Source organism: Pristis pectinata, chromosome 6, assembly GCF_009764475.1.
Source record: "Pristis pectinata isolate sPriPec2 chromosome 6, sPriPec2.1.pri, whole genome shotgun sequence".
Lineage (NCBI taxonomy): Eukaryota > Metazoa > Chordata > Chondrichthyes > Rhinopristiformes > Pristidae > Pristis > Pristis pectinata.
The window spans coordinates 7,193,725-7,317,639 of record NC_067410.1 but is presented as its reverse complement, the minus strand read 5'-3'; the positions used below and the strand labels follow the sequence as shown (position 1 = coordinate 7,317,639).

The 123,915-nt window shown below is 44.2% G+C and overlaps 2 protein-coding genes and 4 non-coding genes across 6 annotated transcripts in view; 4 read left to right on the top strand and 2 right to left on the bottom strand.

Annotated features, from left to right (window-relative positions):
* Window positions 1-47,474: 47,474 nt before the first annotated feature.
* Window positions 47,475-47,547, top strand: trnaf-gaa (transfer RNA phenylalanine (anticodon GAA)). The gene has a single exon. It is a non-coding gene; the product is annotated as a tRNA-Phe (tRNA).
* A 512-nt stretch (window positions 47,548-48,059) lies between these two features.
* On the top strand, window positions 48,060-48,132 carry trnaf-gaa (transfer RNA phenylalanine (anticodon GAA)). Its single transcript has one exon. It is a non-coding gene; the product is annotated as a tRNA-Phe (tRNA).
* A 308-nt stretch (window positions 48,133-48,440) lies between these two features.
* trnaf-gaa (transfer RNA phenylalanine (anticodon GAA)) lies at window positions 48,441-48,513 on the bottom strand. Its single transcript has one exon. It is a non-coding gene; the product is annotated as a tRNA-Phe (tRNA).
* Window positions 48,514-49,322: 809 nt separating this feature from the next.
* trnan-guu (transfer RNA asparagine (anticodon GUU)) lies at window positions 49,323-49,396 on the bottom strand. The gene has a single exon. It is a non-coding gene; the product is annotated as a tRNA-Asn (tRNA).
* Window positions 49,397-61,541: 12,145 nt separating this feature from the next.
* p4htmb (prolyl 4-hydroxylase, transmembrane b) lies at window positions 61,542-115,399 on the top strand. The gene is made up of 9 exons (XM_052018777.1): window positions 61,542-61,825; window positions 70,017-70,098; window positions 86,555-86,745; window positions 87,360-87,456; window positions 94,652-94,814; window positions 102,374-102,559; window positions 103,922-104,012; window positions 106,814-106,937; window positions 110,342-115,399. The coding sequence occupies exons 1-9, from the start codon at window positions 61,562-61,564 to the stop codon at window positions 110,551-110,553; spliced, it is 1,410 nt and encodes a 469-aa protein (XP_051874737.1). The 5' UTR covers window positions 61,542-61,561; the 3' UTR covers window positions 110,554-115,399.
* Window positions 115,400-118,243: 2,844 nt separating this feature from the next.
* Window positions 118,244-123,915, top strand: part of wdr6 (WD repeat domain 6) — a 17,058-nt gene continuing 11,386 nt past the window's right edge. Inside the window, exons 1-2 of the mRNA XM_052018945.1 lie at window positions 118,244-118,319; window positions 123,756-123,915. The exon at window positions 123,756-123,915 is cut by the window's right edge and continues 2,166 nt beyond it. Coding sequence (XP_051874905.1) covers window positions 118,247-118,319; window positions 123,756-123,915 — 233 coding nt within the window. The 5' untranslated portion in view covers window positions 118,244-118,246. The remainder of the gene's footprint in view (window positions 118,320-123,755) is intronic.

The window sequence follows — 123,915 nt, the reverse complement described above, 5'->3', positions numbered from 1 at the left end:
AAGAGGAGAGGGGGAGCGGTGAGATGGGAGTCCGAGGTGACTGGTGGACTGAGAAGGAATGAAAAATGACAGGCAGGTTGCACCAGGTAGGGGAGGGGAGTGGGGATGGAGTTGGGGGACAGTGGCAGGTGAATGACAGAGAGAAAGAATTAAGAGGCAGATGGAGCAAGGTGGGGAGGAGGGCAGTGTGAAGGTTGGAGACAGCTGCTGGAGGGAGATGAGCAGGAGCACATAGGCTACCAGTGCTGGATTCTAATCAGTAAGGGAGAGGTGTATGGCAGATCGAAGGGGGATGGGAGGGAGGAAACCTGTGGGTGAACTGGGTGAGTAAGGGGTGGATGAAACCAGGAGGGGGGGAGGAATAAAGATTGGAATTGATTAGAAGGTTGCAGGTTTGACTGAGTTTAGCTGATCTCAAAAGTTTCTTTCCGGGCAATGAAATGCCACCGAGATGTAGTTACTGTTCTAACTTAGGAAACAGTTTGCATGCAGTAAACTCCCAGCAAACAGTCAGATTTGATAGACGTCCCGACAGTTAAAATGTAAGTATAATTTCCAGTCACCGTAATGGGATCAGTGAAGGGTGGAGGCAGATTTAAAGTAATTGGGGGAAAACTTCAGAAGTAGTGGAAAAAAAACAGTTCTCTGCTTGAAAGAGCAGTGCAAACAGATTTTGAAATAGAATTGTGTAAGTACTGGAAGGGGAGAAACTGTGTAGTTGGATAGAAAAGAGCTGGAACAGGCATGATTGGCTGAATGACCTAACTGGGTATGAACAGGATTAGATTTGTTGGTCAAATGGCTTGTCAACACTCACTACCAAGAGCAACAGATAACTGGAGCAATTCCCACTGCAGCAAACCCTGGCATTCTCAGGAGAGGAGGCAAATACGTTTAAAATGAACATCCAAACCACGCTCTGAAAACAGGCAAATGATTTCCTCCCCCAACTATTGACCAACTGGCTTTGAGCTTAAACTAAATTCCTATGGCCTTTCATCGTTTTCAGAGCAAGCTTTCTGGCTTGTGACTCTTTCTGATAAGCAAGCCCATTGCATGTGCTGCAGACTGTTACGCAATGGCACTTTTATGCACTTCAAATCAGGTCAATAATTAACTAAAATTAAAATGCTGTTGAGTCATTTTCATAAGATGCCCCTTCAATATTTATGCATTGAGTCAGGCATTTTGAAAAGCATTTGCCTTTCCAAAGCTTCTAGACTGTCCTTTTATAACCTATATGGACTCTGAGACAAGTCTGGCTTTTAGAACTGTCAAGAATTCATTTACTATTTCAGGCACCTGGAATTGCAAACACGTCAAGAATCCCTCACTGCAAGGATGTGTTATGCTGTTAAAACTGATTTTATCTTCTTTCCTGAAGCTGAATATCTTTTTCTAGCTCTAGGACCTCCTCCAGTTCTTCAGCTTTCTATGATCCCTGCCCTCCAACATTTCTGATCTCCAAGATTATTTCTGATCTGCTTCATTCCACTGGTGACTGTGTTTTCAGCTACCTGAGCTCTGAGCCCTAGAATTCCTTCCCTAAATATCTTGGTATTGGTATTTGTTTATTATTGTCACTTGTACCGAGGTACAGTGAAAAACTTGTTTTGCATACTATTCATACAAATAAATTCATTACACAGAGCATTGAGGTAGTACAGGGTAAAAACAATAACAGAAAACAGAGTTAAGTGTCACAGCTGCAGGAAAGTGCAGTGTAGGTAGACAATAAGGTGCAAGGTCAAACAAGGTAGATTGTGAGGTCAAGAGTGCATCTCATCGTATAAGGGAACCGTTCAATCATCTTATTGCCGTGGGATAGAAGCTGTCCTTGAGTCTGGTGGTACGTGCCCTCAGACTACTGTACCTTCTGCCTGATGGGAGAGCAGAGAAGAGACAATGACCCGGGTGGGTGGGGTGCTTGATTATGTTGGCTGCTTCGCCAAGGCAGCGAGAGGTATAGACAGAGTCCATAGAGGGGAGGCTGGTTTCCATGATGCGCTGGGCTGTGTCCACAACTCTTTGAAGTTTCTTGCTGTCCTGGGCAGACTAGTTGCCATACCAAGCTGTGATGCATCCAGATAGGATGGCTTCTGTGGTGCATCGATAAAAATTTGTGAGTGTCAAAGGGGATATGCCAAATTTCCTTAGCCTCCTGAGGAAGTACAGACACTGGTGAGCTTTCTTGGACGTGGCATCTACGTGGTTGGACCAGGACAGGATATTGGTGATGTTCACTCCTAGGAACTTGAAGCTCTCAACCCTCTCGACCTCCACACCATTGATGTAGACAGGTGCATGTACACCACCCCCTTTTCTGAAGTCAATGACCAGCTTTTCTATTTTGCTGACATTGAGGGAAAGGTTGTTGACGTGACACCATGTCACTAAGCTCTCTATCGCCTTCCTGTACTCCAACTCATCATTATTTGAGATACGGCCTACTACGGTGATATCATCTGGAAACTTGTAGATGGAGTTAGAACAGAATCTGTCCACGCAGTCATGAATATATAGGGAGAACTTGCAGAATGTGATGTTCCCTTGTACTTGCTGCCCTTATCCTCTTCTTGGTGGCAAAGGTAACGGTTTTGGTCGGTACTCTCAGAGTAGCCTGGTCCAGGAATTGCAGTACATTTTGTAAATGGTACACACTGCAGGCACTGTGTGAGAGAGAAACTGCAGGGACCAAGAGAAAGAGTTGAGGGAATGGGACTGCTCGTACAGGTCTTTCAAAGGTATGACGGAAAGAACGGCCAAAGCAGATGTGGACAGAATTAGATTTATGAGCCAATTAGTTTGTAAACACTTGCTGCCAAATCGAGCAGTGCCCACTGAAGCAAACCCTGGCATTCTCAGGAGATGAGGCAAAGAAACTTAAAATGAACATCCAAACTATCCTCTGAAAACAAGCAGATGATTTTCTCCTTCAACTATTGACAACTGGCTTTAAACATTTTTGAGCTCAACTAAATTCTGGCAGTCTATTGTACTTTTCAGAACAAGTTTCTTTGGCTCACAAGAATTGATGGTTGGGATGGGGGAATCTCATGGCATGGTCACAAGTTACTAGACTGGTATCCAGAGGCTGCACAAACAACAGAGACCTGACTTCAAATCCCACTGCTAGTGGTAGTAATGGTCCTGTTAGATTGTCATAAAAACCTCATCTGGTGCATTTGATGTCCTTGCATTAGCGGCACGGTGGTGCAGCTCGTCCAGCTGCTGCCTTTGTAGCTCCAGTGACCCCAGTTCGATCGTGGACTTGTGGTGTTGTCTGCGTGGAGTTTGCACATTCTCCCTGCTCTGGTTTCCTCCCACATTCCAAAAGGCATGTGAGTTGGTGGATTAACTGGTCACATTAAATTGCCTTTAGAGTATAGGTAAGTGGTAAAATCTGCGGCAAATTGGTGGGAATATACAGAGAATAATATGGGATTATAATGTAAATGGGTGCTTTCGGTGGGACAAAAGGGTCTGCTTCTGTGAGTCTCACAAAAGGGTTTGCTTCATACAGGTCTTTCAAAGGCATGATGGAAAGAATGGCCAAAGCAGATGTGGACAGAATTAGATTTATGAGCCAATTAGTTTGTAAACACTTGCTGCCAAATCGAGCAGTGCCCACTGAAGCAAACCCTGTGAGACTAAGACCCTTTTTGATGAGCAAACCTGTCACATTTGTTCCCAAATTTTACACAACTTTGCTCAAGCACATATGCACCTTATAATTAACCCAAATTAAAATGATGTTGAGTCATTTTCATGAGATGCCCATTCAATATAGAGATGCAAGAGATGACAGATGCTGGAATCTGGAGCAATAAACAATCTGCTGGAGAAACTCAGCGGGTCGAGCAGCATCTGTGGGGAGAGAGGAATTATTGACGTTTTGGGTCAAGACCCTGCATGAGGGCAGAGAGTGGAGACCTCATGCAGGGTCTCAACCTGAAACGTTGACAATTCCTTCACCACCCACCCCCCAACCTCCCTCCCTCCCCCCGCCCCCCCCCACAGATGCTGCTCGACCCACTGAGTTCCTCCAGCACATTGTCTGTGTCCCACTCAATGTATATTTTTGGTGGTTGAGTCAGGCATTTAGAAAAACATTTGACTTTCCAAAATTTGCTGGACGGTGAGACTGGAGTCTGGCTTTCAGAACTGTCAAGAATTCTTTTACTATTTCAGGCACCTGGAATTGCAAGCACGTCAAGAGTTCTTTGCTGTTCCTCACTGTAAGGATTTGTTACACTTTTAGTGCTCCCTTTATCTCCTTTCCTGAACTTGAATATCTTTTCTAAGTCTACAACCTCCACCTGCTCTTGGAGGCAGTGCAGAGGAGGTTCACCAGGTTGATTCCGGAGATGAGGGGGTTAGTCTGTGAGGAGAGATTGAGTTGCCTGGGACTATACTCGCTGGAATTCAGAAGAATGAGAGGGATCTTATTGAAACAGGAGCAGATATAGGAATATAGAAATAGGAGCAGACGATATGTGAAAGTATTTAATTGGGCAAGGGGGAATTATGATGCTACTAGGCAGGAACTTGGGAGTGTAAATTGGGATCAGATATTCTTTGGGAAGTGCACAACAGAAATGTGGAGGATGTTTAGTGAGTATCTGCATGGGGTTCTGGATAGGTTTGTCCCATTGAGGCGGGTAAGGATGGTAGAATGAAGGAACCATGGTTGACTAGCACTGTAAAACATCTTGTCAAGAAGAAGAAAGAAGCTTACCTAAGGTTTAGAAAGAAAAACAGTGATTCTGGAGGAACTCAGCAGGCCAGGCAGCATCCGTGGAGAAAAAACAGGCGGTCAATGTTTCAGGTCAGGACCCTTCTTCAGGCCAGTCCTCATTCTGAAGGTCAGGAGATATGGGATCCAGGGAAACTTAGCTGTGTGGATTCAGAATTGGCTCACCCATAGAAGACAGAGGGTGGTTGTAGACAGAGTGTATTCTGCCTGAAGGTCGGTGACCAGTGGTGTTCTACAAGGATCTGTTCTGCAACCCCTGCTCTTTGCAATTTTTATAAATGACTTGGATGAGGATGTGGAAGGGTGGGTTAGTAGGTTTGCAGATGACATGAAGGTTGGTGGTGTTGTGGGTAGTGTGGAAGGTTGCTGTAGGTTACAATAGGATATTGATAGGATGCAGAGCTAGGCTGAGAAGTGGCAGATGGAGTTCAATGTGGAAAAGTGCGAAGTGATATACTTTGGAAGATCAAATCTGAAGGCAGAATACAAGGTTAATGTAGGACTCTTAGCAGTGTGGAGGAACAGAGGGATCTTGTGGTCCACGTCCATAGACCCCCCAAGGATGTCGCGCAGGTTGATAGCATTGTTAAGAAGACGTATGGTGTGTTGGCCTTCATTAGTTGGGGTATTGAGTTCAAGAGCCGCGAGGTAATGTTGCAGCTCTATAAAACTTTGGTTAGACCGCACTTGGAGTATTGTGTTCAGTTCTGGTCGTCTCATTATAGGAAGGACTTGGAAGCTTTAGAGAGGGTGCAGAGGAGATTTACCAGGATGCTGCCTTATGTCTTGTCTTATGAGGATAGGTTGAGTGAGCTCGGGCTTTTCTCTTTGGAGAGAAGGAGGATAGGAGGTGAATTGATAGAGGTGTACAAGATGATAAGAGGCATAGATCGAGTGGACAGTCAGAGACTTTTTCCCTGGGCAAAAATGGCTCACACGAGGGGGCATAATTTTAAGGTGATTGGAGGAAGGTATAAGGGGGATGTCAGGGATAAGTTTTTTACACAGAGAGTGGTGGGTGCGTGGAACGCACTGCCGGCAGAGGTGGTGGAGGCGGATACATTAGGGACTCTTAAGAGACTCTTAGAATGCCATATGATTGATAGAGAAATGGAGGGCTATGTGGGAGGGAAGGGCTAGATAGGTCTTAGAGCAGGATAAAATGTCGGCACAACATTGTGGGCCGAAGGGCCTGTACTGTGCTGTATACATATAAAATTATGAAAGGGATAGATAAGATAAAGCAGAAAAGTTGTTTCCACTGGTAGGTGAGACTAGAGCTAGGGGACACAGCCTCAAGGTTTGGGGGAGTAGATTTAGAACAGAGATGAGGAGGAATCTGTGGAACTCTCTGCCCAGGCAAGCAGTAGATGTTACCTCATTAAATATATTTAAGATACAGTTACATAGATTTTTGCATAGTAGGGGAATTGAGGGTTATGGGTAAAAGGCAGGTAGGTGGATCTGAGTCCACAGCCAGATCAGCCATGATCTTACTGAATGGCGGAGCAGGCTCGATGGGCCAGATGGCCTCCTCCTGCTCCTATTTCTTATATTCCGCAATCTCTGACCTTCAATTCTGGTTGCCAAGATTATTTCTGATCTGCTTCAATCTGGTATTGGCACCCATGCCTTCAGTTGCCTGAGCCCAGGAATTTTCTCATTAAACTTCTTCACTTTCTTTAAGGCACTTCTTGAGGACTACCTGTGATTAAACTTGGGTGACCTGCCCTAATGTCTTCTTATTTGGCTTAATATCTAATTTTGTTTAATCATAGCTTTTTGTGAAGCACCATGTTTGTTATAAAGACCCCATCTGGTACCTGTACAACCTGGACTCTAGCTACCTGGACAGGACGAACATGATGAAAGGTCCTGATGAAAGGTCATCAATCAGAAATTTTAATCCAATCTGCTTTATGACCAATGAAAGACTTGCGCTGCACTACCGTCGTAAAACGTTGTGGGAGCCATCTTAAGTCCCCTCAAAGTGTTGGAGATCATGACCAAATAAATGTCTACTTTGTGTAATTCTGATCGTTCCTTTACAGGAAGGATGTGGAGGCTTTGTAATGGATACAGAAGAAGTCTACCAGGATGTTACCTGGATTAGAGGGTATGAGATAAGATAAGATATCTTTATTAGTCACATGTACATCGAAACACACAGTGAAATACATCTTTTGTGTAGAGTGTTCTGGGGGCAGCCCGCAAGTGTCACCACGCTTCAGGCGCCAACATAGCATGCCCATAACTTCCTAACCCGTACATCTTTGGAATATGGGAGGAAACCAGAGCACCCGGAGGAAACCTACACAGACTCGGGGATAACGTATGAACTCCTTACAGACAGTGACCGGAATTGAACCCGGGTCACTGGCGCCGTAAAGTGTTACGCTAACCGCTACACTACCGTGCCAACTACAGCTATAAGGAGAAGTTGGACAAACTTGGGTTGTTTTCGGAGGCTGAGGGGAGACTCTATAGAAGTTTATAAGATTATGGAGGCATAGATAGGGTAGACGGTCAGAATCTTTTTCCCAGGGTAGAAATGTCAAATACTAGAGGACATGCATTTAAGGTGAGAGTTTAAAGGAGATGTGCGGGGCAAGTATTTTACACGGAGAGTGGTAGGTGCCTGGAACGGGCTGGCAGGGGGCAGTTGTGGAAACAGATTCGATGGTGACGTCTAAGAGGCTTTTAGATAGACACACGAACAGGCAGGGAGTGGAGGGACGTGGATCACGGGCAGGCAGAAGAAATTTAGTTTAATTTGGCATCATGTTTGGCACAGACGTGTGGGCTGAAGGCCCTGTTCATGTGCTCTACTGTTTTGTGTAATCTATATTTTTAATCATGTTGATTGAGGCCAAGAACCAGAGAAGATGATGATCTTTTCCATCCACCTGATAGATTGGTGTTAAACCTCAATCTAATATCACAATTAACAATGCGGTATTGAATCGTCAGCCTATGTTGTGCGTTCAAGTCTCTGGATTGCACACTGTAGTCAATGTGAGAGGTTCCTCCCAGGAGACTGCCTTGACAGAACAGATCTTAAGCTTCATTGTTTCCACTATTTTTAACTGACCTATTATTGTCTACGTGGATCTAAAAATACCCGCCTCACAGGACAAGAGTCAGAGCCAAATCAAAAGTGCAACTAGAACAAAATTACTTCATTGGGATGAGAATAGGAAGAAGAATTCTGAGGCGGGAGAGGAGGGAGTGCTGGAAATCCACAATAAACAGGAACTAAAGTCCCTGAGAACAGCTCAAATTGATTGAACATTGCACTGAGGTGAAATTGTGCTGTATAAACAAGGGGAAATGTGTGTTTATGCCAAAGTCAAATTGAATGTTTCCTGTGAGATACTGCATCTGTGATTGCTTCCAGATCTCATTCCTCACTGCAGATGTCACGGATTCTGGGCTGCTATTTTCCAGATGCTGGGATTTGAAGTGTTATTGATGTCAATTCTAACTTTAAGTCTAGTTTCTAAAAGTAAATTAAATAAAGGTACGCGTATAAAGTTATGAGGGAGCTGGATAAAGAATCTAAGAAATTCTCTGTCTTTGTAAATGAGTATATCCAAAGGTGATATTGACGCATTTTTGGACAATGAAGGAATCGGAGGCAACGCAGGTGGAGCCAGAAAGCGGATATGAGACACAGGATCAGACATAGTCCAACTATGGATAGGAGAGCTTTAGAGGTACAGAGGCCAAATGCAGGCAAGTAGGATTAGTGCAGGCAGGCAACTTGGCTGGCATGGACGAATTGGGCCAAAGGGCCCGTTTCCGTGCTGTGTAATCTATGACTCTGAGTGATGGGACGGACCAGAGAGGGCTGAATCTTGCTCCTGCGTCTGATGTTCCATAGAAAGTAATGGCCCATTTCCCTTAACAGAGTCATAAATCTAAGGTAGGATTAGATGGGAACAGAGAAGAAACCTTTACAGTCGGAAGGCGAGAAAAAAACTGCAGATGCTGCAAACCTGAAATAAAAATGCTGGAAACACTTAGCAGATCAGGCAGCTGCTGTGGAGAGAGAAGCAGCATTAACGATTCAGGTCAGTGATCCATCAAGTTGATTTTACTCATTAAGTCAAGAATGGTGATGTGAAGGTACAATGAAAAACTTGCTTGCAGCAGCATCACTGGTATGGAGTTCTTAAAGCATTCAGAAACCTTTATCGTATATTTGAAGAAGTCCAGGATAAGTGATTGATCTTCATAGCTGTGAGTTTGCTGACAGTGGTGTTAGGCTGGTTAGTGTCCTGGTTGGCATCGGTATGACTGTCTCATTCAATGCTGTAAGTTTGGAAGATTTGCAAGACACTAAAACCTGAAAGCACATACCACAACGCTCAAAGACAGCTTCTACCCCACTGTTATGAGACTATTGAATGGACCGCTGCACTTGGAGTACGATGTACAGTTTGGTCACCCTGTTAATAGGAGAGACATGGTTAAACTGGAAAGAGTGCAGAGAAGACTTACGAGGATGTTGCCAGGACTCGACGGCCTGAGTTATAGGGAGAGGTTGGCCATGCTAGGTCTTTATTCCTTAGAATGTAGGAGAATGAGGGGTGACCTTACAGAAGTGTTTAAAATTATGAGAGGAATAGATAAGGTGAACAGTAACAGTCTTTTCCCCAGGGTAGGGGAGTCCAAAACTAGGGGGCATAGATTTAAGGTGAGAGGGGAAAGATTTAAAAGGGTCCCAAGGGGCAACTTTTAAACCAAAGGGTGGTGAGTATATGGGACGAGTTGTCAGAAAAAGTGGTTGAGACAGCTACAATAGTATTATTTAAGAAGCACTTGAGTAGGTACATGCAGGGTTGGGGCTTAGAGGAATATGGGCCAAAATTGGGACCAGCTGGGTGGGCACCATGGTCGGCATGGACTTGGTGGGCTGAAGGGCCTGTATCCATGCTGTACTACTCTGACTCTGACCTCTTGTACGATAAGATGGACTCTCGACCTCACAATCTACCTTGATATGGCCCTTGCGACTTATTGTCTGCCTGCACTGCACTTTCTCTGTAACTGTAACACTTTATTCTGCATTCTTTTATTGTTTTTCCCTTTTTACTGATATGAAATTATCTGTATGGGTGGCATGCGAAGCAAAGTTTTTCACTGTTCATCAGTATGTGTGACAATAATAAACCAATTTACCAGATTCCATGTTCGATCATTTAAACAGAAAATGTGTAAATTGGCTTAAGTCTCTGGCACCAAGGCTGGAGAGTGTGAGCAAGTAATGGAGGCACAAGAGACTGCAGATGCTGGAGTCTGGAGCAAAGATCAAACTGCTGGAGGAACTCATCGGGTCGAGCAGCAGATGACACTAAAATAGGTGGTATAGTGGACAATGAGGAAGTTTATCAAAAATACCAGGGGGTTCTTGACCAGCTGAGTAAGTGGGCAGAGGAACGGCAATGGAGTTTAATTCGGATAAGTGCGAGGTGTTGCATTTTGGAAAGTCAAATCCAGGTAGGACTTTCACAGTGAATGGCAGGGCCCTGGGGAGTGTTGTAGAACAGAGGGACCTTGGAGTACAAGGACGTGGTTCTTTGAAAGTAGAGTCACAGTTAGTCAGGGTGGTGTGAAGGTTTTTGGCACACTGGACTTCATCAGTCAGGGCGTTGAGTATAAAAGTTGGGTGGTCATGGTGCGGTTGTACAGGACGCTGGTGAGGCCGCACTTGGAGTATTGTGTTCAGTTTTGGTCGCCCTGCTATAGGAAAGATGTTATTAAACTGGAAAGAGTGCAGAAAAGATTTACCAGGATGCTGCCAGGACTTGAGGGACTGAGTTCTAGGGAGAGGATGGACAAGCTAGGACTTTATTCCTTAGAGTGTAGGAGCCTGAGAAGTGATCTTATAGAGGTGTATAAAATCATGACGTGCATAGAAAGGGTGAATGCACTCAGTCTTTTTCCTAGGGTTGGGGAATCAAGAACTAGAGGACATAGGTTTAAAGCGAAAGGGGAAATATTTAATAGGAACTTAAGGGGCAACATTTTTTACACAAAGTGTGGTATCTATGTGGAATGAGCTGCCAGAGGAAGTGGTTGAGGCAGGTACAATAACAACTTTAAAAAAAAAACAGTTGGAGGTCCATGGATTGGAAAGGTTTAGAAGGTTTTGGGCCAAACGCTGGCAAATGGGACTAGCTTGGATAGGGCACCTTGGTCGGCATGGACCAGTTGGGCCGAAGGGCCTGTTTCCGTGCTGTATGACTTTATGACTCTACTTGAGGGGGGAAATGAACTGTTAACGTTTCGGGTCAAAACCCTGCATCAGGACTAAGGTTGGAGAGGGGAGATCGCTACTACAATGAGGAGGGGAGAGGGGTGACCAGGGGCCAGTAGATGATAGGTAGGCCAGGGAGGGGTGAAGGATGACGGGCAGATGGAGCCAGGTGGGGGAGGGAGAGGGGTGGAGCTGGGAGACAGGGGCAGGTGGGCGATAGGTGCAAGCAGACAAGTACAAAGCAAAGTAACAGATGGACCTCCCCCACCCTCCCCCTGCCCCCACATGGCTCCATCTGCCTGAAAGGTCGACATTTCTTCTCTCCCCACAGATGCTGCTTGGCCCGCTGAGTTCCTCCAGCAGTTTGTTTGTTGAGCAAATAATGTTATAGTTTTATTCCTGGATCTGAGCTGGGTTAACTGATTATACCCAAAGCTAATGGTACGGGATGACGTAAGCAGACTTGGCTAGATGAGAAGGGAAAAAAACAAGGTCTACTTACGTTAGGTGTTACCAGCTGCAACTGCTGTGGGTCCAACGATAATGGAGCCAGACCCAGATATGAAATGAATTGAACACTGGGTCTGGAATGCACTAAAGTCACCTGTTCCTCTGCCGCTCAGAGTCCTCAAAGTCACTTATACACTGGATCCCAAAACTCGTGAATCCTCTGCATGTTCTTGGTGGAGATACTGATTGGCAGCTGGCTATCTCACCGGGGCAGGACAGTAGGGGTGAGGGTGGGTAGTGGAGGATGTGGGGGGGGTATCAGTGCAATCAAGCCTAATCCCTCCCTTATCGGTGCTGCAGACACACGTTCTAGCAATCTGGAATATAGGAGGACCTGCCCAATGTTTTCCCTGCTGTGCCTGGGGTGTGGCAGATAGGAGCTGATGTTGTCCAACAAAATCAGACGACTATCACACTTAAAGCGGACCCCCCTCAAGACCCCCCACACCCGTCTTCATCCCCTTCCCCTCCTGGTTCCATCCACCCACCACACACACACAGTTCACCCACTGGCTGCCGCTCCCCTCCCCCATCTGGTTCCACCTGCCATACATCTCTCCCCTAATGGCTCCCACTCTCACCTCTCTTACTTATCAGAATCCAACACTGTTCACCTTTTGTGTTCCTGCTCATCTCCCCCCAGTGGTTCTCTCCAACCTTCACACTGCCCTCCTCCCACCTTGCTCCATTTGCCTCTCATTTTCCTCTCTCCCTGTCTACCTCCATCTGTCATTCACCTGCCACTGTCTCCCAACTCCACCCCCTCCCCGGCACCATCGGCCTGTCGTCTTACACCCCTCCTCAGTCCACCAGTCAGCTCGGACTCTTGTCTCACCTCTCCCCCTCTCCCTCTGTATACCGGCCATCTCCCCTCTCCACTCTCAGTCCTGAGGCAGGGCTTCGACCTGAAGCAGCAACAATTTCTTTTCCTGCACAGATGCTGCTTGACCCGCAGAGTTTCTCCGGCAGATTGTTTGTTACGCTTAAAATAAAAACCTAGATGAGACTTTGAAAGGTCATAATATTAAGGCTGCTGACCAAAATATGATGGGATTAGGCTGTTAGTTGGTTTGTGACTATACTAATGCCCCTTTAGCTACAACAGGTGATGTATATTAGGGTACAGAATCATGCTTTGCACATGTATATTCACAACAAGTGAATCCTTGAAATGAAACATTTACAACAATCAATTAAATATTCACTTGCATTTTAATCTCAGCACATTGCTAAGAAACACACTGGGATGGTCATAGTTCACATGCAAAGTGCATGCAAATTGATTGATCCACAATCATGCAGCCAAAGAGAATTCCTATTACTTTTTTATTACCAGTCAGGAGTCCAGCTAGCCACATCTGGTTTCTGAAGTAGCTGCAGGAAGGCAAGTGACAAACACATTGAACAATCCTGTCTAAAATTCGGCTTCAATCTGAGTATTGGTAATGAAAACATTAAGAAAGTGAAGGTCTGTAGGTCATTAAGACCTATAATGGGATTGGTCATTACTGGGATATAAGGTCATTAAGAAAGTGAAAGTCAGCCTAGATTTTCATTCTCAGGTCTCTGAGGTGGGACTTGAAAGCTCCAGACCAAGAGCCACAGCCGACCCCTAAAGACTGCAGTACTTCATAGGTTGAAACACCTAGTTAGTGCCGCCATTCCAATCCATCATCTACATTGAAGTTATGGTGCTTATTTTCTCAATGGCGTACACGGCTGTGGTTCACTGGTGTCCTTCAGAGGAGGAAACCTGCTGCCCAGTGTGTTTGACTCTTAACAGATTCTTGGCGAAACAACTAGAATGGGCTATAAATGCATTGCCAGCAACGTCCGTAGTCTGTGATTGAGGAAGTGAAACAGAAGTCATGTGTATTTATTAAAATACGTTACAAAATCTCCCTCAGACTTGTTTGCCTTTCAAACATTTAACACTGATAAGCTGACTTAATCACCTGAAGCTGCCAAACATTGGTTATTGTCAGAAAATGACTTTCATACATTTTTGAATCTTTTATTTACAATGTCAAGTTCAAAGTTACTGTAACGACAAATTTCTGTCTAACAAAGTGCAGGCTCGATGGTGATTGGCATTGCATCATAATCGTGTCGACAGATCATGACCGTGAAGCTAAGGATGTTTAGTTCTCTGTTCAGGGAATTTTCCTAACACAGCTTCAACTTATTATGCACCGCATCTACGTAACTGAGAGAGGATGACTCTCATTCTGGTTTGATTTATGCTGAGCTCAGCTGGCATGCTGTCAGGAGACCTCCCATTCTAGCTCCTTTTCTCTTATCTTTTCATTTCCCGCTGCCCTTGAGAAGTTGGCGGTGAAGCTCCTTTTTGAACCACTCTGGTCCCTCTGGTGAAGGTGCACCCGCAGTGCCATCGGGGAGGGAGTTCCAGGACCCGGGGTGATGATGGAGGACCCAAGGTGTACTTCCAAGTCAGGATGGTGAGCCACTTGGAAGGTGTATTATTATATAGTTATAATAAAGAACTACAGCTCCCAGTAGGCAATGCAAGGGGGTTATATGAGAGAACAGGAAGTGGCTGTAAAAAGAGAGGGAAAGCAAGCTGTCATAAAATGTTCAGATGTTAAACCCACGCTAAGTTTGTCTCTTGATGAAGAACAAAACATACACGTGGTGTCAGAAGTTGGTGTGAGGTCTGAACAGGGAGAGGAGACGAATACTGTGTGCAATCGGGAAAGAGACTCAGTGAGTACGAAAGAAAAACTATAAAGAGACGAAGACAAAGCCCCGGCCGGCGTGGCGAGGGAGCACATTGTTCCTAAGGTTCAGCAGTCACCGGATTTGCCAAGAGAGATTCGGGTGAGAGGCCGACGGTTCCCGTTATGGATAAGTGAGCCGCTTGGAGGGGAACCTGTGGATGGTGGTGTTTACATGCACCTGCTGCCCTTGTCCTTCTTGGTGGTAGAGCTCGTGGGGTTGGGAGGTGCTGACAGAGGAGCCTGGGCAATAACTGCAGTGTGTTTAGTGTCGTAGAGACGTAGAGCACAGAAACAGGCCCAACGCATCACGCTGACCTTTTGCCCTTCTACTCCGATCACATTATAGTTTAGTCAGTGGTACACGCTGGAGCCACTGCGCACTAGTGACGGGCAGAATGAATGTTTCAGGGGATGAGGAGGTCAGGCGGGCTGCTCTGTCCTGGATGGTAGGTTAGAGTTGAGTTTATTGTCAATATGCACAAGTACGTGTCTGCACAGGTGCAGCGAAAAACTTACCTGCAGCAGGATTGCAGGCAACATAGCATCATAAAAACAGCATTCACAAGAAAAACATTTAACAAAATTGAGCTTCTTCGGAGTTGTTGAAACTGCACTTACCCAGGCACGTCGAGAGTGTTTGACCACATTTCCAACATGTGTCTGATAGATGGTGGAGATGTTCTGAGTGTCAAGAGGTGAGTCATTCAGGATTCCCAATCTCTTGTAGTCACGGTATTTATGTGGTTGTCCTGTTGAGTTTCTGGCCAATGGTAACCTTCAGGATGTTGATGGCTGGGGGACTGGGTGATGGTAATACCATTGAATGTGAAGGGTAGGTGGCTGTTAGAGATGGTCATTGCCTGGATGAATGTCCCTTGCTTCTTATCAGCTCATCCCTGAATGTCGCCTAGATCTTGTTTCAAGCAGGCACGGACTGCTTCAGTCGCTGAGCAGTTGTGAATGGAATTGAACATCGTGCCATCATCGGTGAATGTGGCTTTTATCATATGGCTATCTCCCATGGATTCATGGGGTACCCATCAGTGTGATCTCTGTGCAACCCTTACCAGCCAGTAGTCAGGAAGGCTCAAATACAGCAGGAAGAGAGAGCAACCACAGGATGGTTCAATTTTACACTTCCATTTTGGAGGTTTCAGCAGCGAACATTCCTACCTCTGAACTTCTGATGGAAGGAACAACAAAAATCTGCTGGAGGAACTCAGCAGGTCGAGCAGCATCTGTGGGAGGAAAGGAATTGTCGACGTTTCGGGTTGAAACAACAATTCCGGCTGCTGTCTGTAAGGAGATTGTACTTTCTCCCTGTGTCTGCGTGGGTTTCCTCCGGGTGCTCCGGTTTCCTCCCACATTCCAAAGACGCACGGGTTGGGAAGTTGTGGGCGTGCTATATTGGCAGTGGAAGCGTGGTGACACTTGCGGGCTGCCCCCAGAAAACTCTACGCAAAAAAAAGATGCATTTCACTGTGTGTTTTGATGTACATGTGATTAATAAGAAATCTTAAACCCTGCCATTGGACTGAATCTGCAGTGTCTCGTGTCTCCATTATGATGGAAGGAGGTTCATTGATGAAGCAGCTGAGGATGGTTGGGCCCTGAGTGAGGTCCTGGAACCAGCATGGTTGACGTCCAACAACCACATCTTCCTTTGTGCAAGGTATGACTCCAGATAGTGGACTATTTCCCCATGATGCCACCTTGATGCCACACTCAGTCAAACGCTGCCTTGGTGTCAAGGGCAGTCACTCTCACCTCACCTCTGGAATTCAACATGTTTGACCCAACGCTGGATTGAGATCTGGACCTGGCAAATGAGCATCAGTAAGTAGTTTATTTGTATGTAAGTGTAGCTTGATAGCATTTTCAGTGAGATCTTCCATCACTTTGCTGATATAATTGGGAAATTGGTTTATTATTGTCACATGTACTGAGGTACAGTGAAAAACTTTGTTTTGCATGCCATCCATACAGATCATTTCTTCACATCAGTGCATTGAGGTAGTACAGGGGAAAAGCAATAGCACAATGCAGAATAACGTGTTACAGTTACAGAGAAAGTGCAGGCAGACAATAACGTGCAAGGCCATGAGGAGGTAGACTGTGAGGTCAAGAGACCATCTTATCATGCCAACAACTGTTCAATAGTCTTACAACAGCAGGATAGAATAATATGATCCATATTTTGGTAAAACCATTGTTAACCTTTGATATCACATTTTGTGGTCTGTCAGCTTGAATGGGAAGAATATGGGCTGGTTAGTGCCCGATTTTTATGTCAGTATTGGTTTATTATTGTCACGTGTACCGAGATACAGTGAAAAGCTTTTGTGTGCATGCCATCCAGACAGATCATGCCGTACACAACTACATCGAGGTAGTAAAAGGGAAAATGGAATGCAGAATATAGTGCTGCAGTTACAGAGAAACTTCAGTGGAGGTAAATAGAGTACAAGGGCCTCGACAAAGTAGAATAAGAGATCAAGAGTTCACCTTTTAGCGTATGAGAGGTCCGTTCAAGAGTCTGATAATAGTGAGATAGAAGCTGTCCTTGAGCCTGGTGGTACGTGCTCTCAGGCTTTTGTATCTTCTGCCCAACGGGAAGGGGGGAGAAGGGAGAATGTCTGGGGTGGGAGGGGTCCTTGATTATGTTGGCTGCTTTCCCGAAGTAGCAGGAAGTGTAGACGGAGTCAATGTTTCCGTGATGTGCTGAGCTGTGTTCACAACTCCCTGCAGTTTCTTGCAGTCACGGGCAGAGCAGTTGCCATACCAAGCTGTGATACATCCAGATAGGATGTTTTCTTATGGTGCACCCACAAAAATCGGTCAGAGTCGCTGGGGATATGCCGAATTTCCTTAGCCTTCTGAGAAAATAGAGGCCAGGTGTGCTTCTTTGGCTGTTGCGCCCACGTGGTTGGACCAGGACAAGTTGTTGGTGATATACCTGGAAAGGGGGGTGGGGGGGGACCAGAGGTTAGATTGAAACCTCCAAAATGGGATTTCTCAGGAAAAATGTATCGTGGCAGCAAATTTTCATCCTGCGGTGACTCTCTATTCTGTAGGGCTACTGGGTGATAAGGGTTGCAGGGATCACTGATGTGTATTCCTCATATGCATGAGGTATATCCATGTGGTAAAAGCCATTCAAAGTATGGGTAGGCAGACCACCGGAGCCCGGAGACTAAGATTCTTCTGCCTGAATGATTGTGGGGGAGCCTTGATAGACTGTGTGCCATGATTTGGGGAGGTGCATTTCATGTGGCACAACAGTATCATCCTAAAGGAAAAGGTGTTGCCTCCTGTTCCTCAAGCAGGAAGAGTCAGAGGAAAGCAAGAGGCAACCTCCAGAGTCCCTTTTCACCCACAATGTCCACGTCCAGTACCAGTGACCTCAAGCTGGCTATTTTGTCTCGGATGAGGTCGAGGTCCGTGACATTCCTGACTTGTGCTTTGGAAATGGTGGAAGGGCTTTGGAGAGTCAGGAGATGGGTCACTGCAGGATCACAAGATCACAAGATAAGGGAGCAGAAGCAGGCCATTCGGCCCATCGAGTCTGCTCCAAGGAAAAGGGAAAAAGAAATGGGGTGGGAAAAAAAGAAGAAGAAAAAAAAAAACTATTCTAATCCCATTTGCCAGCCTTATCCCCATATCCCTTGATACCCTGACTATTTAGATATCTGTCTATCTCCTCCTTGAATACCCCCACTGATCTGGCCTCCACTGCTGTGCGTGGCAAGGAGTTCCACAATTTCACCACCCTCTGGGTAAGAAACTTCTCCTCATCTCTGTCTTGAAACTGTACCCTCTAATTCTAAGATTGTGCCCTCTGGTCCTGGACACGCCCACCAAGGGAAACAGCCTAGCCACATCTACTCTATCCTTACCTGTCAACATTTTAAATGTCACTACGAGGTCCCCTCTCATCCTTCTGTACTCCAGCGAGTACAGTCCAAGAGCCGACAAACGCTCATCATACTTAAGCCCTTTCATTCCTGGAATCATTCTCGTCCATCTGATCTGCTCTTACAGCCCACTGTATTTGTGTGACTGGTCTTGGGCTGCTTCTCAGCAGGGAGAACAAAACCACCATCAGGTTCTATGTATACAAACAAAACAATCAAATGGTTCAGATGACTGAAGAATAGATTCCTTTATGCAGTGTTTGCATACTGCGAGTGCTTTGCATATCTGAATGTGCCAGGCCCCTACTTCACAATGCAATTCACTTTGTGTATTGTGTCCAACTGTACGATGATTGACGGATAGAGATATTGTTAGAGCAAAATCTAGTATACCTCAGGTTACATAAGTCTTGCAGGAAATAGCTTGCATTTACAAGATGTCACTTATGTCCCTCTGTGTGCTTTCTAGCTAATGAAGTCGTTTTTGAAGTGTGGACACTGTAAGACATTTGTGCAAAGAAAGCTCCCACATAGTACATGCAACCAGGAAAAGCAGCGTGTGACAGACAGACCAAAGTGGTCTCACAACCAATGGATTGATGGCGGTGGTCAATTAAACAGGAGGCTCCAACAACATTCCCAGTCTCAATGGTGCTGGGGCTGAGTGTGTGGGTGCCAAAGACAAGTCTGAAGCATTCGCAAGCACGCTCATTCATAGGTGTCGGGTGGATGGTCCATCTTGACCTCCTCCTGAGATCACCCCCCCCCCCCCCCCCCCCCCACAGTCACAGAGAGCCGTCTATGGCCAGATTGATTCACTCCAGTGGCCGAGTGCACTGAATTATGGGCCCCAACAGCATCCCAACTGCAGGACTGAAGACTAGTGCTCCAAAATTTGTTGCACCTTTCGCCACGCTGTTCCAGTCCATTTGCAACACTGGCATCTCCCTGTCAAAATGGATTACTGTCCAGGGTTAGTCCTGTTCCCAAAGGTCAAATCTAAATCAACTAATTACTGTGCAACCCATCGATTATCAACATCAGCAAAGTGACAGAAGGACTATTGACCTCAGTCTATTGTTTTCACTGGAACAGGGTGGGTCCGTCTTTAGAACTACCGATATTGCCCAAATGAACCAAGATTAAGGTCTCGGAATGGAGTCCAAAATTTCACTATGCTGTGACAATGGGGCGAACACAGAACTGAGATTGTAAAGGGCTGCATTAATAAGCCTGATCCTGGTGAAAATATCAAGCTGAGTTTATTGTCATGTGCAAAAGTACAATGAGGTACAAGGACAATGAAAAACTCACTTACAGCAGCAACAGGCTCGTAGGTACAGACAACACATAGAATAAAAATGATGCATGAACTGTACAAGACAGTGAAGATCTCTGCTATATCGACAAATGGACACTCTCCTGTCCCACCCTGGTCCAATCCCTTCCCACCTACGTCCTACGTCAGTAACACATCACATGCTGTCCGACTCTTCCACAGCTTTAATTTCTCCGGCACGCACAACCTCATCTTCGCTGTGGACATCCAGTCCCAATACACTTTAGGCTTCTGTACCTCCTGCCCAACAGTAGCAGAGAGAAGAGGGCATGGCCCAGATATAACTGCGGGTCAATGATGAATAACGTTATCAATGAGCAAATTGATCAGCAGCTTCAATGGCGGCAAATCTCCAGAGCCTGCTGGCTGATTTACTCTTTGCTCTTCACCTGTGGCATCTCATTTTCCATCTGCCATTTAATAATTTGCTGAGTTTGCTCATTAATTAGCTGATAAACTTAGCCCAGAGAGTCCAGTAATTAAGATGTGTGGGTTTACTAACATGATAGCTCTTAAACCAAGGCCAATCGACATCAATGGCCCAGAATAGCAACATTTTAATCTGTTAAATCTCATTCCTGCATGCTGTAAACATTTTCTACTTACTTTTTCCTTCTGTGTTTTTTCTGCTCAATCTCCTCACTGCCTTAAACTGATTTTCCTTTCCATCCATTTTTTCTTAAGATAAGATAAGATAAGATATTTTTATTAGTCACATGTACATCGAAACACACAGTGAAATGCATCTTTTGCGTACAGTGTTCTGGGGGCAGCCCGCAAGTGTCGCAATGCTTCTGGCACCAACATAGCTTCTCAACCCGTACGTCTTTGGAATGTGGGAGGATACCGGAGCACCCGGAGGAAACCCACGCAGACACAGGGGGAGAACATACAAACTCCTTACAGGCAGTGGCCAGATTTGAATCTGGGTCGCTGGTGCTGTAAAGAGTTACGCTAACCGCTACACTACCATGCCTACTGTGCTTCAGGTGGATCACATGCATGGGGTTTGGATTTAGCCCTTCCCCACTGTCCTGCCATGGCTGACGTGGATGGATCGAACTCCTCCTCATGTCTATGAACACCAGTGGTGAAGGAAAATCTTATCAGTCTAAGTAAACAGTTGAGCTGCACCTGACTGGATTTGACACCGTCCTTCTCCGTTTCAAATCATTAATCTTTTTGGTTAAGGAAGTGGGCTGGGGTCCCAGATGCCTTTGACATGCTGTTACTGTCTCACCCTCCCAGATAATGAAGTGCTTTAACTAAAAGGTCAGGCCACTCTCCAGCCAGCTCCATGACATTGTATCTGTCAACAATTACATTTTTTAAAATTTAATTGTAAAATAAACCAAAGGTGACACTCTCACTTCAGTTTTATCAAACAATGGTAACTCATTAAACAATGTGTTTTTAAAACATTTAGAACATTGACACCATAAGATGTTGCTGAGGCCGCATTTGGAGTATTATGTGTACAAGATGATAAGAGGCATCGATCGAGTGGACAGTCAGAGACTTTTTCTCAGGGTGACAATGGCTAACACGAGGTGACATAATTTTAAAGTGATTGGAGGAAGGTATAAGGGGGATGTCAGGGGTAAGTATTTTACACAGAGAGTGGTGGGTGTGTGGAACGCACTGCCAGCAGAGGTTGTGGGGGCAGATACATTAGGGACATTTAAGAGACTCAGAGAGACACATGAATGATAGAAAAATAGGGGGCTATGTGGGAGGGAAGGGTTAGATTGATCTTAGAGCAGGATAAAATGATGGTACAACATTGTGGGCCGAAGGGCCTGTACTGTGCTATAGTGTTCTGTGTTCTATGTTCTATGTACAGTTTTGGTCGCCCTGTTATAGGAAAGATGTTATTAAACTAGAAAGAGTGCAGGTTAGGAAGTTGTGGGCATGCTATGTTGGCGCTGGAAGTGTGGCGACACTTGCGGGCTGCCCCCAGAACACTCTACACAAAAGATGCATTTCACTGTGTGTTTCGATGTACATGTGACTAATAAATAAATATCATATCATATCATATAAAAAGATTTACCAGGATGTTGCCTGGACTTGGGGGCCTGAGTTACAAGGAGAAGTTGCGTAGACTAGAACTTTATTCCCTGGAACGTAGGGGTGACCTGATAGAGGAATATAAGATCATGAGGGGCATAGACAGGGTGAAAGCACATCGTCTTTGCCCCAGGGAGGGGGTGCTAAAAACAAGAGGGCACAGGTTTAAGATTAGGGGCAAGAGATTTAAAAGGGACATCAGGACCAGCTTCTTCACGCAAAGGGTGGTGCATATTTGGAATGAGCTGCCAGAAATAGTGGTTGAGGCGGGCAGATTAGCAACATTTAAAAGCCATCTACATAAATCCATGGATAGGAGGGGTTTAGAGGGCTATGGGCCAAACGCAGGCAAATGGGACTAGCTCACTGTGCAACACAGTCATCATGGACCAGTTGGGCTGAAGGGCCTGTTTCTGTGCTGTATGACTCTATGACTCTAACATAGAACAGTACAGCACGACATTGTGCCGAGCTAATTAAACTAGTAATTAAATGCCTAATTAAACTAATCCCTTCTGCCTACACAGTGTCCACATCCCTCCATTCTCTGCACATTCATGTGCCTGTCCAAGAGCCTCTTAAACACCTCTGTTGTATCTGCCTCCACCACCATCCCTGCAAGAAACATTCCAGGCACCCACCACTCTCTGTGCGAAAAACTTGCCCCACACACCTCCTTTGATTTTTTTCACCTTCAATCCAGTAGTTAACCTAGTGCTTTGTAGGGGTGGGGGTGAAACTGATAGATTTTACAATTAAACCTTCGGAGAGGCTAGAATTCCTGCAATACCTTTGGTTACACCCTGTGTGGCTTGTAATCTGTGAGGTCTGACACTTCTGTCTAAAGTAAAGGATGACAGGAAGGAAGAGGCGGTGTCTCTGTGAGGAGAGGTACACACTGGGATGTAATCACTTCCTCCATATCATATGGCTCCTATACCCAAAGCAGGGCTCTCAGGAATGATCTGAACAGTCACTGTCCTCTGAGCCAGGTGGTAGAGGGGCAGGAAGTGGACAATGGACGCGGTTCCGTTACTCTTGCCAATCCCCCGCTTCTCTCTTCAGGTCACAGGAAGGAAACTATGACTTCCTGTTGACAGCAGTGAGCACCATGGGAACCCCTGACCAAGCCAGAAGCTTTAGAATTCTCAGTAGTTGCATAAATGTCATCAGTTTCCTGTTCAATCTTGTCACTTCCTGATTAAAGCTGATATAAATATCCATGTGACCGACACCTCGTTTGTACTAAAGCTATAATTTAAGGCTTCCTTCTCCAGCTTGACTTTGCAGATGGTTTACACCAGCTGGAGTCAACTACTTGCCACACAGCAGAAAGAGCAAACTCTCAATGTTATTAAAAACTTGACAAATTCTCAAGACACTTCCAGGAATGTCACGTTGAATTGGTTGCTGTTGTGCAAGGGAGGAAAGATTGCATTTAGATAGCACCTGTCACAACCACTGGACATCCTAAGACTCCTTACAGCTCAATGAAGGAGTTGTTGAAGTATAGTCACCGTTGTCAGGTAGGAAATACGTTGTTCAATTTTTGCACAACAAACTCCCAGACACAACAGTGCGATAATGACCAGATAACTTGCTTTGCTAGTGCTGAGGGAGGACTAAACATTGGTTTGGATATTGAGGAGAACCTCACTGCTTTTCTCTGAGTTGTGCCAAGGTCTCTTTTACAGTCATCTGAGAGGATAGATAATCCTAAGATAGAATCTTATCCAAAACAATCCCCCTCAGTAATGGCTGGGGTCAGCTGAGATTTGATGCTTAATTTTCTGGAGCAGGACCTTGATCTGGATTGGGATAGTGCAACCATTGTGTCACAGGTAGCCCAGGTAAGATTAGTTAGGCCTATACTAGATATCCCAGGCTTCCCCTCTGTTGAATAGGAGTGTTATAATTTACCACAATCTAGACCCTACCTGAAGCATTCTCAGTTTAGAGTCTTTTCCACATTGGCACATACAGTTGAAGAGGAGAGGTCAGGGAAATGCTCTTGACATCAGGACAACTCTTGGCCAGGGACGTCCTGTAAAGCTGAGGGCAATTAGGAAACTCTCCACAGTCCAGAGTCAGGGTTGTGGCTGTGATCAGCGTCCGAGGCCCAATCATTGTACGGTGCTTCATCAATTGTGTTCTCTCCCTCCTGAGTACGGAAGTGGAGATGTGAACTGATGACTGCACAATGTTCAATTCCATTTGTAACGCCTGCATATCCTATCAGGGGCAAAGATAAGGCAGATAACGGGGAAACTTTTGGGGGATCAGAGGGATCTTAGGGTCCGAGTCCATAGGACGCTCAAAGCAGCTGCACAGGTTGACTCTTTGGTTAAGAAGGCATATGGTGTATTGTCCTTCATCAATCGTGGAATTGAATTTAGGAACCAAGAGGTATTGTTGCAGCTATATAGGACCCTGGTCAGACCCCACTTGGAGTACTGTGCTCAGTTCTGGTCGCCTCACTACAGGAAGGATGTGGAAGCCATAGAAAGGGTGCAGAGGAGATTTACAAGGATGCTGCCTGGAATGCGGAGCATGCCTTATGAAAGCAGGTTGAGGAAACTCGGCCCTTTTGTCCTTGGAGCGACGGAGGATGAGGGGGGACCTGATAGAGGTGTATAAGATGATGAGAAGCATTGATTGGGTGGATAGTCAGAGGCTTTTCCCAGGCTGAAATGGTGGCCACAAGAGGACATAGGTTTACAGGTGCTGGGGAGTAGGTATAGAGAGATGTCAGGGGTAAGTTTTTTACTCAAGAGGTGGTGAGTGCATGGATGGCTGCCGGCAACGGGGGTGGAGCGGATACGATAGGATCTTTTAGAGACTGTTGGATAGGTACATGGACCTGAGAAAAATAGAGGGTTATGGGTAAGCCTAGTAATTTCTCTAGGTAGGACATGTTCGGCACAGCTTTGTGGCCGAAGAGCCCTGAATTGTGCTGTAGGTTTTCTATGTTTCTAACTTTTCCCCATAGCAGAAGAGTCTAAAACTAGAGGGCATAGGTTTAAAGGTAAGGGCAAGGAGGTTTAGAGGGGATCTGAGGAGGAGTGTTTTCACCCAGAATCCAGAACATACTGTCTGAGTGGGTGGTGAAGGCAGGTACTTATTAACAATAATCTAAATGAGTACTTGAAGTGCCAAGGCATAGAAGGCTATGGAGCAAGTGCTGGTAAATGGGATTATTATAGGTAGGGGTATCACAGACAGTGAAGAATGTTATCGTAAATTACAGGGGGGATCTTAATCAGCCTGGTAAATGGGCTGATGGACAACAAATGACATTTAATTCAGATAAATGCAAGGTTTTGCGTTTTGGGAAGTCAAACCAGGTAGGTCTTTCACAGTGAACGGTAGGGCCCCAGGCTATGTTGTAGAACAGAGGGACCTAGGAGTACAAGTAGGTAGTTCCTGAAAGTAGTATCATAGATAGACAGGGTGGCGAAAAAGGCGTTTGGCACACCAGCCTTCATCAGTCAGGGCACTGAGAACAGAAGTTGGGACATTATGTCGCAGTTGTCCAAGATGTCAGTGAGGCTGCGCCTGGAGTACTGTGCACAGTTTGGGTCACCCTGTTATAGGAAAGACATCATTAAGCTGGAAAGAGCGCAATGAAGACTTATGAGAATATTGCCAGGATGCGAGGGCCTGAGTTATAGGGAGATGTTGGGTAGGCTAGGACTGTATTCCTTCGAGCATAGGAGACTGAAGGCTGACCTTATTGAAGGTGTATAAAATCATGAGGGGCCATAGATAGGGTGAATGCACACAGTCTTTTCCCCAGGGAATGGGAATCAAAAACTAGAGGGCAGAGGTTTAAGGTGAGAGGGGAGAGATTTAAAAGGGACCTGAGGGGCAACTTCTTCACGCAGAGGGTGGTGGGTGTAAGAAACGAGCTGCCAGAGGAAGTTGTTGAGACAGGTACGATAACAATATTTAAAAGACATTTGGACAGGTTCACGGATAGGAAAGGTTAAGAGGGAGCAATAAATGATCTGCTGGAGGAACTTAGTGGGTCGAGCAGTATCTGTGCGGGGAAAGAAATGGTCACAGATTCGGGGATGGAACGTCTTCACTTAAATAACCAGGTTTCACACTTCAGCCAACAGGCAACTCCAGTGATGGAGTGAGCAGAGTACAGGCATCGCTGTTTGAGAGAAGACTCCAGATTACCACCATGTTCGATTAATTGTCCTCCCAATTCCTAGCCCTTCCACTCATTGGTAAGTTGTCTGGAGCAAGTGAAGGCTTGGAACCTGGGCCTATTACGGGGTAAATGGAAGGGCACCGATGCTGTAATGTGGAACTACTTTTACAATTAATGGGCTTCTCAGTTATGTGAAGGGACAATGCCTTCTCAAGAAAAGGCCCACTTGATCATTGGGAATTGGTTTATTATTGTCACATGTACCAAGATACGGTTAAAAACTTTGTTTTGCATGCCGTCCATACAGATCATTCAAGACATAAGTACATCGAGGTAGTTACGAAGGGAAAGGCTGGAACGGAATGCAATCATCTCCATTTTGCTGTGGGAATCAGAGAGAACAGAACTAGTTGGTGTTGCCACACACAATGAGGGCAGTTGTGAAGAAGTACCAGTTTCATCCTTTCAGTATTTTCCTTTCATTGTCACAATTCTTCACAAACATGAGTCGTACATGTCCTCCCAGGGATACGAACACCCGCCTTATGGACACCCGTAGATACAAACGAGTGTTTGGGAGACCAGCGGGGGATGGGACAGATTTGCCAGCTGCTGTGGAAGGGCACTGATGCTGTAATGTGGAACTACTTTTACATTAATGGGCTTCTCAGTTACGTGAAGGGACAATGCCTTCTCAAGGAAAGGCCCATTTGATCATTGTGAATTGGTTTATTATTGTCACATGTACCAAGATACAGTTAAAAACTTTGTTTTGCATGCCGTCCATACAGATCGTTTCTAGCAACAACTGCCCTCATTGTGTGTGGCAACACCAACTGTCCTCTCCAATTCCCACAGCAAAAATGGAGATGATTGCATTCCGTTCCAGCCTTTCCCTTCGTACTACCTCAATGTACTTATGTTTTGAAATGATCTAGGCTTCTTCTGCTGAGTGGGGACGGGGCAGCTTAAGATAAGATAGGTTTATTAGTCAACCTCTCCCTATAACTCAGGGCCTCTAGTCCTGGCAACATCCTCGTACATCTTTTCTGCACCTTTTCCAGGTCAACCATGTCTTCCTATAACATGATGCTCAAAAACTGTACACAGTACTCCAAACACGGCCTCACCATCGACTTGTACAACTGCAAACATAAATGTTCAAAACTCCTTTACTCAATGCTCTGACTGATGAAGGCCAGCATGCTACACATTTTTTTCACCACCCTGTCTACCTGTGACGCTGTTTTCAATGAACTATGCACTTGTACTCCTAGGTCCCTCTGTTCCATGACACTCCCTAGTACCTACCATTCATAGTATAAGTCTTTCCAAAATGTGCCACCTCACACTTATCTGTATTGAAATCCATTTGCCACTTCCCTAACTGATCAAGATCTGACTGTAATCTAACCTTCTTCACTATCAACAACACCTCCTACTTTCGTGTCATCTGCCAGCAGTAGACAAATAAGTTTCAAGGGACATGACGAAGTAAATTGAGAGATCAAGAGTTCATCAAGAATTGATCAAGAGATCCAGCCCACTAAGGTGGGGTCATCTGCACTGTAAATGGAGTTAGAGCAGAATTTGGCCATGTAGTCGTGAGTGTAGATTGAATATAGTGGTATTGGTATTGGTTTACTATTGCCACTTGGTACAAGTGAAAAACTTGTCTTGTATACCAAGTGTTCCTTGTTGCAAGAACTTTTAGTCCCCAAGGTTAGCATTCGTACCCTGGAGTAGAAAGATTGTGGCTTCTAATCCCACCCTAAAGACTAAGCACAAAAATCCAGCCTGGCGATCCAAGTGAAGTATCGTGGAGAGGTGCTGTCTTTTGGACGTTAAACCATCTCTCAGATGAACGTGAAAGGTCCCATGGGGCTAAAAAGAGCAGGGAAGAACTCCTGGACAATGCTTCTCCTTCCTCCTACCAGACCACCAAAGCAGACCATGTGCTGATTATCATTATGCTATTAAAAGCTCAAATGAAAGCCAGAGGAAGTGTGTTATAAAGTTATAGAGTAAGACTGCATGAAAACAGGCCCTTCGGCCCAACTCATCCATGCTGACCATGGTGCTGACCTAGCTAGTCCTCCAGCATTTGGCCCAGATCCAAATGTCTTTTAAAATGCTGTTTATTGTACCTGCCTCAACCACTTCCTCTGGCAGCTCATTCCATATATGCACCACCCTCTGTGTGAAGAAGTTGCCCCCTCAGGTCCCTTTTAAACCTTTCAACTCTCACCTTAAAACCGATGCCTCGAGTTTTTAGTTCCCTTCCCTGGGAAAAAGACAGTGTGCATTCACCCTATCTATGCCCCTCATGATTTTATACAAGTCTATAAGGTCACCCCTCAATCTCCCTACATTCCAAGGAATAAAGTCCTAGCCTGCCCAACCCCTCTCTATAAATCAGACCTTCGAGTCCCAGCAGCATTCTCGTAAATCGTCTCTGCACTCTTTCCAGTTTAATGATGTCTTTCTTATAACAGGACGACCAAACTGTACACAATACTCCAAGTGCAGCCTCACCAACATCTTGTAGAACTGCAACATAACATCCCAACTCCTGTACTCAATGCCCTGACTGATGAAGGCCAGCGTGCCAAACACCTTCTTCACCACTGTGACGCTGCTTTCAGCGAACTATGCACTTGCACTCACTGTATACCATTCACTGTATAAGTCCTACCCTGGTTTGGCTTCCCAAAGTGCAAAACTTTGCACTTATCCGAATTGAAAAGCCATTTGCCAGTCCTCGACCCACTACTCTGGGGTTAGAATGGACGGAGAACTGGTTGTCTCATAGAAAACAGAGAGCTGGAATTAATTTGGTCCTTGGAAGGAGGTAATTAGTGCAATACCATGGGGATCAGTTCTTGGCCTGCAGTTGTTCACTATGTACATTAATGACCTGGAGGAAGGAACAGTGAGTAAGGTTTCCAAATTTTCTGCTGGTACAAAAATAGGTGGAAGGGCATGTTGTGATAAGGACACTGTGATTCTGCAATGGGATATCGATCGATTGAGTCAGCGGGCAAAACACTGGCGCATGGAGTTTAATGTGTGGAAGTGTGAGGTTACGCACTCCGGTAAATCAAAAGTTCTCGTGCATAAGTCACAGGAAAAAGCAGCAGGCAGGTCCAACTAGTAGTTAGGAAGGCTTTTTGGTCTTAACTCTAAAGGGGTTGTAGTTTAAAAATAGGGAGGTTTTGTTGCAATTGTACAGGGTGTTGGTGAGGTCTCACCTGGAATACTGTGCACAGTTTTAGCACAGAACATGGAACAGTACAACACAGAACAGGCCCTTCGGCCCACAATGTTGTGCTGACATAACTATTCCCTCCTACCTACAGAAAGCCCATATCCCTCTATTTTCCTCTCATTCATGTGCTTATCCAAGCCCCTCTTAAAAGCACCCGATGAATTTGCCTCCGCCACCCTATCAGGCAACACATTCCAGGCATCCACCACTCTCTCAGTAAAAAACATACCCCTCACGTCTGTTCTGAACCTACCCCCCCTCACCTTAAATGCATGCCCTCTGGTATTGGATCTCTCAATAATGGGAAAAAGATATTGTTTGTCCACCCTATCTATGCCCCTTACCTAAGAAAAGATATAGTAACATTGGAGACAGTACAAAGGAGATTCACCAGGCTAAATTGTGGGATGAGGAGGTTGTCTTATAAAGAGAGTTTGGGTCTGAATTCCTTGGAGTTTAGAAGAATGAGTGGTGACTTTGTTCAAATATATAAGATTGTCAGAGGGCTTGGCAGGGTAGATGCTGGGATGTTCTCACTAGTGGGAGAGTCTTGGACAAGGGGACTTAACTACAAGATAAGGGGAAGGTCAGTTAATACTGAGGTATGTAGAAAATTGCTCGCAGAGGGTGGTGAATCTCTCTGGAATTCTCTGCCCCACTGGGTGGTGGAATATTTGATAGATCAAGGAACAGAGGAGTATGGAAAAATGGCTCAGAAGAGCAGTTGAGGCCAGCGTAGATCAGTTATGATTATATTGAATGGTGAGACAGGCTTGAAGGCAGAGTGGCCTACGCCTGCTGCTAGTTCCTTGTGTTCTTGTGTCCGTGGGAGCATGCTGCGCCCAGCATGTCTACTACATTATGACGGCCACTGCACTTCAGAGGAACATCACTGCCTGCAACATGCTTTGTGATATGCTGAGAGGGATGAGAAAGATGCTATAGAAATGCAGGTCTTTCATCCTTTTCTTGGTCGTTGACTGCAGGCAGTTGTTTGCTATAAGTAAACACTCATAACGTACATTCATCTTGTTCTGTGAGGGTAAATAGGGTGTTTCCCACTAAAATTAGTCACTGTGGCTAAAGCAGTTTCACCATAACCACATCTGTGACGGAATTAGGGAAACAGTCTAATCCTGACCTGGGACTGAGAGAAATTGTGGACAGGCAGCACAGTGGGGGTGGGGAGAGCTCTATCTTTAATGGGTTCTCTGACTAAACCCCGTCACCAGGGACAAGTGCTTGGAGTCCTGCCTCATGACTGAATACACTCTGTCTGCGACAGGACCTTGATAGGCTGGCAGTCCTGTAAAGTAAGCCCTAGGCTCTGATTCCTTCTATGAAAAGGTTAGGTAAACATCTTCTCTGATTCTGACCCATAGCCAGGCAACCAGGGGTCTGACGTCTTTTCTATACCTCGGTGTGAGTTCCACTGACTCCAGTGGAACTTATCTGGGGTGGCTGTGCAGGAGAGTTGCCAGTCAGGCAAGGATTCCCCTCCCGCCACTTTGGTTGGACAGGGGCACGCGGGGGGATTTAAACAAACATTTGACAGGCACGGTAGTGTAGCGGTTAGTATAACGCTATTACAGCGCCAGTGACCCGGGTTCAATTCCGGCCGCTGTCTGTAAGGAGTCTGTACGTTCTCTCCCCGTGTCTGCGTGGGTTTCCTCCGGGTGCTCCGGTTTCCTCCCACATTCCAAAGACGTACGGGTTAGGAAGTTGTGGACGTGCTATGTTGGCGCCGGAAGCGTGGCGACACTTGCGGGCTGCCCCCAGAACATAACACAAAAAGATGCATTTCACTGTGTGTTTTGATGTACATGTGACTAGTAAAGAAATCTTACCTTATACACAGATGTATGCGCAAAACATCCTTTACTTGCTTAATTAATATCGGGGAGCTCTGTCCTTGCTGGCTCCTCCCCCTTATTCCTTCCCCACTTCCCCCGCCCCCCCCCCCCCTCTCCTCCCCACCCCTGGCTTGTCCCTTTATTGAGCTCAGCCTCTGCTTTGGCCAAATACCTTTGTTAAATAAAAAAACAGAAAATGCTGGAAACACTGAGCGGGTCGGGCAGCATCTGTGGGAAGAGAAACAGAGTCAATGTTTCAGGTCGAAGGCTCTGTTCGCTTAACTCAGTTTCAGTTAACTGAGGCGTTGACTCTGTTTCTCTCCGCACAGATGCTGCCTGACCTGCTGAGTATTTCCAGCATTTTCTGTTTTTTTTTAATTTTAGATTTACAGCATCTGCAGTTTTTTTTATTTTTAAAGAATCAGTGGCACAGCCTCACAATGCCAGGGACGTGGGTTCGATCCTGACCTCCGGTGCTGCCCGTATAAAGTTTTCACCTTCTTCATTTCCCTTGGGTGCTCTGGTTTCCTCACACCTCGCAAAGATGTGCGTGTTGGTAGGTTAATTGCGGAGAATCTTGGGAGCAGTTGATGGGAATATGGAGAGAATTATAAGTTTCAAAGTCGAGTTTATTGTCAGATGCACAAGTCCATGTGTGCACAGGTGCAATGAAAAGCTTACTTGCAGCAGCATCACAGGCACATAGCATCAGATAAGCAGCATTCACAAGAAAAACATAAATTAAACATAAATTATACATAATTTTTACAAGAAAGAACACATTTGGACAAAAAAAAGCAAAGTCCATGTTAGTGCAAAGTGATCAAAGTGGCCATAGTATTGCTGAACTGTAGTGATTAGGGTTTTGCCGGTTGGTTCAAGAACCGAATGGTTGAAGGGAAGTAGTTGCTCTTGAACCTGGTGGGGTGAGATTTCAGGCTCCTGTACCTCCTGCCCGATGGTGGCTGTGAAAAGATGGCATGGCCCGGCTGGTGGGGTCTTTGATGATGGATGTTGCCTTTTTGAGGCAGTACCTCCCGTAGATACTACCGACGGTGGGGAGGGATGTGCCCGTGATGTATTGGGCAGAGTCCAAAATGGGATTGGTGTAGGATTAGTGTGAATGTGTGGTTGGTGGCTGGCACAGACTGAAGGGCCTTTTTCTGTGCTGTATCTTTATGTCTCATAATCAATGCCCTTCCTATTTAACGCCAGATCATATTGTCTATCATCACCACCTCCCCACCAACTCCAACCCTTCACCATCACAAGAAGGTCGAGCTGTAATCAGACAGGGGACAGATGGAACACATTAGCTCCTGAGAATCTATGCCAGCAGATGTAATGAAGGAAAACAGGCCACCTTTGCAGTTTTAACATAAACCTGTGAGCTCTTCTCAAAACCACCGGCGTTGTGAGGTTTGATTCAAGCACAGCTGGTTATCTGTCAAGGGTTTATGACGCTATAATTAGTCCAAGCATTGCAGAAATGTAACTAGCCACCTCTCCGCGTTGTGTGAAATGAAAGCATTAAATGCCGACTCGGTGAAAAATGCCTTTGGGCTGACGTGGGCTGTTTCGCTGACTGTCCCATGTAAGGAAGTCAGCCCTTGACCTGGGACTTTGATTAATCTTTATTGCAGCATTGCCAGGCAGTAAAACATGCTGTTCTTGTCACAGGTTTGTATGTGCAACAATATTCCCAAAAATCCATGTTGTGTACTCTTTCTCTGCAGACTGGAAGAGGTTGGGTAGAGTTTCAGATGTATTTCCCATGTCGCCAATGATTTTCTAAGCCAACCACCTGCAAAGCAAATGAGTTAAGTGAGGATATATTGTCCTCAGGGGAAGATCGGTGTAGATTTACCAGAATAACGCTTATATTCCAAGGGTTAAATTACAAGAAGAGATTGCCCCAATTAAGATCATATTATCAGAAGGTTAAGTGGTAATTTGATTTGGATTTTAAAGATATTAACAGGGACTGTGGCAGGTAAAGAGAAATTATTTCCATTGCTTGGTGAGTTGAGAATCTTGATCAAAAAATTAGAGGCAGCCTTTCAGAAGTTTGGAAGCACCTGCAGACAGTACAGAACCTGTGCAGACAGTAATTGTTGTATGAACTGTGGTATAATGGAGGTGTAATGGTTCATTAGTAATCTAGAGGTTTAGCACATAGAACATAGAACAATGCAGCACAGGAACAGGCCCTTTGGCCCATGGTGTTGTGCCAAACTAATTAAGCTAAGGACATTTAATCCCTTCTGTCTGCACATGATCCATATCTCTCCATTCTCTGCACATCCATGAGCCTCTTAAATGCATCTATCGTATCTGCCTCCACCCCTACCCCTCACAGCACATTCCAGGCACCCACCACTCTCTGTGTGAAAAAACTTGCCCCTCACATCTCCTTTGTACTTAACCGCCTGCCTCTCACCTTAAATGCATGCCCTCTAGTATTAGACATTTCGACCCTGGGAAAAAGATACTGGGTGTCTACTCTATCTATGCCTGTCATGATTTAATAAAGTTCCATCAGGTCTCCCCTCAGCCTCCGACACTCCAGAGAAAACAACCCAAGTTTGTCCAACCTCTCCTTATGTATACATGCCCCTCTAATCCAGGCAGCATCCTGGTAAACCTCTTCTGCACCCTCTCCAAAGCCTCCACATCCTTCCTATAATGGGGCAACCAGAATTGAATGCAATATTCCAGATGCAGCCTAACCAGAGTTTTATAAAGCTGCAACATAACTTCCTGACTCTTGAACTTAGTGCCTCAACTAATAAAGACAAGCATGTGATAACCTTCTTTAACACCCTATCGACGTGCAGTCACTTTCAGGGAGCTATGGACTTGGACCTCGAGATCCCTCTGTACATCAATGCTGTTAAGAGTCCTGCCATTAACTGTGTACTTTCCCTTTTACATTTGACCTCTCAAATTGCAACACCTCACACCTGCCTGGATTAAACTCCATCTGCCATTTCTCTGCCCATATCTGCAACCGATCTATATCCCGCTGTATCAAATCACATCAACTGGGAACTTTAATTCAGTTAACAATCTGGAATTTAAAGGAAAAGGAACAGACATTAGTAATGACAATTACAATATCAAAGGAGTGTTGCTAAAACCTGTCTGGTTTACTAATGTCCTCTGCTGCCATCCTTAACTTGTCTGGCCTATATGTGACTCCAGGTCCACCGTTGCGTATGACGCTGAAATAGTCCAGTAAGTCGTTCTGTTCAGGGGAAGTAAATGCTGGTCTTGCCAACACTGTCAAGATCCCTAAAAAAATGGGAAGCCGTTAAACTTAGATGATAAAATTTTCGGTGTTATTAAGAGATCTGGAGAAAGCCCATGGTGTAGAGTTCAACAGATGAGTCATGATCTCACTGAACAGGATAGAGGACCCCCTTGTGATCCTGCGTTCCCATGTCTGTCTGGCCTTTCATGGGAAAGCAGTACATGGGATATTAATATTCACTTCCTTGAAATCTGAAGTCATCCGTGGAGATCTGGTTAATCATAATACCAGTGAAGGAGAGGAAAGGGTAAATATTTGGAGAAACTCTCAGCCAATGGGAAAATATAAGACCTAAGTCTTTGAAATACATAGTCCATCTGAAAACTTCTAAAGAAGAACAAAACTACCACATAAGAAAGACAGGATCAGGCCGGTGTGTGGTAAGGTTATGGCCAATCCTTTATTTTCCTAAGCAGTCTCCATATCCTACGATTCCCTCAAAGTCCAAAGATTCATCAGTAAGTTTTGATCCATCAGTGACTGGGTGTCCACCACCCTCCGAAGGGGAGGACACCAAAGGTTCACAGTCCTCCATCTGAAGATGTTTCTCCTCATCTCCGTCCCAAATGGCCGGCTTCTGATCCTGAAATTACCTGCCCTTGTTCCTCAGCCTCCGGCCCAAGGAAGCAAATTCTCAGCATCTACCCTGCCTGTCCCGGAGAGTCTTCTCTGCTGCAAGGTAAAGGCCAGTCTTGCTCCATTGCTAATTGGGCGACAGAGTGGCATGGCGGGTAGAGCCACTGCCTCAGAGCGCCAGAGACCCGGGTTCGATCCTGACCTCCGGTGCTGTCTGTGTGGAGTTTTCACGTTCTCCCTGTGACCAAGTGTGTTTCCTCTGGGTGCTCCAGTTTCCTCCCACATAGAATCATACAACACAGAAACAGGCTTTTTGGCCCAACTGGCCCATACCAACCAAGATGCCCATCTGAGCTAGTCCCATTTGCCCGTGTTTGGCCCATATCCCTCTGGATCTTTCCTAGCCCTTTACCACCCCAAAGCTGTGAGGGTTCCTGGGTTAATTGGCCTCTGTAAGTTGCTCCTAGTGTATCGGTGAGGGGTAGAATCTGGGGGGAGTTGAAGAGAGTGTGAGCAGAATTTAAAAGATGGGATTAATGAACAATGAGTGCAAATGTGTGGTTGATGGTCAGTATGGAATCAATGGGCTGAAGGGCCTGTTTCCGTCCTGTACCTCTCTACGACTCTCTGCACAGTACAATCAAGGTTAACTGTACTCGCCCTACCAGAGATATTCCCCTTGTTCTACCCATCCCTGCCCACATTCTTTTCTTCCCAGTTCTGACGAAGGGTCCCAGACCTAAAATGTTAACAACCTTTCTTTCCATAGAACAAGGAGTAAAATGATCAGGGCATTGAGAACTCTGTTATCAATGTCTGATTAACAATTAGTTGAGTAATATGGAGACACAGTAGACTGCAGATGCTGGAATCTGGTGCAACAAACAATCCGTAGGAGGAACTCAGTGGTCGAGCAGCACCTGTAGGTTGTGTAATTTCTTTACTTTCCAACTGGACATGAGAAAGTGAACGCACTTGGGGATGGACATGTTGGGTGAGCACAGGTGAGAACATGAAGATGTCAGAAGCAGGAGATGAAACCTCCAGGAAAACATCCGAGCAGATTCGGGAACTTTAGTTCAAGCTTTGTTAGTTATTACTTGGTTGCCGTGGCATCGTGAGTTGTCTATTTTCTACAGGGCTTTTGAGAGGCAGTACTAAGAGATTGGGCCTGGGGCCTGTGTCCAACCTCAGCTGAGACAATGTGGAAAGAGATACCAAGATAGAAAGCAGTTCAGAGACAGGGAAAGAATTTGCATTTAAACAGGACCTTACACTATCTCCTTACACCTTACAGCTACTTTGGAAATGGAAACACCACCACCTGCAGATTCCCACCCAAGGTCATGCACCATCCTGATTTGGAAATGTGTCACTGGTACTTCCTTGTCACTGGGTCTAAATCCTGGAACTCACTGCCCAAGGACCGCAGTGATTTAAGAAGACAGCTCAGAACCACTAACTCCAGGGTGATTACGGATGGGCAACTAATGCTGACTTTGCCAGCAATGCCCACGTCAATGCTCCTAAGAGTCATGCCATTTACTGTATACTTTCCTCTGATGTACAGAGGACTGACAGGTCAATGTGGGATTGGGAAGAGCAGTAGGGCAGCACGGTAGTGTAGCCGTTAGTGTAAGGCTACTAAAGCGCCAGCGACCCAGGTTCAATTCCGGCTGCTGTCTGTAAGGAGTTTGTATGTTCTCCCTGTGTGTCTGTGTGGGTTTCCTCCGGGTGCTCCGGTTTCCTCCCACATTCCAAAGACCTACAGGTTAGGAGCTGTGGGCATGCTATGTTGGCACTGGAAGAGTGGCAACACTTGCGAGCTGCCCACAGAACGTTCTCAAGTAACGCAAAAAGATATATTTCACTGTGTGTTTAGATGTACATGTGACTAATAAATAAATATCTTAAAAATGGCATGCATCTGGAGACAGACAGAGCACAGGAGGGCTGCAGAACAGTCACCTAGTCTACACTTGGTCTCGTAGACGTAGAGGAGGCCACATTGCGAGTACCAAATGCAATGGACCGGGTTTGGAGAAGATGCCTCATCTGGAAGAGCTGTTAAGATCCTTGGACGGTGGTGAGGGAGGAGGTGTAGGGACAGGTGTTGCACCTCCTATGGTTGTGGGGGAAAGTATCAGGGGAGAGGGAGGAGTGGATGGGAAGAGAGTGGTCCCTGCAGACCACTTCTGCTTGTCGCCCTTATGGATGTGAAGATCCTAGACCAGAATGGTTCAAGTACTGAGGGTTTAGACTGGAAAAGCTGGGGTTGTTCTTCCTGGAGCACGAAAGGTTGAGAGTAGATTGGACGTATAAAATCATGACTGGTCTAGATAAGTTTGATGGAGGGTAGGTGGTTCCTGTTAGCAGAAAGATCAGGAGACACTAATTAAAAGATACAAGGAGGTGGGAGGAAAAAATATTTTAATGTAGAGAGTGGAAATGATCCGGAATTCACTGCTTGTTAGTGTGGAGAAGGAGAGTCGACCAGGGATTCCAAGAGGAGATTGGATCGGCACAAGTGGGGAAATAACTTATAGAGCTAAGGGGAAGGGCAGGGGGATGGGTTGGGTTGCATTGCTGTACAAGGAGCCATCACACACTCAATAGGACCCCTTGCTCTGCTGCGGTGATGCTGGGCCACAAAACACATTGCTGTTTGAGGGACTTTACTGCAAGCAAATTAGCGGTCGCATATTCTGCATCACAGTAATGACTGCATATCAGAGCGTGCCGTTGTTGGGCGTTAAAGATGTTATTGAAATGGACGTTTGCTCCCCTTTATTTTTACCACATCATGGCACTGCAGGCACGGTAGTGTAGCGGTTAGCATAATGTTATTACAGCTCCAGCAACCCGGGTTCAATTCCCGCCGCTGTCTGTAAGGAGTCTGTACGTTCTCCCTGTGTCTGCGTGGGTTTCCTCCGGGTGCTCCGGTTTCCTCCCACATTCCAAAGACGTACGAGTTAGGAAGTTGTGGGCATGCTATGTTGGCGCCGGAAGCGTGGCGACACTTGCGGGCTGCCCCCAGAACACTCCACGCAAAAGATGCATTTCACTGTGTGTTTCGATGTACATGTGACTAATAAAGAAATCTTATCTTATCTTATCTTATCACATTTTTCTACACAATAAGGATTAACTTTCAAGTTTGCACTGTCAGAGGGAAAATGTTGAAACACCTTAAAGGATCACAAGTCCTATACACACTGCAAATGTGAACACTTACACTGGCTAGAATACAAAGTTTACAGTAACTACGGTTTGGTAAAATCTAAGAAAAAAGTTGGTTCATTATTAAAATCAGTTTGGTTACAATATCAGGGAATCTGGCACGCTGGCTAATACAGGACTATGACTCCACACCGCAGGGCAACCAAGTTAAAGTTAATAAGTACTATTGACTAATCTGTGTTGTAGATAATAAATATTACCCACGTCGCAAAAGCAAATTTGGAAGCTGCTGCCCAGGAAAGGAGATAATAGATTAGAGTGAAGGACTTTTCTGTACATGTTTCGATCATTAAGTGTGATCGATGTTGGTCCATCAAGTCATTCACCGAAATCCCAGGCATTAACTCGTTGAAATCTTGCCTCTTGGGAATATACAGTGTCTATCGGAAACAGGCCATTCACCCCAACAGGGCCTTACATAGAACATAAAACAGTACAGCACAGGAACAGGCCCTTCGGCCCACAATGTCTGTGCCAACCATGATGCCAACTTAAACTAATTCCATCAGGCTGCACATGGTCCATACCCCTTCATTCCCTGCCTGCTCATGTGCCTGTCTAAATGCCTCTTAACTGTTGCTATTGTATCTGCTCCCACCATTTCCCCTGTCAGCAAGTTCCAGGTACCTACCACTCTCCGTGTAAAAAACCTGCCTCATAAATCTTTAAACTTTGCCCCTCTCATCTTAAAACGATGCCCTCTCGTATTTGACATTTCCACCCAGGGAAAAAAACTCTGACTGTCTATCCTGTGTCTGGCTCTTGCAATTTCATAGACTTCGATCAGGTCACCTCTCAACCTCTGACACTCCAGAGAATGGCCTTCAGAATCAGAATCAGGTTTATTATCACTGATATATGTCGTGAAATTTGTTGTTTTGTGGCAGCAGTACAGTACAAAGACATAAAGACATAAAAATTACCATGTTACCAAACAAAAAATAAAATAGTGCAAAAGAGGAATAATGAGGTATTTGTTATTCATGGACCGTTCAGAAATCTGATGGCGGAGGGGAAGAAGCTGTTCCTGAAACGTTGAGTGTGGGTCTTCAGGCTCCTGTACCTCCTCCCTGATGGTAGTAATGAGAAGAGGGCATGTCCCGGATGGTGAGGGTCCTTAATGATGGATGCCACCTTCTCGAGGCACCGCCTCTTGAAGATGTCCTCGATGGTGGGGAGGGTTGTGCCCGTGATGGAGCTGGCTGAGCCTACAACCCTATGCAGCCTCTTTCAATCCTGCACATGGGAGCCTCCATACCAGGCGGTGATGCAACCAGTCAGAATGCTCTCCAATGTAGATCTATAGAAATATGTAAGAGTCTTTAGCGACATACCAAATCTCCTTAAATTCCTAATGAAGTAGAGCTGCTGGCATGCCTTCTTTGTGATTGCATCAGTGTGTCGGGCCCAGGATAAATCCTCTGAGGTGTTGACGCCCAGGAACTTAAAGCTGCTCACCCTTTCCACCGCTGACCCCTCAATCAGGACTGGTGTGTGGTCTCCCCACTTCCCCTTCCTGAAGTCTACAATCAGTTCCTTGGTCTTGCTGACATTGAGTGCAAGGTTGTGTAGTTGTTTGTAAGACCCTTGTGTCATTGACTTCGACCAGTAAGATGAAATGACCTGTTCCTGGGCAGTAGACTCTCTATAATTCTGTAACCAGATTACTTACTTATTACTACTCTCCTTCTGCGTCATAAATATTCCGTGATTCTGTTCTAAAGAATTCATCTTTAGCTTGTGAGAGGTAAGATGGTTCATATCCAATGAGTGGGGAACTGAATCTTGTGTGAGTATGGGTCATGATACCAGTCAAATAGAACTGCTGGACCCCTCTGCAGTTTGCATTAAGAAAGCCAGTCATTTCTTGATGGACTTTTTTTCCTGTCTGACCTTCAGGTAACCTAGGCACTCCTTTGGCAACCACAATTAGCTTGGAGATGATTTCAAGATTTGGCTGCTTAAACTAGTTCCCCATAGGAAGTGCCTCAGCAGGTGTTCCCAATGGGTCAGTTCATGTTCCATGCAACATCGCATTAAAACCACACTGTAGGCTGCATCAAACATTGATTCTTGGAGTGTGTGCATTGCTGACGGGGCTGATTCATCAGTGGTCCAACCTTCCACCTCAGCACCACTTTCCAGCATTATCCCCATATCCCTTGATTTCCTTAATGTATAGAAATCTCATGGTCTCAGTTTTAAAGAACATAGTGACCAAGCCTCCACTGCCCTTCGAGGTGGAGAATTCCACAGGTTCACCACCCTCTTAGTGAAGATGTTTCTCTTCACCCCCGACCTAAGCAGCTACTCTTTGTTCTGAGACTGTAACCAGCGTCTGAGATTCCTCAGTCAGGGTGTTCTTTTTTTGTATAACTTTTGTGTAATTGATGTTTATCTTGTGAATGTTGTGTTTCTGATGCTATATTCCTGTGGTGCTGCTGCAAGTAAGTTTTTCATTGGTATTGGTACTGGTATTGGTTTATTCTTGTCACTTGTACCAAGGTACAGTGAAAAACTTGTCTTGCAAACCGATTGTACAGGTCAATTCATTACACAGTGCAGTTACATTGGGTCAGTACAGAGTGCATTGAGGTAGTACAGGTAAAAACAATAACAGTACAGAGTAAAGTGTCACAGCTACAGAGAAAGTGCAGTGCAATAATTGCATCTGTGCCTGTGTGTACTTGTGCATATGACAATACACTCGACTGTGACTGTGGCACCTCAAAAAAATAATGAGGTACGATCCATGAACCCATGAACATTATTCCTTTTGTTTTGCACTAACTATATTTGTAATTTATAGATTTTCTGTCTTTGCACTGTACTACTGCCGCAAAACAACACATTTCTCGTCATATGTCAGTGATCATAAATCTGATTCTGATTCCCTGCATCTGGCCTGTCAAAGCCTTTAAGAAGTTTGTTAAGTTTCAAAGGGATCTCCTCTTTCTGTGTAGAGTTTGCACCCTCTCTCTATCAAGTTTGCATTCTCTCTCTCTGTGGAGATTGCACTCTGTGCAGATTTTGCTCCTTCTCTCTCTCTGTGGAGTTTGCACTCTCTGTGGAATTTGCTCTTTCTCTCCCTCTGTCTGTGGAGTCTGCACTCTCTCTGTGTGGAATTTGCTCTCTTGCACTTTCTCTGTATCTTTCTGTGGTTTGCACTCTCTCGCTCTGTGCAGAGTTTGCATTTTCTCTCTCTCTGTGGAGTTTGCTCTCTCTCTCTGTGTGGAGTCTGCACTCTCTGTGTGGGGATTGTTGCACACTCTGTGTGGAGCTTGCATGTTCACTGTAAGTAAGTAGCTAACACTCCACAGAGAGAGACCTTTCTGCTCATTCTCTCCATGGTAGCTCTTTGAAACAACCATCCAATTGGTCCTAGTCCCTTACTCTTTCTCCCAAGTTTAATCTAAATATCTACCCATGCCTGATTTGAGAGCAGGTTTTTACACACGTTTTGCAATGCTGTGTATTTTACTCGTTACATAAGTGAGCGTGAGGAAGTCAGACATTGAAAAACATGAAATGCAAAGATTAGTTGGAAAAGAAAGACACATGTTCTAACTATTGTAACAGTGTTTAGCTCCTAGTGTAATAAGTTCATCATTATATAGGAAATGATAAATACTGGGAAATAAACAGTCACCCAACAGAGACAGAAGCAATGGAGAAAGCAAACAACAAACAGGGTTTTGATACAAAAGGACAGAGCTGGTGGAGCAAACACACAACAAAAAGATGGATGTCCGCCCCTTCCAAAATGCAGGCTTGAGCCAGGGACCAAGATCTCCTCGCTTGTGCCATCGCTTGTGCTATCTCAGCCAATGAACAAGACAATTTTAACAGCAGTTTCAAGGGATTTTTGCGAATTCATCAAATCCTGGTTATGATAGAAGGGCTGTAAACAAGTCAGAAAATACCAGCTGTTAATCCCTTAAATACACAAGGGACTTAGTTAAATATAGTAATATAATCTACTTGACCTAAAAAAATAAGCCAGCCATTTGAAGTACGTGTTAAATGCAAACAGTTGTGAAATGGAAGCTATAATGTATTTGGATTTAGTGTATTAGTGTATTTATATGAGATGAGGGCTCACAGGGCTGAGGATAATATATATTGGCATAGATAATGGATTGGGTTATTTTCAGGTTGGCAAATTGTTATCAGCCTCAAGAATCATTGGTGGTCCACTGGTGGTTATAAACTATCTTATTGGCTTAGATTGTCCACTGTGACCCTCACCAATTTTTATCGGTGCACCATAGAAAGCATCCTATCTGGATGCACCATGGCTTGGTATGGCAACTGCTCTGCCCGAGACCGCAAGAAGCTGCAGAGAGTTGTGGGCACAGCTCAGCACATCACGGAAACCAGCCTCCCCTCCATGGACTCTGTCTACACTTCTCGCTGCCTTGGTAAAGCAGCCAACACAATCAAAGACCCCACCCACCCCGGATATTCTCTCTTCTTCCCCCTCCCATCGGGCAGAAGATATAAAAGCCTGAAAGCACGTACCACCAGGCTCAAGGACAGCTTCTATTCTGCTGTTATAAGACTATTGAACGGTCTCCTAGTACGATAAAATGTACTCTTGACCTCACAATCTACCTCGTTATGGCCTTGCACCTTATTGTCTACCTGCACTGCACTTTCTCTGTAACTGTAACACTTTATTCTGCATTCTGTCATTGTTTTCCCTTGTACTACCTCAATGCACTGATGTGGTGAAATGATCTGCATGGATGGCATGCAAAACAAAGTTTTTCACTGTACCTTGGAACATGTGACAATAATAAACCATTTTACCAATTTTAAATGGATCTTGTGCAATGTAGTCGGGTTTGCCAGTGATGCAGAGATAGGTGGGAAGGTGAAGGGGCAGTTGGAGTGGCAAAGTGGTGTAGCAGTTAGAACTGCTGCCTCACATCTCTGCAGTCCAGGTACGATCCTGACCTCCATGTGGAGTTTGCACATTCTCCCTGCAACCAGGTGGCTTTTCCCCTGGTGCTCTGGTTTCCTCACTCCCTCTTCTCCTTGTACCACCAGACTCAAGGACAGCTTCTATCCCACCGTTATCAGATTCCTGAAGGCACCTCTCTTTTGCTAAAGATGATGTCCCCAACCACCTCATCATGGCCCTTGCACTTTATTTATTTTCCTGCACTGTACCTTCTCTGTAGCTTCAAAATATTACACTCATTAATAAATGGAATTCATTAAGATCACTACAGTGTTTAAAATTATGCATTGTCAAAATCTGTATTTTGTATTATACCAAACCTAAGAGTACAGTATATAAGCAGCAGTCAGACCATAAGATATAGGAGCAGAATTAGGCCATTCTGCTATTCAATCATGGCTGATTTTTTAAACCCCATTTCCCCCACCTTCTCCTGGGCATACAAGTACTTGTGCACATGCCAATAAACTCATCTTTGACTTTCACTTTCTCCCTATAACCCTTAACCCCCTGTATTGTGGAGAGTCATGGCTGTCACGTGACAGCAATGCCCATTATCTGGTCGGAAGACCCACCACTGCCAATCAAGATTTGGCTCCACCCCACCCATCAGTGCACACCTGACCATTGGTCCCTTTAAGCACCTTTGTACTTGGCCTTGGGCCATTGGCCTTTGTAATCGATTAGTCCTTGCTGGCACTGGGCCACTGGCCTTTTTGAACTACCTGGGCTGGACCCCCACCCCCCAGCCCTCCAGCACTATAAAGAGTGCCACATGTGCCCGGTTCGTTCTCTTTTGACTGCTCCGAGGGATTCACCCTGCTTCATCCCAGGCCGAGGAACCATGGAACAGCGCTGGAGAGATTGTTGGTAAGGTGTGCACTGTCAATAGGGTTAGGAGCATTCTAGTTAGTATCCCCAGTAGCATAGAGCTGTGCCTGCACTGAGTCAAGGGGTGGCGGGTATCGTATTGTTTTTCCTTGATTGTCTGTACCCAGTTCGTTGTGTTTACGTGTGTGTATTTTACCCCCGTTGCGATTTTCCCACACTCGCTATAACCGGTGTGCGTGTGTGTGTGTTGTTCCCGTTACCTTTTCCCCGCGTTTGTCTTTGTAAATAAATCATTGATCGCTAAGATTGTGTTCAGAGTCCTTGTCCTCTGAGACCTCGAATCTGTTTCACAACACCCCCTTACCAATCAAGAACCTATCAATCTCTGCCTTAAATATACCTAACAACTTGGCCTCCACAGCCGTCTGTGGCAACATCAGTTAGTACCTGTGGAGAAAGAAACACTGTACTTTGGGAACATAAGGAGTCCTTGCACTTTATTTGTCCTCCTGCACTGCACTTTCTCTGTAAATCCAACAGTATATTTTACATTCTGTTTTTCTTTTTACTACCTCAGTGTACTTATGTACGGAATGATCTGTCTGGATGGCACACAGACAAAAGCTTTTCACTGTACCTTGGTACATATGACAATAATAAACCAATACAAGTAAATAGAAACAGCAGTAGGCCATTCAGCCTTTACACCTGCTCAATAAGATTATGGCTGATATTTTACTTCTGTGGCACTTCCCTGCATCAACCCCTTATCACTTGGTTTCCTTTAATTTCCAAAAATCTATTGAACAAGATCTTGAATGCACTCAGTGACTGAGCGACTACAGCCCTCTTGGGGAGAGAGTTCCAAAGGTTCAGCAAACTCTGGGTGAGGAAATTCCTTCTCATCTCTGCCATTGAATGGCTGTCACCCTGTTCAGAGACTGTGACTCCTGGTTCTGGACTCAGAGCATCAAGAGGAATGGGGAGGGAGTGGGAATATTCTCTTGAGAGAAATGAACAGCCATGATCATATTGAATGGAATTTTCTTCCTGAAAATGGCTGCACAGGTTGATAGGGTGGTAAAGAAGTCATATGTCATGCTTGCCTTTATTCGTTGAGGCATTGAGTTCAAGAGTCAGGAAGTTACATTGCAGCTTTATAAAACTCTGGTTAGGCCGCATCTGGAGTATTGCATTCAGTTCTGGTTGCCCAATTATAGAAGGATGTGGTGGCTTTGGAGAGGGTGCACAAGAGGTTTACCAGGATACTGCCTGGATTAAAGGGCATGTGCTCTCAGGAGAGGTTGGACAAACTTGGGTTCTTTTCTCTGGAGTGGTTGACCCTGATAGAAGTTTATTAAGTATGAGAGGCATAGATAGAGTAGACAGCTGGTATCTTTTTCCCAGGGTAAAGATGTCTAATACTAGAGGGAATGCATTTAAGATGAGAGGGGGCAAGTTCAAAGGAGATGTGGGGGGGTAAGTTTTTTTTTACACAGAGAGTGTTGGGGGCCTGGAATGCACTGCCAGGGGTGGTGGTGGAGGCAGATACGATAGAGGCATTTAAGAGGTTCTTAGATGGGCACATGATTGGAGGGATATGGACATTGCGTAGGCAGAAGGGATTAGTTTAGTTAAGCGTTTATTACGAGTTTAACTGGTTTGGCACAACATCATCAGGCCTGTTCCTGTGCTATACTGTTCTATGTTTTATGTTCTAAAGCCTGAAGGTTCAATAGCCTACTTTCCATTCCAATAGCTTTTGTAATTACTTACCCGTGTGCTAACTTTTTCTTCTTTGTTTACAGGGATCCCCAGATCCCTATGTATCACAACATGTTGCAGGCTGATAGAGCTATTTAAAATAATTAAGGCTACAGCGAGAGTAGATAGAAACATAGAAACATCAAAAACCTACAGCACAATTCAGGCCCTTCGGCCCTCAAAGCTGTGCTGAACATGTCCCTTCCTTAGAGACCCATAGCCCTCTATTTTTCTCAGCTCCATGTACCTATCCAAAAGTCTCTTAAAAGACCCTATCGTATCAGCCTCCACCACCGTTGCTGGCAGCCCATTCCACGCACTCACCTCTCTGATAGAACTGTTCTGAAGACAGAAGAGACTACAGATTTGGAATATATATTTTTAAAAACTGCTGGAAGGACTCAGTGGGTCGAGCAGCATCTGTGGAGGTAAGAGGTGTATGTCGATGTTTCGAGTCCACACCCTACATCGGATAGGACTGTTTTCATTGGTGGAGGGGTCAAGAACTGGGGACGTAAAATGAAGGCGCAAGAAACGATCTGCTGCAGGAACTCAGTGGGTCGAGCAGCGGGGTGGGGGTGGAATTGTTGACATTTCAGGTGAAGAACTTACATCAGAACTGAGAGGGAAGATGGCCAGTATAAAGAGGAGAGAGGGAGGGGTGACAGAAGTGCCTGTAGGTGATAGGTGGACAGAGGAGGGGTAAAGGATGATGGGCAGAATGAGCCAGGTTGGCCCCTCCTCAGTCCACCCCTCACCTACTGACCTCTGTGCCACCATTCCCCCTCTGCTCTTTATACTGGCTATCTCCCCTCTCCATTCTCAGTCCTGAGGCAGGGTCTTGCTCTGAAATGTCAACCACTCCTTTGTCTCCACAAATGCTGCTCGACCCACTTTCCTCCAGCAGATATATTTTTTGCTCCAGATTACAGCATCTGCAGTCTCTTGTGTCTACATGGAAGTGAAGGTGATTGTCAAAAGATCCAAAAGTGACAATGAGGAAGACCTTTTGACACGGTGAGTGTTTAAAGTCTGGAATACACATTGAGGGATATTAGTGAAGGCAGGTTCGATTCTTGCATCCAAAGTGGAGCTGTATAAGTATCTGAAAGGAAAAGAGAGTTTGAGAAGATTTGCTATGTCACGAAAAACTCTTACAAATTTCTGTAGATGTACGGTGGAGAGCATTCTGACTGGTTGCATCACAGCCTGGTATGGAGCCTCCAATGCGCAGGATCGCAAGAGGCTGCAGAAGGTTATAGCCAGCTCCATCATGGGCACAACTTTCCCCATCATCAAGACATCTCCAAGAGACGGTGCTTCAGGAAGGCAGCATCCATCATTACGGACCCTCACCATCCGGGACGTGCCCTCCTCTTGTTACTACCATCAGGGAGGAGGTACAGGAGCCTGAAGACCCACACTCAATGATTCAGGAACAGCTTCTTCCCCTCCCACCATCAGATTTCTGAACTGTTCAGGAACCCATGAACATTACCTTGTTATTCCTCTTTTGCACTATTTATTTATTTTTGTAATTTATAGATTCTTATGTCTTTGCATTGTACTGCTGCCGCAAAAGAACAAAATTCACGACGTATATCAGTGATAATGATTCTGATTCTGCTCCAGATTACAGCATCTGCAGCCTCTTGTGTCTACATAGAAATGAAGGTGATTGTCAAAAGATCCAAAAGTGACAATGAGGAAAACTTTTTGACACGGTGAGTGCTTAGGGTCTGGAATGCACATTAAGGGATATTAGTGGAGGCAGGTTGAATTCTTGCATCCAAAGGGGAGCTGTACAAGTATCTCAAAAGAAAAGAGAGTTCTGGGGAACAAAAAATGGGACTAACTGCAAACACTCCAGAGAAGCCAGTATAGTCTGGAAGGGCTGAACAGCGTCTTTTCGTCAGCCGAAATAGCTCAGTTGGGAGAGCGTTAGACTGAAGATCTAAAGGTCCCTGGTTCAATCCCGGGTTTCGGCAGCACGGCTGTGCATTTTACTGGATGGGCCATTATGACCCCCCTCCCCGCCACCCTTCTATGCTTTCCCCAACACCCCCGTTTGTTATTTCACCTGCTCCATCGTCAACTGTTCATTTTCCTCCACAGATGCTGTCCAGCCCGATGAGTTCCCTCACTAGTTGGTTTTTTTTATAATTCCAGATTCCAGCCTCTGCAATTTCTTGTGTCTCCTTCTTATTTAGTTTTTATGTTTCTTAGCGTCTGGTTTACGAACTCAGTAAAGTGTTCCGCACTTGAGATACTCCGACTGGGAAAGAAGGCAACCAGGACGGTTATCTGCAAGAGTTGGCAGTGGCAACGTGGGCAGAATGGCCTCCATCTGTAGTTTGGGTCTTTGTTGCAGTACTGGAGACATTTATCAGGTCAGACAATATCTGTGCAAAAACAAAAAGAATTAAAAACTTCAAAACCTCAAAAATATTTGAATCCCTAAGACTCTCTACTTTAAATTTTATTGTTGCTCTTGTCATCTGCCGAAATAGCTCAGTTGGGAGAGCGTTAGACTGAAGATCTAAAGGTCCCTGGTTCAATCCCGGGTTTCGGCAGTGGTAGGAAACCATTTTTTTTTACTTCATCATAATTTTTTTTTGTGAGAACGGCAATTTCTGGTCCAATGACATTTTCCAGCTGTTTGCCTTTCTGTTCCAATGTAAGTCTCAGATAATAAACTCGATGGGTTAAAATGGAGACCCGAGAAATTCTGCAGATGCTAGGATCTGGAGCAATATATAAAAAGTGCTGGAGGAACTCAGCAGGTCAGGCAGCACCTAACGTCTGTTTCAGGGCAAAATTTGAGGAAAGTTGCTTCCTCAATGACTTTTTCCCGGAGTGTAAGAAATTGCAACAATAATTATGCCGAAACCCGGGATTGAACCAGGGACCTTTAGATCTTCAGTCTAACGCTCTCCCAACTGAGCTATTTCGGCAGATGGCAACAATGGGGTTTTTTTTCGGTTCCTGGAACAAACTTATGTTGCATTTGAATGACTATTGTGACTGTTAGCTGCTATTTTGCATGGATTTCTCCGAAGTACTTTCAACATGTTAAATAACAACTCATCCAGCTCCTAACTCAAAAGCACTAAATGAAAGAATACATTGACCCCTCGGGCGCCTTTCCACTGTATCGTTTTAATTCCAGTAACAAACAACAATGTTAAATCCAATTTTAAAATTTACCTGGGGATATTCTTAAAGTCCCAAAAATCTTTTTAAAAATGTAATTTTAAAATCCCTTTTTGCTCAAAGATCTAAAGAATTTATCCAAAATTCTTAGAACCTAATTTCAACCAAAATGAGTCCTTTTATTATTAATTTGCAAAATACACTAATGTTATAAGCATATTATGAATGGTTCTGTGCTGCAGTGTTCTGTGGTTCTATGGTTCTAAAGACCAGAGTGAAAATGATTATATTTCAAAGAAATACATTTATACATTTTGGATTTGAAGAAGCATGGGCATAAAAGGAAAGCAATTGCATATATTTTTTTTTAAATATACATTTGAACATTTTGGATTTGAATTCTCCTGGAGAGGTGAGGGAGAATTTTTCCATTTTGCCTTGATTAAAGGCAATATAATTTTATATAAAGAAACAACCGGAATGAAGGTCATTACACAGCAAAGTATTTAGAATTGAACTGAAGTAGACGGTGGAAATTTAAAGCAAAATCAATCAATAAATGCAACAATTAATCTATTTAATGACCACAATAAACATCGGGTAAAATTTACGTCCCTGGGTGGGCTCGAACCACCAACCTTTCGGTTAACAGCCGAACGCGCTAACCGATTGCGCCACAGAGACTTGAAAAGCGAAGCTTCCGCCTTTCTATTTGTTACAGTATGTGCCAAGCAAGGTGTGCCGATTAAATGCTGTGATAAGGTCAAGGAGCAAAACAGACCCCATCCATTTCCTTAATTTCGTAAAGCTCTAAAAAAACACCTATTTTTCAAACTCTTTTTCTGGCTGGAAATACATCTACATTTTTAGATGGCAAATGCAGGGAACTCAACATCAAACCCAGTAAACGATATTATAAAGTGATCTCCACAGAAGAAATTCTGGGAGTTGGTACAGCTGTGCATCCTTTAGTTTATGTTTTCTTTTTCCCACTTCACCTGACTTGTTTTGGGATCTACTGAAGATCTGAAATGCACTGTAGAAGGTAAGTTTATTTTGTCTTTGTAGTAAATAAAAAGGTCAAACGTCTTCTATCTCAGGTAAACAATTGGAATGTGCAATATTCTATGTGGCTTCTCTTTCATTGCTCTGTCTTTGTCTCTCTTCAGTCCAGCTCCTCATTTTTCTCCTCTGTCTTTTCCCACCTCTACATTTGCACTTGGTTTATTATTGTCACATGTACCGAGGTACAGTGAAAAACTTGTCTTACATACTGTTCATAGAGATTAATTCATTACACAGTGCATTGAGGTAGTACAGGGTAAAACAATAACAGAATGCAGAGTAAAGTGGTACAGTTACAGAGAAGGTGCAGTGCAGGTAGACAGTTGGGTGCAAGGTCATAATGAGATGGATTGTGAGGTCAAGACTTCATCTTATTGTACTAGGGAGCCTTCAATACTTATAACAGCAGGATAGAAGTTGTCCTTGAGCCTGATGGTATGTGCTTTCAGGCTTTTGTATCTTCTGCCCGATGGGAGAGGGGAGAGGAGAGAATGTCCAGGGCGGGTGGCGTCTTTGATTATGCTGGCTGCTTTACTGAGACAATGAGAAGTGTAGACAGAGTCCACGGAGGGGAGGCTGGTTTCCGTGATGTGCTGAGCTGTGCCCACAACTCTCTGCAGTTTCTTGTGGTCACGAGCAGAGCAGTTGCCATACCAAGCCATGATGAATCCAGATAGGATGCTTTCTATGGTGCATTGATAAAAATTGGTGAGGGTCAACAGGGATATGCTAAATTTCTTTAGCCTCCTGAGGAAGTAGAGGTGCTGGTGAACTTTCTTGGCCATGGTGTCTTTGTGGTTGGATCAAGACAGGCTGTTGGTGATGTTAACTCCTAGGGACTTGAAGCTCTCAACCCTCTTGACCTCAGTACTGTTGATGTAGACAGGAGCATGTGCACCGCCCCCCCCCTTCCTGAAGTCAATGACCAGCTTTTTTGTTTTGCTGACATTGAGGGAAAGGTTGTTGTCATGACACCATGTCACTAAGCTCTCTATCTCCTTCCTGTACTCCGACTCATCATTATTTGAGATATGGCCCACTGCGGTGGTATCATCTACAAACTTGCAGATGGAGTTAGAGTAGAATCTGGCCACACAGTCATGAGCGTATAGGGAGTAGAGTTGATATTATTTATTGACATAATTGGCAAGGACAGTACTTAATACCCATCCCTAATTCCCATGAGAACATGGCAGTGAACCAGCTGCCTTCTTGTGTTACTCTGGTCCATGTGGTGAAGGTATTCCACAATGTTTTTGAGTAGGCCTTAGACCCAGCAACAATTGAAGAAATGGCAATGTATTCCCAAGTCATGGAATGGAGACTTGTAGGTGACGGTGTTCCAATGTCCCTGATGCACTTGTCCTTCTAGGTAGAGATCATAGATTTGGCAGTCCTGATGTCGACAATTCCTCTCCCTCCACTGATGCTGCCCAACCCACTGAGTTCCATCAGCAGTTTGCTTTTTGTATGGATTTGGGAAGTGTTATCCCTGTAACCTAGGCATGCGTTCCTTTTGTACAATGCACACACTGCAAACAGTGTACCCATGGTGAAGGCAGTGAAATCTGGATGTGGTTTTGATGAAGGTGGATGATTTGTCCCGGATGGTATTCTATTCCTCTCACTATTTCTTGCATTCTCTTTTCTGTTTGATGTTACTACCATCAGGGAGGAGGTACAAGAGCCTGAAGACCCACACTCAATGTTTCAGGAACAGCACCTTCCCCTCCGCCATCAGATTTCTGAACGGTCCACGAACCCATGAACATTCCCTCGTTATTCCTCTTTTGCACTATTTATTAATTTTTGTAAATTATAGTAAATTTTATGTCTTTGCACTGTACTGCTGCCGCAAAACAACAAATTTCACGACATACGTCTGTGATAATAAACCTGATTCTGATATTTATTCCCTCCCCCTAGTTTCTAGTGACCCTCTCTCAGGTACTTTGCTATTTTTCTTACTCCTGCCTTGTTCTCCATTCTGTATATCTCTTCTGTTCCTTTTCCCGTTTCCTCCTGTGCCTGTTTCCACACAGTTTATTTGACAGTTCCTCTGTTCTCTATCAATTGAATTAGTTCAACCCAAAACCCAATTAAGAATCACATAAATGACTCCAGTCAGATGACATTTTGCTTTCGGGCTGTATTAGCTTTTTAGCTGCATTACCATTAGCTGTTTTTAAAAGGGTTGAAATTTAATTTTGTATCCAGTCTTTATAACTTCAAAGTGCATTTGGACATATCCAGATTTCTGATCTGACACAGATAGTCGGCAACATTATGCTTTTACTAATTACTGCAAATGACATTGGAAAGTAGAGGAAGAAAAAATTCTGCTATATGATATTAGTGCTAAACTTAACCAGTTAATTGCCCAAACTTGGAATTATCTAGCCAATTCTCCCCCTGACCTCAAGACTTCCTTTGGAGTCTTTGCGATGTGTTTCGTGTTAAAGAGTGAAATTTAAAATGCCTGGATCCTTTCCTTCTTTGTTGATGCCTGCTAGGGAATGATTTCCCCATTAAATTTGATCCCATATCCCCATTAGGTTGGACTCCATACTTACATTTGACTTATGCACAGCAAGCTCCCACAGACAGAAATGTGGTCAGAACCAGATAATACAAGCACGCAAGAAAATAAGATAAGAGATAAGATATCTTTATTAGTCACATGTACACCGAAACACACAGTGAAGTTCATCTTTTACGTAGAGTGTTCTGGGGGCAGCCCGCAAGTGTCGCCACACTTCCGGCGCCAACTTAGCAAGCCCACAACTTCCTAACCTGTACGTCTTTGGAATGTGGGAGGAAACCGGAGCACCCGGAGGAAACCCACGCAGTCACGGGGAGCACATACAAACTCATTACAGACAGCGGCGGGAATTGAACCTGGGTCACTGGCGCTGTAATAGTGTTACGCCAACCGCTACAAGGAGCAGGAGTAGGTCATTCAGCCTCTCAAGCCTGCCCCGCCATTCAATATGATCATGGCTGATCTAAGCTGGCCTCTTGTGTTCCCTAACCTTCAATTCTTCAATCTTTCTAATATTTATCGTTCTCCACCTTAAATATATCTAATGACCTGGCCTCCACCAGGGGCAGAGAATTTCAGAGACTCACTCCCCACTGAGAGAAGAAATTCGTACGCACCTCAGTTTTAAATGACCAGCCCCTTATGTTGTAGCTATCAGAATCAGAATCAGGTTTATTATCAATGACGTGACGAGAAATTTGTTCTTTTGTGGCAGGAGTACAGTGCAAGACATAAAAAATCTATAAATTACAGAAATAAATAAACACTGCAAAACAAAAGGAATAACAGGGTCGTGTTCATGGGCTCATGGACCGTTCAGAAATCTGATGGCGGAGGTGAAGAAGCTGTTCCTGAATCATTGAGTGTGGGTCTTCAGGCTCCTGTAGCTCCTCCTCAATGGTAGTAACGTGAAGAGGGCATGTCCCGGATGGTGAGGGTCTTTTATGATGGATACTGCCTCTTGAAGGTGTCCTCGATGTGTTTCAGTGATGACGTTTGAAGGAAAACTGTTGATTCATACATTAAGAAAGTTACACTCTTCTTCAATACAGTGGATCTTTTACATCCATTTGAGAGGGCAGGGTTTAATGGTCAGAGTGGAGATCTATAGATTTCTAGATACAATGAAAATCAGGAGATATGGACAATTGAGGAAGGTGTCAAAGATTATAAGATAAAATATCTTCATTAGTCACATGTACATCGAAACACACAGTGAAATGCATCTTTTTGCATGGAGTCTTCTGGGGGCAGCCCGCAAGTGTCGCCACGCTTCCAGCGCCAACATAGCATGCCCACAACTTCCTAACCCATACGTCTTTGGAATGTGGGAGGAAACGGGGGCACCTGGAGGAAACCCATGCAGACATGGGGAGAACATATAAACTCCTTACAGACAGCGGCAGAAATTGAACCCAGATCACTGGCTCTGTAAAGCATTACGCTAACTGCTACACTACCGTGATTAGCCCTGCTTTTATTGAATGACAGAACAGGCTGAAAGGACAAATGGCTTATTTCTGTGACTGATCAGGAAGAAAACCCGTCATCCTTTTCAAGTCTTGCCTCCACACCAAAAAGATGGAATGGACTTTGAACTGTGCTCTCAATGTACATGGCAGATCAAGCAATTGTATCAGGGCTATTGGGAGATGGGCATTACATGCTGACCTTTCCAGGGATTCCCTCATCCCTGGAAACAATATTAAAAATAACAACATGGAATCTGAGAACCGACGCCACTCAGTAACTCCCATACGGCCAATCCTGCTGAGGACTTTTGTGGAATGCACCAACCCGAGTATTGAAAGGCTGGCGCATTTCAACACTGCCTAGGCAACTCCCCAAAAGGCAGCCGCTGTTGCCAGTAAAATGCTGCATGAAAACAGTACATGTAAATGGTACAAACATCTACTCAAAAAAATGAGACACTGTAATGCATTAAAGAAATCTTCCGCGTGTGTGGTATAGATTTCTCATGTCTTCTCTTTCATTTCCATCTACTCCTCTGTCCCTTACTTTGACTGACTCGTTCTGAGTCTTTCCTCTTTTTTTTGAATCACGGAATTATCTCCATTCTGTAAGCCAAGGGTGCAGGAAAGACTCACAAGGATGTTGCCAGGATTGGATTGTTTGAATTATAAGGAGAGACTGGGTAGGCTGGGACTGTTTTCCCTGGAATGAGGGGTGACCTTATAGAGGTTTATAAAATCACGAGGGGCATGTTAAGGTGAATGGTCACCGTCTTTTTCTCAGGGTAGGGAAGTTTAAAACTAGAGGGCATAGGTTTGGGTGAGAGAGGAAAGACTGAAAGGGACCTCAGGGGCAATTTTTTCACACAGTGTGGTGGGTATATGGAATGAGCTGCCAGAGGGTAGAGGCGGGTACAATTACAACGTTAAAAAGACTTTTAGGCAGATATCCTTATTAGTCACATGTACATCGAAACACACAGTGAAATGCATCTTTTGCATGGAGTGTTCTGGGGGCAGCCCGCAAGTGTCGTCACACTTCCGGCGCCAACATAGCACGCCCACAACTTCCTAACCTGTACATCTTTGGAATGTGGGAGGAAACCGGAGCACCTGGAGGAAACCCACGCAGTCACAGGGAGAACGTACAAACTCTTTACTAACAGTGGCCGGAATTGAACCCAGGTCGCTAGCGCCGTAATAGTGTTGCGCTAATCACTACACTACCGTGGTACATGGAGACACAAGAAAGATGGCAAATGCTGGAAATCTGGAGCAACACACAGAAAGCTGGAGGAACTCAACGGATCAGGCAGCATTTACGGAGGGAGGTGGGCAGTTGACATTTCGGGTTGAGACCCTTCGTCAGGACTGCCCACCTCCCTCCACTGAGGAAGGGTCCTGACCTGAAATATCAACTAGGCAGGTACATGGATAGGAAAAGTTGAGAGTGATATGGGCCAAATGCAGGCAAATGGGACTAGCTCTTGGTCAGCAGGGACAAGTGGGTCGATGGGCCTTTTTCCATGCTGTATAACTCTATGACTCTGTGATCAAGACCAGAAACACAAACTTCATGGCCTCCAGGGCACATTGTCGGCAATCACTTTTAAGCACCTCTAGCACTCTCTGGTGTTCTGTTGTAGGAATGCAGTATATACATTCTATCTGTTATACCATCTTTCTGTAGCAATACATACAAAATGCTGGAGGAACTCAGCAGGTCAGGCAGCATTTATGGAGGGAAATGAACAGTCAAAGGCCCCTTTACCCAGCTCTTTCCCCTTCCCTGCCCTCACGACCTGCCCAACCCCCACACCTTCCTCCCTCTGGTTCCCACCTCCTTCCCTTTATTCCATGGTCCACTGACCTCTCCTGTCAGGTTCCATCTTCTTCAGCCCTTTGCCTCTTCCACCTATCACCCACCCCCCCCCGCTTCTCACATCATTCCCACTCCCGCCCTCCCCCACCCACCTACCTTCCCCCCTCACCTGGATTCACCTATCACCTGCTAACTCGTGTTCCTCCCCCTCCCCGTTACGAACCAGCAAAAAGAAACACACCGAGTCATGTATAAGTGTTAAAAACTACTTTATTAATAACTACTTATGATAATAAGGAAATTAAAAGTGAAAATGTTAAGAATGTTAGAAGTAAAAATGTTAGATCTTAAACATTAACCCCAAAACTAAACTTGTAGTGTGTGTGTGGCAAATTCCCAAACTCCAAGTCCGGGAATAGTTCTCAAAGTTCAGGTGAAATGTGAGCAAAGGCTTCTTCAACAACCACTGTTGACTGAAGATAAGAAGTAGATGCAGAGAGAAAATAGAGAGTAATTATAAAATCCAAATGTTCCACGATGGAACCCAAACAACACCTCAGTGTCTACTCAGCAGTGACCACTCCACAGCATCTGCCTTGCCCCAAAAGGCTCTCGAATCGTGGCCGTCCACACAAATACCTGTTTCCTTCTACAGGTTAATGACAAAGTGGACTCCACCAGATTATTCCAAAAATCCATATGTGGATTGTAGTGACAGACACAGTTACTGTTTTTCATCCATCGATAGAGACTAGCAGGCTGGTCTCCCTCTCTCTCTCTCTCTCTCTCTCCTCTGACTGATTCTGACTGACTGCTTCAAAAATGTCATTATGTCCTTTATCTTCCGTTGATGTCAGCACGCCACACACACACACACACACACACACACACACACACACACACACACACACACACACACACACACACACACACACACACACACACACACACACACACACACACACACACGCTATGCTCTATCTTAAAGGGACATTCACCAATAGTAACCCAGTCCGTATTCTGGCTTCTCCCTCTTTTCTTTCCAGTCCTGATGAAGGGTCTCGGCCCGAAACGTCAACAGTTCATTTCTCTCCGTAGATGCTGCCTTTGTGCTTCTGAGATTTATACTGTCTACAGCAGGCACCTCAAGGGTCAGGAGAGATCTCATCATGCTCTATCCTCCAAATCTGCTGGTAGGATAACTGAAGCAGAGTTCAGCATCCTCTGCCAGGTCAATAACCCCAGCAATGAGGCCAAATTACATTCAGTCAGCTCTACTGAGCAGGCTACATCACTTGCATGCTCAATACCTGAAACAAACACTCTCCTCTGAGTTCTGTCACGGAGGAGATTACAGGAAAAAAGATTCAAGGATATCTTTAAATCAAGAAGGCAACATCCATCATCAAAGATTCCTATCATCCGGGCCATGCCATCTTTTTGCAGCTACCATCGGAAGCCTGAAGTCCCACACCACCAGGTTTAAGAACAGTTACTTTCCTTCAACTATTCAGTTCCTGAACGAACCTACTCAACCCTAATCACTACAGTTTGGCAACACTGATCACATTGATCACTTTGCACTAAAATTGACTTTTTGTTTTGTTCTAATTGTGTCCTTTCTTGTAAAAATTGTGTAGAATTTATGTTTAATTTTTCTTGTGAATGCTGCTTACCTGATGCTATGTGCCTGTGATGCTGCTGCAAGTAAGTTTTTCATTGCGCCTGTGCACACATGGACTTGTGCATATGACAATAAACTTGACTTTGACTTTTAACACTGCAGATGAACCTTGGAACCTTTCTAGCAAAATCCTTTCTCTACCAAAGACACAGCTGTACTTGTGCACATGACAATAAACTCACCTTTGATTTTGACTTTGGAAATCCTTAGCTCATGATTGCTCAAAAGTGGAGATGGTGAATTTGGGATGCAACTGGGCGCCTTGTGTCCTTTGCTCAAGAGCACACAAAGGCTCTGTGTAAATGGCAGGAGGAGCCTGTCTCACAAACTGCCAACTGCCTGCCCTGCCAACCATCTCCTGCCCCACCTGCAGTGGAGTCCATGAGTTCCAGTAATCCTCATCAGCTACTTCAGAACCCACTGTACTGGACTGGAAGCAAACCACCTTCCAACGCAAAGGGCTACTTAAGACGAAAAGAGGAATGTACGAATACAGAATAAACATTCTCGGAGTGTGGAGAGGTTGAAGCTGCAGGAGACTTCCTTTACAATACTGAACTAGTAATTGATTAACAAGCTGGATATCCATAAATTCACAATATAACATAGGAATTAAAAACTCTGAGAGATTTAGTACTCTAAGGAATGCAGGTAAATTAAATTCCAATATTCAACTTGAGGACAGATTTGGATTTGTTGTAATCTCCACTGCCTTTGATAGAAACATAAAAACAGAGAAAACCTACAGCACATACAGGTCCTTCGGCCCACAAAGTTGTGCCGAACATGTCCCTACCTTAGAAATTACAAGGCTTACCCATAGCCCACTATTTTTCTAAGCTCCATGTACCTATCCAAAAGTCTCTTAAATGACCCTATCGTATTCGCCTCCACCACCGTTGCCGGCAGCCCATTCCACACACTCACCACTCTCTGAGTAGAAAACTTACCCCTGACATCTCCTCTGTACCTACTCCTCAGCACCTTAAACCTGTGTCCTCTTGTGGCCACCATTTCAGCCCTGGGAAAAAGCCTCTGACTACCCACACGATCAATGCCTCTCATCATCTGATACACCTCTATCAGGTCACCTCTCTTGATCACTGAGAAATCAGAGAACGTATCGTTAACTAACACCAGATCCCGAGTGGCCATCACACATGAAATCGTGCCTTAGCAAGGCGTCAACACCTAGGATAGGTGGTTGGGAGACAGATGAAAATGGGCTCCAAGAAACACCCCAGAAACAACACTTGAAAAATGGAGGTAGACCAGCAGTTCAAAGATAAAAATGGGGGAATTATTTTGGGTCAAGCTGTTTTGCTCTGAGTGCCTTGTTCTTCCCACGAATGCAGATTCAATGGCTGAATTTGAAAGCAAGATCAATATATTGCTTCACCTCACCACGTCACAGTTACCCTCAAGCCTGCACTCTCTCCTCCGCCATCCTTGCACTCACCTCTCTCCCTGGATAGGTACAGCCTACCCTCCACTAATCTTGTAATGGCAACCCTTCCCCACCATCACCCCACTCCCCTGCCGCTCTTTACTAATTATGTTGGTGTATCACCACTACACTACCCCAATCTCAACTTGCCACAGAATATGGTCACCCTGGCCCCAACGTCAACCCAAAAGGCTAGCTGCATCCAACACTCCTTCCTCTAGGATGTTATCTTTCTGCAGAGCCTTCAACATCCCCAACCCACCCTCCAGTGTGGTGTCATTCCCCCTCCACCTCTCTCTCCCTGGTGGAAAACCTCTCAATCCCCTGCAGATTCTTCCTCTCTGATTGCCAACAGACCCCTCACCTTCCCTGTAGGCACCTCTGCATCTCTTGCAGCTCCCCCCCTCTCCCCTACATACCTTTCCCCTCTGCTAGTCCTCCCTCATTCTGCATGACCCCTCTAGGCAAGCGTCCCGCACCTCCTCTGCAGACTCCCTCTCTCCACACAATCCCCACTTCAGAATCAGAATCAGGTTTATTATCACTGACTTATATGTCGTGAAATTTGTTGTTTTGCAGCAGCAGTACAGTGCAAAGACATAAAATTACTATAAATTACAAAATAAATAAATAGTGCAAAAACAAGAAATAACAAGTAGTGTTCATGGGTTCATAGACCGTTCAGAATTCTGATGGTGAAGCTGTTCCTAAATCAATGAGTGTGGGTTTTCAGGCTCCTGTACCTCCTCCCCGATGGTTGAGGGCAGGCACGGTAGTGTAGCAGTTAGCGTGACGCTATTACAGTGCCAGCGACCCGGGTTCAATTCCGGCCAATGTCTGTAAGGAGTTTGTACATTTTCCCCGTGTCTGCATCGGTTTCCTCTGGGTGCTCTGGTTTCCTCCCACATTCCAAAGACGTATGGGTTAGAAAGTTGTGGGCATGCTATGTTGGCGCCGGAAGCGTGGCGACACTTGCGGGCTGCCCCCAGAACACTCTACGCAAAGATGCATTTCACTGTGTGTTTCGATGTACATGTGACTAATAAAAATAGTTTATCTTATCTTAGTAACGAGAAGAGGGCGTGCCCTGGACGGTGAGGGTCCTTAATGATGGATGCCACCTCCCTGAGGCACCACCTCTTGAAGATGTCCTCGATGGTGGGGAGGGATGTGCCCGTGATAGAGCTGGCTGAGTCTACAACCCTCTGCAGCCTCTTTCTATCTTGCGCAGTGGAGCCTGCATACCAGCGGTGATGCAACCAGTCAGAATGCTCTCCACTGTACATCTGTAGAAATGCCCTGTCATGCATGCCTTTCCTCTCCTTACAAGCCCCATCTCTCCTGCTGCCCCCGTACTCCTCCTGTTATCCTGTTGGCACATCCCTTGCCCTCATTGTAGTTTCCATCCTTTCCTTCCAGGCCCACATTGTCCACACATCATACATCTTTCCCTGCTGTTCGCCCTGCACCCTGCATCATCCTCCCCTCCTCTGCTGCCTTGCTCCCTCCCCACAAGTTCCTCCACTCTCCAGAGCACCAACCCCACCATGAAAGCCTCTCCCTTCTCCTATTGACCCTATCCATTATTCAGGATGTATTAGAAGGCCATTTAGAAAGTCATAAATACAATCACACAAGAGTCGACATAAATTTATGAAAGGGAAATCCTGTTTGACATCTGCTATTCTTTGAGGATGTAACAAACAGGGTGGATAAAGGGGAACCAGTCGATGTAATGTATTTAGATTTTCAGAAGGCAGCTGATAAGGTGCCACTTAAAATAAGAACACATGGGGTTGCGGCTAATATATTTGAATGGATAGTGGAGTAGTTAACTATCAGAAATTCGGGAATCAGGTGTCACCTTTGGTTTGGCAATCAATAGCTTGTGGGGTACCAGAGGGGTCAGTGCTGGGGCCTCTTTATAGAACATATTACTGACTTGGATAAAGGGACCAAGTACACTATTGCCCCTATTTGGTGATGATACAAAGATAGGTGGGTTAGCAAGTTGTAGGAAGGAGGCAAAGAACTTATAAAGGGATATAACTAGAAGCTGGCAGATGGATTATAACATCCATTCGACTGTCCATTCCCCTCCACGGATGCTGCCTGACCCACTGAGTTCCTCCAGTGCTCTGTGTGTTGCAGTCTCATGTGTCGGGAGGCACTCGGGCTGATTAGCCTGCTCAAGACCCCACCTACCCGGGTCATTCTCTCTTCTCTCCTCTTCCATCGGGTAGGAGCCTGAGGGCACGTACCACCAGGCTCGAGGACAGCTTCTACCCCACTGTGATAAGACTATTGAACAGTTCCCTTATACAATGAGATAGACTCTGACCTCACGATCTACCTTGTTGTGACCTTGCACCTTATTGCACTGCACTTTCTCTGTAGCTGTGACACTTTACTCTGTACCGTTATCGTTTTTACCTGCACTACATCAACGCACTCTGTACTAACTCAATGTAACTGCACTGTGCAATGAATTGACCTGTACGATCGGTTTGCAAGACAAGCTTTTCACTGTACCTCGGTACAGGTGACAATAATAAACCAATATCAATACCAAAAAGTTGTTGTCATTGCCCAGCCCCATTCCCACAAGCCCCGCCCCTTCCCCGCAGGCCCCGCCCCTTGATCGGCGGCCCCGGAGCACGTGGGCAGGCGGGCGCGATGACGTCAGGGCGCGCTCGCTGGCCGTCGCCAGCCGGTTTTGAAAGTAACGGCCGGGCGGGCGGCGGGAGGGGGGAGGGGCGGGGCGGGGCGGACGGCCGCCGTGGGAGGGCGGGGCCATTTAAATACCGCGGGGCCGCCATGTCTCAGAAGGACAGCGTGTGCTCGCGCTCCTATTTCGTGGTTGTCATGGTGTTCGTGCACGTTTACATCCTCAATGTGTTGGCCTTGCTGCTGTACGTGTACTACACCAGCGAGAGCGCGCATTCGCCGCCCGACGGCGGCGCGTCCGCGACGCCCGGGCAGGACGCGAACGCGCGGCAGGAGCTGTCGGAGCCGGAGCGCGCGGCCAGACTGCAGCAGGACGCGGGGTTCGGCCGCCTGCGCCGCTTGGAGGGCATCAAGGTGAGGGGCGGGGCTTGGTGTCGTGGGCGGGGCCGGGGTCTGAGCTGGGGGGGGGCGGGGTCGGCATCAGTGGGCGGAGCGAGGAGCCAGAGTGGAGAGGTGGAGGTGGGTGGGGCCAGAGCCAGAGTGTTCGAACCTGTGGGCGGGGCCTCCTGGAGATTGATGGGGTGTGTCCAGAGCCAGTGATGGACACAGGGGGAGGGGCCAGAACCTGTGGGCGGGGCCTCCTGGAGAATGATGGGGTGGGTCCAGAGCCAGTGATGGACACAGGGGGAGGGGCCAGAATCTGTGGGCGGGGCTTCCCGGAGATTGATGGGGTGGGACCAGCGTCAGAGTGATGGGCACAGGGGAGGGGCCAGAGCATGTGGGCGGGGCCTCCTGGAGATTGATGGGGTGGGTCCAGAGCCAGTGACGGGTACAGAGGGAGGGACCAGACCCTGTGGGCGGGGCCTTTTTGAGATTGATGGGGAGGGGCCACAGCTAGACATAGAACATAGAACAGTACAGCACAATACAGGCCCTTCGGCCCACAATGTTGTGCCAACCTTTAAACTTCACCTAAGACTATCTAACCCCTTCCTCCCACATATTCCTCTATTTTAAATTTCTCCATATGCGTATCTAGTAATCTCTTGAATTTGACCAACGTACCTGCCTCCACCACCACCCCAGGCTTAGCATACCACGCCCCAACCACTCTCTGGGTAAAAAACCTTCCTCTGATATCTCCCTTGAACTTTCCACCCATTACTTTAAAGCCATGCCCTCTTGTATTGAGCATTGGTGCCCTGGGAAAGAGGCGCTGGCTGTCCACTCTATCTAATAATAATAAATGATATTCCTCTCAATATTTTGTACACCTCTATCATGTCTCCTCTCATCCTTCTTCTCTCCAAAGAGTAAAGCCCTAGCTCCTTTAGTCTCTCCTCATAATGCATAGTCTCTAAACCAGGCAGCACCTGGTAAATCTCCTCTGCACCCTTTCCAAGGCTTCCACATCCTTCCTATAATGAGGCGACCGGAACTGGACACAGTACTCTAAATGTGGTCTTACCAGAGTTTTATAGAGTTGCATCAGTACCTTGTGGCTCTTAAACTCGATCCCTTGACTTATGAAAGCTTACATCCCATAAGCTTTGTTAACTACCCCATCCACCTGTGAGACTTGGTGGGGTGAGGAGGGATTTGCTATGCTGGGGTAGTGCCAGAGCCAGAATGGGAGGGGGAGGGACCAGACTGGGGAAAGTGTATTGGTGGAATGATGGAAGTTGTTGGATGAGACTGTGTGAGTTTGTGTCTGACAAACCAGTGGTACATTATGTGGATGGGTGAGCTCTATGTGTCCAAAAGGGGTAATTAAATTGGGTGGATTAATGAGGGATGAAGATGTGAAGATGGGGCTCAGGGGTGACATAGTGAAATGTGAGATGGAAAAGGGTATACTTGGGTAGAGTAGACTGGAGTGTGTGAGGCAGACTGGTCAGAGGAGCTGTCACGTGATATCCCAACTTCTGTACTCAATGCCAGAGCCGCTAAAGACAGACAAGCTGTACACCTAAAAGCTAGGGCTTTTCTCTTTGGAGAGCAGGAGGATGAGAGGTGACTTGATGGAGGTGTACAAGATGATAAGAGGCATAGATCGAGTAGACAGAGACTTTTTTCCAGGGCAAGAACAGCTAATGCGAGGGGACATAATTTTAAGGTGATTGGAGGTAGGTATAAGGGGGATGTCAGGGGTAAGTTTTCTACATAGAGAGTGGTGGGTGCGTGGAACGCACTGCTGGCAGAGGTTGTGGGGGCAGATACATTAGGGACATTTAAGAGACTCTTAGACAGCCACATGAATGATAGAGAAATGGAGGGCCATGTGGGAGGGAAGGGTTAGATAGATCTTAGAGCAGGATAAAATGTTGGCATAACATCGTGGGCCGAAGGACCTGTACAGTGCTGTAGTGTTCTGTGTTCTATGTTCTATGTTCTTCACCACTCTGTCTACTTGTGTCACTGCTTTCAGGGAATTATGTAGAGTAATAGAATTACACAACAAGGAAACAGGTCTTGGTTCAGCTCGTCCATGCCAACCAAATTGCCTACCTGAGCTAGTCCCATTTGCCTGCATTTGGCCCATATCCCTCTAAACCTTTCCTATCCATGTACCTGTCCAAACGTCTTTTAGGCATTGTATCTGTACCCACCTCTACCACTTCTTCTGGTAACTTGTTCCACATACAGACAGCCCTTAAGGTCCACTTTAATTCTTTCCCCTCTCACCTGAGCCCTCTCATTTTAGACTCCCCTACCCCGGGAAAAAAACTGTGACCATCCATGTTCTTTATGCCCCTGTGATCTTATAAACAGCTCACCCCTCAGCCCCCTATGCTCCAGGGAAAAAGCCCCAGTCTATCCAGTCTCTCCTTGTAACTTGGTATTGGTATCGGGTTATTATTGTCACTCATACCAAAGTACAGTGAAAAACTTACCTTGCATACCGTTCATCCAGATCAATTCATTACACAGTGCATTGAGGTAGTTCAGGGTGAAAACAATAACAGAATACAGAGTAAAGTGTCACAGCTACAGAGGAAGTGCAGTGCAGGTAGACAAGATAAGATAAGATATTTATTTATTAGTCACATGTACATCGAAACACACAGTGAAATATGTCATTTTGTGTTACTGAGAATGTGCTGGGGGCAGCCCTCGAGTATCGCCACGCTTCCGGCACCAAGATAGCATGCCCACAACTTCCTAACCTGTATGTCTTTGGAATGTGGGTGGAAACCCACGTGGACACCGGGAGAACGTACAAACTCCTTACAGACAGTGGCAGAATTGAATCCGGGTCACTGGTGCTGTAATAGCATTACGCTAACCGCTAACCACTACAATACTGCGCCACAATAAGGTGCAAGGTATAACAAGGTAGATTGTGAGCCCTTCAGTCCCAATAACATCCTTATGAGTTTTTTCTGCACCTTTTCCAGCTTAATGACATCCTTCCTTTAGCTAGACGACCAGAACTACACACAATACTCCAAGTGTAATCTCACCAATGTCTTGTGCAGTTGTAACATGAGACCCAACTCTCGTACTCATTGCCCTTACCGATGAAGGCAAGCGTGCCAAACACTTTCCTCATCACCCTGTCTACCTGTGTCACTACTTTCAGGGAACTATGTACTTGTATCCCAAGGTCTCTCTGTTTAATAATACTCCTCAGGGGGCCTGCGATTCATTGTGTGTGTTCTGGCCTGGTTTAACTTCCCTAAATGCATCACTTTGCATTTGTCCAAGTTAACTTCCATTGCCTACTTTCCCAGTTGACGTTCTTCACTGTCCACTATCCCACCAATTTTGGTGTCATCTGCAAACTTACCAATCGTGCCACTGACATTCTCTTCCAAATTATTGACGTGTGTGACAAACAATAAAGGACCCAGCACTGACCCCTCTGGCACACCACTGGTTACAGGTGTCCAATCTGAAAAACAAGCCTCCACTAATACCCTATGCCTCCTACCACCAAGCCAATTCTGTGTCCAGTTTATGGATCCTGTATATTCCAATCTTCTGGATCAGTCTACCATGCAGGACCTTGTCAAAGGCTTGCTGAAGTCCATGTTTTCAATGTCCACCACTCTGCTCTCGTCAATCCTCTCAGTCACCTCCTGAAAAACCTCAATCAGATTTATCAGGCATGATCTCCCACAAACAAAGCCGCCAAGAAAGAACAGCAAGCAGGAGTTTCAAGTAACCAAGCAGTGAACAGCCCACTTGCAAATTAAAAACAATGGTTAGGAGAGATTTATCACGGAATGGGGGATTTCAGTTATGTTGGGGTGGGGGGGGGGGGGGAGAGCCTGAAGAAAAGTGTTGTTCTTAGAGTTGTGAAGTTTGATAGAGTAATTTTAAAATGCTTTTGAAAATTATGAAGGGTTTTGATAGAGCAGTTAGTGAAGAACTATTTCCTCCTTCAAAATAGTTGCTAGTCAGAAAAAACTAAGGTTAAGATTATTGAAAGAAAATTATTGGTGGGTGGCATATTTTTTTAAGCGAGTAAACTTAGTGTTCCAGAACTTTATCTGTTAAGTTATTAATTTGGACATGTATAGAACTGGGAAATTAATTAACGTTCAATAATGAGATAAATCTGATTGTCATTAAAAACCCATCTAGTTCATTAATGTTCCTCCAGGAATGCTTTATCTTTATTCAGTCTGCACTTTCTTCTCACCCCATCCCTCCCCTCCAATCTCGCTCCCTCCCATGTTTCCACCATCCTTCCTTTGATCTCGAACAATCAGTCCTTAGTAGCGGCCTCAGCTATGTCTCCCTACATCCACATCCTAATGAATTCTGAGACCAACGTGATGTTAAATTCTACTTCTGCCACCTCCGCCTCCTTGCCTATTTCTTTGGTCAGGAGTCATCACCGCAGACTGCATACCCTTCTCCTGTCTCCAGAATTCCCAATGCACCTGGACCCTTCCCTCTGGCCCCTTAACTTGTCTTGATCTATTTATTCATTGCTAATTGCTGGTGGGATATTGATCGCATTGATTATTCCACTCCTTTCACTCGCTCTAATATACTGGCCTCTGAACCTGCAGCACTCTACCATTATCACATTGTCATCAAACCTAATGACAAGGCTGGTGCTATTATGGTCTGGAAAACTAACCTCTATCGCAGGCCAAATATCAGCTCCTAGACACCTCTCATACCTCCCCTGTACTGTGACCCCACTACTGAACATCAGGTTACTGTCTTCTACACAATTACAGACCTTATTTCTTCAGGAGACCTTCTCTCTACGGCTTCTAACCTTGTACTTTTGTTTTCTTTTCATTTTATTTAGTTTTGAAGGGTCTTTGACCTGCAACATTAACTGCTTCTCTTTCTACAGATGTTGTCTGATCTTCTGAGGTTTCTCAGCATTTTCTGTTTTTATTTGGATTTCCAGCATCTGCAGTTTTTTTGATTTTTCATGTACTTGATTGTAACTGTCTCCTTAGTTCAGGGCAGTTAGGAATGTTAGGGCAGTTCAGGGCAATAAATTCAGAGAATGGAGGGATATGGACATTGTGTAGGCAGAAGGGATTAGTTCAGTTAGGTGTTTAATTAGTTTGGCACAACATCGTGGGCTGTTTCTGTGCTGCACTGTTCTATGTTCTAAATCACAGTGAGGACCCTGCCCTGTGAACAAATAAACTTAAACGAAACAATTTTTGTGCAGTGAGTTGTGCTCTGGAAACATTGTCTGAAAAGTTGATGGAGGATCACTCAGTAGTAACTTAAGAAGGAAGCAGAGTGTGGCTATGCAGAAAGAGATGGAAGGTGGGAATTATTGGAAAGTTCTTTCAAAGATTTAACTTGGATATGATTGGCTGAATGACCTCCTGCGCTGTGTGATTCAGTGATAAACTGTGGAACCAAAAGGTTAATAATACTGAGTCCTTGCAGCTTGTTTATTTGTGGTTTAATCTACATCATATACAATTGGTGAAGGTAGTATAGCAGTTAGTGTTGCTGCCTCACAGCTCTTGGGACTTGCGCTCAATCCTGATCTTGGTTGGAGATTGCACATTCTTCCCAGATGATCCAACGGACAAAAGACTTTGGCGAAGGACCTTAGACTTGTAGTACAGGAGAAGGCTAAGACTGAAAAGATTGGGAAAGGCAAAGAGCTAAATTGAGGAGTGTTGGTAATCTTAGGTGTGGATTTAAAATCCTGTAGATTGCAAGAGGAAAGAAAGACTGAGGACATCCATACTTCTGAGATTGTAAAGAGTGAACTGCAATCTCAGGAGGACGGGTTTGAGAGAAATGAGAGGGAAGTTCAAAAGAGCAATTAATTATAGACCCCAAAAAAAATTTACAATGGAGAGAGGTGTTTGGAAAATTAGAAATGAGAGGAGGTTAAATGGTGTGAAATTGCAAAGCTCTGAGATGCAGAAGGATCTGTGTTCATGATTCACCACAGGTTAGTCTGCAGGTAAAACTGATAATTAGGACTACTAACAGAAAGTTATCATTTATTGCTAGAGGAAATGAAAACAAAAGTATGTCTGATTTTTGCAGACTTAAAATAGTAATGCCCTAATATCACTGCCAGCAGTTTTTCCACATTCCAGTTATATAGCGTGTAAGTCTACAAGTCTTCAGTAGAGAAGTATTGTGTATAGTATTGCTCTCCTTATTAGTGAAACATAGAACATAGAACAATAAAGCAATGGACAGGCTATTTGGCCCATGATGTTGTGCCAGTCTTGATGCTAATTTATACTAAATGTCCTCCTCCTGTGTATCATCCACATCCCTCCATTCCCTTTATATTCATGTGTCTTATCTAAAAGTCTTTTAAACTCCACCAAACTGCCTGGTTCCACTACTATCCCTGGTAGGTTGGTTGAGTGAGCTATGCTTTTCTCTTTGGAGAGAAGGAGGATGAGAGGTGACTTGATAGAGGTGTACAAGATGATAAGAGGCATGGATCAAGTGGACAGTCAGAGACTTTTTCCCTGGGCAACAATGGCTAACATGAGGGGATATAATTTTAGGGTGATTGGAGGGAGGTATAAGGGGTATGTCAGGGATAAGTTTTTTACACAGAGAGTGGTGGGTGCATTAAACGCACTGCCAACAGAGGTTGTGGGGGCAGATACGTTAGGGACATTTAAGAGACTCTTAGATAGACACATGAATGATAGAGAAATGGGGAGCTATGTAGGAGGGAAGGGTTAGATAGATCTCAGAGCAAGATAAAATGTCGGCACAACACTGTGGGCTGAAGGGCCTGTACTGTACTGTAATGTTCTATGTTCTAAACCATTCTAGGCACCTACCACTCTCTGTGTAATAAAAAAACTTGGCCCTCACGTCACCTTTAAACATCCCCCCCCAACCTTAAAAGCATGTCGCCTGGTGTTTGACATTTCTACCCTGGGGAAAAGATTCGGACTCTCATAATTTTAAAAACCTCTATCAGGTCTCTCCTCAGCCTCCAGCGCTCTAGGGAGAACAATCCAAGTTTGTACAAGCTTTCCTTATAGCCCATACCCTCTAATCCAGGCAGCATCCTGGTGAACCTCTTCTGCACCCTCTTCACAGTCTCCACATCCTTCCTGTAATGGGGCAACCAGAACTGCACACAATGCTCCAAGTGGGATCTGACTAAAGTGTTATATAAGCTGCATCATGACTTCCTTACTCTTATACTTAATAACCCTACCAATGAAGGCAAGCATGCCATATGCCTTCTTCACCACCTTATCCACTTGCGTACCCAGTTTCAGTGAACTATGGACATGGATCCCAAGATCCCTCTGTACTTCAGTGCTATTAGGGGACCTACCATTAACTGCACCATAAACAATAGTATTTCATTGGAAGCAGTTCAGAGAAGGTTTACTAGACTTTTACCTGGAATATGCAGGATGGAATTAATTCATTAAGGAAACATTGGGCAAGCTGGATTTATATCCACTAGAGTTTAAAAAAGTGAGAGGCAACTTGAATTGAAACATATAAGATTCTGAGTGGATGCAGAGATGTTCATCTTGTGGGATAATCCAGAACTAGGAGTTACTGTTTTAAAATAAGAGGCCGCCCAATTAAGATTGAGATGAGGTGAACTATTTTTCTCTTAGAGGGTTGTTAGCCTTTGGATCTCTCTTCTTCAAAGAGCAGTAGAAGAAAAGTCTTTAAATATCTTGAAGGCAGTTAAATAGAGGGCTATGGGTAAGCCTAGTAATTTCTAGGGTAGGGACATGTTGGGCACAGCTTTGTGGGCTGAAGGGCCTTAATTGTGCTGTAGTTTTTCTATGTTTCTATGTTCTAAATTGTTTCTTGATAAGCAAGGGAGTGAAAGGTTATTGGGGTAAGTAGGAGTGTGAAGGTGAGGTTACAATCGGATCAGCCATGATTTTATTGAATGACAGACCAGCTTAGAGGCTACGTGTCCTATTCCTGCTCCTAATTTATATTTAGCTAACTTTTAAATTAAATATTGATGGTACTACACTAAAAATCAAAAAGCTTTTTGTGCAGGCTGTTCATATTATGAATATTGTTATCTTCTATTTCATTAGATTCAGCAACTGTATGTTCCCTGCTACATTTCCATATTTTTGTTACATCATCTCATAATTTCTGTTAAATAAAACTTTATCTTTGTTTTACTTTCCTTCAGGTTGGCCATATGCAAAAAGTGGATCTTGTCCCTAACAAAGTACACTACTTGAAAACACTGAGCTTAAAACCACTTCTGTTTGGTAAGGATTTGTACAATGCACTTATTTATTTCCGATAATTGGAATTTGAATCCTTGTCGGACTGCATGTGAAGCCAATCTGAACCTTTCATTTTACACCGAGCTAATGCAGAATAGTGCCTTGAAAACCAAGTATTTTGATATCCGCTTATGCAGGCTCAAAATAGTAATGTCCTGATATCACCAGCAAGCACTATGTTGTAGTCCATTTTCTCTGCTGATACATGAATTTCAAGATGTCTGTCAAATATGGGGGGAATAGAGATATGTTTTGCAGGGATTGGGAAAGTATGGAAATGTATTGCCTTCAGCTGAAGATTTTGCATTTCTTCAAAGAAGACATTTATCACAAGCAAATATAGGGATCAACTTATTGTACAGTGCTTTTACTTTTAGATTTTACATTGCTTTCTCTCCTGTGCTAAAATAACAAGAGTGGTACTAAATTTCCAAGAGTCAGCACAACCCAGAAATTCACCCATGTATGCATGTATCAAACATGTAAAGCAGTTCCAGCAGAAGGAAGTACAGTAAAACACACAGCTGCTTCTATATAGCATATTTTCATCTTTGATCACTAGCAATAAGTTTGTTGTGGAATAGTCAAATTTCTTTTGCAAACTTACTCCTGAATTTGCTGTAACAGTGAGAACATTATGTAAGCCTATGTTACCACCCTAATCATTGCAGGAAACTTTACACCATACTTGCCAGTTTTGGGCATCTTACTGTCGGTGCCAAGGTAAGGGCACAGTGAAGATTCTCTAGAATAAAATCAGAATTGAGGGGTTAGAGTTATAACGAACATAGAACAGTACAGCACAGAACAGGCCCTTCGGCCCACAATGTTGTGCCGACATAGCTAATCTCTCCTACCTACAGAATGCCAATATCCCTCTATTTTCCTCTCATTCGTGTGCCCATCCAACCATCTCTTAAACGCCCCCAATGAGCTTGCCTCCACCACCCTGTCAGGCAACGCATTCCAGGCATCCACCACTCTCTGAGTGAAAAATGTACCCCTACGCCTGTTCTGAACCTACCCCCCTCACCTTAAATGCATGCCCTCTGGTATTGGATCGCTCAATAATGGGGAAAAGATATTGCTTGTCCACCCTATCTATGCCCCTCATTATTTTATACACTTCTAACAGATCACCCCTCAGCCTCCGCCGCTCCAGAGAAAAGAGCCCAAGTTTGTCCAGCCTCTCCTGATAGCACATGCCCTCTAATCCAGGCAGCGTCCTAGTAAACTTCCTCTGCACCCTCTCTAAAGCCCTTCCTGTAGTGAGGTGACCAAAATTGCATGCAATACTCTAAATGCGGCCTAACCAGAGTTCTATAGAGATGCATCATAACTTCTTGACTCCTGTACTCAATACCTTGATTAATGAAAGCAAGCATTCTGTAAGCTTTTTTAACCACCCTGTCTACCTGTGTCGCCACTTTCAATGAGCGATGGACTTGTACCCCAAGGTCTCTCTGCTCTTCAACACTGTTCAGGGTCTTGCCCTTAAGAGTGTACTGCCTCTTGACATGAATCCTACCAAGTGCAACACCTCACATTTATCCATCTGCCATTTCTCTGCCCACATCTATATCCCGCTGTATCCATTGCCAGTCTTCTACTCTATTCACAACTCCACCAATCTTGGTATCGTCTGCAAACTTAGTAACCCATCCATCAACATATTCATCCAGGTCACTTATGTACAGCACAAACATCAGAGGTCCCAGATCCCTGTGGAACACCACTACTCACAGGCCTCCAGCCCAAGTAAGTCCCTTCAAGCACCACCTTCTGTGGGCAAGCCAGTTCTGGATCCACACTGCCAATTCTCTACTGACACCATGCATCTGAACTTTCTTGATCAACCTATTATGTGGGACCTTGTCAAATGCCTTACTGAAGTCCATATAGATGACATCCACAGCTCTACCTTCATCAATCTCTCTCGTCCCCTTGTCAAAAAATGCAACCAGGTTAGTAAGACATGATTTGCCCCTCACAGAGCCATGCTGGGTTTCCCTAATCAAGCCATTGAATTCCAGATGTTTGTATACCCTATCTCGAAGGATTTTCTCCAGCAATTTCCCTACAACTGATGTGAGGCTCACCGGTCTATAGTTCCCCGGATTTTCCCTTGTTCCTTTCTTAAATAGACAAACAACATTAGCCACACCAGTCCCCCGGGACCTCACCAGTGGTCAAAGAGGAGACCAAGATTCTGGTCAAAGAGGAGACCAAGATTCTGGTCAAGGCCCCAGCAATTTCTTTTCTTGCCTCCCTCAGTAACTTGGGGTATATCCCATTGGGCCCTGGAGACTTATCCACCTGAATACTGTTTAGGAGACCTAACTACCTCCTCCTTAACCTCTAAATGCCCTAACATGTTTCCACCCTCAGTTCCAATTTCTGCATCCTGCATGTCCCTTTCCTGGGTAAGTACTGAAGAGAAATACTCGTTTAGAACCTCCCTACATCCTCTGCATCCAAACATAGATTCCCTTCTTTATCCTGAAGTGGTCCTCCCCTTTCCCTTGTTATCCTCCCATCCCTGACAGAGGTACAGAATGCCTTTGTATTCTCCTCAATCCTACTTACTAAGGACTTTTCATGGCCCCTCCTGGCTTTCCTAATTCCTTCCTTGAGTTCAGTTCTAGCTTCTTTATAGTCCTCTGCTGCTCTACCTGATCCTAACTTCTGAAGCTCTACCCTATCCCTCGCCACTTAACAAATACACTGCCTGTCTGACCTGTTCACCAATGTGGATGACCCCACATTTTGAACCATGATATTCCACCTGCCATGTCCTCACCCACTATCTCAGCTTGTCCATCTTCCGCTGTTTACAACCTCACGGTCCCACTGAGCCTACAATTGTCAGTAAGCTTGAAATATGGCTTGAATGGCTTGAAATATTACAACTGAAAATGTCAGAGGAAATATAAGAGGCACTTTCAATTTTTCAGAGGTTTAAAGAAAGTAATTGGTCGGGGAATCAGTTTAGAGGTCCGGAAACTCTGTATTAGAATCAGGCATCACAGAAAAAAGCTGTTCAGTCAACTGTACCTTGAAAGAAATGATAATAAACAAATCATAAAATGTTAATCTTAAGGATAATTTGAATGGCACCAATGTATTTGCATCATATTTGTTAAGACAAAATAGTAACTGTAATTTAACACAAACAATTTAGCCAAATATTTGTTTAAGTTTATCTTTATCTCTTTTGACGTATGGTTGCCCTAGTCTCTCTGCTGCAAAAATGCAAGATTTTGACAGGAACTGTACAATAGAGGAAGTAATATTATATTTGGCTTGACTATGTGGTGCCTGTGTAGAAATTTACTACTATTCATGGGGATCACAGTTTGGTTCACTTCTAAATATCTGACTCCTGATTTGAGTTTGCTGTTAAGAATAGACATTGGCACTGGAAAAGATAAAGTATTTTATTTTATAAGGATCTTTACACTCATCTAAATATATTAACAAATATATAAATGTCAATTTTAATATTGTGAACGGCACCTGTAATGCTTCCATTTTCTGACAGCAAGCATGAGATTTTTGTCACGCTTTTGCCATAAGTACACCTTATTCACTACAATTTTTCCATTTTGGATTCTGCCTACAATCATAAAAGTTCCCGCGTGCCTGCCTTGTGTCATGTTCTGGACACAAGTGGCATCCAAGTCAAGCCAGTGTTGAAGCTTGGGATGAATCTCTGTCTTGAGGAGGGGCCCATGTTTGAAGACCTCAAACTTGCTGTCCAGTTCAAAATCTGAGATCCGGGAGAAACTTGTGTTTCTCTTTGAGATTCTAATTTTCACAGCTGTGGAAGATAAAATAGTACTTTGGATAAGTTTCCAGTGTAATCAGTCACAAACAAAAACCAACCCCAAGTAAAGAACCTTGCTGTATTATAGAGTAAGCACAATTGCTGTGTAATGTATAACTAATAATGGTAAAAGGGGTTTGCAGGGAATTTACAATTAAGACGTGCAACAAAACACAAAACTCGGATCCTACCACATTCAATTACTGTTCAAGAATGACAAGAAAGCCTTCTATTTTTGTAGCACCTTTCACAAATTAAAAATGTCCAAAACACTTCCCAGAGAAGGAAGTGTGATCACTTCAGTAATGCAAGAAATGGGGCACCCATTTTAGGTATGCAAAGTCCTGGAAACAGTAATGGGATAATGATCAAAATTTCTTTGTGTTCGTTGATGGATAAGCATTGGCCAGGATACTGGGGGAAGCAGCAGAAAGATTTTTATAATGCAGACTTGGGGAGAGAAGTTAATCATTGGTTACTGACACTAAATGTGTGTGAGAACATCGACCATTAACCGCGGTTTCTTTGCGACATTTGGCTTTGATTTCTGTGGAACTGAATGTCAGGAAGTGGGTACAACCAGTGGCTGATACCCTCGCATTTGCATATTAGTAGCAACCAAGGATGAATTCCTCTCCCATGGAACACGGAATACTTTGTTGGGGATAGTAGTGGTGGCAAAGACCAGTGTTCTTTATTTAATATTTGAAATAAAGGAAACCGCTATTGATTGCATAAGGGGATTAATTTGAATTGCTGTAGTATGATGACCCAGATGCTCTCCTGTGCTTTAAATGTGCAAGAAATGTCTGGGCAAGCCACTTAAGTAGCTGTCTATCTGGTAGAACAGCTGGTGACTTGTTTATTGATTACCATTAACTCTTACTCTACTGAAACACAATTTCATCTATTGAAAATCTAGGTAGACAGCTGAAGACTCTCAGTATCTAGAGATCCAATTTGCTCTGCCATCCATGTTGCCTCACTTTCATCACTAGTTTAGCCAATTCAGTCAAAAGAAGAGTTCCCTGTACTCAGCGTTTAGAAGAATAGTGATGGGCTTATTGAAACATAAGAGATTCAGAGAGGGCTTGACAGGGCAGATACTGAAATGATGTGTCCCCTCTTTGAGGAATCCAGAACTAGGGAGCAGGTTCAGAATTGGGGACTGCCCATTTAATATAGAGATGAAAAAGAATTTCTTCTTTGCTTATGCATCTTTGGAATTCTCTAACTCAGAGGGTTAAGGAGGTTGAGTCATTGAATGGTTTCTAGGTGGGGTAGACAGATTTCTGTACTGTAGGAGAGCCAAGAGTTATAGGGAACAGGCAAGCCAGGTAGAAGTTAGGGTAAGATCAACCTTGTCCTTATTGAATGGTGGAGCAGGTTTGAGGAGCCATAGGCCTACTCCTGCTCCTATTTCTTATGTTCTTAAATTCTGCAAACACCATTTTTGCCTCACAAAGCTGCAAAAATATCTCTGATAAAATATTTTGGGTTAAGAAGCGACTTTCATTATTTTCCTGAACTGCACTTACCAAAATCATGTGAGCAAAAAGTATTGAGTATTTCTTTTGATGAAGTAGTTTCTTCCAATTCACAATCTCGACAACTTGCTTGGGGAATTGCTGTATAGTGGGTTGAAATGTAGATTTATAATTAGATGCAGGCAGCACAGATACCAAGCTCCACAATAATTTAAACCTGATATATCCCTAGCTTCGCAGAAGATACTATTGTTTTTTCCTTTAAGCTCTTTGTTGGCTTTGCCTTTAAATCCTTATGCTGAAAGTAAGTCGAGTAGCCTAGAGAAACTTGTTTTCCTTTTGACTTTTAGACTTGCCAAGCTGGCAAACAGGAACGGATACTCTACCAATTTGTGATTAGCGATTACATGCTATCCACTCCTTCCAAATGATCAGGCTGTATGATTCTTCTGATATCTTAAGTTTCCTTATCTTAACTATAACAAAGTTCTTGACACTGGCTTCAAATGTTTTAATGGTTTTAGCTGGAAAAGGAGCAAAGCCTGATTTGAATATGTTGTGTGTGTTTTTTCTCTCTACAATATACCATTAATTGAAATCCACGGTTCAATCAAGACTACTTACTCCTGTGAGATGCTGTCTTGTTGCTGATCAAGGATATGCACATGCCATGGTCAATGGGGAACCTATCGCAATTCAACATTTCTGGCCAGGGGTAGCCATAACAGGCCATTATGGGGGCACAGCTGTTCCTCACGGCTACACAGAGGCTGTGGCAAGGGAATATAAACCTTAAAGGTGCAAAAAGAAATAAAGTGAAGATGAATTATTTGCTGCATTACTCTTTCCCTGTAAATTCTCTTCCTTCAAATGCCAATGTTGGGGCAGTTAAGCGTGCACAATTGCTTCTTCCCTGACCCTTCGTACATTATACTGCTTAATACACACAAGCATAAACATTTTATTTGAAATAGTATTTCATATTCTGTATTTACTTACAACGTAGATGGACATTCAGCCCATCGTTGATGCCAGCCGAGAGCAATCTGATTGCCCCACTTATTTCCCTGTAACCTTTTCTCTCTTGCATGCAAATCAATTCCTGCAACTCACTTTCACCAGGGAGAATTCTGAGTGGCCAGTTAACCTACTAACCGACACTCATTGGATGCAGGTGGAAACGGGAGCAATCAAAGGGAACCCAGAAGGTGACAGAAAGAACATACAGCCTCCACATGGACAACACCCGAGGTCAGGATTGAACCTGGGTTGCTAGAGTTGTAAGGATGCAGCACTACCTGCTGTTAGTAAGCAACCTTATATTGTTTTATGTTGATGTTGTGGAATTTAACTGGAATGCAATACTGTGTGATCCAACACTGGGTAAATTAAGTACATAGTCACAAGCTTTAATTTCTGGGTCATATATCTTCCTTTCAACACAGGGAAAATCACATTTCATCGTACGGGAATTAAACATGAAATAAAGTTTCCTTATAAAATAAGAGTGAATCACCTTTGTTTTACAGTGTTACTGACCTTTTATTATCTCTCTTAGGATGTTGCAAAAGCTGTATGTTCTGTTTTCATTATCAGCAGGTCATTAAATTCATTTTCACAGAGGAGTTTTTTCTTAGTACTACTCTAATCAAACTTAGGTAATGTTTCAGTACTCTTACTTTCATTATGATGCAACCAATAAACCCCATGTTAATGCAGTCATGGCCTTGGTGAACACTACATTGCAATCTTTTGCTTGAAAGAATAAAAGCTTGTACTATATTTTTATTCATCACTTTTGAAATTTCATTAGCAGCAGCAACACGTTGTTTACTGCATTGTTTGTTTTTCATTTTAATGTTATATTCCTCTTAATTGATAGAGTCAAAAGCTTTTGAGAGGTCAAAATGGGGCCATGTGTAGTGACTGATATTGCTTCCTGCATTTCTCTTGGAGCTGACTTGCAATTATCAAGCTGAAATATACAGCCAACGCTTGGATAAGCACTTTTTTGGAGGTTGGGTTGCAAGTCATCATTGATAAATTCACTGAAGCATGAGGGAGAATGGGCCTTGTACTTAACATCTGTACAACAAACACCCTCTAGCAATACGTCCTTCCATCAACAAAGATCAGTGATGAGACCCTGGAAAATGTGGACTGTTTCCCATATCTTGGGAGTCTTCTTTCGAGGAAGGCGGATATGGATGATGAAATTCACCATCACCTTCATTGTGGCAGCATATTAGCCATCTGAGGAAAAGAGTGTTTGAAGTTCAAGCCTGGCACAATGTTTGGGGTCCACTGGGCAACAATAATCCCTACCCCATTGTACATTTCTGGGATATGGATTACCTGCAACAGGCACCGGGTTCAAATCCGGCCACTGCCTGTTTGTACGTTCTCCCCGTGTCTGCGTGGGTTTCCTCCGGGTGCTCCGGTTTCCTCCCACATTCCAAAGGGTTAGGAAGTTGTGGGCACGCTATGTTGGCGCCAGCAGCGTGGCGACACTTGCGGGCTGCCCCCAAATCACTACGTACGAAGATGTATTTCACTGTGTGTTTCGACGTACATGTGACTAATAAAGATCTTGTCAAAGCACTGGATAGAAACCAACACAGCCTCTACCTTCTGCAAAAACCAGCCAATGTCAGTGCTCTCTCCCAGGCCAACAACCCTAGCAGAGAGGCCCTAATTGCACTCAGTCAGCTCTAGTCACAGGCTATCTCAGTTGCTTGCCTGACACCAGACTCCTGAAACAGACACTCTCTTATGAGCCCCGCAATGGCAGGAGATTACGAAATGGACAGAGGAAAAGATTTGTTCTCAAAACCTCCTTGGAGAAATGGCTATGACTGCAGGAAATGGAGAAGGAGCATTCAGGATGGCATTGAATCAGTAGCACACAGAAGGCCTGTGTAAATTACAGATGGAGTGTACCACCTCCCAAGCAACCCACCTGTCTGCCCTATTAACCATCATCAGCCCCCAACTCTGAGGAATGCACTTGAACCTCATCAGCCACCACAGAACTGGAGTGGAAGCAAGGCATCCTTGATCCCGAAGGACTCACACTAAAGATGCACCCAGCTTGGACTTTATAATAAAAATTAGAACCAACCCCAAAGCTGTTTATCCCTGTATTACAACTTGAAAAGAAAATATAAAATGCTTAGCATGTTGGGAAGCATCAGTAGAGAGAGAAATACACCATGTTTCAGCTCAATGACCTTTTATCAGAACTCTGTATGGTTGATACAGGATAGCATTGCATACCGGGTAAATTCCACAGCACTGATACCCATGACATAACAAAACAGTGTCACTCTTGACAACACTGGATTTCTTATTAACCCTATTTCAAATAAAATTCTTAACAAGTATTTCAAGGTATTTCACTTGGCTTACCAGTGGGTATTATTGGCAAGGTTCTTATCTTTAACGTGGCTTGAAGAAGAAGAGGGATGGTGAAGCATTGTGATCTTGGAAAAGAGTTCCAAAAACAGGATGGAATGGCTACGTTTGGTCTTTGATGCAAAGTGGAAAGTGGGGATCTGGCAAAGGCATAAGGTGAAAGGTGCCGATAGGGGATGTACAAGATCATTGGTCAAATAGGTATTCTGTGCGGACTTGAGAACATATGGTCAGCATTTTATTTGAGGAGTTGTGGAGAGAGCCCAACCATGGAAATGGGTTAGGTTTTCAGTGGAGGAGATACAAGTGAGCATTGTTATGACAACTATTTTTGTATTAAGCTCAGTGTTCAATGTGATGGACAGTCTTAGCATAAAGATACACCATCCCATTCAGCCTGAATGGAAATTGGGAGTGATTGGTGAAGCTGAATTAAACTCCAATAGACCCCATTGTGAACCCAAGAGGGGTGGGTTTAGCTTTCTGAAGATTTCCTTTTTGCAGCAATAACTACTTGCTTTCATATGTCACCTTTAACTTAGTAACATGTTCCAAACTCAGCAGCTAATCAATGAAACTTGATATTGAACCTTGTAAGAAGAAACTCTTTTGACCCAGAGCTTCATGTCAAATATTTATGCCGGGCAGATGCTTAGACTGAAAGGCCATGGTCATATTGACTTTGCCAGAACAAATCAATGATCAGTCAAAGCAAAGAAGTAGGTCAAATATTCAGGGTAATGCAATTGACGCATCTGGCAGCATAAAAACCATGTAACCATTGAACAAGCTGTATAAGTGCAACTCCTGTTACAGGGATCAATGAGGTTAAGTGTGTTGTAGACACTAAAATACATTTATAAAAATCAAGTTTACTAATGAGCCCCTGGTGAGTTGGCGCTGAGCTAGCTCGGGTTACTGGCAGTTGTGTGAGGATGAAGTACCACAGATTTGATTGGAGTAGGGATATTGAGGAAGTGAGAAAAAAATTTCCAGAAGTACCTATTCTGCAAATGCTTAAAAACCAGTTGGGAATTGTCAGTTGCATAATTTGGCGGAACAGTGGTGCAACTTGCAGACCCACTGCCTCTCAGCACCAGGGTCTGATCTCGGGTGCTCTCTGTGTGGAGTCTGCATGTCCTGTGACCATGTGGGTTTCCTCCGGGTGCAGTTTCCTCCCAGATCTCAAAGACGTGCGGATCGGTTGGTTAATTGGCCACTGCAAATTACCCCTAGTGTGTAGGTGAATCGTAGAATCTGGGGGGAGCTGATAGAATATAGGGAGAATGGAATTAATGTATGATTAGTGTAAACGGGTGGTTTATGCTCAGCATGGACTCAGTGAGCTGAAGGGCCTGTTTCCATGCTATATCTCTCTCCGTAACTGAAAAATTGTTGCTAAATGTGATTATTCCATAGAAACATAGAAGTTAGGAGCAGGAGTCAGCCATCTGGTTGTTTGAACCTGCCCCACTATTCAGTATGATCATGGCTGATGATGCAGATTCTGTACCCTGATCTTGCTTTCTCCTCATATCTCTCTTGATCCCTTTAGCCCGAAGAACAGTACCTAACTCCTTGAATATATTTAATGATTTGGCTTCAGCTGCTTCCAATGGCAGAGAATTCTGCAGGTTCACCACTCTCTGGGTGAATAAACTTCTGCTCGTCTGTCCTCTGCTTACCTTTCAAACTGTGACCCTTGGTCCTGAACTTGACACCATCAGGAGCCTGCATTTAGTCTGTCCAGTCCTGTTGGAATTTTGTAGGTTTGATGAAATACCCTCTCAATATTCTAAACTCTAAGAATTTAAGCCTAATCAACCCAATCTCTCTTCATACATCAGTCCTGCCATTCCAGAAATCAGTCTGGTGACCTTTCTCTATATTCCCTCCATAGGAAACACATCCTTTCTTGATAAGGGTATTCAGAACTGCACACAGATATAGGAGCAGAAATAGGCCATTCGACCCATCGAGTCTGCTCTGCCATTCAATCATGGCTGATTATTTTTCAACCCCATTATCCCTGTAACCCTTAACCCCAATCGAGAACCTATCAATCTCTGCCTTCAATACACCCAGTGACTTGGCCTCCACAGCCCTCTGTGGCACTGAATTCCACAAGATTCACCACCCTCCAGCTGAAGAAATTCCTCCTCATTTCAATTTTGAAGGTTCATCCCTTTATTCTGAGGCTGTGCCCTCAGATGATAGACTCTCCTACTAATGGAAGCATCCTTTCTATGTCCACACTATCCAGGCCTTTCTGTATCTGGTGCTTTTCACTGAGATCCTTCTGAACTCCATCGAGTACAGGCCCAGAGACATCAAACACTCCTCACACATTAAGTCTTTCAATCCCGGGATCATTCTCGTGAACCTCATCTGGACCCTTTCCAGGGCCAGCACATCTTTCCTTAGATATGGGGCCCAAAATTGCTCAATATTCCAAGGGCAGTCTGACCAATGCCTTTTAAAGCTTCAGCAGTACATCCTTGCTTTTAAATACATTTTAAAAAAACTGTTAAACAAACACACAATAGTCAAAATGTGGTCTCACCAAGGCCCTGTATAATTTCAGCAGGACATCCCTCTGCTCTTGTGCTCAAATCCTCTGGCTATGAAGACAACATACCATTTGCCCTCTAACCACCCACCGCACCTACAGCTGGTGCACAAAGACACTCATCTCCCTTTCCCAGTCTATGTCCGTTCAGATAAATAATCTGTCTTTATTGTTTTTGTCACCAGTGGATAATCTCACATTTATCCACATTAGACTGCATCTGCCATCCATTTCCTTAACGTTCAACGCCTACAATAAGAAAAGGAGTAATTGTTTATGTGATGCCGTGAATCTTTGCTTAGAGTAACGCATTGAACTAATCTTAACTGTTTGTCATTTTGAATCCAAACCCATGCATGTTTCAAATCCAAAGCCATGCAAGTTTCACCAACTATTAGTTTAAATATTTACTCTTACCCTGTAGTAAACTTGGTCATGGTGACATTTTAAGGCCGGACAGGACTCAAAACATTTCATCTGCCTGTTTCCAGCTATTATTTGATGACATTTGATTTCGGTGTGTTTTGACTGTACCAGGCGGTTGCACAAGGCTGTCTGTCGAAGTCCAACCATCAAAAGGGGCTAATAGTCAGTCGCTTCAACGCTCCTTACCTGTCCAGGCACACGGGCGCGATAAGAGAACAAAGGAAGATCCTGGCATCTGGGTGACATTCTCTGGCCAGTAAGGGTAACCAGCTGGACGACTGCTGGATCGCTTCGGCCATCGTTTCATGCTCCAGGATGTTGGGGATCCTCATCTCCGAATAGCCAATGTCGTAGCACAGGGCCATTGCCTTGGGTATGGGCAAACATCGGGTGGAGGCGCCCAGGTTAACAAACAACCCGTGAGAAGTCACGAACAGCAGCGAGGTCACCATCAACGACGAGCTCCGCAGCTTGCTGTCCATGGCGAAGACACCTCGGCTTTCTGAGTCTTGGGCGAAACCAAAGGGACAGCAGCCAGACAGATCTGGGTATTCTGGCCAAGTGTTCTGAACTGTGCTCGGGCCATTTATAGGAGAGGTTCTCTGCCTAATCCCTGCTCATTAGGTCGAAGAAGGACAATGCCATAGTTCTATTTACCAATTGTTTGGCGTTTTCAGTGGCGGAGACAAGCTGGGAGCAGCAGGTAACCTTAATGGGAGCAGGTGGGGCAGCCATTGTACACGGTTTCCAATTATTAACTCGGTTTTATTCATCATTCGGGAGCAACCGATGACTGTTCTACCTCCACACACTTCCCGATAATTATTCGGGAGTGAAATGTTACATCTCGGGATCTGTGTTAGGAGTACTTGTTTATTTTGGGGAGCGAATCACACAAATAACACGTTCGGGTTAATCTGATCATAGTTACAGTGTTGCAGCTTTTCTGGGTAAACCCATTCATCTCACTTTCTGCTCGGGGCTCTTTTTCAACCAACGTGTCACTTTTGACAACATTGGTCTCTTTCAGAATTTTGAAAGACGGACATTTGGTGATGTGCCGGCTGTAGTCGGATGTATTCAGAAGCAGGTCGAAGATGTGACAGCACCGCAGAAAATTAAACGTTTATACGTATTAACAAATTACAGTTTATTAAAGATTTCAGTACGGTCACAGATGCATTTTTTCCTGGGGGAATTTATCAATTCAGCAATTAACGTTTTTCTGGGTGATTTTATCAATTCTGCAATTAGCGAAAACATTGTTGTTTTAGTAAATTATATTAACATAACGTCCAGCTAAAATAACTTGCCTTGGAGAATTTGAAACGTCTTTTTTTTTGGTACTTTCTCGATGCAAATTGACTCCAGTAGTTATTTTGACACTTCATTAATGGTCATAAATTAGGCTTCAAAATATGCTAAAGTATATGTTTAACTTTCTGCAAATAATTTGGATTCTGTAAATTGGATTTCCCGTAACTATTATAAATCTCATCAGATTAAAACTTAATAAAGGGTAACCATATATTCCCATTGCAGACCCGTTCTATTGGAATAGAGTCATGGCTCTTTCGTGGACGCCAATACCCAGGAGTATTTTGTTCAATACTTAAAGCGTTGAACCTCTTTTGCCTTTACTCAAATCGCTGTGTTGCTATTGAATGTGTTTTGACAATAAAACTAATGTTTTCTATAAAACGAGCTCAATCCTCCGGGAATTTAACATTGTTTTGAATATCATCGTCTGGATGGAGGCTGAATTTAAAGAACAGGAAAATGAGTTCATAACAAAAAGTCTTTTGCTGTTGAAGCAAAACAGATACCCATGCTTAAAAAAAATGGCGCACTCCATGGTCAAATATTGACGAATGAGACGAATTCCAATTAAAAATGTAGGCCAGCTTAATTTGAACAACGCTTGGTTGTGGTACAATTCTCTTTCTGTAATGATAGATTATTTGTGATCGTTGATTAACACAATGTGCTGGTGCGTTTTGTTCTTCTCCACGGAAGCTCAAGATTTGTTCCGGAAAGCGCAGATCCCGCTTTCTAACCAGACCGAGTTGTGCCAAGTTTTTTTTTAAAACACGACAGTGGGGAAAAAACTCTCTTCAGTCATTTTAATGTTATGACGACAGTAATTGAACTCTTCCCCGCTGTTCGACTATTGAACATTCTGGAAATGATAATTCCGGTTAGAATTCTGAAGATGACTCCTCCGCATATTCATTCTAATTTTTAAAAAATATGGAAAGTAAGCTTTCCATTAAAAAAAAATAGAATGAAGATGCGGAGTTCTCTGGCACGGAGTCGTTTTATCAGTTCTGCGCTGTCAGCACTCTGAATTGCTTTCTTTCGCTGAGTTCCCCTCGATACTGTATGCTGGATGTCAGTTTTTGTAGCATTGTCTTGCAAGCATCAACTATCAAGTAAAGTTTATTGTCATGTGCAGCACTACAGTGAGGTACAGGTACAGTGAAAAACTTGCTTGCAGTAGCATCACAGGCAGTTAGATTCAGACAACACACAGAACATAAATTGTACAAGACAGTGAAGAAAATACTTTGCAAAACAATGTCTATGCTTCTGGCTGCCTTGGCAAAGCAGCCAACATAATCAAAGACCCCACTCTGGACATTTTCTCTTCTCCCTCCTCCCATCGGCAGAAGATACAAAAGCCTGAAAGCGTGTACCACCAGGCTGAAGGACGGCTTCTATCCTGATGCTATAAGACTATTGAATGGTCTCCTAGTACGATAAGGATGGACTTGACCTCACAATCTACTTCATTATGGCCTTGCACCTTATTGTCTGCCTGCACTGCACTTTCCCTGTAACTGTAACACTTTATTCTGCATTCTATTATTGTTTCCCCTTGCAATACTTCAATGCACTAATGTGATGAAATGCCAAACAAAATTTTTCACTGTACCTCGGTACATGTGACAATAATAAACCAGTGTAATTTAGTTTAAATCAATCAGAAACAAGTCCAAGAGGTGGTGTAAGGTAGTTCTGTTGCTGAGGTCGAGTTAGGGTTGTGGAAGTCAATTCAAGAACTTGATGGTTGTAGGACAGTAGCTGTCTCTGAAGTACGCAATTTCTGAATCTGGTTCAGAAAATTGCTGCATGTGGTACCAGAGAGAATATAATGGTATCAATACGAAATCAGTGAACAGACAGGAAATGAGTAGTTTGCACAGTCACAGTAATTTGGTGCAGTTTGCCAAGTGATCCTACCACAGTCTAGTCAGGGCTTTAAGTGAGGCACCCCATGATTCATAGTGTGGTTCAGTTTTATTCAGCGTGTAGGTGATTTTGATTCGAGTATAAGGGAGACATTCCCAAAATTTGCTGACATCACAAATAGGAACATCGGTAAACATTAATGGGGATGGTATAAAACTTTGTGAAGATAAGCACATGTTAACTGAAATGGCAAACAGATGGTGTGTCCTTTATAATGGGAATAATTGTGAAGTTACACATTTTGGAAAGATGATGGTTTCAGAGCGGGAATCACAGAAACAATATGCACAATGGGAAACAGCTGAGAGAGTGGAAGAATACAGACCATGTGAAATCTAATGCAAAAAGGCATTTATTTAATACATTTCTAAGGTCATCTGCAAAGCACTACTTGTAATGAATTCCCTTTGAAATATAGTCTCAGTTGTAATGTAGGAAATTACATGGTCAAGTTATGCAAGACAAACTCCCACGAAAAGCAATATAAAGGTTTTCATTGAATTTATTTTGGTGATGTTAATCGAGGGATAAGTATTGGTCAGGATAAGGGATAACAATCCTGCTCTTCTTGAAAATAGTGCCTTGCAAACTTTTATCTGTTTGAGAAGTTGGAATGGGTCCCTGATATGATGTGTGATTCTGTCAGGCTCCTGAATACCCTGGAGGCAGTCTCAGACAAATGCCGTGTTAAAAGTCCTGGTTTGCACAATGGCATATGAGAACTTTGGCCGCTGCTGAACATGTTGTACACTTAGTGCAATGCACTGAGTTCTGCAATTTCTTTGTCCAATTTGGTTTTGCACTAACCTTGCGCTAATTTTTTACCCTGTATATACCATTTTTTGCACTATTTGTGCTTGCACAATTTTTCTGTCTGCGTTTATTGTATGTTCTCTGTTCTATGTATGTCCTCTGTTGTGTGAGTCTGGGGGAAACGACATTTCATTCCTCCATGTGTTTTTACAGTATAAAGTATAACTTGAACTTGAACTTGATTCAAAAACCAGAGCCTCTTTCTGTGCAGCTTTTCCTCAGAATTGCACTACAGTGTCAGCCCAGATTTCTGTGTCTCTGGAGTGACTGAGGAGAGACTGCTACCAGTTGAGCTATTACACTGTTCCCTAAAAATGTGAGTGCTGGTAAATAGCTGTAAAAATGTAAGGAAATTAGCATTCTATAAAAATAAAATAGAATACAAAGAATTTGCATTTAATATATCACTTTTCATAACTTCAGACATTGCCAAAGTGTTTCACAGTCAAGTGCAGTCATTGCTGCAGCTTGCTCAATATTGCATTGGAGCATCCACTTAGATGATGGCTGAAGTGTCTGAAGTAGGATTTGAGCTGAAGACCTTGATGAATGATTGAGCATAGGTGTTGTTTGCTCTTTGTTTTGCATATTGTAAGGTTGGATTATTGAATCATAGAAGTTATTTATTTTTTACTTATTTGTTTCCCTCAGAGATTGCAAACTTCCTTTCAGAGGAAGAATGTAAACTGGTTATCCACCTAGCAAAATTAAAGGGACTTCAAGAAAGCCAGATTATGCCATCTGACCTTCAGCAGGAAGCCATTGACGAGATGGACATTAGCAAGGAGGAAATCTTCAATCTACTTGACTACAATCAAGATGGACAGCTACAGATGAAAGAGGTACATTGTATTGCATAAAAGCATTTTCTGGGAATTGTGGTTCTTATGATTAAAAAAAGTATTGCCACACTTCCTATTCATCAGGTTGATTTTTGATTTTCATTGCCTCCATATAGAGTTTTCTATACTATGTGAAAGTGCACTGCTTTCTTCATGTGCTGATGATCACATAGAACTCTACTCTTGAGAGTGAGGGCAAAAGGGAGACATGAAGGAAGAGAAAATCAGAACAAAGTATTTGGGTAGCATTCTGGAAAAGTAAATTGGTAAATTGGTTTATTATTGTCACATGTACCGAGGTACAGTGAAAAACTTTTTTTGCATGCCATCCATACAGATCATTTCTTCAAATCAGTGCATTGAGGTAGTACAAGGGGAAATGAAGCCAGTTTTATTGTGTGAATTGGTTCTGATATTTGCTGGCTACGGAAAAGAAGTCATCAGACTATTGGGAAATATTATATAATAATTTCAGATATTATGGTCAGAAAATGTTGTGTTTCCTTACCACAGTAATCCCATCCTGTTTATCTTTCCAGAAAGTGCAATTATTTAGTATTGAACAACATGTTAAAGATTTGTCTTTGAATAAAGGTTTTATTTTTTAATGACAGGTTTTGACTCATACACGTTTTGGTGATGGGGTCTGGATTACTCCTGAAAATATTCGAGAGATCTACACAGGACTTAAGGCGGACCCTGATGGGAATGGTGAGAGACCCTTACACAGGTGGAAGAGTGAATATGAAGGGGAGGTTTAATGTTATTCAAAATGATGCAGAGTTTTCATTAAGTACGTAAGAAGACATTGTTCTTACTTGGAGGAGGATGGGTTACAAGAAGGCGAAGACTTAAGTAATAGAAGAAACAATTGGAGAGAATTTTTGTAAGGTGTGACCATATCAAGTGATTTTTGTGTATTTTCCGACTTATGGATACCATTAACTTAAGGACATCTGTGAAAACGAAACCTGTTTGTTACTCAGGACAGCCTTTATGAGCAAAATCTAAAATCAGAAGCCAATCATAGACTGTGTTGAATAGTTTTGTAGTTTGGAAGTGTTCTAGGAAGTGTTTTAAGATATTTATTTATTAGTCACATGTACATCGAAACACACAGTGAAATGCATCTTTTGCGTTGAGTGTTCTGGGGGCAGCCCGCAAGTGTCGCCACGCTTCCGGCGCCAACACAGCATGCCCGCAACTTACTAACTTGTGCATCTTTGGGATATGGGAGGAGGCCTGGGCACCTGGAGGAGACCCACGCAGACACGGGGAAAACGTGCAAACTCCTTACAGACAGTGGCTGGCGCTGTAATGGCATTACACTAACTGCTACACTACATTTTGGAATGTTTGACAAGTTTAATGGCACCATATGCTTGCAAACTGGTGTGGGGCCTTGAATCTTGAAGTCACTGCCTTATCCTTCCTGCAATGCCACATTACCCACTGCTTGGACAGGTTTACTGAAAGGTGTTGGAGGGTCACCTGAGGAGAATGTCCACTAGCACAGACTGATAGGGCTGAATGGCCTCTTTCTGCCCGAGTCCTGGCATTTAAGGTGAAAGGGGGGTAAGTTCAAAGGAGATGTGTGGTGCAGGTTTTTTTTTACACAGAGTGGTGGGTGTCTGGAATGTGCTGCCTGGGGTGGTGGTGGAGGCAGATACGATAGTGGTGTTTAAGAGGCTCTTAGATAGGCACATAAATATACAGAGAATGGAGGGATATGGACCATGTGCAGGCAGAAGGGATTAGCTGTCATTAGTTTAATAAGTGGGCACAACATTGTGGGCCTGTTCCTGTAATGTTCGATGTTCTATAATGATTCAGAGACAGAAGCCAGTCCACAATGACAGCTGGGAACATAAATTGAACGAATTAAGTGACTGTGGAATTTGAAGGAAACCCTGCCCTCTGTAACAGTAATTATGATTGTTGTAAAAACCCACCTGGGTCACTGATACCCTTCAACAAAGGAAATCTGCTGTCCTGACCCAGTCTGGCCCACACACGACTCCAGATTCACCACTGTAGTTAACTCTTAACTGGCCTCTCAGATCACAGGCAATCAGGGATGGACAATAAATGCTGCCATTAGAGTGGTGTCCACATCATGTGAATGACTGGAGACCTCCATGCCCTGGATTGGGGCATAGATAGCGTAGATGGTAGAAATCTTAACTTACCCCCATAGCAGAGGTGACTAAAACTGGAGGGCATAAGTTTAAGGGGCAGGAGGTTTACAGGGGATCTGAAGAAGATTGTTTCCTTCCAGAGGGTGGTTGGAATCTGGTGCACACGGCCCAGGGGGATGGTGAAGGCAGAGACTCCCACAGCATCTAATAAGTATCCAGACGAGCTCTTGAATTGCAAAGAGTTATTTTGATCACTGATTCCATGAAATTGTACAGTTGTTGCCAGTTTTTACATGTGCATTAAAAATGGGTGATTTCATCAGGTAAGATTATGACAGATAGTCCTAAAATAGTGCAGACCGGGTTGTGAGGAACTCTGCTCCACTGAATTTTTGCATGCTATCCATTAGGATATCTGTCACTTCAGCAGGCTTAGCCAGGACACAGCTGAAAATCACAGACTAAACATCCTCAGTCTGGGTAGCTGGATTCTGCTGATTTCAATTGGTCTCAATGCACCCAACCAGTTTCAAGAGAAGAACAAGAAGCTCAGGAAGCTCATCTTTACTGGAACTTGTACATGAATGTGAACCCTTGGCATATAAATGGCCTTTCCATCTAGACTTAGGCATCAATAATGACCAACCACTAGTGAACATAACATTATCATGATTAAAATACTAAACAAACAACCTTGAAATTGTGAGTTAAATTCAACCATGGCAAATTATTAAATTCAATAAATCTGTTCAGTTGCAAAACAACCATGTTAGTGGTTAACCTGTTGTGCCAACTCAATTAGTTTGCTATTCTCCTTGTAAGAAGGGAGCCTGACACACCCACCTGCTCTGGGTTAATTGTTTTGTGATAAAAGACATAAGTTGTGCAAACAAGCACTACATTCTCACTGTGAGCATTAAATGTGGCCTTGCCAACTTTGTCCATGTCACCCTAAGTAACTTTCCTATTCTTTTCTCAGAGGATGTGGACATCATTGGCAGTTACCCATCTCCAATTGCCCCTTGAATTGTGCAAATTTAGACTGCAGGAAAATATAGATAATTTGGTAAATCGAGCAGAAAAATCACAAATTTAATCCAGAAATAATACATTTGAGTAGGTGCAACAAGGCAAGGGAATATACAGTAAATGGAAGAGCAGTGAATAGTGTGAAGGAACACATATCCACAGTGCGCGTTTACAGATCCTTAAAGAAAGCAGAACAAGTCAATAGGATGGTTAAAAAGACATATGGGATACTTTCCCTTAGTAGCCAAGGCACAGAATCTAAGAGCAAGAAGGATATATCAGAACTTTATACAACACCAGTGAGCCCACAGTTTAATAGTGCATACATATCTAGTTACCACACTACAGAGAAGATGTGATTGTACTGGAGAGAGTGCAGAGGAGATTCACATAGATGTTGCAAGGACTGATAAACTGTAACCACAAAGAAAGATTGGATAATATAGAGTTGTTTTCTTTGGCACAGGAGATGAAGAGGAGAATTAATTGAGGAGTATAAAATTTAAGGGGGGCCCAGAAAGAGTAAATATGTAGGACCTAGAAAAAGAGGTCAAAAAGCAGGGGGCATGTATCTGTAGAAGGATTAGCGGGGTTGAGAAAAAAAAGTCTTTCACCCAGCAGGGTGGTGAGGGTCTGAAGGTCGCTGTCTGAAAGGGTAGTATGGCAGAAACCCACATTACATTGAGGGACATGGGCCAAATATGGGCAGATGGGAGTAGTTTAGATGGCCGTTTTGGCCAGCATGGATAAGTTAGCTGAAGGGCCTGTTTTTGTGCTGTATTACTCTATGACTGAAATTCGGAGATATGAGGAGCCGTGACCTGCAGGGCTCTGGACCTAGTGATGAAAGATGGGATAGGGTCAGCTAGTTCTTTTTCAACTGGCACAAATGTGATGGATCAAATGGCCTCCTCTTCTGCAATAACTGTGTAATTTGTGTATGTTTAAAGTTCCAAATAGCCCATACTGGATAAGGATGATGAATTGGTAAATGAGCTGTTTTTTTTAAGATCATCTGGTGATTCTACAGTCACCATTTCTGATTTTAACTTTTCATTCCAGAATAACTAAATTTAAATTCCTCAGCTGCCAGTTCCAGATTGAAACTCAACTCTCAAAGTGTTAGCTCAGACCCCTGGATTACCAGTCAAGTGACAAATCCATTATGTTACCATATTCCCAATGAAAAATTAAGGACTTTCATTGCAAATTAGATCATATTAGAGGAGAGGGAAGGGTGAAGATTGAGTATGAGCAAGGGAGACTGAGGGGAAGGTTGAAAAATAGATGTTCCATTATAGGAAGACATGCTGTGCGTTGTTACACATCTGATCAAAATGAAATCATTAATATTTTGGTTTAGATTAGAGTGAACACTTTTACAGTTTAACTATATTATATTTAATCCATTTGATTTTGAGCCATTGCTACACACTTGTGTGCAACCAAGCTTCAGGAAATTATCATACTGCCTGGGCCCTGCAGAAAAATAGATTCATAAATTGATTCTGTCATTTCCGCTCACTAATTGCGGTTGAGGACTCTGAAGGGGCATGATTGAATAGGGCCACAATGGATCCTGGTGTTTCTGCATTGCTATTACTGAGAATGACACTTTTGTCAACTAAACACAGCTGCTTTGCAAATTTCCTATTTCAGTTATTCAGTGAAGAAAATAGTTCTGAAGTGATTGCCTATGAGCTTAGATGTAAACAGCCACTCAGGAAGTTGCATTCATTCTGTTGCCTTCGTTCGAAACATTCTCGCCCACACTTTTCCCACATCAGTCTTTGTATTGCAATTATTGCCAGCTATTTATAGTTTATCATTTTATCCTCCAGATTAACAGCTACCAGTGCAAGTAACACTGCATCTTGTCGAGATGGAATCCTTTCATGCAATTTGGACTGATGTTTTCAGTTTCCAGTACATTTTGATTTTCTCTGACTGTTTTCATTCCTGGATATTTTGGAAACAGAGGGATGTGGGAACAGTGTAGGAATATGGCACTGGGGTAGAAGATGTGTCATAAATGGTGGAGCCAGGTTGCCAACCCCTGCTCCTAATTACGTTCTTATTTCAGATTTTCAAACATTCAGTGTTTTCCTTTTGATTTTTTTCAGTTTTCCATTTTTATGTGGCATCCATTCATTGATACATCATAATTTTTGAGCTAACCTTATAAAACACTAATGATGTGCCCATATTATGATGTATAGTATTTATTTCACATTACAAACAATGGCCATAAGCATGTGATCTACTCTTTGGTCTCTGTCCTCGCTAAAACTAAAGAGAAAACTGAAAATTTGGAATAATGTCTTGGGAAGATTTTGGAACAGAAGAATATGAAAGGGAAACCCAAGTTAGCATTTCAGGCAGGATTCATGATCAGACAGTTTACAGAGGGAATTTTACTTCATGATGGGGTTCAAAAACGTATTGAATTGGATATGCAAGAGGAAGCTGCGATCCATTTAAGGCAGTGAATCATAGCGGAAATGAAATTCGAGCGGTTCTGGAAATAGTCTTCAAATACAGATAATTGACTTTCATACATTCCTTTCGAATATTTCTTTACCATTATTTCCTTTGATCATAATCCTCACTGAAAATGGAAGGATAGTGAGGAATTTTATTTAACTTTCATCGTTAACCAGGAATGACATTAGCCTGGTCCCAGAGTCTGTGTCAGAATCTCTTTAGCAGCAGGATTACTTTGCATCTTCCAGTTCTTGATTTAGTATGAATGTATTTAGCATGTGCTGAATCAGGATATTTTAATTAAACTAAAAGTTCCCAAACAACAGCTCCTCAAGAAATGCCTATTCTGTTGAGGCAATGAGATTTGGTTCTACATGTGAACAGATTTCTATTTCTTTTCCTATATTTGTTGGCCTACTTTTATAACGCATTATAGCAAAAAATGTTTTCTGTGCAGTTTTTCTTTGAATAGCACTTTTGGAAGTTAGGACAGGGTGTCCTAGTTCAAGTGGGGCAATACTTGCAAGTGGTTCACCACATAACATAGTTTGAATATCTGTATCCTATTCAGTGTTAATCATACTCATCCCAGCTGAATAGTTATGCAGGGAGGTTAATGTAAATAAGGTATTAGGAGGAATTGACAGTGTATGTTAAGCTTTAAGGCCCCATGGGGATTTACAGCCACAGGGGGCACCGCATGTATTGTGACATTTAGAGTGTCCACTTTTCTTTTCACGGAGGGAGGGCGTACATCCCAGTGCCACGTTGCCCTAATCCTCTTCTGTGACTTCTTTCCTGCTGGGTTACAGATAATTAGCTTTTGATTATCTCTTTTTTTTGGAGATGTTGCAGTTTACAGAGAGATTTTGCAAACCCTTTTCAATTTTGAACATATCATCCACTCTCCCTAACATTTTCAGGGTTTTTTTTATAAAAAAGAGCAACTTAACACTATAATTTTCAGCTGCTTTTTATTGCTTCACTCCACACCTTGATTTGGAATTGTAGGATATGAATGGCATCAAGCCATTGGATTGGATATAGAAGGCTGTCTGATTTTTGGTCGTCTGGTTCAGAAGAGCGCATTGCATCCTAAACTGCAGATAGTAAAATATCCAAGTTCCCTGATTAGCAATAACTTATCGGAACAGGCATTTGTGTAAATTGTACTGAGCTCAACTCTGATGCCCTTTGCTGCTGTGTACTTTCCATGCTTGCTGTCTTGTCCTTACAGAAAGAATGGTTGAAAGGGGAAGATGAAGGGTTAGAGGTATGGGCGGGGGTGTGGGAGGCAAGGGAGTTGAAGAAGGACAGGAAGGGCAGTGCTGATGGTCCTTTAAGACTTTTGAGACTACAGAAACTTAGACAATATAATAGACACAACAGTGCATTACTAAGAAAGTGTAAGAAGTGCAATCTCTCAGATAACATGTGAAACTGTGGCACTCTCTACCCTCTCAGATGGTCATAAAAATCCCATGAAACTATTTGAAATCTCAATCAATACTTTCCCCTTAACCACCAATCTACTGTGGCTGCAATATGTAGCATCTACAAAATGCACTGCAGTTACTTACCAAGGCTACTGCAACAGCATCATTCAAACCTGCAACCTTCTTCATCAAGGACAAAGGTAACAGGCCCAGGGTAACACACCACCTGCAGGCTGCATATCATCCTGACTTGGAACTATCTGGTACTCCTTCACTGGGTCTAAATCCTGGAACCTAACAGCACCGTCTGAGTAAGTTGGTGAAATTTACCAATTTACCTGAAGCACTGTGTGAGCACTTTCATCTGAAGGACTGTGGTGGTTCAAGAAGGTGGTTCGCCACCACCTTCTAAGGGTAATTAGGGATAGCTAATAAATACTGGCCATGCCAGCAGCATCCAGATGTCGTGTGACCTTGTTGTCCATAAATTGGTTGTTGCAATACAACTGTGACTATAATTCAGAATTGCAATATTGGTTGTAAAGTGCTTTGGGATATCTTGACATTGTGAAAAGTCTGTACCAATACCAGTCCTTTCTTGATTGGTTGATTTTTGCTAGCTAAGGCTAGTTAGTGATATGGAATAAAGGGGCAGATAGAATTGAGGTACAGATCTAATTGAACAGTAGAACAGAATAGGGGGCAAAATGGCATATTCTTCTGTTCCCAACTGACCGATGTAGTTATACCTTGGCATAAGTGGCTGCCTTTAACAGGGAGGAGTAGATAAAAGGGACTAAAAATGATTCTGTGTTTCAGGTTTGCTGAGCCTGGAGGAGTTTAAGCAACTTAACACAAATGCTTTCCAAACATATTTGCGACAGCGTGGCGTGCAAAAGACGGAGTTGGTTCGCAACAGTAAACACACGTGGCTGTACCAAGGTGAAGGGGCACACCAGATCCTGAGAACCATTCGGCATAGGTGAGATTTAAACTAAAAGTCCTTTATAGGTTCTGTTGCGTTTACCAAGACTACTGTTCATATTGAAGTGACTTGTAAGCCAGGAAATGAAGTGCAGTTGGCTATTTTTCTAGAATGTCAGTAGCAGGTGGCTGAGTGCAACTCCAGTGTTTTTTGATGGTTTACTGTATAATGTTTTTCATTTTAGCATTGAATTGGCTCAAATTGTTCCCACACTAATGCAGTGTTTATACCAAAGTACTGTTGTCCAACCAGTGAGGCCATGATTGTGCCTTTAACTGAAGTAATCCACATCAAAAGTGCATATCTCGCATGCTGCTAGCACGAATGAAATTGAGTTCCACTAGTGTTGCTCTTCCAGCTTTTCTTTTGCTGTCCTGTATGGATCTAACATCGGTGAGGTTCTGTTGCTTTTTGCTCCAAGTGGCAAAAGAGCAAGCCAAGTTTACAAAGGTAGGTGATTAACTGATGATTAATGTTTTCTTTAAATTCTGAACAAAGGCTAGAAAGGAATACTGAAAGTTAATTGGCCAGACTTTGATGGCAAGGACTATTACTACTCATGGTTATACCAAGTGCGAGCTTGCCTGGCCCAGAGACACAGTGCCTATGTTGCTGGCCTAAGGTGTCCCAAACACTGGTGATGAAGCTTGTGTTGTGGCAGTATCTCCTGCATTGCATTGGAGAAGCCCTGCCCCTGAAATTCCAGTCAGGGCAGACAGAAGCTGCCAGGGTCTTTGAATATTTCAGGCATTAAACTATTAAAACTACAAAAAATAACATTAATATATTTATGTTTTAAACAAAAATCATTAGCTGGATTAATAAACAATAAATAGTTGATTGAATAATAACATTCCAAAGCCATAAATAACATAATGTAGAGATTCAGGGCTCATAGTTGCAGCATGTTGCATGGAGACCAGTCCCAGTCCCAGCAATGGCATTTTCTTGTGCTTCAGGGTTTCTGTTGGTTCTTTTCCTCCTTCTCAACTTGAGCAGTCCCTGGGATCGAGAGTGACCTGCTTTCAGTCCAGTTTTCTGAGTTTGAGGTGAGTGAGGAAACTGCAGACTCTTCCACAGCTGGGGCAGGAGGTGTCTGATGGGGCAGGTGGGGATAGTTTGTGGCACGCTCTTTCCACTGTTTACGCAGGGTTTTTGTGTGTTTCCATTGCATGGATGAGGTTCCCAATACCATTCCAAATGCTGCTGCTTCCCTTTGAGAGGTTCTGGGCCAGAGATTCCCAAGAGTCAAATGACGATGTTACTTTTTTTCAAGGAAAGTTTGAACACATCTTTGAACCTTTTCCTCTGTTCCTCTGACAACCAGTTTCCATGGCAGAGCTTGTGTCTGTTTCGGGAGTCTGGTGTCAGAATGACAGACAGTGTGGTCTGCCCAATAGAGCTGGCTGAGTGTACCTAGGGAATCAAGGCTGAGTATACTGGCCTGGGCAACTCTGCCATTAGTTTGTTTATCCTTCCAGTTAATTTGGAAGGATTTTACTGAGATGACATTGGGGGTGTCTTTGCGCTGCCTTCTTTGAGGTGCCTTCTCTAGGTAGTCCAGGTTCTCTAGGTAGTCCAGATCTCAGAAGCGCATAGGAGGGCAGGATTCACTGCTGCCATATATACCTTTATATTAGTCCTTATGCAGGCTTCTGATCTGAAACATCAACAACTTCTTTCCTCCCACAGATGCTGCTCAACCTGCTGAGTTCCTCCAGCAAATTGTTGCTCCAGATTCCAGCATTTGTAGTCTCTGTGTCATCCTTTATATCTTTCTGCTAGTATTCCAAAATCCATTCTAAATGAACAGTGTAATATAGTAGAGAAGCCCTCCCATTAAAAATGGTCTGTAAAGCAAAGGTGAGATTAATATTATGCTTGCTCTACAGAACTTTACAAATGCAAACACCTCTGCAGCTCCATTTGATAATGGGGTGTGAACGGAAAAGTCACAGTACATTGAATTAAGCATTAAGTAAATGGAAATGCATTCAAAGGGAGTCCATGGTTATGCAAAGTAATTATCCGTTGTTTGCTTGCACTGTGGCTCATTATAAGATTACAGGTAATTTCTTTGACACACAAACAGAATCAGGTTATTTTTTCCTGAAGAAAGTGTTTAATTATTTAAATATACCAAGTAGCTAGAAAGGTATTATCGGTGAGTGCCACCAGTAACTCCATGATAGTCTCTCACTATCATTGGCACTTGAAAATATTAAACATTGAAATCAAGTGTTTTTGAGTTAGTGCAGGAGAGTGGTCCTGAGGCTTGACATTGAATGGTGGGGGTGGTGGGGACTGGATTTTTCCTAAAAGTATACTTCAATTCATAAAACATAAAGTTATATAATATGAGACTTTGCATTGTCTTCATTCACTGCTACAAAGATTTTACATTTGCTTACAATAGATGCAATATATGAACATAGGATCAATGTTTCATCCCAAATATTCCATCAGTGATTGAAAGGTTATTACATGGGGCCCAGCTCTTCTGTTTCCATATGTAGAGGACCTCATTCTGTGGCCTTTCCATATAAACCTTTGCAGAGGCTGCACCCAGCTTCAGTGGATCCCTCTGTGTGTCGTCCTGAACCTTGGATGCACTATTTGGCAGCATTCAGTTGCACACAGCTGCTTGCACTGGGAGCAAGTTGAGGGCAGACCAAATGAATTTTTCACAGAGTTGATGATCTTCCAGCTATAATCAATGTTTGCCCAGTATTTGTCCCTAGCAATAGCCCGTAGAGCACAGTCCTGTGATATGCATCTGCTCAGGATGAGCTTTGACAAAGACTACTGCATCATGTCCAGACCTTCTTGGCAACCACATAGTCCAGAAGGAGATGGATGGCAGTCTCATCTGTACCACAGCACTACGTTAAGGATCTGATGGGGAGGACCTTTCTCAACAAGAGCCAACCAAGGTTTTGGTGCTCGTTTGAAAGTTCTGGCAAAGGGCCATTCTGCCAAATGACTTCAACAATTTGCATAGGGAGCCCTCCAACAGGATTCACCATCTCCTTTACCTGCAGGGTCACCAGGACATTGTACATGATGACTTGTGGTCAAAGGTGTTCATCTGCACAGACTTCTATGTGAGGAACAGGTGGTATGGCACAATTCACCATAGCTGCAGAACACAAGGACCGGTAGAACCTCAGCACGAGCTGAACTTAACTGTTTGGTAATATGATTCACACAGACTCTACACACTACTTGATGCAGCCACACACAAGCCTCCGGACGTGGGCATGTTGGGCACGTTTCCCTGTTTTCCCCCTGCCCTCCCCTCTTTGGAGATTTGCAGGACACAATTCACTTTAGATCTTCAAATGAAATGGAAGACAGCTTGGATGACTAACTGCAGTGTAGGAGTTAGATATGGGCCAAATGTATATAAAGCAACACCGAGAGTACCTTGTACCTGATGGCCAGGTTCTTTCCCACAATTGAGAGGGAGTGCCACTCCCATATTCATGGTTTTTGTTTCACCTTGGCTATGTGCTCCACCCAGTCCTTGGTGTATATCCTGGCTCCTTCAAAGTATATTTCCAGCATATTCAGGAAATCAAACTTGATAGTGAAGGGATCAAAGGATCAATTGGTCATTGCAAGAAACGTGTCTTTGCTTTTGCTGCAATTGGCTCTGGTTCCAGAGGCTAGTTCAAACTCATTGCAGATTCATCAATCCGCCGACCAACAGTGACTCCAAGAAGAATAAAGTGATTCTGTGACCTGGCCTGAGTGCCTCTGCTGGGTGGGAAGGGCATCCCTCTTGTGCAAAAGATGCAATACAGCACGTAAAGAAGATAGAGGATAGCCTCGCTTGTGGAAGCTTTCCATTTCTAACCCTTGCGTTTGGTCCATGTTACCAGTTGTCCTCAGGTTACGGGAGGATTCCATTCCTGTGAACTGTTCATAACCCGAACAGTTCGCAAGTCGGAAATGTGGCCGTGAATCGAGTTCCCAAATAGCAGAAGATGCTATTTAAACAAAAGCACAACATTAGTTATCCTCCAGTCTTCCAGTACCTCACCTATGCCCAACAAGGTTACGACAGTCTCTGCTAGGGCCCCAACAATCTCCTCCCTTACTTCCCATAACTTCCTAGGATACACCTGGTCAAGCCTCAAGGATTATTCACCTTTGTGTATTTCAGGACCTCCAACACCACCACCACCATAATGTTGATATGCTTTAGAATATCACTGTTCCCTGAACTCACCAGTTTCCATGCCCTTCTCCATGGTAAATATAGATGAGAAGTATGCATTTAAGACTCGCCCATTTCCTGTGGCTCCACACATAGGTTACCGTGTCGATCCTTAAGGGGACCTACTCTCTCCCCAGGTACTCTTTTATTCTTAATATAGAATCTACTAGGATTTCTCCTTTATTTTATCTTCCAGGGATATCTCATGTATTTGAAAAGGAAGATTTGGACACCCACCATCATACAGCATGGAAACAGGCCAACTTGTCCATGTGGGCACCCGTCCGTATTAATTGCATCACCCAGCATTTGGTCCATAGCCCACTGTGCCAAAGCAATTCAAGTGTTCATCTGGACACTTCTTACATGCTGTCAGCGACCCAGCGTTACCCTCTCTCTCAAGCAATGCATTCCAGGTACTTGCTACTCTCTGGGCGAAGAAGGTCCCCCTCGTATCCTCTCTGAATCTCTTCCCTCTTACATGAAACCTAATTCCTCTAGTTTTATCTAGCTCTGATATGGGGAAAAGTTTCCTTCTGTCTACCCTACCTATGTCCCTCATGTTATATACCTCAATCATGTCCAATCGTAACCTTCTCCACTTCAGGAAGAAAGGACCTAGATTCTCCAGTTTCCCCTCATAACTGAATTGCTCCATCTCAGGCAACATCCTGCTGAATCTCCTCTGCACTTTCTCAGGCAGAGCCCCAGCAATCACCTCCCTTGCCTCCTGCGGCAGCCTTAGATAAATCCCATCAAGTCCTGGGGACTGATCCTTTGAGCTTGCTGAGGCATCAAGTATCTCCACTTTTTTTTATGGAGTCCTACACTAGACTTTCACCTACCCTTTCACTGAGTTCTCCAACCATCAAGTCTGTTTCCTTTGCAAATACCAATAAAAAGTGTTCATTTAGGACCTCACTTGGTCTGGTCATTGTCTGGTCTCTGTGTTGGGAGAGTGCACAGAGCCTCTGCCTTCAGAAATGACATTGGCACTTTCTTTCTCTTTGAAGGCTTGCAGCACCTCCAAACATCCTGCAAGATTTCTGAAAGTCACATTAAAATACCCATACCTGGGAAATCCTGCAGGCAGGCAGAAGATATCTGCACCTTTGAATCCGCAGCAGTCAAACAACACTTTCCTTTCAAAAACACAGAGTGCAAGGGGTTCCATTTCCTCCACGTTCCTCACTGTCACACTGATAGTATCGCAAACATCTTGGCCACCCGTTCAATTTATCGCCATGGCTGCTGCAAAAGTGCACACTTGTGTTGCTGCAAAAAAGGTGTTAGAATGGTTACTGATCGTCATTGAGGTCCACCTCTGCGTCGCCAATAAATCCAATCCAGAACCTGAAGTAAGAAAAAGCCACAAGCTGAAACTTGAAAAACCTGTTTCTCAAGAACAAGTACTGCACTTGAACGGAGCCAAAAAGTTGAGAAGCATGAGGTGGCGAACGGTTTACCCCTGCTATTTCTTATGCCTCTGGACATCCAGTGGTGTTGTAGGCCTGGACAGTTGTCTCCTGGTTTGGTCCACAGAGCACTTGGAGTCTTTCTATGGTGCTATGTGCTTGTTGCATCATGAGATAGCAATATAGCGCAGACAATTGGCTTAGATATTATTCCTTGTAAGTATGAAGCAAATCTGTTTCCAATAAGCTTACAGTATTAATTTGTTGGAGCAATGGATGGAGGCTGTTTGAGCTCTCATTAACCCAGTCAATAAGGTTTTTTAAAAAAAAAGTAATATTTTGTTCTAAAATCTTTTCAATGAATTGTTTGTGCATGTAGGTAATACGCTTCTGAATTGACTGTGCAAGCAATAATTAATCAACTATCTTTTTGTAACTGCTCTCGGTTCCTCACCTAATGATGACTTGTGCACAAATGTGATTCTGGGGCAAAGGCATATCTCCATCTCTGCTGACCTAAATCCTGCACAGTTGCAGTTTGTGGGATACTCTAAGATTTTTAAAATTTTCTCTTTCCCTGACTCAAATTTGATGCATTGTGCTGTTCTAATTGCAGTTCATAGAACTTAGAACATAGAACATAGAAGAGTACAGCACAGAACAGGCCCTTCGGCCCACAGTGTTGTGCCGACATAGCTATTCCCTCCTACCTACAGAATTCCCATATCCCTCCATTTTGCTGTCATTCATGTGCCTATCCAAGCCCCTCTTAAAAGCCCCCAATGAATTTGCCTCCACCACCCTATCAGGCAACGCATTCCAGGCATCCACCACTCTCAGTAAAAAAATGTTCCCCTGACGTCTGTTCTGAACCTACCCCATCTCACCTTAAATGCATGCCCTCTGGTATTGGATTGCCCAATAATGGGAAAAAGATATTGCTTGTCCACCCTATCTATGCCCCTCATAATTTTATACACTTCCAACAGATCACCCCTCAGCCTCCGCCGCTCCAGAGTAAAGAGCCCAGGTTTGTCCAGCCTCTCCTGATAGCACATGCCCTCTAATCCAGGCAGCATCCTAGTAAACCTCCTCTGTACCCTCTCTAAAGCCTCGACATCCTTCCCATAGTGAGATGACCAGAATTGCACTCAATACTCTAAATGTGGCCTAACCAGAGTTCTATATGAGTTCAAGATGAGATTAGTATAGTAACCAAAATATGCTACCCTGAGGTGGTAGTTGGGATCCAGGTCCCAATCTGGTTATTCACTGACAGCCAGTAAAGTTGCCCCTGGTGGTTTAACACACAGTGTAGTGTCAAGTCTGAGCTGCTTGCACCTGAATGTGTTCCATGTTTCATTTCTGCTCCAGTTGAAATCGATTCATTGATAATTGAGCACCCCTGAGCAAGAGTGTCGTAAAGTCATTTGGGCTTCCTATTTCTGAGTACGATCCAGTGAGACCAGGAAAAAAGCAACCAGTGGATGAAGAGGGTTGAGGTTTGGTTGAGATAATTTGCTCATATTTGTATATTAATTTTGATTGGTTTCATTTGTGGATTTGACAATTGCAACATCTTAAAACATTTTCCTGCCAATATGAGCACAGCAAGCTCCCACATGGGGAAGTGTGATAATGTTTTGATGATCTTTTGGCTTTTTAGGTTTGGTTGAATATTGGTCAGGATGTTGGGGATAACTCCTGCTTTTCTTCAAAATAATAGCATAGGGTCATTTGTATTCATCCAAAATAATGTTTCATAGCTTTGCACCTTTGACGGTGAAGCCCTCCCTCAGCACTGCACTGGAGTGTCAGTTTAGATTGTCGCACTCAAGTGACTTGCCTGAGATGTGAGAGTACTACCCATTCACCACAGGTGATGTGTATGACCATCTTTAAATGTTGTCTTTTATTAGGGTGATCAGATTGACACAATTACCTCCAGAGATAGTGGAGCACAGTGAGCCACTGCAGGTGGTGAAGTATGATCAAGGCGGGCACTATCATGCTCATCATGACAGTGGACCAATCTACGCAGAGACCAGCTGCTTCCACACAAAGCTAGTAACCAATGGATCCACTCCATTAGAAACCTCCTGTCGGTTAGTGACTAATTTTAGCACATATGTGCTTTGTTCTTTACTGGAATGCTTTCTGTGCACAGCCACTGCTATCCCATTCATGTTTGCTTTGAGAGGCTATCAACTCCTTAACGTAAGATGGGAGGTGTTAATTCCTTTTTACCTTACAAGTTTTCTCTTTCCTTACAATTTTTCTTCTTCCATTGTGTCATGAATAATTCAATCAGTCAACATTCCACTTTATGTGCTGTTATGTTGTTTGGCTTCAAAGTGCCCTTAAGTGACTTGGGTCTAACCTTCCTTTTTGTCTCTAGTCCTTTCTTAAGGCACAGGCCTAACCTAACTGGTAATTGGTTTATTATTGTCATATGTACCGAGATACAGTGAAAAACTTTGTTTTGCATGCCATCCATACAGATCATTTCAAAACATAAGTACATTGAGGTAGTACAAGGGAAATGCAATAACAGAATGAGGCTAAGCTTCAGAGATATGTAGAGTGGTTCCAAATGGGGCACAGGCCTCCCCCACTAAACTATCATTAAACACGTCAAGGGCAAGCTCTCACTTGCAAAGAATGTATGTGCTTAATATATCCCTTTAAAAGCTGTCAAATTTAAATTTCCATGCACCCCCCGCCAAACTGAAAATGCTTCGAAGATGTTGTACATTAAAATATGCTTCACAGGTCACAATATGTTCACAGTCTTTTTCCCAGGGCAGGGGAGTCTAAAACTAGAGGGCGCAGGTTTAAGGTGAGAGGGGAAAGATTTAAAGGGGACCTGAGGGGCAAGTTTTTCACACAGAAGGTGGTGGGTTTATTGGAATGAGCTGCCAGAGGAAGTGGTAGAGGTGGGTACAATTACAACATTTAGAAGACATATAGGCAGGTACATGCATAGGAAGGGTTTAGAGGGATATGGGCCAAAGACAGACAAATGGAACTAGCTCACGTAGACAACTTGGTTGGCATTGACAAGATGGGCCAAAGGGCCTGTTCCCCTGCTGTATAACTCTGACTCTATGCTTTTTCACTACATCATAGTATGAATAAACTTGTAACCTTAAATATTCATTCCACTTTACACCTTTTTAAGATGGATTGGGTGGTTGTTGGGTCCCTTAGATTTTGTTAAATTAGGTGTTCAGAGGAGTCATAGAGTTATACAGCAAGTTAGAAGCGTTGTTATTCTTAAAGATGAAAATTAAAGAAACTATTTCTTTGAGTAATATTGAAGAGTTTTATACATCATGTAATTTTTTTGTATAGTTTAATGAAGTCAAATTAGTTTTTTTAAAAATTTTCTTTCTTGTGCTTCTTACAATGTTTAATAAAGTGATGACTCACCCCTTGCATTATCTTCAACACCACTCCTGCTGCAGATACGTGACAGTGCTGTTTTATTTGAACAATGTTTCTGAAGGAGGGGAGACTGCATTTCCTGTGGCAGACAACAGGACATATGATGAACTGGTAAAGAAAAACTCCTTGTTTTATTGACAAGCTATTGTATAATGAGAACATTCAGCATTTAACTGTGTTTCTGGTACATTGGCCCTTGGACTTGCAATGTCAAGGTCAAAATCGAATTTATTGTCATACACACAAGTACATGTGTGCACAGGTGCAATGAAAAACTTGCTTGCTGCAGCATTACAGGCACACAGCATATAAGCAGCATTCACAAGTGAAACATAAACATAAATCATACCCAATTTTTACAAGAAAGAGCACAATTAGAATAAAAAACCCCACAAAAACTGGCCTTTGAAGTTTTCTGATTTGTCGATTTGTTCAGTTCTTTTCATCAAAGTATTCACCCTGCCCTAAATGAATGCTGTGACGAATGGATTTAGTTTCTGCCCAGTTGCCTGGAACTCTGAGACGCGTTTCCATTGTACTTGTCAATGTCATTGTATGTAGTCTTGACAATAAATTGTTAGATTATGGAGGTCAGCACTGACCAGATCAGCCCAACAATCCTCTAACCAAAATTCATGTGTGTGATTAAATTACTGAACTAGAAAATATAATGAGTTGTTAATCATGAGCCAGTTGGTCATCCTTCCAGCCTAAAAGTGGCTACATGAAGGCTAGAGCTCGTATGGTAATGTGTAGATAGAATATAGAACATAGAACAATACAGCCCAAGAACAGGCCTTTCAGTCCATGATGTTGTGCCGAACTAATTAAGCTAATAATGCCTAATTATACTTATCCCTTCTGTCTGCACATGGTCCATATCCCTCCATTCCCTGCACATTCATGTGCCGATCTAAGAGCCTCTTAAATGCCTCTATCGTATCTGCTTCCACCACCACCCCTGGCAGCGCATTCCAGACACCCACCATTCCCTGTGTAAAAAAAATTGCCCCATACATCTCCTTTTAACTTAAGTGCATGCCCTCTAGTATCAGACATTTCAACCCTGGGAAAAAGATACCAGCTGCCTACTCTATGCATGCCTCTCAATAATTTTATAAACTTCTATCAGGTATCCCCTTAGCTTCCACCGCTCTAGTTTGTGCACCCTCACCTTATAGCTCATGCCCTCTAATCCAGGCAGCATCCTATAAATCTCCTCTGCATCCTCTCCAAAGCCTCCACACCCTTCCTATAATAATGCAACCAGAGTTGAATAAAAGATCCTCACTGCCTTCTTTCGCACCATTTACGAGACAGTATTGCAGTGTTGTGTTTCTTTGTTTATATTTTCAAAAATGTGATAATGTATTTAAATCTGAAATAGTTTGTTTTTCTGGGTGGTTTTCAGTACTTAAGATATGGATTAATGATTAGTAATGTGATACCAGGATTACACCAATCAGAAGTTTGCATTACACTTTCCTCCAGTCTCTCCTGAAAGTGCTGCCCTAACGTTAAAGCTTTTCTGTGGAAGCATAGACCTTTTCTTGGTGAAGAGCCAAGCTCCCGGGCAGGTTACTATTAAGGGTGAAAAATAGGATGATTTGAGTGGGGTAAATCTATATAAGTAAATTGAGAACATTCAGGCTATACCACTGTCCCCACTAGAAGCCTTATAACCTTCTAGAAGTAAGGGTGTTACCCATTGACGCATGGCTGATACTTAATATGGAGCAGCCAATGCTGTGATAGCATACTTGGAGGGGGAAGTATATGCGGGATAGTGAAGATAATAAATAAATGAAGAGAATTCGGAGGAACACCAGCAATGGCATTGATGTAAATAACACAAAAGAACTTTTGAGCTCATATGATAGTGAAATACAAAACCATTGAGGCAAAATAATTATGGATTTATTGGTGAAGCAGCAGTATATTGTGTTTATCTTGTTGACTTTATAATCTTCAAACTTGATGATAGCTGAAATCAAGCTGCTGAGGACTTGGAGTTTCTATTTAAGCACCAGGGTGTGATATCATTGTGGTGGCATCTTTACTGGCAGCTATCCACGTCGTTTGGTGCCACTATGACCTCTGGTATCTATTTACACAATATCCAACTCCCGCTTTTAAAATAGAGGATATTTTCCAGGCTGAGTTTGCATTTAAAGTGCCGATCGATCATCAGCTCTCAATCTCCCTTAGAATCATTTCATTATAGCTCTTCTATACATTCGATAGCAGTTTATAGTATTAGTGAGGAGGAGTTTCTACACGGGATTTGTTCTGCTAATTAATGTGATGGCTTTGCAGCAGGGCAGGCTGTTATTTTTGTGAATCCCTTATCACTTTGGCTTTCATGATAATGGAAAAGCACACTGCCCGATTTAGAACTCACAGGCCAGGATGTTCCCCATGCTTCTTGAGCTAGGGAGGGGAAAAGCAGCCAAGTATTTCTTGCTCTGATCACGCTCCAGCGACACCTTCTGGACATTAGGTGCAGACAGGATTGTGCTCAGCTATGTTTTTGCCTTTTCCCCATCACTGAATAACGTGTTGACATTTAATGTCTGCATATGTGGGTTAGCTGCAGAAAGATGAAGTGGCAGGCTGCTAGAAGCCATGTAACCATATCTCAGCATTAATCATGCTCTTAATTACAGGGACAGTGAGAGGAAGCCCTTGATATTACGATGTGAATTATAAATATATCGTTCCACCAGTGAAGGATTAACGGTTGACATGTTGTCAGTGTTATGTTTGGATTGCAGTTCAATGAGCTAAGCCTCAGATAGTCGGTGCAAATAATTTATGTTGGATTCCAACAATTGTTAGACTAAAACAAAATGTTTAATTGACATAGGGTCTCTTGACACACACTGTACTTTTGTCTCTGATTCCTTCCTCAGTCTTTAATGCAGAATGATGTGGATTTACGAGATACACGGCAAAACTGTAAAAGAGCCAACCTGTTGGTGAAGCCTGTGCAAGGCACTGCTCTCTTCTGGTACAACTACCTCTCTGATGGTGAAGGTATTTGCTCCAATCTGGATTTACGTTATTTCAGGTTTGCACTCCTTGAGAAGGAAGTAAGGTGTCCTGAGTATTTGTTAACTGAATTTACCTCCTGTTCCATTTCAAATTGCCCTGGATAGTGCGGAGGGGGATTCACTTCCATTGTTATTCAGAAATTGTTATTTCTGCTGCAAAATGTGTTTATTCATCGGAACCACCATTCAGGGGGCTCTCCTGACTTCCCAATGTGCATTGCTCTGCCTGCTGTAATACTGAGTCATCTCTATTGGGTATGTCTATGATCTGTTAGTTGATCTAAACCTAAATACCAAGTAATGTTTCTAATCCCCAAGATTAGGGTCAGGAAAATTTCTGTGCATTTGTCACTTGTTCTGAGGTGTTTTTCTATTAATGCCCATCCCACTGTTAGAAACGAGGCTCACAGAATATTACTTAGAACTTCACTGCCTAATCCAATCAAGTAGAACCTATCAAGCTATTTACTTTTAATTTTCTTCATAGTGTTTATTCCAGTTTACTCCATGGTATTGTAAAGGAAGATTGCAGCTCTCAGTCTGATTGCACTGAGATGACACATTCCTAATCTTTCAACTGCAGCCAGTGCCATTCCTCCGGATTACAGTTTCTCAATTTACTTTTTATTTCCACATTATTTTATTTCTGTTTTGCTCCCACCTTTTAAGAAAAGTGGGATGGCACAGTGGCAGAGCTGATACAGCTGCTGCCTCACACCCCAGGCCAATCCGGGTTCAATCCTGACCTCTGGTGCTGTCTGTGTGGAGCTTGCACGTTCTCCCTGTGACCGCGTGAGTTTCCCCTGGGCGCTCCAATTTCCTCCCACATCCCAAAGATGTGTGGATTGCTAGATTAATTGGTCATTGTAAATTGCCCCTAAAGTGTACGTGTGTTGTAAAATCCAGGGGTAGTTAGAAAACATAGAAAACCTACAGCACAATTCAGGCCCTTCGGCCCACAAAGCTGTGCCGAACAGTCCCTACCCTAGAAATTACTAGGCTTACCCATAGCCCTCTATTTTTCTCATCTCCATGTACCTATCCAACAGTCTCTTAAAAGACCCTATCGTATCCGCCTCCACCACCATTGCCGGCAGCCCATTCCTCACACTCACCACTCTCTGAGTAAAAAACTTACCCCTGACATCTCCTCTATACTTACTCCCCAGCACCTTAAACCTATGTCCTCTTGTGGCCACCATTTTCAGCCCTGGGGACCTACTAAAATGAACCACTTCACACTTATCTGGGTTGAACTGCATCTGCCACTTCTCAGTCCAACTTTACATCCTATCTGTGTCCCGCTGTAACCTCTGACGGCCCTCTATACTATCCACAACACATCCAACCTTTGTGTCATCCGCAAACTTACTAACCCATCCCTCCACTTCCTCATCCAGGTCGTTTATAAAAATCACAAAGAGTAAAGGTCCCAGAACAGATCCCTGAGGTACACCACTGGTCACTGACCTCTATGCAGAATACGACCCTTCAACAACCACTCTTTGCCTTGTGTGGGCCAGCCAGTTCTGGATCCACATTGCAATGTCCCCTTGGATCCCATGCCTCCTTACTTCCTCAATAAGCCTTGTATGGGGTGCCTTATCAAATGCCTTGCTGAAGTCCACATACACTACATCTACTACTCTCCCTTCATCGATGTGTTTAGTCACATCCTCAAAAAATTCAATCAGGCTCGTAAGGCAGGACCTGCCCTTGACAAAGCCATGTTGACTATTCCTAATCATATTATACCTCTCCAAATGCTCATATATCCTGCCTCTCAGGATCTTCTCCATCAGTTTACCAACCACTGAGGTAAGACTCACTGGTCTATAATATCCTGAACTATCTCTACTCCCTTTCTTGAATAAGGGAACAACATTCGCAACCCTCCAATCTTCTGGAACCTCTCCCGTCTCCATTGATGACGCAAAGATCATCGTCAGAGGCTCCGCAATCTCCTCCCTCGCCTCCCACAGCAGCCTGGGGTACATCCCATCCGGCCCCGGCGACTTATCCAATTTGATGCTTTCCAAAAGTTCCAGCAGCTCCTCTTTCCTAATATCTACATGCTCAAGCTTTTCAGCCTGCTGCACGTCCACACTACAATCCCCCAGATCTTTTTCTGTAGTGAATACTGATGTAAAGTATTCATTAAATACCTCCACTATTTCCTCCGGATCCATACACACTTTCCCACTGCTGCACTTGATAGGCCCTATTCTTTCGCATCTTATCCTCTTGCTCTTCACATACTTATAGAATGCCTTGGGGTTTTCCTTAATCCTGCCCGCCAAGGCCTTCTCATGTCCCCTCCTGGCTCTCCTAATTTCCTTCTTAAGCTTCTTCTTGTTAGCCTTATACTCTTCCAGATCTCTAACATTACCTAGCTCTCTGTACCTTTTGTAGCTTTTCTTTTCCTTTTGACTTAGAACTTAGTTGATGAGAATATGGGGAGAATAAAATGGGATTAGTGTAGATGAGTATTTGATGGTGTTCACAGTCTCAGTGGGCCATATGGGCTGTTTTTGTTCTGTATGACTCTGACTCTGAGATTTCCTGTTCTAATCTGGTGTTACTCTATTACCATTCATGGGGTGCATGGGAGGGCCGAGCTGGTTGTATCTCCTCTGACTTACTTCAGCCCCCTTCCTCCTGCCTGTTTGTAGCTCCTTTCTCAGTAAACTCCAGCTAGTGAGCTGGACTTACCTTGCAAGCACAAACTTCAATGGCAGTCATTAATTTGGTCATTCGGTCATTGTTAGCAGTTCCCAAGCTAATATTGTCTGGCCCATGGGACCCGTTGTACGAAGCAGACACTTTCAGTTTGTGAGGTCTTCATTGTTGGAAAGTTGGTAAGCTGGAAAGAGTGAAAAGAAGATTTACAAGGATGTTGCCAGGATTCAAGGGCCTGAGTTATAGGGAGAAGTTGGGCAGGCTAGGACTTTATTTCTTGGAGTGTAGGAGACTGAAGGGTGACCTTCTAGAGGTGTATAAAATCATTAGGGGCATAGATAGGGTGAATGCACACAGTCTTTTTCCCAGGGAAAGAGAATCAAAAGCTAGAGGGTGTAAGTTTGTGAGAGGAGAAAGATTTAAAAGGGATGTGAGGGGCAACTTCTTCACCCAGAGAGTGGTCTGTATATGGAACAAACTGCCAGAGGAAGTGGTTGAGGCAGGTACAATAACAATATTTAAAAGGCAGTTGGACAGGTATAGTACACGGACAGGAAAGGTTTCGAGAGATATGGGCCAAATGCAGGCAAATGGGACATGCTTAGGTGGACACCTTGGTCGGAATGGTTGAGATGGGCCGAAGGGCCTGTTTCCATGCTGTCTTACTCTTATGACTCTATGACTATTGTGCTCTCTGGGTTTCTGCAGGCTGGGTGGGAGAGCAAGATGAGTACTCGCTGCATGGAGGCTGCATTGTCATCCGAGGAACCAAATGGATCGCCAACAATTGGATCAACATCGACCCAGACATACAGCGGCAACTCCAGTTCCAGCAGGCCATTTCCAGATATGCCAGTGATGAAACTCCTGCAGAGTGGGCAGTCGATACCATTTTTCGGGATCTGCACGTGGAGCTGTGAATCTGTTCCAAAACAATGAACGCTGTTGAATGCTTTGCAAAGACAACCTGCCCCATTTATACTCCTCCACCCTCAATCAGGGTTTAGAAAGAAAAGAAAATGCTGGGGTCAATTCCTTTTGTTCACCAGCCCTTCATTTTACCTTCAGCTTTTGACTGTAATCGCTGGCAAGCTATTTGACAGCATGTTCCACCTCAGTTGAGCTGGTGCATGTTTTGAGGTCGGATCAGTGATTGGGAATGGCAACCTTCAACTCGTTTTGTATCCTCGGTATTGCTTTCTCTTTCGTTTGAACTCTCACCTGCCCAGCCATGGGCTAAGAGGTAGGACAGACAGCTCCTAGTTCTCTTGACTGAAGAGGGGTTTATGAGTGAGTGTGTTGATGTGTGATCACACCCAAAATATTAATATGTTACTATTTCATACACTCTGTGTTCAAGTATTTTTGTTTTAAGTTCAGATTTTCAGATTCCAGTCTTTTTCAACACTTTTTAAATTATTTTTTTCCTCCTTTTGCCAAGCAGGGTACCTAGGTAATTACAAAGCTCTAGCAAGCTTTAATGCCTGGTCTGTACTACGTTGTTATTCGCTGATCTTGTTAGAGGTAACTACCATTGGCTGTGGAATGACCACCTTACAACAGCAGAAATCTGATAAGTTTTCTAAACTGATCCAGAAAACCTTGAGGAAGGGAGTACACGTGTGGAGATTGGGCAAGGATTGAGTTAGGCAGTGAGGCCTTTGCTCGTTGAATAGCCTGCTGACACATCCTGTGCTCAGATAACGAATAGCTATTTAGGTGAGGTACTTGGAAGAGCGTGCTTGTGGAACTGCACTTGAGGTCTTCAAGGAAGGTGCAGGCAAAGCTGGGGAGAGGAATTTCTGTGTTTTTTTTGTTTAATAGCGTAGCCTTGCTGGAATATGCTAGACATCTGCTGATGCCTTGTCTAAACGGCCCAGTGGGCCACTTAAAGCAATACTAATAAGCTGAATATGACCAGGTCTTTACTGATGTCTATAGACATGTGTTTCAGCAAGGCTCACTGGATAAGGAGCAGGACTGGAATCTTTTTAGTTTTCTAACCCTGCACTGGATAGGCAGAATGTACTGATGTGCTATCACCCTGCTCAAACAGCAGTACACACCAATGATCAAACAGGAGGCTTTTCCAATCATTCATGGCTTGATACCACACCAGCTAGTACTCAACCACCAACCCAGGGGAGACAGTACCACTAAACTCCCCTGTTTGACCATGGGGCATTGGTTAATCATGCCACTATTTGAGAGAGAAGAAAGTTTCCTTGAATGTTGTTTGGATGAAGAGCCTTTAAAATCATTTTTATTTGTTTAAAATGTATATTAAATTAATAGTGCAAGTTACTTTTTAAAAGCTGCATGTAGCAAATTTTTTGAATGTGTTCTTGCTTTATAGGTTGGGTTGCTGGTGGGGTGCGGGGAGTTTCATTCTTTCCATTTGTATGATCTCCCTTCCCCTCCTGTACATGTTCACATCCAATATAGGGCAATCAAGTGCTGAGAGGGCTGCAGAATGTGCTTGAAATCATTCCCTGGTATCACAAATACTGATTTGATGGACATACCTACTACTGCTGCTGTGCGTTTGCAAGGTCAGAGCACTGTTGCCCGGCTCACAGCCTTCTCCTGTTCGATTCCTTGCATTGTTCCAGGATTAAGCCGACCACGGATGTGCTACCTCATCCCACCCCACCTTCTCTCACCCGTTCTCTCATCCCTTTTGCCATGTTGCTTCCAAGTGGAGTTTCATGGCCCAACACTAATCCAAGTGATCACTACTCATTTCTCAGCAGTGTTCCACTAATGGAGCAAACCATAGCTGAGTCAGATCCTGATCGTGCCCTCAGCCAATGTCTGCTTTCCAAAAGGGCCCTGAACAATAGGAAACTTGCTGCTTATCTCCCCCTTAGAAACCAAATATATAAGCAAAGGGACACAACCTTATAAAGACAATCCCAAAAATTCTGGAATACTTATTGGTTTTATTTCACAGGTGTGCCAACACCAAAGTTCATCAGCAGCAGGTACGATATTTCTTCAACAGACCTTGAGGTGGGGTTGCTTGGTGAAATGATGGGAGGTGCTTGAATGGAGGCCAAATGTAGCTCCAGTTACTGCCCTAGATGCAGTTAGCTCTACATAACCAGGCATATTGTGTAACTATTCATTAATCTGAGAGTGTGTAATAACAGGAGTATAATGGGAGGTTGGAGTGTTCCAAATGTGAAGCAGCTCCAGTTCACAGGCTATAATGCCCCAATGGCATTTAAATGTGGAACACTCATAGTTTATGATACAATAACTTATTCAAAACTTACCCAGGCACCTCCCATCATCTCACCCACTAACCCTGCCTCAAGATCTGTTGAAGAAATATTGTACCCGCTACTAATAAACTTCCAATAATGTTATTGGAACACCTCTGTTATATATTTATATATTTATTATTTTTATATAATATATAAATATATATTATATTTTTATATATAACTGTTATATATCTGTTATATAGCCACTTTCAATAAGAATTCTAGAATTTTTGGGCTTTGTCTTTTTAAGGTCGTGTCTCTTGCTTATATACGATTTCTTGGCTCTTTGAAATCTGGCCCAGGTACCAGCTCTGTTTTTGTGTGAACACAGGCAGTTTCAGCATCCAGCTGAAACCGCTCTGGCCCTTGTCCATGATCCATACATTTTTAGCAGATTAGTGATCAGAAGTGGGAACCGTGGTCAGATTTTCCTCTCTCCCTCTGGGGCCGGTTCACCAAATACTACCTTGGATGTGCTTGGCCAGTGCAGAGCAAGAATCATTCCAGCAGCACATAGAGCTGTCACTTGCTGACTAATTATCAAGAACACCATAATCATACAGGTTTATTGGCCACAGAGTTGCACTGTTTCCAATTCACAGTGAAACTCTAGAAGTTTGTGCAGAGGACCTTGGAACCCGATTTCAGTCATTAGTAAATGACCTGAACCTTCAAGGTAAGCGAACCTGCCCAATAGAAGCTACGTACTTAGTTCTTTGTGGTTCTTCATATATTCTGTATTTAAATGGATACTACAACAATGTAAAATGGATCAGATAACCAAATAGAGCCATGATTCCCTGGGTACATGAGCAGGAAATAATTTTTGGCCTGATCAAAGAAAAGACAAGTGACTGCTTTATCTAAGTTTCTCTTCCCTCTGTTCCTACACCCTGACTTCAGTGGTTAGAACCATAGAACACTACAGCACAGAAAACAGGCCATTTGGCCCTTCTAGTTTGTGCCGAAACTTCATTCCACTAGTCCCATTGACCTGCACCCAGTCCATAACCCTCCAGACCTCTCCCATCCATGTATCTATCCAATTTATTCTTAAAACTTAAGAGTGAGCCCGCATTTACCACGTCAGGTGGCAGCTCGTTCCACGCTCCTCAATCACACTGTTGTTTCCTCCAAGTTGTCATTTTTCAGATGTACTTCTGGGCTCTTCAGCAAAGGAGGTCATCACAGCTAAGCTTGATTCTTTCCTCTTTATAAAAATACATGTGTATTTTCTTGTGGTCCTGAGCAAGAACCACTGTAGGTTCTGTTACCCTCCTCCCCTCTTCACTCCCTCACACAAGCCCAGGACATTAAAGCTCATCTGTTGCTGGTCTGATTATACTCTGCTGAGCCTGGTAATCAGAACATGGACTTCCTGTTTGCTTCTCTCAACACATAACATGATGGATTTGCCCACCTGAGCCCTGGATGAATTTGCTTGTGTGTTTTACCGGAAAGATGGTACAGTTAATATGCCTGGTTTATTGTACAGTGGTAGTTCTGAGTCAAGGCTGTAGCAACCCAGATACTAGTCACATGTGCATTGTGGCAACTGCTGTAATTAGCATGTAATCACTCCTTACGTTTGTACTATTAGCATGAAACAAAAGAGCATTTGGCAATTTTAATCCTGTATCTCATTTCTGTATGGAGCCACTGGGCATTGAGGGAGGCCTGTGTCACCTCATTGGAAGAGTTGCTGAGGGGTATGCTCGCTTGTTTTTAATGCGAGGCAGTTTCTTCCCCCTTTAGATATTTACAATTTACTCTGTGTGTAAAATAAATATTAATTTTCACTTTAGTTCTGGTTCTTTTGCCAAATACCTTGCATCTGTAACCTCTGGTTACTCATCCTCCTGCCTGTAAAAACAGTTATTCCCTATTAACAAAACCCCTCATAATATTATACGCCTAAAAATCTCCCTAACCTTCTCTGTTCTAAAGAGAACAATCCTGACCTCTCCTTGTATCAACCTGACATTTTGCAAATAGTTTAAATCATAGGTTTTTTGATTGTTTTAAAAAATTATATTTAAAAGCGAATTTAAAAATGATCTTATTTAATGCCCATTGTCCTTGCTGTGATAGATTGTTTATTTATATCCTACATCTTAACAATGTCACCATTTATTTTGAATTGCTTTATCATATTTGTCCATTATTTTTGAATATTGTTTGAAAGAAGTCAGTTCTAATATTTATACAGTGTCACCCATACCTTGAGATGCTGAATTATTTATTAAAGTGTGTCAATGTTTTATTCATTTATATTTAATTTCTTTTCTTCAGGAATGTATTTTGTAGCTGGGAGTCTTCCCAATGTCTTTATTATTTAATTGTAGATCTTGCACTCAATTCCCCCAAGATACTCTTGGGTTACTCAGGTAACATGTGTCAGCTTGGACTGAATAAGGGCAACATGTTTCTTGTCTGTACTGCATGTATATCGTATTCTGTCTGCCTGTCTCTGTGTTGACTTGAGAACTGCTGTGGAATCCTCACCAACAATAATCAAAATAAAAGTTTTAAACTGAAATTGCCTGGACTCTATGCAATTTATCTTTCCCAATTGCACAAATACCTTTCTAAATTTCTTACTTCAGGCCCAAGTTGTAGACCACCTCAACAAACAGCACTTTGCAAGTCCCTTCATCACTGTGCAGCGTTAATATGGTGGACTGCTGCTACGTTCTCAAGGCGTAAGTAGGGACACGCAATAAATGCTGGCCTTGCTAGTGACACCCACATCTCGTAAATGAATATAGATAATTTCAGCACAAAGCTGGAGCAGGATTTACAATCGACACCAAGGCCCACATTCTCATAATGAACTTAGTCCTTAGTAGCCTAGGCAACTCTAGTCTACTGCTGGAGGAACTCGTTGGCGTGAGCAATATCTGTAGAGGCAGAGGGTTGATCAAGGTTTTGGGTCGAGACCTTGCATCAGGACTCCAATCTGCTGCTTGTTCTTTTACTGATCCATGGGCTTGATGTTTTTAAAACCTCTAGGCTCAAAGACTGATAAAAGAGAAATCTGTGCTCTTTCAGTATCAGCAAGTGAACCGGGATGTTGATTTAACCTGTCTCCATTCATGGCACAGACTGTTGAAGACAAAAGTTTGAAAGTCCACCGTTCTGGAGAGTGATCTGTCACCAAGTGCACGGTTACGACCTTGTATATGAATATGTACTGGATTCAGAGTCCACCTAGTGCCCACAGACTGGCACTGCATGGTGACTTTTGATTCCCAGCAAGAATGGGAAATCATGCCCCAAAATGATCGGTGCTGGAAGTGTGCCCATCAGTACTATCTGAATCTTTCCTTGAATGCTGTTGGAGATGGAGATCTATGAAGGTTTTAAAGCTGAGATCGATAGATATTTGTTTGGGTTGATATTATGATCTATAGGACCGAAGTAATCACAGTCAAAGAATCATAGAAACGTGCAGCACAGAAACAGACCCCTTCAGTCCACCACACCTCTGCCACCATGATGCCTATCTAGGCTAAGACCATTTGCCCACATTAGGCCCGTATTCCCCTAAGCTTTTCCTATGCAAGTTTTTGTCCAAATAACATGCCGGATTAGCAGTGTTTTATGATCCAAAATTGCTGTTTCACAATGAAACTTTTAAGAAGTTGGTGCTGACGACCTTGGAACACAATTTCAGTCATTAGTGAATGGCCTGAACCTAAAAGCCTGATTTCTTGTGTTTTACCTGATTTCTCGTTTTCCCTGATTTCTTGTGTTTTACCTGATTTCCAGTGTTTTTAAATGTTGTAGTTGCAAATGCCTCCAGCGGTTTCACCCGATATCCCTTCAGAGACATTTCCCTCCTGCCCCATCCACCCTGTAGTTTAAAGAGCTTCTTTTGTTATTACAAAGGGTCTTCGACCCAAAACGCTCATTCTGTTTCTCATCCCACGGATGCGGCCTGACCTGCTGAGTACCTTGAACATTTTCTGTTTTCGTTTTAGATTTTTCTGCATTTAGAAAGGTGAGGTCTGATTAGGGATAGTCAATGTGGTTTTGCAATTATAGGGGAAATTGTTGTTGGAAACAATCCCTTGTCATTTGACATTCCGGCTTGTGTCCCTTTTATTTCTCCAGGGCAAATGTTTGCTGATCTGGACTTGCAATTAAATAGGAAATTAAAGTAAAAATCTGATAACCTGTGATCTGATTGTTCAGAAATCCTGATAATTCAGCACCTAGCTCACCAGTTGCAGACTCCCCCGCTTTAAGACACCAGGACCCCAGATCCTGCACTCCCTTTAAACTCACCAGAACCCTGTTTCACACTCCCTTGTTGACAACGTCGACATTTCCTTTCCCCAACAGATGCTGCTCGACCCGCTGAGTTCCTTCTGCAGGTTGTCTGCCGCTCCACCTTACAGCATCTGCAGTCTCTTATGTTCCCCTTTAAAGTTACTGGGTTTGCTGGAAAGGTTACTGTAGTACCTGTGTAACATCTAAAAGAGTGTATTGGTGTATTAACATCCAATAGTCTGGAAAATAGGGCAACCTGGGACTATCCAGGTCCTGGGCGTGCTGGATTAGCAAAGGTTTATGACTCAGAACTGCTGTTTCACAACTAAACTTCAGAAGTTTGTGCTGAGGACCTTGGAATACAATTTCAGTCATTAGTGAATGGCCTGAACCTTCAAGGCCTGATTTCATGTAATCTGCCTGATTTCCCATCTTCCCTGATTCCCTGTGTTTTGCCTGAATTCCTGTTTTCTCTGATTCCCTGTGTTTTGCCTGATTCCCTGTGTTTTGCCTGAATTCCTGTTTTCTCTGATTCCATGTGTTTTGCCCAATTCTCTGTTTCCGATTCCCTGTGCTTTACCTAATTCCCTGATTTCCTGTGTTTTCCTTGATTACTGTGTTTTATCTGATTCCCTGTGCTTTACCCCGATTCCTTGTGTTTTCCTAATTCCCTGTTTTCCCTGTGTTCTGGCTGATTTCCCGTGTTTTCCCTGACTGCCTGTGATTTCCCCAATTTCCCATGTTTACCTGTACTACCTCAATGCATCCTGTACTAACCCAATGTAACTGCACTGTGTAATGAATTGACCTGTACGATCGGTATGCGAGACAAGTTTTTCACTGTACCTCGGTACAAGTGACAATAATAAACCAATACCAATACCCATTCCCTGTGTGGAGCCACCAACTCCCACTTCGAAAAAAAAACACACACCTAGCAACGTTTGTAGCAACGAAGCCACCAATGGCTGCAGGGTTTGTTTGGACGGCGCCGAGCCGGCTGCAGTCCCAGTCTCGCGGGCTGCGATTGGCCCGAAGACCGCGGGTCCCGGGAGGGGGAGCGGTCGCCATGGAGTGCGGGGCCCTGTCGCTGCTCGGCTCCGTCACCGCCTTACGGTTGGTGGGAGACTTCGTCCTCTCAGGTAAGTCTCCGGCGGGGCGCGGGTCGTCACTGCCGGCTTCATTGATTCAACGGTGTTTGCACAGGCTGCCTGTCCTGTGACAGGATCCACACCTGATGCGGGGCCTCGACGGCTCCTCCCCTCACAGATGCTGCCCGGTCCCTGCGGCCCTCAGTCCGCCACCTCCCCCTCCGGACCCCCCCCCCCCCTCCGGTCCCCCCCACCCCGGACACCCTCCCCACCACACCCCCGCCCCGGTCCCTTTCCCCGGCCCTCCGGTGCCCCCCACCCCGGACACCCTCCCCACCACACCCCCGCCCCGGCCCCTTTCCCCGGCCCTCCGGTGCCCCCCCCCCGGACACCCTCCCCACACACCACCCCCCCCCCCCCCCGGCCCTCCGGTGCCCCCCACCCCGGACACCCTCCCCACCACACCCCCGCCCCGGCCCCTTTCCCCGGCCCTCCGGTGCCCCCCCCCCCGGACACCCTCCCCACACACCACCCCCCCCCCCCCCCCGGCCCCCCGGTGCCCCCCACCCCGGACACCCTCCCCACCACCCCCCCGCCCCGGCCCCTTTCCCCGGCCCTCCGGTGCCCCCCCCCCCGGACACCCTCCCCACACACCACCCCCCCCCCCCCCCGGCCCTCCGGTGCCCCCCACCCCGGACACCCTCCCCACCACACCCCCGCCCCGGCCCCTTTCCCCGGCCCTCCGGTGCCCCCCCCCCCGGACACCCTCCCCACACACCACCCCCCCCCCCCCCCCCCGGCCCTCCGGTGCCCCCCACCCCGGACACCCTCCCCACCACACCCCCGCCCCGGCCCCTTTCCCAGGCCCTCCGGTACCCTCCCCACCACAGCCCCCCGCCCCCGGCCCTCCGGACACCCCCCCCCCCCCGGCCCCTTTCCCCGGCCCTCCGGTGCCCCCCCCCCCCCCGGACACTCTCCCCACACACACACACACACACACCCCCGGCCCCTTTCCCTGGCCCTCCGGTACCCTCCCCACCACAGCCCCCCGCCCCCGGCCCTCCGGACACCCCCCCCCCCCGGCCCCTTTCCCCGGCCCTCCGGTGCCCCCCCCCCGGACACTCTCCCCACACACACACACACACACCCCCGGCCCCTTTCCCTGGCCCTCCGGTACCCTCCCCACCACAGCCCCCCGCCCCCGGCCCTCCGGACACCCCCCCCCCCGGCCCCTTTCCCCGGCCCTCCGGTGCCCCCCCCCCCGGACACTCTCCCCACACACACACACACACACCCCCGGCCCCTTTCCCTGGCCCTCCGGTACCCTCCCCACCACAGCCCCCCGCCTCCGGACACCCCCCCCCCCCCCGGCCCCTTTCCCCGGCCCTCCGGTGCCCCCCCCCGGACACCCTCCCCACCACACCCCCGCCCCGGCCCCTTTCCCCGGCTCTCCGGTGCCCCTCCCCACACACACACACACACACCCCCGGCCCCTTTCCCTGGCCCTCCGGTACCCTCCCCACCACAGCCCCCCGCCCCCGGCCCTCCGGACACCCCCCCCCCCCCGGCCCCTTTCCCCGGCCCTCCGGTACCCTCCCCACCACACACCCCTCCCTCTCCCCGGTCCCTCCGGCCCTCCCTCCGCCACTCCCGGACACCCTCCACCCCAAGGCTCCCTCACCTTCCCCCCCCCCCCCCCCCGACACCCTCCCCCGGTTCCCCTTGATGGCCCCTCCGGCGGGTTGGGTGCTGCTCCAGTTTCCAGCCCCTTGTGTCTCTAGAAACAGTTCGTTCTGTTTGGCCTAAATCACAGTGGGTGGGACCCTCAAGTGAGAAAGTTGTGGGCACAAGAGATATTGGAACCTGGAGCAATGCAGACAAAGTGCTGGCAGAGGTTGTGGGGGCAGATACATCAGGGACATTTAAGAAACTCTTAGATGGACACATGAATGATAGAGAAATGGAGGGCTATGTGGGAGGGAAGGGTTCGATAGATCTTACAGCAGGATAAAATGCCGGCACAACATTGTGGGCCGAAGGGCCTGCACTGTGCTGTAATGTTCTATGAACTCAGCGGGTCAGGAAGCATCCACGGAGGGAAATAAACAGTTGACGTTTCGGGCTGAGACCCTTCATCAGGACTGGAAAGGAAAAGGGCAGAAGCCAGAATAAGAAGGCAGGGGGAAGGGGAAGTTGTGGGATCGGCTGCAGAAACCTGGGCATGTAAATCCCATTATTATAAATTATTATTTTTTATAAAGTACTGAGGGAGTGCTGCAAAGTCTGAGGTGCTCTTTTAGCTGAGGCTATATTACCATCTCATGGGGAAGTAAAGGTTCCCTTAGCACTTTGGGTTCTTCCCGGTGTCCTGGACAATACTCATCTGTCAAAGATCACAGAGAATTCTGGATTATTTAGTTATTTAGCTCTACCTATTGCGGGAGCTTGCTGTTCTCAAATTGGGTGCTGTCTCTTGTAGAATTCAACCATTTTGACAGTAACTCATTGGTGCTGCGATACCTCGGGATGTCCATAGATCGTGAAAGGCACACAAATGGAAACCTTTCATACCTTCTCCTTCCCAAGTTGTGAGGGTTGGTGGATGAGATGGGGAGACACAAACGTCCTTCCCAGAGAGCCGGAGGGGAGGGGAGAAGAAAAGCTGACGGGAGAGAAAGTGGGAGTGAAATTAGAATAGGAAGTCTCTAAACTATAGTAAGGGTAAAATTAAATATTAATGTGAACTCTTCTTAAATCATTAAGGATTGAAAATCTAGGTCTATTTTAATTGGATAGATAGGGATGATTTGATAGAGGTGTTTAAAGTTGCGAAGGAATACGTGGAAACATTAAAATAAACTGTCAGGGCTTTTATGTTTACATAAGAAGAAAAGGAGCAGCAAGGATAAATTTATAATGAATAAGGAAATGGCAGAGGAATTAAATAATGACTTTTTCTTCATGGAAAGAAGACGTATAAAAGGATCAAGGGTACAGTGAGAATGGGGAATTGAAGAACTAAATATTAGTTAATCAGTACACTAGTGAAGTTGGTGAGCTTGAACGCTGATAAATCCCAAGGGCCTGATGATCTACGTGCCAGAGTTTTGAGAGAGGTGGCTTTAGAGATACTAGATGCTCAGGTTAAAAACTTCCAAAGTTATACAGGTTCTTGAATTGCTCCTGTGGATTGGAGGGCCACAAATATGACTCCACTACTTAAGAAAGGCAGGGGATAAAAAAGGCAACAACTGAACTCTATGTCTAACATCAGTGATAGGAAAATTGGGGATCTTATAATAAAGAATGCAACTACAGGAGACCTCTAGGGTTAATCAGAATCAGATTTATTATCACTAACTTGTATGATGCAAAATTTGTTGTTTTGCGGCAGCAGTACAGTCCAAAGACATAAAATTACTATAAACTACAAAAATAAATAAATAGTCCAAAAAAAGGAATAAGTGCAAAAAAAAAGGAATAGCAAAAAAAAAGGTAGTGTTCATGGACAGTTCAGAAATCTGATGGCAGAGGGGAAGCTGTTCCTGAATTGTTGAGTGTGGCCCTTCAGGTTCCTGTACCTCCTCCCCGATGGTAGTAACAAGACGAGGGCATGTCCCAGATGGTGAGGGTCCTTAGTGACGGATGCCACCTTCTTGAGGCGCCGCTTTTTTGAAGATGTCCTCGATAGTGGGGAGGGTTGCACCCATGATGGAGCTGGCTGAGTCTATAAACACACTACAGCCTCTATGATCCTGTGTGTTGGAGCCTCCATACCAGGCTGTGATGCAACCAGTCAGAGTGCTCTCCACTGTCCATCTATGAAAATTTGTAGGAGTCTTTGGTGACATACCGAATCTCCTCAAACTCCTAACGAAGTAGAACTGCTGGTGTGCCGCCTTCATGACTACATCAATGTGTTGGACCCAGGATAGATCCTCTGAGATGTTGACGCCCAGGAACTTGAAGCTGCTCACCCTTTCCACTGTTGGCCTCTCAATGAGGACTGGTGTGTGTTCTCCCGATTCCTCTTCCTGAAGTCTGTCTTGGTCTTCCCTCCCAAGTGGAATTGTCTGCATTAGGGTTTTACAAAAGGGTTTGATTACAGGAGTAAGGTAGTTTTATTGGGATTGTCTCATTTGGATCTTGGTGGGAGCATGTGGACAATTTTGGTCTCCTAATCTAAGAAAAGATGTGCTTGGCATAGAGGGACTGCAGCAAAGAGTCACTAGATTGGTTCCAGGGATGATAGGTTCCTCATGCGGGGAGAGGTTCAGTGGATTGGAGCTGTTGCCCCTAGAGTTTAAGAGAATGAGAGAAGATCCCATTAAAACATACAAAAATAAGGAGAGAGAGAGAAAAATAGAGGCAGATGGAGCCAGGTAGGGGACAGTCTCTACCTATCACCCACTGCCTCCTGAATCCAACCCTCCCCCTCCATAGTTCCTTCTGCCCATCATCCACCTCCGCACCTGGTTCCACCTATCACCTGCCCCTCCCTCTCAACTCTCTATACTGACTATCTCCCCACAACACACTCAGTCCTGATACAGGCTCTCGAGCCGAAACATCGACCCTCCCTCTGCCTCTACAGCTGCTGCCTCACCTGTTGAGTTTCTCCAACAGTTTTTGTTTTGCTCCCGATTGCAGCATCTGCCGTCTCCTGTGTCTCCAGAAGGATTGTTGGCAGTGTGACATGGGGAATAGTGGGGGAGAGCTGAGGAGATCCATGTACAGCATTAGCACCACCGTACACTTTTATGGGGTGGAATGACTTGTACCTGTGCTGTACGTTCTTGGTCAGCCTGTGCAGTGGGTGCCCTGTCCGAAGAAAAAATTAAAAGCAAGTCAGCAGATTTTGTCAGGGTTTCTTCTTCTTAGTGTTATGAGCCAGGTTGCTACTTGGTGAATGTCCCTTTAAGGCACCTGGACAGTCGAGTAGTTGTGTGTGTGTTATCTCCAAGATGGCAAGAATAATTGGAGCGTGCTGACTGTTTCGCACAGAGAGTCAAAGAGAGACACTGACTGCTGGTCTCTGCATCAACGTGTGAAGAACTATAGCTGTGTCTGTCACTGCAATCCATGTATGGATTTTTGGAGCAATCAAGTGGAGTCCACTTTGTCGTTAACCTGTACTGGAAAGCGGGTATTTCTGTGGGCGGCCACATCTCGAATGCCTTCGGGGTGGTAAACTCTCTCTTCATTCTCTCTACATTTTCTCTTCAGTCAACGGTGGTTTTGCAAAAGCCTTTGCTCACGTTCTACCTTATGACTTGCTGAACTGAACTTTGAGAACTATTCCTAGACTTGGGGTTTGGGAATTTGCCATACACACACTTTGAGTTTAGTTTTGGGGTTAATGTTTAATATCTAATATTTTTACTTATTATTACAAATAGTTATTAATAAAATTGTTTTTAACACTTTTACATGACTCGGTGTGTTTCTATTGTTGCTGGTACGTAACAAAATTTCTCCCTCTGACAGGTGAAGGAGCCTGTGTGTCACTCCATGCCCAGAACTCGACAAATGGCCACGGCAAGAAACTTTCGTGCAACGTGCTGCGGAATTACAGCGTCCACGGGATCGAGCCCCGCCACGCTGCATGTGGGCCCACCTTGTTGGCCGTGTTCGGAGGAAAGGGGGT

What these genes read in the sequence shown, in the direction of transcription:
- p4htmb (XM_052018777.1), top strand. Translation starts at nt 61,562, where the DNA reads ATGTCTCAGAAGGACAGCGTGTGCTCGCGCTCCTATTTCGTGGTTGTC. An exon ending in CCATTAGAAACCTCCTGTCG is followed by an intron (nt 102,560 to 103,921) that starts GTTAGTGACTAA and finishes CTCCTGCTGCAG; the next exon opens with ATACGTGACAGTGCTGTTTT. An exon ending in ACAGGACATATGATGAACTG is followed by an intron (nt 104,013 to 106,813) that starts GTAAAGAAAAAC and finishes TTCCTTCCTCAG; the next exon opens with TCTTTAATGCAGAATGATGT.